This window comes from Marmota flaviventris, chromosome 2, assembly GCF_047511675.1.
Source record: "Marmota flaviventris isolate mMarFla1 chromosome 2, mMarFla1.hap1, whole genome shotgun sequence".
NCBI lineage: Eukaryota > Metazoa > Chordata > Mammalia > Rodentia > Sciuridae > Marmota > Marmota flaviventris.
This window is the reverse complement of record NC_092499.1, coordinates 97,276,274-97,420,452: the sequence shown is the minus strand read 5'-3', so window position 1 is coordinate 97,420,452 and position 144,179 is coordinate 97,276,274. Positions and strand designations below refer to the sequence as shown.

Sequence of the window (144,179 nt, the reverse complement as noted above, 5' to 3'; positions counted from 1 at the left end):
AATAAAGGAACAGATGGATGAATGGTCGTTAATTCTCAGTGAGGTGAGAAGGGACTAAAATGGAGTTAGCTGATCTCTCTGCTGGGGGCTCTTTCTTGGTCTGTTGCAAATATTTTTTTGAAATTTGGTGAACAATTCTATTTCCAAATATATTGCTCCTTTATATAATTTTTGTCAATTTTAATATTCAGGAAATATGGCCATAAAACTTGTGTTTGTAAATAATAAATGTTCACATCTCACATGTTTCTGTTAGGGTATTTTAAAATGTTCTGTTAAGGAAAGTACATTAAATGTTCAACAGTAAGTCTGTTTCTATTTAACTTGCATGTTACACTTCTCAGTCTTCTCCTTTCTTAACAGCAACATTCAATGAAGTTGACCACCTCCTTCTTGAATATTTTCTTTATTTGTTTTTACATACCACACTCTTTTACTTCTCTCCTCATATTATTAACTGCTTCCTCTTCATCATCTTTGGTCTATGTCTGCTCACCCTCTAAACCTTGTTCTGACTCAGGAGCCAATCTTCAGCATTCTTATATATTTACAATTTCCTGTGGTCTTAAAACTTTAACCATCTACATATATCACTGATGCTCAAAGTATTTTATTTCTATTTAAATCTGCAAAGATGTTTAATATGAATTTAGATAATTCTAATATGTTTAAAAGTAAAATTCCTAAATTTCCCCTCAACTCTGATCTCCTGCAGTAAGCTTCATCTATACCAACAACTCATTTGTTCACTTGAGGGCCAAAAACCTTTACTTTTCTTGATTCCACTCTTTTCCTCATTCTTCTCCACCAATATTATAGGAAATCTTAAAGACTCCATCTTAAAAATATTTCCACAATACTACTAATTCACACCATCTCTTTGTGTTCCAATTTTCTCACCCATATCTAATTCTATGGCCTTGGTAAGGTGGCATCATTTCTCACCTAGATTATTGTAATGATTTCCTAATTGATTTCATTCCTCCCTCCCTCCCTCCCTCCCTCCCTCCCTTCCTCCCTTCCTTCCTTCCTTTTTCTTCCATATGTATAGTCTATTCTCAACAGCCAGAGTGACCATGTTAAAATTTAAGTGAGATCATATTCTTCTGCTCAAATCTTCCAATGGTTTCCTGGCTTTCTCAGAGTTAAAGCCTAATAAGCCTTAAGTGATCTGGCTCCTCAGTTGCTCTTAACCTCTCTCTGCCACTCTTCTTTTCATTCACTGTACTTTAGTCATGTTGGTTTTCTTGCTTTTCCTTTAATATATGCCTAGCACTCTGCCACTTCAGGGCTTTTGTACTGACTGTTTTCTCTGCTTGGTATAATCTTTCTCCAGTACTTCCAAGTCTCATCTCTTAATTTGTTCAATTATCTGTTCAATTTTCACCTTATCAGAGCACTCTTTCCTGACAATGTTAATATAAAATAGCAACACCTCATTTTCAATCCTGCTAATCCTGGTTAATTTTCCTCTGATACCCTTTAAAATCATTAGGTACTATATTTTCTGTTAGAAAGGAATTTCTATCTCTACACCCAGTTACTGGCTGTGGAGAGAATCTCCTGGAATATTATGATAATATGGAGGCAAGAGACTGGCAGAAATAAGAACTAAGCAGTAGCACAGTGGAAAAGAGTTTTCTCTCTCTGCAGAGCTTAGTTGCTGAGCAATCAGCTCTCATGGATTCCATATTGTCTTAATGACCCTAGGAGGGATTAGTGGAAAGGTACAGAGAGATTTGTGGGCTTTTATTATTTGTATGTGAGGTACTAGAAATGGAAATTTCAATTATTGTTAGCAATTTTTCCTTTACTCTTTGCCAAGTTGAATTATACCAATAATCTAACTATAAGATTTCCCCAAATAGAGCATGTATCCCAATTGTCTAGGGCAATTCTTTGGTTAGGATGGCTGTTCACATGTCCATACCCAGTTCTTATCCCCTTCTTTTAAGGCAATGGTAGAATGAGTTGTAAATGCCATAAGACATTGTGAGTCCAGGAGCTGGCACCAGGCCTGCCATGGCTCACCTCCAAATCACTGGCTTGCCTAAAGCTACATGCCGATTCTGGGCTCATAAAAGCAACACTCTGGCACAGACCACTTTAGAAATTAGTACCCAAACTTCAATTTAAGGGATTTGAGAAACCACAGAAATACATTTTTCTTTCCATTTCCAAAGGTGGAAAAAGTGGAGGATATTTTTAAAGGATAAGATTTCTAAGAAAGTCCTTAACTAATCCCTACTTACTGCCACCAGGGCCCACGTTATCTCCATAATTCCCTGACAGGATTGTAAAGTAGAAGTATATTTTTGTATCCTCTTCTTCTGGGAGCCCTCTCTCTGTGTCCTCCCATCTCCAACCAAGGGACAGTGATTGCCAACTCTATTCTTTTCAGTTGCCATTTCCTTCCCCCAGTCCAAAGCTTCTCATAGAAAGCAATCTGTTATCAATGACTTATCAAATTAAGACACTTACTTCATTTTCTCTTTGTGAAATATGTTTTAGCTTTACAGTAGGTGAGTAAAAGTTACCATGAACCATCAGGAAGATGAAAGTTGAAAATAGAGGCAATTTAGTTCAGGTGCTGGGGAAAGCAAGACCCACAGGACAAAACCTTGTCAGTAAAACAAAACCAGGACAGGAGCTATGCTGAATCAGAGAAAGAGGTAGTCATTGAGGATGGTCCATACACAAAAATGGTTTATGGTCAAATCCAAGATTTAAGAGGGGGTAGGGGATTGAATGGATTATGGTTTGGGGTAAGACATAAGAAATAGGGCATGTATATTGTTGGTTTGGATGATGTCCCAGGTTTGCAAGGGTTGAAAATAGGAAGGTAGGGAGCATGGTTGAAGATGATTCTCTTTGGGAAATTAGAGACTCCTGCAGTATGGATACACTTCTGTTATTCCTATAAAGAGGACTGACATTTACTAAGCACTTTCTCTGTAACAGGCTCTGTGCTAAGGTCTTTACTTGCATTATCTCATTGAATTCTTGCAACAACCCTATGATGTAAGTATGTTTATCCCCATCATTCATTCAAGATCACTATTTATTGCATCCAGGTTTTGATTCCAGCTCTGGCTGATTCTAGAAATAACACCCACTAAGTACAGTTTCATGACTTCAATATGGTAGAATGCTGGATTAACACACTGCCTGCTTTAGACATACAGAAACACTCCCAACTGTCTGAGTGAATGGAGAGGAATCTCCTTAAACTCTCTGTCATGTAATACTGTTTCTTGGAGACTTTCAATGATTCTCATGATTTTCTGGGTTCTATAATGATAATTTATCTGTTTTTAGGTCTCAGAATTTAATGAACTGCCATGGTTTGAGGAGAATAAAATATGGTTTCTAAAATATTAGCTTGGGGATGAATTTAATATACCTTTTAAACCAATCCAGATGTGCCTAATGGAGACAGTTTAAATGGGTATCACCATAAATAAAACTATTACAAAGGCTTGGGTGGTGACATTTTTATATTATAAATTTTATCATCTCCTAATAACATGCCAGGCTTACCAAATTCTCTACAGGGATTCCTGATTCCTCAGTAACTGTGGCCCAGGGAACATACTGCCCAAATCCCCAAAGGGAATTTTCCTAATAATTAGAATATGATGCCTAACTCTCTAATCCTTCTTTTGGAACACATATTGAATCAATACTTGCCTTGTATTTCCTTTTCCAGGGATGTATGCATTATCATATCATTTGCTAGCATTTATTCATTCAGTACAGAATGGGCCATGCCTTGAAAGTTGACAGTTAACAATGGGTATTGTGTCTTGGAATGTTTATAATCCAGAGAGGAAGTCACACTGTAATTAGTTAATTTCCATGAAAGAGTCCCATACCATCTTTCCAATAATCTTTCTAGTAATAACTTTAATCTTTATAAAACTGCTTTAACTTCTACCACTGAGGTGGGAACTGCTCTTGGGTCTCACTCAGATGAAAAAATTTCTTGAAAAACTTGTACTTCTTGATCATATATACTCCACTTTGATAAGGAATAAATTTATTCCAGCTTCTGTTTATGCCTACCATTTATACAATTTTCTCTGGAAATTTTTTTCCTTATATTTCCTTTATCTATTCCTTGCCTTCCTCCTAATCCAAGCAGAGTCTTCTTTCTTCAGAGAGTTTCTCTAAAACTCTTCCTGGCATAAAGGAGTCCTTTTCCTAAATTCCCAGGACATTCATTATCTATGCCACTTTTCATGATTTTTAGATTATTTATCTCTTGTTTTAAGTACCTGCAGGAGGTTTTACTTTTTTACCTTTATATTCTGTTATTTTAAAAAGTACCTCCCATATCCAGAAAATGTTTGATATTTATAAAAACAGATATTTTCTATAAATTTTATGATTATCAGGCTCAAGTTTAAGTAGTAAATCTTTCCAAGCTAAAAACTTTGTGACAATTATCTTTTGTTCAGGAAGATTTGCACTTAGACTCAGGATCAGTGTTTTTCTTTTAGATATCTATGCATCAGATCACAAGCTCAACTTTTTTCAGCACTGGTTCCATGCATGGCAGTATATTAGGAAAAGGAAGCAAGGAACAAGAAATAAGGCTTGTGGTTTCCAAGACTGCTCCAATAGTTGATACTCTTGGAAAAGTAGTTGAATGTTTGGTACAATGGATTATGTAGGCATATAAATGACACAGAATAAGGGATTTGGATGAAAGTGCAGACCTCCAGGAATTAAGAGAAACAGGGACCCTAGGTTCATACTAAGAAATGTCAATTATACAATAAAAAATAAGTTGATTTATTGATTCATTTGATCAAAGACTATAGAACTTGCAAGTATCCAGATCATATTTTAGGCAGTGAGGGAATCTGGAACCAAAATAAGAAAAGAACATCAACAGCAAGGGTCAAGAAATCTTGGCAATAATTTTAGGAAATAACACTACAGTGTCCCTGGGGTAAGTTGGTTCTCAGTAAATATTTGATGAATAAATGAATAAACAAAAAGTACACATCAGGACCCTATAACCTAAAAAGGAACCTTGGCATATGGATGCATTCTTTGCCTTGCCCTTGCCTTAGCTCTGTATCATAGGATGACTAATGCCTGGAGGCTGTTTTCCAGGTGACTGTGGATTCAGAAGCACTGATAGAAGACCAGATCGGCAGGGTAAAGCCAGGATATTTCTTCCCCTCTATCTGGTTACAGGACCTCACAAACAATGTTTCCTCCCTTTCTCCAGTTCTCATTGGAGCAACCCACTGAGGTCTCAGTAGTAATACTGCCTCCTACCTTTGTTTCTCTGGTCCAGCACCGTCCAATGGAAATATAATGTGAGTCATCCAGGTAAGTTTTAATTTACTATTTCTCACATTCAAAAAGTCAAAATAAAAAGGTAATATTAGCTTAAACACTAAGTTTTATTTAACTCAATATAATCAACATATTATTTTGTGTATTCAATATAATAATTATATTGAATATAATTTATGTATAAGTAAGCTATTTTATATTTTTTTCATATTTTACACCAAGAACACCAAGAATCTTTTTACACCAAGAATATTCTGCAGCATATTGCCACACATGGCAGACTCTGACAGGAATCTGCTGTATTGCTTTCAGTAAGAGACCTGACTTGGCAAGTCTTAACTCTTTGTACTTGGTCCTCCACCAACTTTCCCTCTGTGAAGTAAGAGGAGAAGAACTCAATTCAGCTTGTATGTTCATAGAAAGCAGGAAGGAACTGCAGTGTGTACTATTTCAAATTCTTAATTTTTACAGATAGTGAAAAGGAGGTCCACAGAGATTAAAACATTTGTTCAAGATCATGCAGCAAGTTAATGTTTCCTTGTCTTTTGGAACACTGTTCTTTTATACTGTCACATGTATTATTATCTTAAATCCTAGATGAGAACCTCAAAGTTATATTTATTTAGCAACTTGACTCCCCAATTCAGAAGTTCACATACTACTTGGCCCACCAACAACTTTCGACAGCTTATTTGAAATTTTACATGTAGTCTGAATTTGGGTGTAAAATAACAGGTTAAGATCTGTGATGCTGCATGTAATATCATGGGTACTTGGGTACAGTGTGCTTAGAGCAGGGTTGGTGAAAGTGCATTGTTCTCTCTCTTTCCAAGCCAACTGTGGTCCAAAGTATCTTTTGTGGGATAGTGCTGAGAATGGAAATGCTAGGGAAATGGAATAGAATCCTTCTCAAATAACAAACTAGTTTTTAAGTTTGAGAATAACATTTGTTAAGATTTGAGGTAACAAAATATATTAGGATCCATTCACTGGATATCTTTACCAGGCTTCAGGGCAGACAATGAAGAAAAAACAGTATTAGATTTTAAGTTTCTGCCTTTATGGAACTTAGATGCTGGAGTAGAAGGATCTAATAAACAAGTGTCAGATTAAAAAAATTAAACCAGTGATAAATGGGAAAAAGAAAATTATCACTTTGCTATGATAGAGAATATTGGGGTAATTACATTGGGTAAAATGGCTAGGGAAGATCTCTCTCAGATGATGATAATTAAAGCTGAGTCCTAAATGAAAATACCTTTGTCGCTCCCTATAAAGAGGGGGAAGCATTCTAGGCAGAGAGGAAAAATATAAAGTTGCTGAGGTGGTAAGTTCTAGGATCTTAGGTGTGTATGATAAACTGGAAGATTTTGGAGTATAAGTGATTTTGTTCACAGGAAAGTAAAATCAGTTTCAATTGAAATTTGACTTACTCTCAATTGAGGTGAGCAAACTTGGTAGGATGTATTGACACAAGGAAACAAGTCTATTAACATCTCTGGCTCACACATAGTTACCAGAGGCTACCCACATAGTGCCCTAAAGGCTGTGGCAGAGAACAAACAAATAGAATAAAGTGAAAACAACCAGAGTAAGGACTCTAAAAGTAAGGAGGAATATTCCTTCTTAACAGAAAACACTATTTTGAATAAAGAGAGATTATAGAGGGAAAAGGGCAATGATCCCTTCACAATCCTCCTTCTGACCACTCATAAAGGTATGTCACCTCCAAGGGTAACTTCCATGGATGTTTCATGGATGAATCTCAAATTTAGCATAAAATTAAGGGAGAAAGAAATGTCCCATGGTTCCTAAACCCAATGTACATCAGTCTCCTTGGAGAGTTTTATAAAAGCAAATGTTTTCAAACTGTTCCCAGACCTATGAGTCAGAATATCTTGGGATATAGCCTACAATTCTATATATTTAATTATTCTTTAATACAGAATTTTTTATATGTTCTAATTAGTTATACATTACAGTAGAATGCATTTTGACACATCATATAAATGGAGTACAACTTTTCATCATTCTGATTGTATGTGATGTAGAGTTACACAGGTCATGTAATATGCACATAGGGTAATAATGTCCATTTTATTCTACTATCATTCTTACCCCCATGCTCCCTTCCCTCCCTTCTGTTACTCCAAAATACCTGTATTCTCCCCCCCCCATCTTATTGTAAATTAGCATCCTCAGATCAGAGAAAACATTTGGCCTTGCGGTCTTTGCGTCTGGCTATTTCACTTAGCATAATATAATATTCCACAGTTTCATCTTCTTTAATGCTGAGTAATATTCCATTGTGTATATATAGCACAGTTTCTTTATCCATTCATCTGTTGAAGGGCACCTAGTTTGGTTCCATAATTCAGCTATTGTGAATTGAGCTGCTAGAAACATTGATGTAGCTGTATCACTGTATTATGCTAATTTTAAGTCCTTTGGATATAAACTGAGGAGTGGGATGACTTGGTCAAATGTGGTTTCATTCCAAGTTTTTGGAAGAATCTCCATACTGCTTTCAATAGTGTTTGCACCCATTGCTGTCCCACCAGCAATGTCTGCATGTACCTCTTTTCTCCACATCCTCAGCAACATTGATTATTGCTTGTATTCTTGATGATTGCCATTCAGACTAAAGTGAGATAGAATCTCAGTGTAGTTTTGATTTGCATTTCTCTAATTGCTAACATTTTTTCATATATTTGTTTATAGATTGTATTTCTTCTTCTGTAAACTGTCTATTAAGTTCGTTTGCCCATTTATTGATTGGGTAATTTGGTTCTTTTGGTGTTAAGTTTTTTGAGTTCTTTACAATTTGATATATTTTAAAAGTCCCCCTAGTATTTATTATATACTCAACCCTGGAAAGCACTGCAATCACCACTAATAAGAATACAATATGTAAGAATAGTAATATATAATAATACGTTAAAATAATATATGCATGTATGTATCTATATGTGCATATATATATTCATGTATCTGTATATATATATGTATATATATATATATATATGAGTATCCCACAGTCATTCTTATGACTTGTGATGATTATGTTCTATTAAGTTCCTGCAAACACTAAATTAGTGAATAACAAACAACTGTGTCCAGTGGAAATATAGGATTAGATGCCTGTATCTGATCATTACATATTTGCCAACCAATTAATACATTGTTATGGTTCAGATATTAGGTGTCCCTCAATAGCTCATGTGTGAGAAAGTGCAAGAAGGTTCAGAGGTGAAATGATTAGGTTATGAGAACCTTAACCCAATAAATGTGTTAATTCCCTCATAGGGATTCACTGAACGGTGACTACGGGCAGGTAGGGTATGGCTGGAAGAGGTGGGTCATTTGGGGTATGTCTTTGGGGCATATATTTTATCGCTGGCAAGTGGAGTCTGTCTTTCTCTGTTTCCTGAGTGCCATGTTCCCAGCTGCTCTCCTCCACCACACCCTTCGACCATGACATTCTGCCTCACCTCACATTCCAAGGAATATAGTCAGCTATCTATGGACTGATACCTCTGAAACTATGAGCCCCAAATAAACTTTTCCTCCTCTAAATTTATTTCAGGTCTGTTGGTCACAACAGTGAACAAGCTGACTAAAGCATACATAAATCTATCTCATGTATGTCTCCGGTTAAAGGCATCTTATTTAATATATACTAATATATATATTATTATACATTATTTCTTAAGACTAAACTCAAAGCCAACAGCATTAAAACACATGCCTAAATTAATCTTTCCAATTCACAAATTTTTCTCTGTATGGAACAGCATACAGAATAGTCTTTTTTTCACTTAATATATGCAAAATTGCACTTCAGCGCCATGCTGAAGTGGCCATATTAAATAGCAAAATCACCAACAAAAGCGTAAAAATGAGGTAAATGTGGCATTAAATAATGAAAAAGACTTCTTTACAGTATAAGAGCTGAAACAAGACCTAGTGCTGCTTTATTTTACCTCAGCTAAGAATGTGTGCATTGGAATAACAAATATTTCACTGTTTTGTGCATGTTCGTGAATGACTGTGGAATTGTTCCAAGTACTGGTTTGGGGATTACAAGTAAATTTTAGCAAATAGGCAAAGTCAAATACAGAATTCATGAGTAATGAGGAAAAATACACTGTGTGTGTGTGTGGGGGGGGTGTAGTGAGTGTTTTGGGCCAAGTAATTAACGCATATCTCCCTGTTTAATTCTTCTATTAACTCTATGAGATAGGTATTACTTTTATAATACTGTGTAAGTTGAGGCTAAGAAACTTCTGAAAAGTCATATAGTCTGTAAATAGTAGAGCCAAAAATCCTATCATGGCATCTCTGAATCCAAAATCCAAGTTCTTAACCATTATGCTGAATTGTACCCTAAATATGGTGACTCCTATGGGCATTTTTTGCCTTCAAAAAAACAACTTTTTCTGGGTAGAGGTCAGTGGATGAATTCCAAGTGACCTCTACTTCTAAGTGGTCACTTTTTTGATTTGTGTAATATAGATCTGACTTTCTCTATCAAATGCTATCTTTTCATTTAACCTCAATTGCTTGAAACACCAAAATACTGACTACCCATAGAATGAGTTCACAAGATATTCAGCACAGACATTTAGGTATGAATTGTTCAATATTGAGAGTGAACATTGCTATAAGAAAACCTTCTGAACTTAAGACAGACTCCAAGATTCAAATCCATATAGTATATGGGGTTATGGAATTGGATTTCCCACCCTCATTGAACCATAAATATCAATTTTAACATAATAGGAAATGTGACATTCTGTTTTAAAATATCAAACATACATAACTATTAAAGGCATTTATTTAAATCTTATTTAATTACTCAATGAAAAACAATTGGTGAGTCACTTACTGCTATATGTAAGTGGTATTGGAAAAGAAATGAATGTTTTCAAAGCTTGCAAATACTTTGCTTTTCTCTCTTCAAATAAGTACCATATGGATCTATAACTCAATCTTTGAATAGCTTCCAAAATTTTTCTGCTACTGGCTTATTGATAAAATGTTTCTTAATAGATTCTCCAACAAGCATTAGTTCCATGTGTGAATGCAGAGCTTATTAAACTAAGCACTTGAGATACTTGTTTCTAGCAACTCAAAACTCCTAATTGTTCTGTATTCATCAAGTACATTATGTGTTAGTCTCCACTGCATATAAATAGACCATAATAACATTTAGTAATATGACATGAAAACAATGACTATCCCCATCTTTTTCTCCCCTTCTCTTGAGGGTGTGGTGTTCATTGTTTATTGCTTAGAGACATTTGCCAAGAACAATGGCTACTCTGGCCAGTAGCATTTATTCCAGCTGCATCTTGAATTGATTAAAAACTATTTCTCTTTGCAAAAATTATTTTTACCTTGAGCCAAAGGATGAGTTTGATTAAAGGTTTTGATTAGATCATCAGAGAAACAATGATGGAAAGTGAGAATGATAGTGTTCTTATCTTGCCCACTGTAACATGAATACATAATTATTCAGATTTGAACAAACCAAATAGGCAGTTTCTACTGGTATAGATTTTATGTTTTCATCCATTGCATTTTAATTTTTCTGAAAGTCTGAATAAATTAATTGATAGTAAAATCTTGAAAATTCATTTGGTAAGTCTGGGCACTCTAAAATTTATTTTCAGTTTGTGACAGGCACAAAAGTAAGAAATGTTTTACTTGGGAAAAATTAGTAAGGTTCTGAAATAAATTAGGAAATTATCAATGGATACAGAAAGAAGTGCTAATTCTGAGGAGTTGGAAAGGAAAAAGGGTGGGCTGGCTATTTTGAAATAGTTTATTCATTCCATGGAATGGGCAAGTTTTGGAATTGAAAAAAAAATTCCAAGAAAATAAAAACATTCCAGCTGGATTGGATAAGAAATAGATGTACTCCAAAAGTACTGGCATACAGGAAAAGATTTTCACAAATACTGAGAAAGTTTCTAACCAATGAATAAGAAATATATGAATTTAGATGCCAATGAATGGATTAATAAATAGAACATGGAAAAGAAACTTGAATTAAGTATATTAGAAATTTTATGTTTACATCTGCAAAAGAAAACTAGAAATTTTCTATTTCCTCATAAGCAGTTTCCTTATAGAACATTCTTTCATGAAAAGTTCAATTTAAGAGACTTTTCAAGGAAGGCAAGGAGATTTTGTCCAAAGGACAGGTGGGTTAAGGAAAATAGGAATTGCAATTAATTATTGCATACAAGGGGCTACAGCTCCAATAGAGGGAGAGGGGAGTTTTTAATGAAACATTAAAATCTAGGTTACACAGTACTCACTGAATCTCATGTGGTTTTAAATACACATCATCACTTAATACATATGTACTAGTGTTACAGATAAGGCTTTTCTCTAAGAAGTATGATGTGGCAAGAGGTCAGGTTTGATAGGTTATTTTTTAATTATTCACCCTAACTCTCTCCTTTGAGGCAGAAAGATAGCCATTCTGAGTCCTGGAAAGAATGCCTTCAGTCAGGGAATAACAGAGCCAGTTTTAAAAATACTTGGCCCTTTTCTTGTTCTTATATTCGTATTGTTTCTTCATAATATGTGGAAGTATTCCTTTGAGAAGCATTAGATTTGTATATACTCTTTATAATTAATATTATTCTGATTATATTTTATAGGAACATCTACAGGAGTCTGCATGGAGAATCATGAACATTACTTAACACATACCAGGTACAGTGTAAGAAAAATGTGGAGTAAACCACAATTCACTTATTTTATAAAAGGAGCTAAGAAACTCTTAACCTACTACCCAGAAGTAAGATCAATTACTAATTAAATATTAGTTGATCATTGGTCAAATCTGACTTAACCAGCTCATCTTAATCTCATAGAGTTTTGACTTTGACTGTAACATATGAAATAAATTCCTGCATGTGTTTACCATGTATTACACATATTGTCTGCTTTTTTGACTCCAAAATGTACAATAGTAGACTTTGAGACTTCTTGTAGAAACATAGGTAAAACTTTATCAGTGTTTTAGTGACAAATCTGTGACAAGCCCTGAACTTAGTACTTATGGAGTCCATGGAGACTCTAGTGTGATAGAAGAGATAATACAGAGAGATATTTGCAGTACAATGTGCTATTAGGCTGATGTGCCAAGTGCGAGGAGAGCATAGTGAAGGGAATATCTAACTCTGGGTTAGGTGAGAGGATTACTCTAGTGGATCAAGAAAGGCTTGAATTTGTTATTGGAAACTGAATAGAGCAAGTTGGGCAGTGTTATGGTTTAGATATGAGGTTTTCCCCAAAAGCTCATGAGTGAGACAATGTAAGAAAGTTTAGAGGTGAAATGATTGGGTTGTGAGAGTCTTAACCTAATCAGTACATTAATACCCTGATAGGGATTAACTGGGTGCAAACTATTAGAAGGTAGAGTATGGCTAGAGGAGGTAGGCCATGATGTTCTGCCAACCTTGGCCATAATGTTCTGCCACACCTTGGGCACACAGCAATGAAGTTGGCTGTCTACAGACCGAGACCTCCGAAATTGTGATACCCAAATAAACTTTTATCTTCTAAAATTGTTCTTGTCGGGTCTTTTGATCTCAGCAGCAAAAAAAGCTGACTAAAACAGGTAGGCAGATAATGCCAGAGTACCTTTTAGGAAAATGGAAGAACTTGGTCAAATCAGGTCATGGGTTATCTGAGGAGGAATAAGTGATGAAGTAGAGTTGGGACTTTACCCTATAAGCCAATAAAGAAGACTCATTGAAGGGTACCATTCTGTATGTAGTATGAAGGACAGAATGTGAAGAATAAGAATGAAGACAGAGGATAAGATATAAGCCTATTAGACAAAGACCCCAAGATATTGATGAGGCTATCAGGATGACACATATTTAAATTTATTTAATAAATATGTACATAATCCTTATGTGTCAAGCCATGGTCTATGCACTTTTTAAATATTAACTCATCCTCTATAAATTTTAATATTTGTTTGAGGCAAGTAGTATTATCTTCCCTGATTTATGAATAAGGAAACAATCACTGAGAAGCTAAGAATTTTGCTTAATGTCAAAGAGAAAATAAATGATAAAGACAGTATTTGAACTCAGAAAGTTTGGCTCTAGTGTTCTTCCTCTTAACCACTTTACCACTTTGACCTTTTGTATTCTAGAGTATGAGCTCATTCTATGACATGGTAACTAGATGGATGATGTTATCATTTATAGAGACTGGAAATATGGAGGCACTACTTTGGGATGAGTGTGGAGCTGATGAACTCAGTTTTGAGTTTGAGAATCTTTTCCCCCATCTTTTACTTAGACGTGAATCAAAACAGATGATTACTGACAATGCCTGGTTATTCTTAGAGCCCTAGAAACTGGAGTAAGTGTTGATATCAATGTTGGCCTAAAGCTTTTTGGGAATGTGATGTAAGCTGAAAGCAATAATATATCATAGAAGTTACTGGGATATGTGTACTTGCATTCCCATTTGCTATTAGCTAATACCCCCTAAATCAGACCCCAAAATAGAACAAATCACTGGCAGCTATACTTCTGTATATTTTTGGAGGAAAGTTCAGTAATAGGCAGTTCTTTTATTTTCCCTCAAATCTTTTCCACTGAAAAAAAATCTAAAAGACCACTTTGCATTTTATTGAGCATGTTTTGGGCAACAGTTACAGTCCAGAGGTCACTGAGTTAGGGTCACTGTGACAAAAACGTCAAATGAATAAACATCTAGAAGACTTCGTTTTAATTTTTAGGACAAGGCAATGAAAATAATATCTGTTTAAGAGAACTAAACTCAGCCAAAATTCTGCCCAAACCCTCAGATTCCATTGCTGTCAGCTAGAATTAGCTGGACATATTTAAAAGAGCAAACTCAGGTTTATGATGAATTATTGTGCCAGCTTTTTTTGTCTGTTGCTTGTTGTGAGCCCCTCCATACCCCATTTGCCAAGGTTTTAAATTGAGTACAAGATCAAGTGAATTTTTGAAGCAGGTTTCAAATCTTTGTTGGTAGTTGAATCTGATTCCTTACTATCCTTGCTCAGGAGAGGAGTGAAATAAAACATTTCTCAACAAATAAGGAAGACTTTACATTTTATCCTGTCATGCAACTATGGGGTGGCATAGGGAATGGCAAGTTGTTTTAATTTGAATAAGTATTATTTCATATGTAAAGGTCTTCTGTAAATTTCTCTGAATTCATTTTCTGATTCCTAACTCTTCAAGATGTGTACAGTTTTTCTAGTTTCCATGATGTAAAGGCTCATTCAGTAGTTTGCTCATTGTCCTAGAGTGTAGTCAGTTCTCCCTTAATTTCTCCCAGAAGTTCACAAATGAGGAAGTTGGAAAACCACTGCAGACAAACACTCCTAAATTTTTGGCTGAGTTTGTAAATTATATTAGGGGTATCTCTCTCCAAGAACTGGCTGTACCCATAACAGAATGATGGGCATGCCAACCTCCTCCAAATAGTCCTTCCAATACCAACGCATGAATTTGTATTAAAATACTATATTATTATCTTTGGAGACAGTTATGTGAATTTTTCTTTATTGTTTTACTATGAAAGTTATGAATAGAATAAAATTTGTAAGGTTGAAAACATAACTGTAAATTTAAGTTAATCTTTTCCTGCAGACTCATGGCTGACATGCACCCAAGGCATCTTCACCAGAATATCACAGATATTTCAAGCACAACATACCTAACATCATCTCTGCAAGAAAACACTATAGCATCATCATATATGCAAACCAGAAACTCCATTTAAAGAATTGAACTAGCCTTGAGGCAATCCTCATGTGATTTCTGAGGTTCAAGTCACACAGGAAACACTGTTATTAAGATATTTTTCTACAAAGGCATGCTGTCTATGAATCGTGGATCTAAGATCATTAGTTTATCACAAATGTGAGAACACTTCACCAAATGGGGACAACTCCTAAGATCATTGAACAACTTCACCTTCAGCAGCCCAGTGTATGAATAAATACTTCATTTACTGAAGATATTATGCAAAGATAATCTGTCTTCATAAGTGTCAGTATTCTTTATCTGTTTTAGTACTTTTTATCTCCTTCATTTCTCTGATTCTCTTCATCAATCACTATGACTTTACATATGGTCTTTTAAATATCTCTCAGATATATTTCTCTCTTTCCCACCACTGTTATCACAACCATTGCTCTATTTGAAGCCCAAATTATCTCTTCTCTGGACAATTACAATTGTCTTAAAATTAATCTCAACTATTCCCAGTCTCTTCACCTATTCTACCTATTCTCCCACCACAAAGCCACCAAATTCAAATTTCTAAATCACAATCTTATAATTCCCCTTCTAAACTACCCTCCTCCAAGTGGCTTCAAACTTCTTATATATGAAAGGCAAAGCACCTCAGTATGGCATCTAAGGCCCTTTAGGTCTAGTCCTTCTGCTAAATCATGTTCTTACCTTTTTTTTTTTTTAACTTCTAGTAATGAATCGCCAGTTCCTTTCCTTCAACAGCTACTATTTGGTAATACCCCAAATATCAGACTTGGAAGGTTTCTTCAGTAGGTACTATTTGGGTAAGCATCTTTATAGATGCCCCCCAAAACATCTAAAAACTCCCACAGTTATTCAGCTCAGTGTATTATCCAGGATTGCCTTTTATTCAGGCTTCATGATTTTCATCATGTTGTACCAATAGTTTCCCTTTCTGTCAAACCCCTTTGATCTCCACTACAGGTCTATGATCTACTTAGCTTTTTACCCAATTTCTCCTTAAAATTTTCTTCTTGTTTACTTATATCTGGTTCCAAGCATGAAAGCCTTCAGAAAAGTAATGTACCATCTTTATATCCTCTAACTGGATCCCAATATGGCTCCAGGGTTGGATGAGTCTTTGCTTTTGTATAACAATGCCCTCTCCCTTTTCTACTGATTACATATGTCTTTCAAAAGCCTCCTCAAATGTTTTCAACTCTGAGAAGCTTTTCTTGCTCTATTTGGATTAATATATCCATTTTTTCTTATTTGCATTATATGCTTTGTACACATTTCTTGTGATTGAGCACTCTTCATTGTGTCATCTTGTGTAGGACCTCTGTTTGTTGTGCCTGATCTATAAAAATGAGACAAAACAACTTCAGAGTTGCCATCATAGTAGATACTCAGTGTTTACTAAAAGATAATTAAAAAGATGCCTCTAACTAGAAATAGGAAGTCATATAAAGGTTCAGGATACATTCAAATCATGGCTATTTTAGGGATCAAGAACACCATTTCTATAAGCCAGTCCCCAAAAAAGCAAAGTCCAAATGTTCTCTCTGATAAGTGGATGCTGATCTATAATGGGGTGGGTAGTGAGGCAAGGGAAGGAGGGAGGAACTTTGGATTGGGCAGAAGATAGTGAGGGAAGGGGAAGGGGATATAAGGGTGAGAAAAGATGGTGGAATGAGATGGCCATTATTACCCTATGTACATGTATGATTGCATGAAAGGTATGGCTTTGCTTCATGTATAACCAGAGAAATGAAAGTTGTGCTGAATTTGTGTACAAAGAGTCAAACTGCATACTGCTGTCATGTATAACTAACTGGAACAACAACCACAAAAAATAATAGCATTTCTATAATTATAAGTTCCAGTTATTCCCATTTAAAAAAATGTGGCCCCACATATTATCATGTCTTTGATTTCACAAAATTCATAGAACTAAAACAGATAAAGAATACTGACACTTATGAACACAGATTATCTTTGCATAATATCTTCAGTAAATGAAGTATTTATTCATACACTGGGCTGCTGAAGGTGAAGTTGTTCAATGATCTTAGGAGTTGTCCCCATTTGGTGAAGTGTTCTCACATTTGTGATAAACTAATGATCTTAGATCCACGATTCATAGACAGCATGCCTTTGTAGAAAAATATCTTAATAACAGTGTTTCCTATATGACTTGAACCTCAGAAATCACATGAGGATTGCCTCAAAGCTAGTTCTGTTCTTTAAACGGAAAATATTAGAAAATGTGTTTTCTACACATGAGTGAGTATGGTCACTAATCATGGTGCACTCATCTTTTTCTGTGTTTGTGATTTTTGCCCTCTTTACACTATTCGGCATTCTTGAAACCAATCTTATTCTTCAAAATATCTTCTTCTTGGTTTGCACAATACTCAGCTATCCTTATCTGTTTCAAACCATGCCTCTTCTTTTTTTTTTTTGTCTTTTATTTTTTAAATGTTATATAAATCTCTATTATTTTTTAAAATTTTGTTCTTTTTAGTTATACATGACAGTATATTTTGACATATTTATACCTTTTGTTTGCTTCTTTTTTCAGCATATAACTGCTTGCTTTGTTTCTTGAGATTCTGCATCTCCTTTTCTCTATCCTCTCTGTTTCCTTGCATGGGTAGATAATACCAAATCAGCATCATCAGTCCTGCATCTATCCCAACTGTTTAGAATTTCTTTCTATCTTATGTTTATTTCTACAAAGATATGTCAATCTATGTCCAAAGCCAAAGATATGTCAATTTATGTCCAAAGCCAATAATGCAATCCTCTTAAGAATCTATTCTATCTCCACTGATAATGACCCATGTTTCAGTGTTTGATTAATGAACAAAAGTTAAGAAACCATCTTCAATATTTTTTCTCTGGTCACTTAGAAGTCATAAAAGGATACAGTCAGAACTTTTTCATAGTTCTTACTTTTTAAAATTTCTATCTAGAAGAATATTCAACCTAATAGGTAATTGTAAAAACAATTTAAAAAAAACTCCTAACTTTTTTGTTTTAAGGGGAAAATGGGAAATTAGAAGAATAAGGCCCCTAAATTTTGTGTTCTCAGATTTATAATGTTTACACTTTTATGTTACTACACAGGAAATTTTCATTATCAATTAGGCATTCTTGGTTTTCCAAGTCTAATTCTTAAAGATTAGCTTTTTGAGTTTCAAGACCTTTACCCAATTCCAATTTGTAGAAGAAAGATTTCTTTTATAAAGATCTTGATAGTTCTGTTTTACAAAATTTTAAAATAACAATTTCTCTTGGATCTGTCCTCACTGAAACTCTTTCATTTATTTCTCCATGGCATCTAATAATACCATATAAAGCTAGTGTAAGGATACCATATAAAGCTAGTGTAAGGAGAGAAAACTTTATTGTCCCTCCTGGTAGAGGTGAGTGTTCAGTTTTCCACTGCTCCTTAGGCCCATGGAAGTTATATGTGTAAATAAAACTTAAAATTGGCCGAGCCTTCTCATCTCATTGTTTAAGCCTCACCCATGAGATGATTCAGATTGTGCTTACTCAACTGCAAACTATTTTCTGAACACAACTTAGAAAATCTATCAAGCCAGTTGTTGGTGCTATAAGAAGATAAGAAAATTCAGAAAGTCCATAGATAGGAAGAAGCATGTTCTCTCCAGGATTCCAAAGACATTTGTCTTTAATTCAATGGAATAAGTTTCCAAATTATGCAAATTGATAGTTTTAGTGTTACAAATACTCAAGTTCTTAGAATGCTAAGCAAAGATGTCAGGATAACTATAGAAGGTAATTATGAGCCTGATACAATACTCTATTATCCACCCCCTTTTTTAAAAGTATTTTTCCTCCTGCTTTTCAAAATCATGCCAAAGAGTGATGAACTGAAGGTGACAATGCAATTTAGAGATCATTTAAATATTTGTGTGGTCTTTCTGCTTTAATAATATTCAGACACTCAACTACATTTTCTTTCTTTCTTTTTCTTTCTTTTTTTCTTTTATGTTTTAAAAATACAGCAGTAAAAGATGTGAGAAGCCACTGGGACATCTAATAGTTAGAACTTAAGACAGCTACATTCATTTCCTCCTCCTCACTTCCTTTTATTTGGTCCCAGAATTCTTTTGATATTTGCATAAAACAAATATTTTACAATTCAGAGAAATTTTTACTACAGTTTTCCTGTGTAAATTGCCAGAAAACTTTGGCTAAGCAAACTGCTTAACCAAAAGTAGCACTATAGAGTGCTTTAGACTGTCAGTTACCATGAGAAAAAATCATCTATGTTAAGTCTTTGGTTTCAAATCCTGGCTGATATGGAATTAGAATTTAATTGTTTGCTTATTTACTTGTTTTTACAATTCTTAATCCATATTTTATTTTTAGTCTAAGAGAGCATTCAAAGTTGGAGATTTTCCCACTTCTATTCAAATTACACCTCTGGCTATTTTGCCACAAACCATTAATTGGACCATATGAAGCAAGTCTATCAACAGTCAATACCTATTTCAAGTTCAAATGTATTTCTGATAAAGATTCCCTCTACTTCATTCTGCTTCTTATCAGAACCAAATCAGGAGTATCACAGAATTACAGATTCAAAAAGCAGAATTACCTGTTTGGACACAGGTTTAGTCACAAAATTTCTAAGTCACTATATTATTTATTTTTAATACATCAGGCTACTCATTCATTGATTATTTTGTGGATTACCCCCCATGTCTTCACCAAGCATTTGAAATTTATTAATCCTCAGGTATTTTTGGTTTCTAGGATAAAAAGTGACTAAAAGAGGCACTGTGTGGAAATGTCCTTTATCCAGATAAATATCAGCTGATAGAACTGGCTTAGCAAACCATATCCAGAACTAATCAATATTTGTTATATTCTTCAAGTATGTCTTCATTCTAATATACTAAGTTGAAGAACAAAATTGCTAACTAAATCACTAACATAAAACTACTGCTTTGTGAATTTGTTCATTCAGTGGGTAAAAATGCTTTGTACCATCAGTACATAATTGTTAAGAGTGCACAGTATATGAGAATGGTAGCTTCCAAGGTCAAGGAGTTTTTGTGACCTGGGTCCTCTGCTTGCTTGCTTTAAAAAAATTTTTTTTGTTGTATATGTTGTAATAACTTTTTGTTCATATATAACCTCCCTCTAAATAGGATTGTCAATGAGTTTGGCAAGAAGGGGGAGATAAATAAAGATAGTGACCTCACTTGAACTTGAAAATTTCAGATTTTGGAGAAAATGGTTAAGGGTGTTTACCATGCACTCACCCAGCAACTCTAGGAATTCTCCCCATCTCCCCCGTACCCCCCCCCCCTCTCTGTCTCTCTGGCATTGTAGAGACTTCCAGAATTATAGGATGTACCTTAAATTTGAATTTTAAATAAATAATGAATATTTTTAACATAAGTTTATCCTGTGAAATATTTAGAACCTACTCATACCCCAAAAATGATTTGTTACTTATCTGAAATTCAGATACAATAGGGCATCCTATATTTTATTTGGAATCTTAAGCAGTGGCAGGTAGAATATGTAACAAAAGGCAAAGAGGTGATTATGTGAGGGGTGACTACTGGAAAGCAGCCCACATACCATGCTTAGCATCTCAGACCTTGAGTGAATGACTTCCTATCTATGTTGAGAGTATGCACACACACACACACACACACACACACACACACGTCTCCTATTACTTATCATTGTACTTAATCTCATTTTGACAAATGTAAATGAAGACTAAAGACATAAGTACTACTCTAAAATAAAGTAAATCATTCTCTCTAGGGTAAAAACAGTTGAACTTATGGTACTGTTCCCTCTAAGCACATACAAGACTGCTTTTAAAACATCATCATCATCATCATCATCATTATTATTATTATTACATTATAGTTACACATAGAAGTTGGGTTCATCCTGACAAATTCATACACACATGGAAATTAATTTCAGTTCATGATACCTCCTTTCCCTCGTTCTCCTCCCATCCTCCCTCCCCTCTCTCATTCTCTTTGCTTTACTCACTAAACTTATTTTTTCTTGTCTGTTAATTTGTATTTGATTGATTCTTTATGAAAAAGACTTATTTTAATTGAAATATTTATTTTATATAGTTTGAGAAATCAAATAGCAGTACAATGATTCAAGGGATGAGTTGATCCCTGCCCTGCCATCCCACCATGGAATCCCACATTCCAAAGACAACTTTTAATATGCTCTAATGTTTCTCCTGGTGTTTACTTCCTCATTTCTAAGTTGCCTGCATTAATTTCTATTACCATTTTAGATAATATATCTTGGTTTTTGTCTATAAAATGTTAGAATGTAGCTTTGTTACACAGTGCAATCCCCTTCCCCATACACACATACTTTCCTTTTCTGATTTTTGCACCCATTTTCTCAATATTATGAAGTCTCTGGTTAAATAAATTGTATCATTTCTAAGATATAAATATGGTTTATAGCATACTTATATAGCATGTATTATATTTTCCTCCTTGTACAACTTCTGTTTTCCCTGATATTAATAATAGCTTCATTTTTCAATGCTTACTCTTCTAGGTACTCTCATTTATTCCCAAATTTTTCTGAAGAATTAAAAAACCCTTTTCAATATATAAACTACAACAAATTACAATTTCAATTTTCTTAAAGGTAGCTTTTCTGAAGGTTGTTGTCATCTTGTTTTGATCTAGACCAGTTAATATATGGGGCCTACTACCTAGAATTGTTCAAGGATTTTTGTTCACTGTCATCTTGTGACTTTCTTCATATTTCCTCTTTTGACTCACCAATATCCTAGGTCCTAAATATTCCTCTTTATTTGTTTAATCCCTTCTGTTGATAGAATACATTTTTTACTATTTTGGGGAAAAGGATGCATAGGTGGTACATGTAGACTCCTGAGTACCACTGACTCATGCCATATATCAAAAATTCTGTATCAGTTGTGATACTTTTAGAGCTGGAAGAAATTTTTTAATCTACCCTTCATTTCACAAATGAGAAAACTGAGGTTGAAAAATGTTGGAATAACTTTTGGTTTGCAGCTAGCAGCTATGAGCAGCTCATAGTGCTAGGAAAACCTATGCTCCTACAGGCCTGACAGGAACACCTGAAGGGTGGAATGCTCTGCTCTTAGGGAGCCATCAGTGAAATCACATCCTCAATGCTTGAGGTCAGCATTGCCAAGCTACAAGGCCAGGAAACCGAGAATTAGGTACTTCAGGGCATGAAACCCCCAACTCATAAAGCCCCCTCCTCTATGGACAATGATCCTTCAGTCTGCCTTCCACCGCATAGCAATATTCAGAGCTTCCTCATAGTGCGGCTACACTAGACATAAGATAATTGGTTTCTAGATGTTGTATAACCTGCTTGCTTATGTATGATTGGAAGATGCATTCTATATCAATTGTAATCACTTCCGCATTAAACAAGCTTGTCTGGAGTTCTACTGGGGTTGTCACCTGCCAGCGCTCTCACCAGCTCCCAGTTTCTGTGTGTTGACTTCGAGTCTCTACCCCACACGGCTGAGGTAGTCGAGTGACCAGTTGACCACACCAGTGGACTGACTACCCACAGAAAAATGTAATCTTCACCAAAGTTACACATTTATAAAATGTATGAGACAATTCTTAAAAAGAATATAGAGAATTTCTTCTTTGTTTAACTTTGATAGGAAGCTTGTGATTCCCTAAACCATAAGATTAAACACGAGCAGAGGTGAGAAAGAGGATAGGCATAGTTGTACAGGGTATTGTCTTATTAATAATGATCCTGAAATGAATGTATTTACTATTTATTGCTATAATTCAGTGACCTCAACTAGGTTTAGTTAATAACTAAAGATGGAAAGTAGAACTTAAGATTTCTAGTGGCTCCATCAATCTTTTAAGTCCATTAGAAAAGATTAAAAAATTTTAAAATACCATATTCTTTTGAGGATTCACATCTCAATATTAAAAAAAAACTTAAATTGTTCTCCTTTTCTAACCCCTTAACCAGCCTGATAAAAGTACAACCTTGGAATTCTAGAATTTTTCCCAACATCAGGAACATTTTAGAAAAACTGGGTCCCCGTCATTTCTGAGGATCCCTCCATGTTTAAGAAGGAATGGCCTACTCTCCATAGCAGTGAAAATGGTCTCCATCAAAAATAAGGAGCATAGAATAAGATTGGTTCAGTTGAGTCTAATGAAAATAATGTTGAACAGGGCAGTGGCTTTCTAATCCTTCAAAGTATACCATTGACTTGGGGGAGGGCATGAAAGTGGAGGTTTTATCTTAAAGCCAATAAGATATTACACTATTAATCAATAACACCAACTTACATAACAAATAATTCTCAAAGTTGTCTAGCGCAAAATTAACAACTGATGTGGAGGATTATGCTATGGTTTGCACATGGATAATTAAAGCAGAACCTGCTTTAGTAATGTTAATTTTGGCACACACTGTTGTGAAATCTTTTCATCAATTCTCAAAATGTTCCTGTATCTATGGAATTTTCCCAGCTTCTGAAATCATATGTTAAACTATTTGTAGTCTGTTGAAAGCTATTTGTGACCTTTCTTTAAGCCTAAAATGAAATAACTCAATCCATTGGCTTCATCCAAGGAATTCTGGACAAGGAGAAAGCTCAGAAGTAGAGAAGAAAGGCAGTTTTTTCCCTGACCTTTGAAATTGTAATGTCATGTTAATTGAATCTGAGTATCTTGTTAACAGCTATTTCATCAAAATGTTTCTGGGAACTCTATTAAATCAAATGTTTATAGGAAAGCAGGTGTTTCCTCTCACGTTTGTGTTTTTTCATATTTTCTAAACATCTCTTTTCCTTTATTTTCTATGAGTAATTCATTCCCACAATGTGTTCTTGACTTTTTACATTGTAAATTTTCTTTAGTGAGAAGTTCCTTGTTTAATGAACATTTGCTGAAGAAATACGTGATTAAATAGCTGAAAATGAAACCCCCCTCCCCACAAACACTATTTGTGGCTTTATCAGTAATCATTTGAATCACAGGATAAATAAAGCTTCTTCTCCATTTTCTAGAACAGTTTGTATAGAATTGGTATGACTTCTTTCTTAAATATTTGGTAATAACACCAGTGAAGCTATCTGGGTCTGTTATTTTATTTGTGGGAAGGTTTTTAGCTTCAAGTTCAATTTAAAAAAAAATAGAAACAGGGTTATGAAGCACATTTATTTCTTTTTAGTTAACTTTTCATTTTAAAATAATTATAGACTCAAAGAAAGTTGAAAAACTAAAATATAGATGTTCTCTAAGCCTTCACTCAATTTTCCATAATGGGTATTTTACATAACATAATTCAATATTTTTAGTACAATATTGAAATCAGAAAAGGACATTAGTACAGTGTTTGTATAGTTCTATGCCATTTTATCACACATGTAGATAATAGTAACCACCTTTAAAATCATAGTGCAGAACTATTTCATTGCCACAGTTCTCTCTTATGCTACCCTTTAGAAACTGATCACCTCCCTTTGGAAACATACCTCTGTATGCCCCACTGTCTCTAGTTCTTGACAACCCATTAGTTTTTCATCTTTATAATTTTGTAATTTTGAGAGTATTTTGTAAACTGGTATGTGACCTTTTGAAGTTTGTTCTTTTCACTCAGTATTATGTCCTTCAAATACATCTAATATTTTGCAGGAAAAAGAGAAAGATCTCATATAAACATGGTCTTTGTATTTACACTTTATTTCATTTTAAAGACTTTTAAGTTAAACAAGGCCTATGCCTATATTTTTTAAAAACTAAGAAAAATTCCTTTTATGCTTATCATTATTTTAACCATTTCTTGGGACCTTCATTTCTATGTATAGTATAGAAAGAAGGTGAGAGAGAGAGAGAAGAGAGAGAAAAAGAGAGAAGGGAAGGAGGAGAAGTAGTAGAAGTAGCAGGAGAAGGAGAAGTAGAAAAAGGAGAGGAGAGGGAGGAGCAGGGACAGAAAAGACTGTCAAGTGGTCTGTGACAGTTCTGGGACTTTTCAGCTGTCCTTGATTGTCTACTGGTGGATATTCTAAACTCCTCTATGAGGTTTTAACTTTGTCTTCTATGAAAGAGCATTGATAATCAGATCCAATGAGTTAGTAGACCTGTCTGGGAATGAAGTAGAGTGGGGTTGTAAAAGAGAATAACAATACTGTGAAGCTTTTCAGAAAGACTGATCTTGTTCTGGATCCATCAGAGAAGTTCACTATGCACAATAGCTGGCTGGAGGCCTTTAACAGTCAAAGCAGCTGATCTCTCTAAAAGACCAGATGCTTAAGTTTTGGAAATCAAAACAATAGCATGTGAGCAAGGATCTAAAGCTAAATGGTAAATTGGGTATACTCTTTTGAAACATAAAGAATAAGTGGAACCAACTTTCAACATCACTGAAGACTGATTGCCAGAATTAAATCCTGTTAAATTATTCTGGGGGAGTGCAATAGGGACCCAGACATGAAATGCTCTTCTGGAACATGTTTGGTCTGATTAATTGGAGAATAAAGTAAAATCCAAATTCAAGCTTTTCTATAGGTTTTCCTTCCTATACTAAGCCTTTCCTGGATCTTCTAAGTCTAAAGAAGTTCAAGTAGAATCCCTTTATTTTTTCAGAAGCCATTCCTTAAGAATTCACTGATTTTTCATGTGATTGGCTATAACACTGAGCAGTCACTGAAATCCCAAGGAAATTTGTTTTATCCACATTATCTATACTTCAGTGATTTTCAGTGTCCACAATAACTCTTCCACTCACCTGATTTTTATTTCCACAGACTCAATGAGGCATTAAAAGTAATTATGTATACTTTAAAAGACTGCTGATGCATTGATTCTGGAATATTTTTGTAGACATAATTTTCTTAGACTGCTATGTCTTCCTGAAAAACAAATAAGATGTGATTACAGCCTGGAATTTTTACAAAACTGAGTGTTAGACATACTGTTGTTCCATTCTGTATGATTCTAGCCTGTACTTCTTTTTTTTTAATTTAATTTGTTATATATGACAACAGAATGCACATTACACATATAGAGCACAATTTTTCATATCTCTGGTTTTACACAAAATAGAGTTACACCATTCATGTCTTCATACATGTACTTAGGGTAATGATGTCCATCTCATTCCACCGTCTTTCCTAACCCCATGCCCCCTCCTTCCCCTACCTCTCTTTGCCTTATCTAGAGTTCATCTAATCCTCCCATGCCCTGCCAACCACATTATGAATCAGCCTCCTTATATCAGAGAAAACATTTGGCATTTGGTTTTTTGGGATTGGCTAACTTCACTTTACATTATATTCTCCAATGCCATCCATTTACCTGCAAATGCCATGATTTTATTCTCTTTTAATGCTGAGTAATATTTCATTGTGTATATATACCCAAGTTTCTCTATCCATTCATCTACTGAAGGGCATCTAGTTTGCTTCCACAGTTTAGCTATTGTGAATTGTGCTGCTATAAATAATGATGTAACTGTGTCCCTGTAGTATGCTGTTTTTAGGTGCTTTGGAGTGGGATAGCTGGGTCAAATGGTGGTTTAATTCCCAGTTTTCTAAGGATTCTCCATACTGCTTTCTACATTGGCTGCACCAATTTGCAGTCCCACCAGCAATGTATGAGTGTGCCTTTTTCGCCACATCCTTACCAACACTTATTTTTGTTTGTATTCTTAATAGCTGCCATTCTGACTGGAGTGAGATGAAATTGTAGAGTAGTTTTGATTTGCATTTCTCTAATTACTAGAGGTGTTGAACATTTTTTCATGTATTTGTTGATTGATTGTATATCTTCTTCTGAGAAGTGTCTGTTCAGTTCCTTGGTCCATTTATTGATTGGGTTCTTTGGGGTTTTTTTTTTTTGTGTGTGTGTGTGTTAATATTTTTGAGTTCTTTATATATCCTAGAGATTCGTGCTCTATCTGATGTGTGTGTAGTAAAAATTTGCTCCTGTTCTGTTGGCTCTCTATTCACCTCCCTGGTTGTTTCTTTTCCTGAGAAGCTTTTTAGTTTGAACCCATCCCATTTATTGATTCTTGATTTTAATTCTTGCCCTATAGGAGTCTTATTAAGGAAGTCGGGGGCTAATCCAACATGATGGAGATTTTGGCCTACTTTCTCTTCTACTAGGCACAGTGTCTCTGGTTTAATTCCTAGGTCCTCGATCCACTTTTTTTTTTTAAAAAAGGAATTAAAAGTTTTAATTTGTTGTTTAAAAGGAAAGTGAAAAAAAGAAAAACAAAAGAACAAACATTAGAAGTTGGAATGGAATCAAACTCAGTTCTGATAAATGGGAATTCTCTGCAGACTGAACAGTATAATCAAGAGTTATTGTTCTTCAAGATGTTTAGATGCATCCCAATCTATAAATGCCCTTTCTCTAGGGTGTGATTTCTAATTTTTAAATTAATTAATTTTATTGGTACATTATAAATATAAATACATAGTAGTGGGATTCATTGTTACATATTTATACATGCACATAAAGTAATTTGGTCAATTTATAGGGCAGGAATTTTTGTTATTCTTTTTAGATATACACGATAGTAGATTGTATTTTGACATATTATACATACATGGAATGTACCTTTTCCAATTAGGCTCTCATTCTTGTGGTTGTACATAATGTAGAGTTTCATAGGTTGTATATTCATATATGAACATAGGAAGGTCCTTCCAGTTTTCCTACTGTCTTTCCTATTCACATTCCCCCTTCCCTTCACTCCCCTTTGTCTAATCCAATGAACTTCTATCCTTCCCTCTTTCCCCCTTATTGTATGTCAGCACCCACATACCAGAGAAACATTCAGTGTTTGTTTTTTGGGGGATTGGCTTATTTCACTTAGTATGATAATATCCAGTTCTACCCATTTACCAGCAAATGCCATAATTTCATTCTTCTTTATGGCTGAATAATATTCCATTGTGTATATATACCACTTTTCTGAATCCATTCATCTGTTGAAGGGCACATAAGTTAGCTCCATGGCTTAGCTATTGTAAATTGAGTTGCTATAAACATTGATGTGGTTGTGTCACTATAGTATGCTGATTTTAAGTTCTTTGGGTTTTTACTGAGGAGTGGGATAACTGGTTCAAATTTTGGTTCCATTCCAAGTTGTCTGAGGAATGTTCATACTGCTTTCCAAAGTGGTTGCACCAATTTGCATTCCCACCAGCAATGTATGAGTGAACATTTCCCCAACATCCCTGCCAACATTTATTGTTAGTTGTATTCTTGATAATTGTAATTCTGATTGGAGTGAGATGAAGTCTCAATGTAGTTTAATTTTGCATTTCTATAACTTCTAGAGATGTTGAACACTTTTTCATATATTTATTGACCATTCATATTTCTTCTGTGAAGTGCCTGTTCAGTTCTTCTGCCTATTAATTGATTGGTTTATTTCTCTTTTTTGGTGTTAAGTTTTTGAGTTCTTTTTATATACTGGAGATTAATGCTCTATCTGAGGTACAAGTGACAAAGATTTCCCCCAATTCTGTAGGCTCTCTCTTCGCATTCTTGATTGTTGTCTTTGCTGTGAAGAAGCTTTTTATTTTGGTACTATCCCATTTATTGGTTCTTGATTTTACTTCTTGCATTTTAGAAGTCTTATTGAGGCATTCTGTTCCTAAGCTGACATGATGGAGAGTTGGGCCTATTTTCTTCTAGTAAGTACAGGGTTTTCTGAGGACATCTTATAGCAGTATCATAGTGGAGAGTAAGAACATTAAGTCCTCTCTACTGTCCCCCCCCCCAAAAGTGAGTTTACTTCTAAATGTTCTTTTTTGACATTTCTTCAATACATATTCCAGCATGCTAAATGCCTCAAATTCTCTACTAAATTGTAGTGAGTATGTTTGGGGACATGTATGAATTCAAAGAGACAATACCATATCTTAAGTTCCCTTGAAGCAGCACCTGAAACATAGATTCCTGATGGAGTAATTTCTTACAAGAGGGGAGTGAGAGAAGCTAGGTAGTAAAGGGGAACTACCTAGTTCATATAGTAAGTGACGCAAGAATGAGTTCCTGGATGAGATGGCTCTTTTTGGAGAGCAATTCTGTAGAAAAAGAAGTAGCAGTGGAGTTGAGTTATTAGCCTACAGTGGATGGCCACCATGGTTGATGAACAGCATCTAGAAGTATACCAGCAGCATCCATTCCATTATATTGTTTTTTATTGGTTCTTTTTAGTTATACATGACAGTATAATCCATTTTGACATAATTATAAAAGCAAAAATATATCTTGCTCTAATTCAGTTCCCAGTACCCGTCCTTCCCCTTCCCTCTCCCCACCACTTACTCCCTTTCCTATTTTGATCGTTCTGCAATTTACCCATAGTTTTTTTTTAAATTAGTTTCCTGCCATTATACTCTTGGGTAAGAGAAAACTCATTTCAGGGAGCAAATGTCTTTAAAATCTGGTAGAAGTTAACAAATTGTGGTTCAAATATACAGTAAACATCCTAGAAGAGTAACTATTAAAAATTTTGTTTAAAACTTAATTAATTGGCATTGTATATCTTCAAAAGTCTGATATGGTCTATAGGTTTTACTCAATTAACAGTCAGCTTACCTAAATTATGTATACGTAATTATGTATGTATAAATAGAATGTCATGCTTTACAGAGGAAGAGCATGGAGCCTTCTTGGAATTTATTCATCAACATAATACACATAATATAGCAACATAATTATTGAGATTGAGGCTCAATTATGATAATGGTCTAAAAAGCTTTATAAATAGTATATTGCTTTAAAACATAATGCAGTATTATGGTGATACTGGTAGTTAATGGATGCATGGATAGATAACAAGTTACAAGGAGAAAAATGACACAGAAATGTTTCTATGTTTATATTTATATTTGTGTTGTTTAAATTTTGTATTATCTTACAAGCATTTCATTTCAATGGTTTGTACTCTGTTTTGATTTTTGGCTAAACACAGTTAAGGTAATCAGCTTCAGGCTTGTAAAAAAAAATTATGTAATTTAGGAAAAGACTTCAGCATCACTGAGGTGCCAGTATCTTAAGCCAAAAACCTTGACATCATCCTGATTGCTCTCATTTTCTTACATTCCAAATTCAATTTGTCAGAAAATTCTGTCAGCTCAACCTGTAAAATACATATTAACTCCAGCCTCTTCTACCAGTCACCTAACTTTTAACACCCAGTTCCAAGACAGTGTCATCTCTCACCCAGATTTTTGTAATAGCTTCCTTCCCTGCTTCTACTTTTGTGAACTACAGTGTATTCTCAACAGAGTAATTCTTTTAAAACTTATCAGGCCCTGCAATTTCTCTGTTGAGAGCATCCTAATAGCTGTTCATACACCTGAATATAAGGCAGCTTCCTCACAATGACTTTCAACATCTTCAGCTCCCTCCACTCTATGACAGGCATGGCATCATGACTACAATGGAAAGTCATATTTGCAATGATTACAGGTACACATATGCATATATTCATTTAAATTGGCAATGAAATGTCTTAAAAAAGGAAGAATATTTGGACAAACAATAAAGTTGATTCCATTTTAGAGTTTTGCAAATTATTTCTTTAGCCTTAGAGTCTCCCCCATTATATATCCGGGAAACTCCTTCACCTCCTTATGTCTTACTTCAAATGCCATCTTCCCAATGCCCATCCTGGACTCCTCATTTGATAATGCAAACTGTACTTCCTAAAACACACATACTCATTCCTAAAACCCTATAGCCTGATCTTTTCCCCCATAGAATTTATTCCCTTCTAATATACACACTTTTTACTTACTATATTCAGTGTTCTCTCTCCACCTACTAAAATACAAGCTCCATAAGGGCAAGGATTTTAGTCTATTTTATTCATAAATATATTCTAAGTACCTAGAATAGTGCTTGACATATAGTAATTTTTGTTTAATGAAAGAATGCATAATGACTAAGGCATTATTTTTCATAACTCTGGATCTCTCCTCATCTCTTAGGGTTAAAGTGGGATTTGGTGCTATTTGGTGCTACTTGTTAGGCAGACAGACAAAGCTCTTCTGGTGTTCTTTATTTCTTTCAGTATATATTCTCTCAGTGGTGAAAACCAGTGATGGCATCTAGAAAGGAAAGTGTCCAGAGCTTGTGTATGTCACATACCCAACTCAAGATCAATCACTGCATCCAGGAGAACTGGCCAATCTGGATAGCTACTTACCCGTGATGTGAGAGAGGCAGGGCTATGTGATTTAACCCCTTACCAATGAGAGGAATACCTATTCCAAAAGTAAAAGATGCTAGCTAGACAAGCAAAATATTTAACAAATTTTCCAAGCACTCAATGCTTGGATATGTGGACTATGTGGCACTCAATAAATGAACCTGTATACTATGCTCACTTTTTCTTGGTCATGCCTGTCTGTGGTCCATTGCTCTTTTCATGGAACTATTTCTAATTTATTAATCAACTTTCAACACTTTTTTCTATTTCATTAATTTCTTTTTTTTTTACTTCCATTTACACATTCATTTCAATATTTATTGAAAATGCATTCATTTTTATATCTGTATGGCAGTCAGGATTTAATCATTTTTGGAGAATTATCTTTTTAAAAAATTGTATAATTTATCAAAATGAATTCTACTGTCATGTATAACTAAGACAATCCAACTTTAAAAATTGTCATTAAGTTGCACAAAACACGAAATAAACCATCTTAGCCATTTTTAGGTGTACATTTCAAAGGCATTAAAGGGCCAAGGAACTGAACAGACACTTCTCAGAAGATGATATACAATCAATCATTAATTTCTAATATTATCTTTATAATTCCTTCCTTCTCTCTTCTTTTGGTTTATTTTGTTATTTCTTTTTAAATTTTTCATTTGAATTCTTATTTACTTCTAACCTACTCTGTTTTAAAATAAATATATGTACAGCATAATATATGTTTTTAAGTATTAATTATATATTGTTTATAAAGAGACTTAGAAACAATTTGGTTTGCTCTTTATCTCAAGGAAATTTATCGTTTTTGTTTTTATTTAATTTTTATTTGTTCTAATTGGTCAAACATAACACTGGGATGCATTTTGACGTATTATACATAGAGTATACCTTCTCATTTTTATGATTGTACATGATGTAGAATTACAATGGTTGTATAATCAATATGTACATAGGGTAATAATGTCCAATTCATTCTACTATCTTTCCTAAGCCCATACTCCTCCCCTTCCTTCACATCAATGTTTATAGCAGCTCAACTCACAACAGCTAAAGTATGAAACCAACCTAGGTATCCTTCAACAGATGAATGGGTAAAGAAAATGTGGTATATATACACAATGGACTATTACTTAGCCTTAAAGAAGAATGAAATCATGGCATTTGCCAGTAAATGGATGGAGATGAAGAATATCATGCTAAGAGAGAAGATGGCGGCGAAGGGAGAGCATTACCCCCATGTACCGCGTCACTGTGCGGTGGAATGACGAGTTAGAACGGCTAAAAGCTATCTTGTTAGGAATTTCCAGCAAAATTGGGGTGCTCCAAAACCTAGAGGAAGGATTTCCATCGCACGGGGATCAGCTACGGGGGCTCAAACGCGAGAGATTTGTCCGCACGGAGGGTCACGCTGCTTATTCAGCAAATCGCCCCGCGGCTAGAGTCTGCAGCGCACGCTGGGAAACGAGGAGATAGCAACGCAAAGATACAGCCCTGCAGTTTCTGCGGGCTTCTGCCAGCTGTGCAATCACCGTACTCAGTGCTGAATTCTGGGTTTGAGACGGGGGAAGGAAGCGGTCCAATTCGGTTCTCCACACTGGTCAGACCACAGAGGAAGCCAGCGGCCACCATCTTGGAGAGCTGACGTCACCATCCCTGTTTTCGACTGATCGCAGCTCATTCAGCCATAGAACAGGTAATTTCAGGCTGCCATTCGCCTGCAGCTCCCAGACAAATTACTCAGGCTCAGTGCTAAATAACCCGCGGAAACTGCTTCTTGGAGCCTGCTCCTATCAGAACATACACCGAGCACGGAGCGGCCGAATTCCGGCTCCCGGAACTGCTCTGGCCCAGGGATAAAGAACCCACGGAAACTGCTTCTCGGTCCGGGTCCTGCTGAATACTGTGGAGGTAAATACCAACCAAGCCTTCATAGGCAGTGGCAACAGGACTGAGACGGGGCTTGTGAGGGCCGGTCAGGACTCACCTGTTGCTTTGGTCACCCGGCAAAGGGAACAAAATGCTGCCATTCGCATGGGATACCAACATGGCAGAGATCTGATGTCATCAGAAAGCGGCGGAGAAGAGAACTTCATCGATAACAGCGGCGACAGAAACAGTTGGTCTCCTGGTAAAGAAAGTGAGTCACAAACACCCGAGTCTCTCTCACTTTGTCATCAAGCCAGAGGGGCAGAGCAGAGCCGCCGCCCACGCCCGGAACAGGCCCAGCGGCCCGCCGGCGTGGTAATCACGTAACCCCAATTGGAGTAGGGGCAGAGCAGAGCCGCCACCCGCGCCCGCTTGGTAGGCAGACCTGCGACCGACCGGCAGGACAGGCCCAGCGGCCCATGGGCGTGGTAGGAGGGGCAGGGCAGAGCCGCCGCCTGCGCCTGCAAGGTAGGCAGACCTGCGACAGACCGGCGGATCAGGCCCAGCAGCCTGCCGGCGTGGTACACACATCACCCCAATTGGAGTAGGGGCAGAGCAGAGCCGCCACCCGCGCCCGCAAGGTAGGCAGACCTGCGACCGACCGGCAGGACAGGCCAGCGGTCCGCGGGCGTGGTAGGAGGGGCAGGGCAGAGCCGCCGCCCGCGCCTGCAAGGTAGGCAGACGTGCGACAGACCGGCGGATCAGTCCCAGCAGCCTGCCGGCGTGGTACACACGTCACCCCAATTGGAGTAGGGGCAGAGCAGAGCCGCTGCCCGCGCCCGGAACAGGCCCAGCGACCTGCCGGCGTGGTAGTCATGGCACCTCAATTGGAGTAGGGGCAGAGCAGAGCCGCCACCCGTGCCCGTAAGGTAGGCAGACCTGCGACCAACCAGCGGAACAGGCCCAGTGGCCTGCCAGCGCGACAGACACATTACCCCATTTGGAGTAGGGGCAGAGCAGAGCCGCCGCCCGTGCCCGCAAGGTAGGCAGACCTGCGACCGACTGGTGGAGCAGGACCAGCGAGCGGCCGGCCGGAGTGGTAGGCACGTCACCCCAATTGGAGTAGGAGCAGAGCAGAGCCATCGCCTGCGCCCGGAACAGGCCCAGCGGTCCGCGGGTGTGGTAGACAAGTCACACCAATTGGAGGAGGGGCAGAGCAGAGCTGCCGCCCGCGCCTGCAAGGTACACAGACCTGCAACCGACCAGCGGATCAGGCCCGGCGGCCTGCCGGCATGGTACACACATCACCCCAATTGGAGTAGGGGCAGAGCAGAGCTTTCGCCCGCGCCCGGGACAGGCCCAGCGGCCCGACGGCGCGGTAGTCACGTCACCCCAATGGGAGTAGGGGCAGAGCAGAGCCGCCTCCCGCGCCCGGAATAAGCCCAGCGACCCGCCGGCGCAGTAGACACGTCACCCCAATTGGAGTAAGGGCAGAGCAGAGCCGCCGCCCGCGCCTGCAAGGTAGGCAGACCTGCGACCAACCGGTGCAACAGGCCCAGGGGTCCGCGGGCGTGGTAGACACCTCACACCAATTGGAGGAGGGGCAGAGCAGAGCTGCCGCCCGCGCCTGCAAGGTAGGCAAACCGCCGCCCGACCCTGCAACAGAGACTTTTCAACTATACAAGAGCAATATAAATATATAGGGGGGAAATTTTTTCAAAAACACAACAGTTTCACCAAGCAGAAAGAAACGCAAGCAGTATGAAAAGACAAGGAAAGAAAGGACCACAAACAATGCAGGTCAACTCAACTTTAGAAGAGGTAACAGCTGCAGCAGATGGAATGTCAGATAAAGAATTCAGGATATACATGCTTCAGATGATCTGGAGTATCAAGGAAGACATTAGACAGCAAAATCAGACAATGAAAGATCACTTCGACAATGAATTACACAAACAAATCCAGGAAGCAAAAGATCAACTATACAGGGAGATAGAGGTTATAAAAAACAAACAAACAGAAATCCTAGAAATGCAGGAAGCAATAAACCAACTTAAAAACTCAATTGAGAATACTACCAGCAGAGTAGAACACTTAGAAGATAGAACATCAGACAATGAAGACAAAGTATTTCAACTTGAAAAGAACATAGACAGCTCAGCAAGACTGTTAAGAAACCATGAGCAGAACATCCAAGAAATATGGGATAACATAAAGAGACCAAACTTAAGAGTCATTGGGATACAGGAAGGTATAGAGGTCCAAACCAAAGGAATGAGCAATCTATTCAATGAAATAATACGAGAAAACTTCCCAGACTTGAAGAATGAGACAGAATCCCAAATCCTAGAAGCCTACAGGACGCCGAATGTGCAAAATCATAAGAGATCCACACCTAGACACATTATAATGAAGATGCCCAACATACAGAATAAGGAGAGAATTTTAAAAGCTACAAGAGAAAGGAAACAGATTACATTTAGGGGTAAGCCAATCAGGATAACAGCTGATCTTTCAACACAGACTCTGAAAGCTAGAAGATCCTGGAATAACATATTTCAAACACTGAAAGAAAATGGGTTCCAACCAAGAATTGTGTATCCAGCGAAATTAAGCTTCAGGATGGAAGATGAAATTAAAACCTTCCACGATAAACAAAAGTTAAAAGAATTTGCAGCTAGAAAACCATCTCTTCAAAACATCCTCGGCAAAACATTATAGGAAGAGGAAATGGAAAATAACAATGAAAACCAACAGTGGGAGGTAGGACAGTAAAGGGGGGGGGGAATAATCAAAGAGGAAAACAAACCATGTTTAGTAACAGAAATAAACAAATATGGCTGGAAGAACAACCCATATCTCAATAATAACCCTAAATGTTAATGGCTTAAACTCACCAATTAAGAGACACAGGCTAGTAGAATGGATCACAAAACAAGACCCAACAATATGCTGCCTACAGGAGACGCATTTGATAGGAAAAGACATACATAGGCTGAAGGTGAAAGGTTGGGAAAAATCATATCACTCATATGGACTTCGGAAACAAGCAGGAGTGTCCATACTCATATCAAATAAAATAGATTTCAAGCCAAAGTTAATCAAAAGGGATAAAGAGGGACACTACATACTGCTTAAGGGAACCATACACCAACAAGACATAACAATCATAAATATTTATGCCCCAAACAATGGCGCAGCTATGTTCGTCAAACAAACTCTTCTCAAGTTCAAGAGTCTAATAGACCACCATACCATAATCATGGGAGACTTCAACACATCTCTCTCGCCACTGGACAGATCTTCCAAACAAAAGTTGAATAAGGAAACTATAGAACTCAATAACACAATTAATAACCTAGACTTAATTGACATATATAGAGTATACCACCCAACATCAAGCAATTATACTTTTTTCTCAGCAGCACATGGATCCTTCTCAAAAATAGATCATATATTATGTCACAGGGAAACTCTTAGACAATATAAAGGAGTAGAGATAATACCATGCATCTTATCTGATCATAATGGAATGAAACTAAAAATCAACGATAAAAGAAGGAAGGAAAAATCATGCACCACTTGGAGAATGAACAATAGGTTACTGAATGATCAATGGGTTATAGAAGACATCAAGGAGGAAATTAAAAAATTCTTAGAGATAAATGAAAACACAGACACAACATATCGGAATCTATGGGAAACATTGAAAGCAGTTCTAAGAGGAAAATTCATTCCTTGGAGTTCATTTCTTAAAAAAAGAAAAAAACAACAAATAATTGATCTCATACTTCATCTCAAAATCCTAGAAAAAGAAGAGCAGAACAACAGCAAAAGAAATAGAAGGCAAGAAATAATTAAAATCAGAGCTGAAATTAATGAAATCGAAACAAAAGAAACAACTGAAAAAATTGACAAAACTAAAAGTTGGTTCTTTGAAGAAATAAATAAAATCGACAGACCCTTAGCCATGCTAACGAAAAGAAGAAGAGAGAGAACTCAAATTACTAGCATACGGGATGAAAAAGGCAATATCACAACAGACACTTCAGAAATACAGAAGATAATCAGAAATTATTTTGAATCCTTATACTCCAATAAATTAGAAGATAGTGAAGGCATCGATAAATTTCTTAAGTCATATGATCTGCCCAGATTGAGTCAGGAGGATATAGATAACCTAAACAGACCAATATCAATTGAGGAAATAGAAGAAACCATCAAAAGACTACCAACTAAGAAAAGCCCAGGACCGGATGGGTATACAGCAGAGTTTTACAAAACCTTTAAAGAGGAACTAATACCAATACTTTTCAAGCTACTTCAGGAAATAGAAAAAGCGGGAGAACTTCCAAATTCATTCTACGAGGCCAACATCACCCTGATTCCTAAACCAGACAAAGACACTTCAAAGAAAGAAAACTACAGACCAATATCTCTAATGAACCTAGATGCAAAAATCCTCAATAAAATTCTGGCGAATCGGATACAAAAACATATCAAAAAAATTGTGCACCATGATCAAGTAGGATTCATCCCTGGGATGCAAGGCTGGTTCAATATACGGAAATCAATAAATGTTATTCACCACATCAATAGACTTAAAAATAAGAACCATATGATCATCTCAATAGATGCGGAAAAAGCATTCGACAAAGTACAGCATCCCTTTATGTTCAAAACTCTAGAAAAACTAGGGATAACAGGAACATACCTCAATATTGTAAAAGCAATCTATGCTAAGCCTCAGGCTAGCATCATTCTGAATGGAGAAAAACTGAAGGCATTCCCTCTAAAATCTGGAACAAGACAGGGACGCCGTTTCTCACCACTTCTGTTCAACATAATTCTCGAAACACTGGCCAGAGCAATTAGACAGACGAAAGAAATTAAAGGCATAAAAATAGGAAAAGAAGAACTTAAATTATCACTATTTGCAGGTGACATGATTCTATACCTAGCAGACCCAAAAGGGTCTACATAGAAACTATTAGAGCTAATAAATGAATTCAGCAAAGTGGCAGGATATTAAATCAACATGCATAAATCAAAGGCATTCCTGTATATCAGCAATAAATCCTCTGAAATGGAAATGAGGACAACCACTCCATTCACAATATCCTCAAAAAAAATAAAATACTTGGGATTCAACCTAACAAAAGAGGTGAAAGACTTATACAATGAAAACTACAGAACCCTAAAGAGAGAAACAGAAGAAGATCTTAGAAGATGGAAAAACATACCCTGTTCAAGGAAAGGCAGAACTAACATCATCAAAATGGCGATATTACCAAAAGTTCTCTATAGGTTTAATGCAATGCCAATCAAAATCCCAACAGCATTTCTTGTAGAAATAGAGAAAGCAATCATGAAATTCATATGGAAAAATAAAAGACCCAGAATAACAAAAACAATGCTAAGCAGGAAGTGTGAATCAGGCGGTATAGCGATACCAGACTTAAAACTATACTACAGAGCAATAGTAACAAAAACAGCATGGTACTGGTACCAAAACAGGCGGGTGGACCAATGGTATAGAATAGAGGACACAGAAACCAATCCACAAAACTACAACTATCTTATATTTGATAAAGGGGCTAAAAGCATGCAATGGAGGAAGGATAGCATCTTCAACAAATGGTGCTGGGAAAACTGGAAATCCATATGCAACAAAATGAAACTGAATCCCCTTCTCTAGCCATGCACAAAAGTTAACTCAAAATGGATCAAGGAGCTTGATATCAAATCAGAGACACGGCGTCTGATAGAAGAAAAGGTTGGCTACGATCTACATACTGTGGGGTCGGGCTCCAAATTCCTCAATAGGACACCCATAGCACAAAAGTTAATAACTAGAATCAACAAATGGGACTTACGCAAACTAAAAAGTTTTTTCTCAGCAAAAGAAACAATAAGAGAGGTAAATAGGGAGCCTACATCCTGGGAACAAATCTTTACTCCTCACACTTCAGATAGAGCCCTAATATCCAGAGTATACAAAGAACTCAAAAAATTAGACAATAAGATAACAAATAACCCAATCAACAAATGGGCCAAGGACCTGAACAGACACTTCTCAGAGGAGGACATACAATCAATCAACAAGTACATGAAAAAATGCTCACCATCTCTAGCAGTCAGAGAAATGCAAATCAAAACCACCCTAAGATACCATCTCACTCCAGTAAGATTGGCAGCCATTATGAAGTCAAACAACAACAAGTGCTGGCGAGGATGTGGGGAAAAGGGTACACTTGTACATTGCTGGTGGGACTGCAAATTGGTGCAGCCAATTTGGAAAGCAGTATGGAGATTTCTTGGAAAGCTGGGAATGGAACCACCATTTGACCCAGCTATTCCCCTTCTCGGTCTATTCCCTAAAGACCTAAAAAGAGCATGCTACAGGGACACTGCTACATCGATGTTCACAGCAGCACAGTTCACAATAGCAAGACTGTGGAACCAACCTAGATGCCCTTCAATAGACGAATGGATAAAAAAAATGTGGCATTTATACACAATGGAGTATTACTCTGCATTAAAAAATGACAAAATCATAGAATTTGCAGGGAAATGGATGGCATTAGAGCAGATTATGCTAAGTGAAGCTAGCCAATCCCTAAAAAACAAATGCCAAATGTCTTCTTTGATATAAGGAGAGTAACTAAGAACAGAGTAGGGATGAAGAGCATGAGAAGAAGACTAACATTAAACTGGGATGAGAGGTGGGAGGGAAAGGGAGAGAGATGGGAAATTGCATGGAAATGGAAGGAGACCCTCAGGGTTATACAAAATTTCATACAAGAGGAAGTGAGGGGAAAGGGGAAAAAAATACAAGAGGGAGAAATGAATGACAGTAGAGGGGGTAGAAAGAGAAGAGGGGAGGGGGGGGGATAGTAGAGGATAGGAAAGGCAGCAGAATACAACAGACACTAGTATGGCAATATGTAAATCAATGGATGTGTAACTGATGTGATTCTGCAATTTGTATACGGGGTAAAAATGGGAGTTCATAACCCACTTGAATCAAAGTGTGAAATATGATATATCAAGAACTATGTAATGTTTTGAACAACCAACAATAAAAAAATTTAAAAAAAAAGAATATCATGCTAAGTGAAACAAGCTAATCCCCCAAAACCAAAATCTAATGTTTTCTCTGATATGTAGATGCTAAGTCACAATGGGGGGGGGGGGGGGTGGAGGAAGAGGTAGCTAGGGAAGAATAGAGGTACTTTAAAATTTGTTGTTTTTAATTTAAATTTCTAAGATAATAAATATTCTGAACTATCTTTTTATAGTAATTTCCCATTTCATTACATGTTGGTCAAAGAATGTGGTTTCTTGAGATTTCTTCTTTGAATAATTTATTATGATTTATCTCATGGCCTAACCAATCACATTTTTAAAGTGTCAAGAGAACTTGAACAGTCTATTTCGCTGTTGTATGTATATACCTACCACTGCATTTTAAAATTCATATCCTTAATAATCCTGCGTTTTTTGGTTCATCAATTTCTAAAACATATGTTAAAGGTTATTCTAAGCATCTGATGTTTGAATTTCTATAAATTTCTCTTTGTGTTTTTAATGTCTCTTGTAATACATATTCTATTTGTAATACACACTTGTATATTTAATGCATAAGCATTTTTGATTTCATATTTGTCATATTTAATAGACTTTTAAAATTCTACCTTAATGTTATCATTTTTACTTTGAGTTATCTTTTGCTAAATTCAACTCAGTCCATCTCCTATTTTCCAAAATTTTAGGCAACACTTGGGGAGTCAGTTACTAATAATAAGTTTAGCATGGGGTACAAATTTGAATAGCAAAACCTCAGTACAGATACCCAGAGTCTTACTGGGAGGAGATACAATTGCTAAGCCTGGTTTCCCAACACTCTCTTCTCCTTTCTTGGCTACTGACTAGCCATAGTGGTAAACTACTCTTTTTATTCCTTTGTTCTAGGACCTTACTAACTAAATCTTTTTCAATGAAATGGTAGAAAGTAGGAGGGGAGAGAGAGCTGTCTTAACCTGGTTAGATTAAAAAATAATAATAAAAGATGACTTGTGTGAGGAGAAAAGGCAAAGTTATTCAACTGACTTGGGGGGCAGGCAGTAGTGGACTTGGGAGATGAGTTAAGAAGAGTACAACCTCCACAAATTCCTCTGAACCCAACCCTGCACCTAAAAGCTTTGTGTTCTCAATCAAATGCTAAAGGACCCTGGGTTCTAGTTCTGTGATGAGATGCTACAGAAAAGTTAATGAGGAAGTTAAAGATGTAAAACCAGTCAGAGCATCTATAGCTACATCATCTTCCACAGACAACTGCCTTAACCCACTGGTTGTAGATACAGACAGGCCATGTCCCTCAGTGCATTGTCAATATGACATATTTGACAACTACAAGTGCTAACATTTTAAGTCAAAGTATAGGGGCTAGGGTTGTAGCTCAGCGGTAGAATGCTCACCTAGCACATGCCAGGCCCTGAGTTCAATCCCCAGCACCACATAAAAATAAATAAGTAAAATAAAGGTATTGTGTTCAACTACAACTAAAAAATAAATACTAAAAATTTTTTTAAAAAGTACTGCAAAGAGGTGGTGCTCAGGGGAAGTATCAGTTGTATTCTTCCTTGTTGCTCTCTGATCTGGTGAATGTTTCACCAACTTTTGGTGGTTTTATTATTATTTTAAAATTATCTACAAAAAAATAATGTACTCTCTACTTGCCTGTACCCAAAGCAGATTATTCCCACATCCTCCACCATTACCGCTCCTTGGGAAGCCACTGCTGAGTCCTAACACAGATATCAAAAAATTCACAGTGGCAGTATCCCAGAAAACTTCCTCATCCTCTTTCATCAGAATTCCTCTCACGGACCTCCCAATTTTATCTACAACTGGAGGAAACAGGAGAAATGTCATGCTTTCTTGACTGCAAGACTACAAGAAAGGTATGGGTTTTATTTCCTGGGTTAGAAGGATAGGCAGGATTAGTCAGGAAGAGCTTTACCAAGAAGGGTTTGGTCAAGGTTTATTGTCAAAAAGGAATTGGACACAATGATTTTTGACTCAGATGCATCACATTGATTTGTTTGAAGTGGAAATTCTATATTGGAAACCACTAGACCTGGATCCAGGCCTTAGCATCACCACTAACTTTGAACAGACTCGGTCTCTGTTTTTTAGGTAGGTTAATCATATCTTCTGTCTTTCCCAAATAGTTGTTCTGTAAAAGCATGATGATTAAAATGGTTGGGCAATGTGGCAATAAGAGTTGAACAGAACCTTCCCTGCCTTACTACTCACTGAAAAACAGGCCTCTTCAGTTGGCTTCTGGGTCTCCTATTTCCAAAGTAAATTAGTGAGCTCTTATTAAAAGGCATATTCCACAATGCTTCTACTGGGTATAATCATTGATTTTGTAGTATAGACAGAGAGTTACTGGTTTTTATATTCTTTGTGTGACTTGAAGATATAAAGCAGTGTTTTGAACCAACATACCTTTGATACCTTGATTTTTATAATCATTATAGTTATTATTTATTTTCATTGAGTTAAAATATACATAGAAAAAAGCAGATAAATCATAAGGATATAGCTCAATTATTTGTCATAAATTGAACATATCCATGTACTGAGATCAAGAAATAGAACATGTGCAGTATCCTAGAAATCTCTTTTTGTGCCTAGCTGCCTTCTTCCTTCCCTTCTTCCCAAAGGTATCACCTATCCGACTTACACTACTTATATTAATTTTCTTGGTGTTATGGTTCGGATATGAGGTGTCCCCTGAAAGTTCATGTGTGAGAAAATGCAGGACTGTTCAGAAGCAAAATGAGTAGATTATGAAAGCTACAACCTAATCAGTGGATTAATCCATTTGATAGATTAATAATTTGAAAGGGTTACTGTACTAGATGATAACTATAGGAAGGAAGCATGTGGCTGAAGGAAGTACATCACTAGGTGTGTGCCCCTATTTTTGCCCCTGTTTACTTTCTCTCTCTCTCTGCTTCCTGGCTGTCATGAGCTGAGGAGCTTTCCTCTACCACCCGTTCCGTTATAATGTGCTGCCTCACCTCAGCCCAGAGTACTAGAGTTGGCTAACCATGGACTGAGACCTCTGTAATCAAGAGCCCAAATAAGCTATTTCTCCTCTAAGTTGTTCTTGTCAGTTATTTTGGTCACAGTAACAAAAAAGAGACTAACACACCTGGTAGCTCTTTAACAGGAGAGATAATGCTGCTTTCATACAATTGCCACTACCTCTCAAACTTACAGATTAAGAAGCAAATATGGTTTTTGGTGATTTAATAAAAGATAGAGAAAGAGGTTGAGTACAAGAGCAGACACAAAAGATCAGACTGGAAATTATCTTTTCTATAAAATATTGTCAGTTAAGACCACTGTGTCATTTTCAGCAGGCATAGGATCTTCTAATATTTTTGGAAAAGGAAAGTTTAATTAAGTTGGAACATTTGTGTTTCTTTTGTCTCTGATATATTGCAAAATACCATTTATAGAAATTTTTATTTTTCAAAAATGAAAAGCATTTCTTCGTGGCTTAACTTGGTACTTGTCCATATTTGGTGAAAGTTGGAGATTTTCAATATAATGTTAACATCTTTGATTTTTTAAGGTCATTTATGACAGTATTTCTAAGAGTACAAACAGAATCCAAATGCCAGATCTTGCCCAAATCACCAATGTATTTCTGAGGTGATGATGAGAGTTTGGGAAAAGGGAAAGTGACAAGGGGAGGGACCAGGGTCTATGAACCAACTGCCTCAGGGCAGGAAACTTGGTTTCCTTGACTTTCACCCATATTGAATCCTTAACTGCATTCCATTTTCTGCTGGGCCACCACAGCTGTGGCTGTTTCCAAAATGAAGATGGAATTTAGCCACACTTGGATTTAGTATTTTCTGGAAATGTTGTTCCTTTGGGCATTATTTTCCAAAGTATCACATTGCATATGGGCTTGATTTTTCTAACTAGCTTGTGAAAAGGTTTGCAAATCCTCTTTTCCCAAGATATAAAAAATTCATGTAAAAGTCTTCTCTTCATTACATTTTCCCTTGGGATATCCTTATCTAAATGGAAAAAGAGTGTGATTGCTTGGACCCAGCTATCTGCCTAAAAATAATTCTCCGTACACAAGATAAATCATATATCATAATAGCTACAATACAACAGGGTATTTGACATAAGAGTTTATGAAGTGAAAGACTCCACAGCAACTTCTTCTTCTATTAGCTGTTCAATTTAGATCAATCAACATTTTCTAAGAGCCTAGATTGTACTAGGTAGTGTTGTATACAGGTGACAAAATGACAAGACATTGTCCCTGCCACAGGAGTGCATAGACTATTATGGGCTGATTTGAAAATTAGCCCAGACTTATCCCCTTTTGTTCAGATACCTCATCCTGTGTGAAATTGGCCCCACTTCCACATAAGCCCACTCACAAAGAAGCTAATACCTCCAACCTCACCCACTTGTTTTTGCTCTTTCTGTTTTTTGGGGGAGGTACTGGGGATTGAACTCAGGGGCACATGATGACACCCTGCCCGAAGAGACTCTGTACAAAAGCACAGAATTATATTAGTCTTGACCTTGAGCTCAGACACCAGCTCCCAGGAAAGAGGATTCTGAGCATGACAAGACAACCACAATGTTTTTTCAGTGCTGCAACCACCAAAACTGCCTTCTTAGTAGAAACCTTGGATAATGGGCTTCCTGCGTGCCAGAGGACGCTCCTAGCACTGCAACAATAGAATACCTACAGAATGTTGCTAATCCTGTAACTTTCTAGTGCACAAAGAACAAGGCCTCTACAGTTTTTAACTTCCTGATTATGAAACCCTATATAATAAACATGCTGTGGCAGCCCTGAGTCACTGCTTCTCCATTAGACACCAATGCCCATTTGATTCCAGCTTTCTCTCTAAATATTTTTGTGTTTTTCTTAATACTCCATCGCCCCTCAACGGTGTCTAGGGTTCGGCCATGCAGGTCATGGCACATTCCACCTTAGCCCTTCCCACTATGAAGTAGTCAGTTGACTTCAGAAATATTCTGTAAAAGTGATGGTTGGAAGGTAATGCCTTTGAAAACTGCATACACTAGGAAATATATTTAAAACCTATTTACAAAGAATTTGTCCATTTCCTGAGTAAGTTTTGACTTTTTTACTCTTTAAGCAAAAAATAAAACTCACTTCATAAACTCAGGATTAAGTATTATGTTGCAAAAAAAAATGTTTTCAGAGCTTTTAGAATTTTTTAATGCTTCATCATGGCATAATGGAAAGAATATCAATTTTGCAGTCAGAAAAATGGGTTCAACTACAACTCAAACTTCCATTGCCAGCCAAGACAGAGTAAGCTCACTACAACCTATTTCCCCCATTGATGATGGAACACTTGAACACCACAATCAATCAACATGACCTAATTGACACTTAAAGGAAATTCCAAATAATAACATGATATGCATTTGTTCTAGTGCCCATGTCAATTCATGAAGATAGATCATAGCTTGGAACATAATGTAAATTAAAAATAACTGAAATCACACAAAGTATATTCCCTCAAAGAAGAATTAAATTAGGAATCAATAACAAAACTCTCCAGAAAAATCACCAAATATGTAGAAATTAAATGGAACGCTTCTAAGTAACCCATGGGTCAAAGAGGAAGTTTTCAAGGAAATTGGAAATTATTTTGAACTGACTGAAACGAAAATACAACATGCCAGAATTTGTGGGATTCAGCAACAGCAATTGGGTATATATCCAAAGGAAGTGAAATCAGTAACAATAGCAAAAATATGAAATCAATCTGAGTTTCCATCACTTAAGATGAAAAAAATTTGGGATGCATATATAATGGAATATTATTCAGCCTTAAAAAAAGTAAATCCTGTCATTTGTGACAAGATGGATGAACCTGGAGGACATTGTACTAAATGAAGTAAGCCAGTCATGGAAAGGCAAATACCATAGGATATCACTGACATATAGAATCTAAAATAGTTGGAATCATAAAAGTAGAAAGTAGAATGGTGGTTATTAGAGGCCAGGGACTAGGGAGTTGGGGAAACGTTAGCCAAAGAATACAAATTTTCAGTTACATAGGAGAAATAAATTTAATTTATTGAACAATATGATGACTATAGTTAGGAACAATATACTATATTAAGGAAAATTGATAACAAGAGTAGATTTTAAGTGTCCTTACTACAAAAATAAGTATCTAAAGTGATATATATGTTTATTAGCTCAAATTAGTATTCTACAATGTATACATACTTTAATAGTTGTACACCATAAGTATATACAATTTTATATGCCAGTTTAAAAAAAATTAATAAGTGATAGGTGAACAATGTTTATCAACCCAAAGAGGACATTTACTTTCATTTTTTTTGAGAGAGAGAGAATTTTTTTAATATTTATTTTTTAGTTTTATATTAAGAAGACCTCTTTAAAATAAATATTTATACATTAAGAAGACCTCTTTAAAAATGAAAGAGATAAATAAATATTTATTTTTTAGTTTTCGGTGACACAACATCTTTATGTTATTTTTATGTGGTGCTGAGGATCGAACCCAGCGCCTCGCGCATGCCAGGCGAGCGCGCTACCACTTGAGCCACATCCCCAGCCCAACTTTATTTTTTACTTTACTGGAAACAAAAATATGGATCTTATTTACAAAAACAAACAAATAGACAAAAACTAGTAATAAATGGTAAGCACAGCCTGGTAGAGGATGGTGAAATAATAGATGCATTAAGCAGGGTAAATGTTCTTTGGAACAATCAAGTTTTTGATAAAAGGTGGAAAAGATGCTTGTGTAAAGAACAGGCTAGTATTTAAACTCAGAATGACAAGGGCATGGATCAAGACCTAGAAAAAGATTTTTTTTATATAACAACATAGTTTTGTTGCTTTCACAATGTTGAGTGAAAACCACCACATGTACAACAATTATATTCTATATTAGATGAAGTTGGAAAGTATATAAAACTAATCAGTGATTAGAAAGGTTACAAGGCCATTCACCCCTGGGAAGGTTCAGACTGAGAGGAAAAAGAGGTATTGTGCTGGCAACTGTCTATATCTTTCTTTTCTTTTTTTCTCTCTTTCTTTCTTTCTTCTTTCTCTCTTTCATTTTTAAAGAGGTCTTCTTAATGTATAAAGATAGAAAAAGGGCAGATTTTTATCTGCATTCATCTGCCCATAAAAGACTCTGAATATCATAACTACAGTTATTCATCAACCTATAATTAAAACCTTATACATAGAATGTTATATACATTATGTCATACTTTTTAAGGAACTAAAATTTAAAATATCAAATGTTTATGATTATTACTAATGTATGGCTATAAAAGGTAATTTGTAGCAGTTTGCAAACCCACTTCCAGAAGCAATATGCTACCCATTATTTTTAATATGTACATTAAATTTGAAGAACTGATGTCAGCTATATTGTGGTGGTGGTCATAAATGGCAAATTTGTATATTTCTTCTATATAATAAATGCTGTCAAGTAAGGCTACTTTCATATAACAACAGAATTACTAACTATATAATGAAAAATTTCAACCAACCACCTGGTTGCTTGAAAACAGAGTTTATATGGTATCCAGTGTAGCTATTTTCAACAGTTGTTTCAAGTGATGATGCTAACAAGGGTTACTCTTGTGACTGCATCTACCTATTGATGAAGCAGATCTAGAGGGTTCAAGAAGATTCTCTTGCTTGTCTAAAGCCTTGGTGCTAACAACTGGAATACTTCAGTTATTTCTATACAAAATGTCTTTCCTTGTAGTGACGCCAGGGTCTTGCCACCTGGTCCTTCTCTCTAGCAGGACAGCCTGGATTTCTGAGGATTCCATGTCCAGCTTTAAATACCTCTGTACATTGATTTCATTTGAGAAGTAAAATCAATTTACTTTTGGAATAGCTTCTTAACTTCCATTGTTAAAATAAATTGAGCTGTCCAGACTTAAATTTGGAAAACATTTTTAACTTTACAAAACATTTTCCAAAAGTAACCAAGACTTCTATTTTTCAAATTTGAACAACATGTGTTCAGGGAAATGTGTCTTAGGGAAGGAAAAAAGGAATTTGTTCCTCTAAGATTATAAAACATTAGGACACTTGGTTCTGAAATGTCCTTCCTTCCTTTCCTCCTCCCTTCCATCTTTTCTTTCCTTTGGACAAAGTGTTATGAAATTAGAACCAATTGTGCATTAAAGTGTTACGGTTTTTTCTAGAGTTTCCTAAAATATTTGTAAGATATTTGCTTGAGAAACTGAAGGGAAAAATGTTATATAAAGCAAACATTTAATAATATGAAAGAGAAGAAAATATACATCACTATGAAAATCTTCTATAATAAATGATTTTTAAAAGATTAGGGAATTTTCTCTGAGAATAGAAGAAATCTAAAATCATTTTTATTTTTGTTTTAGAATCCATCACATTTAGACTTTTAAAGCCCTGAAGGTGACAAAATAATTTATCAGATTCAGGGTAATTATAAAATTCTGACATATGATCAGTGAAAGAAGAAAAGGCACTCATTGAAAATTAGGAAATTTGATTCAATAGTTTAGATTCTATATGCATCATTGCCAAAGATATATACTTGTTTAAAAAAACAGTGATTTGATAATAATAAGATTGAAAACATTAAGTTATTGGTGCTCAAGAGTAAATAAATATTATTTCATAAGTATATGAATTTTTATTTAATTCTTAGCAGAGAACCAGATGGAATCAACATGTTCATATAGCACAAACATGAAGTATTTCTTGAACTTATAGTTAACCTTCACTTTAAAAGGTAGTCAGACTTCTACTTATGTTTCTTTCTGCTTCAAAAATTAAGTTATTTGGTAAATATTCATGCTATAATTATACTATATTTGATTAAATAAATGTCTCTCATACATTTAATCACAAATCACAAATTAGATTTTATTCTAATTTTATTAATAATTTAATTAATATTATTTTATTAGTTTTATTAATTTCCAGAGCTTTTCATGATGGGTTTAGATATAAAGGTAAAATATGTAGACATCATATCTTTCTATAAACTTTTAGCACATTTAGAGAAGTCTTTGAAGTATTCCCTACTGTTTTCTATTCCCAACTTTACCAGCCAGCAAAATATTCCACTCATCATAAATGATCTCAGGGCAAAGATAAAAGTTTAAGGAACTAACAGTCCCAGAGTTAAGATAAATCAAAGACTGCACAACCTTTGCAAAGACTTTACAATCATTTCAAGCAATGCTTCATTAGGCCCTGTAGAACAGAGAATCTATGGGCATTTTCTACAGTACCTGATTCTCAGCCCAAGCGAAGGGGCTTATTTCAAGGTATACAGAAGTAGCTTTTTGTCCAATAGACTGGACTAATTTAATACAAAAGCTCAAAAGCTGTTTAAGAAAATGGTACCGATGAAGACACTACCAGACAGTTAAAAAATAGGTATCTACCTCCTCTCCCACCTACTACAGGTCTTGTCTCTGCCCACACCCCCTTAACCTACCTTCCACAAAACAAAAAGACTGCTATATAAGTTATCAATTTCTATGAGATGAACTACCCCAAAACCTATCAAATGATTTTTAAATTTCTCATAGTTCTGTGACTTAACTAGTGATTCTTTAGCTTTAAAGAGGTGCCCCATAGAGCTGTATCCAGGTGCTGGCTGAGTTAGAGGGTTCAAGACCTCTCATACTTTGCCTAGTAACCTGATGTTTTCTACAGACTGAATATTTGTTTCCTCCCCAAATTCACATGTTGACATCCTAATGCTCACTGTTACAGTATTTGGAAGCAAGGCTTTAGGAAAGTAATCAGGTTTTGAGAGGTCATAATGATTGAGCCCCATGATGCCCTTAATGAGATTAAAACACTGCCCACCATGTGAGGATATAGTAAGAAGATGGCTGTCTGCAAACTAGGAAGAGAGCTCTTACCAACCCCCTAAACGTCCTGGAAACCCAATCTAGGACTTCCAGACCCCCAGCTACAGAAATGTGAGAAATGAACTTCTGTTATTTAAGCCTCACAGTCTAATATTTTTGTTACAGTAAGCCAAATTGACTAAGAGTGTTGATATCCAGGTATCGCAGTCCTTCCCTATGTGGCTTTCCCTTCTATGTGGTGTCTCTGTACTCTCCACACTGCCTTCTTTCTAGCAGGATAACTTGGATTTTAATATGGTCACTCTGGAGAGTGAAAGTAAAACTATCAAAACTTACTTTCATCATGTTAGCCAATTAACTTAGGAGGCCATGCCAGATTGAAGGGAAAAGGAAATGAACTTCACCCCCAGAATAGAGGGTATGCGTATCAGAGGAATGTGTATCAGAGGGTGTTTGAGAATAAAATTTGAAGACTATCACAAGTCCACCTTCTGGCCATAGTTCTCAGCCCACTCACATGCAAAAATTATTCATTCTGTATCCTAAAATTCTTACCCTCTTACAGCATAAGTTTAAGTTCAGTATCTTATTATCTAACTCAGGTCCAGAAATGAATAAAATCCCTATTATTGTTCCTCAAGTGCAGATGCTGGGAGTGGCTTTTCTCAGCCAAGGTTTTCTAGGAAAGGAACACAACAGAAAAAGGGGTCAAGGAAACAGAAGGCCCAAAACTAAAATTATTGTCAGTGTCCTCTACATTAAAGGCAGGGAATATTCTGCCAATCCTGGGAATAGTTTCCTTTCCATTGCTCTTCTTGCTTCTTGGCTCCTCCTCTGGGATTTTGACTACACCCCCCAGTCATCATTTTTCCACCCCCCTCCCCCCAAAAAAAAAATCACAAGTAATGGGTTGGAAATATTTCCTCTAAATTCTGCTTTCAAGTTGAACAATTTCTTCTTCAGTTCATTTGTATCTTCCTATACATCATCATAAGTTAATTGGTACCTTTGATATTCACTTGGAAATTTCCTGAGGAGATCTATAAGCTCATAAGATTTATTTTCCATATTTTATGTTAAGACAAGCATTCTGTCACTGAAAAAATTATTACTCCAACATATAATAATTGCTCTGCTTTCCATCTCCTAGTGTTTGCTCATTATTCCTCAAAACTTGGCTAATAGCTCATTACTATTTTTCTCTTGCTTCTGTAACAAATTACCACAAATTTAATATGTGTAAGCAACACAATTTATTATTATATAGTTCTGTAGGTTAGAAGTCCAACACAGATCTCACTGGACTAAAATCAAAATGTTGGCTAAACTAATTCCTTTCTGGAGGCTCTAGGGAGAATCTGTTTCCCTGTTTTATCTAGCTTCTTAGAGACTGCGTGCATTCCTTGGCTTATGGTTCTTTGTCCATTTGCAAAGCCAGCAATGGTGAGTTAAAAGCTCATTTTTCATCACTCTGACTTCCTCTTGTGTTATCTTTCTTCTACTTTTAAGGATTCTGGTGTGTATATTAGGCATAACTAAGTAATCCAGGATAATCTCTCCAATTTCAAAATCCTTAACTAAATCACATCAACGAGAAGTTCCTTTACCATGTAAAATAGTATATTCAAGGTTCTGGGGATTTGAATGTGGACACTTGAAAGTAGTAATTATTGTGCCTACTATACTGTCTTTTCAGCATCCACTAACAGTTTGTCACTTAGCCCTTTCAACAGTCACTGAGGAAGCCCTTTGGCATGTTTTTCAGAGTGCAGAAGTGGGCCAAGGATTCTAGGCATATGGCTAATTGACCTAAAGCAGAGCAATCACATAAGCCTGCTGGTAATCTGTCACTGCATAAGGTTATAACTAAGGCAAAATGAGTGGTCAAGGGCTCAAGATATAGTGAGGCTGAAAACCTTTTCAGGTGCTTGAGATGTCCACTGTTACACTATCCAATAATGAGATATTTATATATATCTACAATAATGCTGTATAATCAACAACTAAACCTCAGTGACATAACAATAGGCATAACTTGCTCACATATCTAAAATCAGGTAGGGGTTAATTAGGTGACACTGCTGATCTTGGCTGGGAATCATTCGTATAGCTGGGGGTTGGTTGGCAATCAGCCAATCTCAATAGGATTTAGCTAGGGTGATGGGGCAAGCTGGCTCTTCTATGGGAACCTTATCCTCCAGTAGGCTAACAGCCATGCATGTTTATATGACAACACCAGAAGTACAAATACAATAAATAAGTAAAAATACAATAGATTTTTGGAAACACATATGGCCCAGATTCAGAGTCAAAGGGTACTTCAAAGGAACCTGAAAAAGCACCATGAATGGGAAAGAACAAAGAAGTACAGCAATTTTTTGCTATCACACCAAAGGAAAAAAACAAAACAAGTACAGTCAATTCTTTGTTCTAACAGGTATTATCATCTTTTTTTTTTTGGAAAGAACTTGAGATTTTATTTGGCTTTAGTTGTGAATTAGCCTCTTTTGAAGTCTGTGGGTCATCTTTCTTATGCCAGCTGTGAGATGGGGGCAAATAAATGATAGGAATATTCTCTCTATTCTTTCCCTTCTCCCTTTCAAGTGTTATGTTTAGTTGGTTTTTAAATGGCAATAGATTTTTGGCTCAGAGAAGTCCAAATTTAGCTCAAAGAAATCCAAGTTTGGCCCTGCTTAAATCAATTCAAACATTCCTCTATTTCCAGGGCCAAGTTTTAAATGTGAAGAAATCTCTTTTAATTCCATTCTTGTAAAATAACTGCTAATAAGTAAGCCAGTTAGTTTATCCTGCTAAGATTATGGAGCTAGTAATGTTCAAATCTCATATAATCCACTGTTATGGTTTAGATGTCAGACAAAGCAAGTATCAGAGGAGAAATGATTGGGGTAGAGCCTTAACCTTATCAGTGAATTAATCGCTGATGGGATTAACTGAGTGGTGACTGGAGGCAAGTGAAGTATGGCTGAAGGAAGTAGTTCACTGGGTGCATGGATATGGGGTATGGATGGATATATATATATATATATATATATATATATATATATATATATATATAATTTTTTTTTTTTTGTATCTGGAGAGTCTGTCTCTCTACTTTCTCAACATCATTTGTGCCATGTCACTCTGCCATACATGTGTCCCTCTGCCACACTTTTCCACCATGATATTCTACCTTAACTGGAGCCCTGAGGAATGGAGCTGGCCTTCTACGGACTAAGACCTCTAAAACCATGAGTCCTCAAATAAACTTTTCCTTCTTTACAATTATTCTGGTTCGGTCTTTTAGTCGCAGCAGTGAAAAAGCTGACTATAACATCCACATTCCTTTCTATGAATAGCAAAATATAATGGTGATCTCACTAAACAAAACCAAGTCAGAAGTCCCAGACTATCTAGACCAAGTTTTGCCACTAACTGTATGACCTATTGATAATTTACCTTATCTCTTTAGTTCTGTTGCTCAGGAGCTGCTCTAAACCACAATATCCTAAATATTCTATTTCCATGGATGTTAAATAGGCATTATGTATTCAAGAAAGCTTAAGATATATTAAATTAAGTAAAAGTACAGAATGCTTATTTCAGGACTTTTCAGAATCTTTAATATGCTGTGCCTTTTGAATTTTCAAGAAATATAATGTGCAGCAAACTAATTTTGCCAAGAACTGTTTTATTTTTATGAATTTTATTTTTTTATAAAACATATTATATGTCCCAATGCATAAGCTTTGAGATATGTACTATTATTCCTAGTGTCTAATACATATTAGTCAGAGCCCCAGATAGAAACAGAAACTTCAAGTGAACAAAAGCATCTTCAAATGAAGTCACTTTATTGGAGCATAATAAAATGAGTATTTATAAAAGTATGAGTAGGGATGAGGGAAAATAACAAAGGATAATGATCTACCCTGAGACTTAGCAACAAGTGGAACCGTTACTACCTTAAATAAAAATGTGCAGAGGGAAAGAGCATGGATCTGAATCTAGAGAGGAAACTGGGATAATTGCTTGGGAAGGGAAAGGATACCTGATAAAATGGCATTCTGTAAAAGGACACAATCAACCCATGAGGACCTGACAAGAAAGGGGCAGGGAAATAAATGATTTTCCCTTCAACCTCTAATTTCTTGCTGATGCATCTCATTTGTTGAATCAAATCAAAAGTCAGAGAACAAGGGAACATATTTCACAGGCAGGGAGCAGAATTGAAAAGAGTTAAGGGTAGCTATAGAGGGGCAAACAAAAGCTATAGAGCAGGGTAGGGTTCCATTCAAAAGCACCCACATCTGTGCTTAAGTCATCAAAACTCAGTCTCTCTTTATCTCTCCACCCTGTTTTCTTCTTCTGCCTTCATTCTAACACTGGATCTTTTCACCTGGTGGCATAAGTAGTCACTAGCAGCCCTAGTTTTAAATCATTCTTAGTTCACAATGCCAAATAAATAATAAGGGCTGGGAATATGGCACTTAATATTCTAGGTGATGCTGAAAGCCCTTAATATACATTCATTCAGTTAATCCTCATAGTAATTCTATAAGATTGCCACAGATGAAAAAATTGACATATGGCTGTTACATAAAAAAGCAAAGTTGAAATTTAGATTCAGTTGTCTAGTTCTAGAATATGTGCATTTAGCCACTGTACAATATTGCCTTTTGAAAAGTAAATCCTCTCTCTCTCCCCCTCTCTCTCTCTCTCTCTCTCTCTCTTTCTCTCTCAGTATCTCAGTATTAAGGATTGAATCAACCCTTTTTGTTTGTTTGTCTGTTTTGACAGTGTCTCACTAAGTTGCCCAGGCTGGCTTCAAACCTGGATCATCCAGCCTCAGACTCCACAGTAACTGGGATGATAGTCCTGCACCAATGTGCCCAGTTTAAACCCCACCTTCTACAGCATCCACAGGACTCATCAAAAAGGACTCCTTTACTATTGGGTCATGTGCTCAGCCCTGGATCAATCACTGCATTTTGGATGTGCTACAACACTCATCTTCCTAGGTCACATATCCCATCTCAATGGAGGACCGTATGATTATTAACAATCTTCCCTTCAAAGAGATAACAGGCAGATGCAAGAGGCGGTAAATGTTCATCACAGACAGTGAAGACTTAGAGAAATAGCACTTGAAACAAACTAGAGCTCTAATTCTAGTTGTGCCTACATTTGTCACTAACCTCAAACAAATCGGTATCAATTTTTTTTCAGCATAAACATTCTGACCTCATCTAAATCCAAAGGTAAAAAAGTATAGGTGAAAAAGAAACAAAGACCTCTAATCGAATATTTAATTATAATTACATAGATAAAACATTTTATTAAAATATAGCGATAAAACTGAGATATGCCAAAATTGAGCAAATAACTTTCAAAATAAGTTTTTTAAATCAACTTTATCTCCGAAAAATTGCCTCAGATACAATTTTGTTTTAAAAAATATGAGTGAAAATGGAATTTTTTCAAGTGATATTGCAGCTATTATATACAATTATTTCCCAAGAATAAACAAAGCACAACTATAAGTTTATTAATTTTAGCAAAATAAAATGATAGGTGACTTGTTATCAACTACTGGGTATGTTTTGCTGTTTCCTTATCTCCAGAGCACTTGGCATTCTTTATCAAGTGGTACATAAAAGAGTAGAAAAATAAAAGATTGTCATATTGTCCTTTGTATTTTTCTTTTAATACATCAGTATGGTAGTCTACTAGAAAGTAGTAAATGGCTTCAATTGTGGAAAGGAAAGTATCTGGCTTTCCTTTTTGATGGCGCCAAAAGCAAGTTTTTCTTGTTTTCAATTCAACTTGTAACAACCCTGCCATAAAAAAAGAAAAAAAAGGAGAAGAAAAAAAAAAAAGAAAAAATATAAATACTTTTTAACCAAGGGTGTGATACAATAATAATGAATTCTTTAATTATTTTAAGGACTTTAAAGAAATACATAGGTAAGTTGCTTCAATACAAGTAAGATTATGATTTTAAATGTACTGAGGTATATATAGAAGCAATATAAGACACAGAATGAAATCTTATCCATGAGTCATCCACCTTGTAGCAATGGAGGAAAAGTAGGCAACTTTTAATATACAAGTTCTAGTCTTTTAAAACTTCAACCCACGACAAGACTAAATTTACCAGTGTTCAAAAGGGTTTCATTTCTCTGAAAAACTGAATTTAAAATGTCATTCTTGAACCCACTGACAGAGATAGGAAACTTAATGGTCCTTAATACTGATAAAAGTTTACTTTTAGATTGTCACTTTTAGGCTATATCTTCATGATTAGACTACATAGAGCTATTTCTTTAGCTCCATCACATCCATGCTGCTTAGCCTCAATTACAGTCAGCTAGAATGACTTGGTCTTATACATTTAAAGAGGAAATGATTAATGATGCAGAACTCTTTATCTTTTACAACTCAGATGTCAGCATGCAAACCCAAAATGCTTTCAGCTCATCAGATTAGTACTTAGGTTTGTGTTATATTAATTAGCCATATTTTTAGCATATTGTATTTCAAAGGGAAAAATAAAAGGGAGAAGGTAGCATCAAAATCAGTTAGTCCACTGACCAATTAGGAACCTCTGAGTCATAAATGATTTCCTACTGTCAGATTTCACTTTTACATCAAAGTTACCTCAGAAATATAAAAAATGAACAAGAAATAAATAAGAAATTTTAAGGTATTAAGAGATATGGAGGATCAAATGTCTAATAGGAGTTCAAGAAGGAAAAAACAAATAGAGATAGCATTTAAAGAGATGATGCCTACAACTTTTCCAGGAATTATTTTTAAAAATGCAAAGCTACATATACATGAACCATAATATATCCAAAGCAGAATAAATTCAATCTGTCTAGGACCAATACACAGTAATGTAACTGTGAAACATCAAGGAGAAGATTTTAAAAAGTTATTTAAAAGGGACAGATCACATGCAAAGGAATGATAAGCGACAAGAAACTTTATTCACAACAAAAGAATGTTGAAGACATTGAAATAATATTGTCAATATGTCAAAAAAGAAAAGAAAAAAAACCTGGTAACAAATTGCGTACGCAGCAGAATAATGCATCAAGGAAAAGCATGAAAACATTAAAAACATTAATAAACAAAAACTGAACCATGCCAACAAGAAACCTATTTAAAAGAGTTCCTAAAGAATATATTTCAGCAAAGTATTGTATTATTAGAATGCTGAGCAAATAAAATGGTAAACATCTATGCAAATCCAAATAAAGGTTGCATGTATAAAACAAAAATGATAATATCTAATTTGTGGGCTCAAAATAAAGGACAGAACAAAAATAATGAATAGTAATAATAAGACTGTGAACCAGGAGAAGGCTGAATGAAGCATAAGTGTACCAAGTCCTTACATTGTCTAAAAGGACAGGTTAAAATATTGTTTGGTTTTGAACATTTTAAAGTGACATATGCACAATCCTCTGAAAGAATTCAGAAAGGAATTTTGAAAAAATTTCATTCAATCAAAGAAAAGCCAGGAAAACATATTTTAAAATATTCAAATAGAAATAAAAATTAAGACAGTAAAAACAGATCCAAATATATCAATATTCACAGCAATTATAAATCTGCTATCTAAAAGATAGATTATCAGCCTGAAACATGAAAAATATAACCTCTACAGAGTTTTCATTCAATATTGCATGAGGTCTTAATTAACATAGCAAAAAGAAAAATAAAATTAGTTAATGAATTGATCACATGAGAACTGGAAGGAATACAAGTGATATTATTTGTACAGAAAATGCAAAAATCTATGAAAATTTAAAATATACTAACTTAAGTTAAAGAAAGATTTAAAATAAACAAGAGACTAAAAGGTATAAACAAAGATTTATAAATTCCACACTAAAAAATTTTCCTCAAAATCTACCAAAAAGAAATTACAAAGATGAACCAGACTGCAAAGATATTTCAAAACACTAGAGGATAAATAAAACACTAGAAATTTCACAGAATAGCACGTGTATAAGGCAAAATAAACAAAATGCTGCTCAATACAATTAGTAACAAGATAAATGCAAATTAATACCATAACGAGACAGCATTTATACACAACAGACTTGGAAAAAGCAGACACGTGACATACCAACATAGGAGGGATTATGAATCAATGGAAACTTTTATATATTAATGATTTGAGTATGAATTTATAAACCCACTTTGAAAATAATCTGGCATTGTTGTACAAAGCTGAACATTTTCATATTCAACAACCAACCAAACAATTCAACTGCTAGGTATGTTTCCTAGAGGAGTTTGCATATGTACAATAATGTTTATAGAAGCACTATTTATAATAGCAAAACCTAGAAATAACCCAAGTGCTTCATCAATAGGAGATGAGACTATATGAGTATATTCATGTAGTCAGACATCAAATAAGACAACACATAACTTATGAAAACACATGCATATAACATTACAATAAAAATGAAAAACACAGAATTCAGGAAAATAATTCACTGTCAGAGGGAAAGGGGAATGATATGGGACAGAAAAACCAATGGAAATTATTGATATTATTCTGGTGCTGGGGCTCTTCACTGTTCATTATATCACTCTGCTCTATAACTTAATATTACATATTTTGAAAATAAACATAATAACTTACTTTAAAATGTAATATAACATCCCCACTCTCCCACATCCCCCAAAATCCCAACTCTTTGCCAATATACATAGTGACAGAACTAGGTCTGGAAGTCAACTCCCAGCTCAGCTCAGTTCTTTCCATTACACTTAGAATACAAATTAATCACACCCTCATGGATCAAAGACCAAATTCCCAGGCATGATATTTAAGGGCATTCACAATTTGAATTTCTCTAGTTTTTTCTGCCATTTGCATATGTATATATTGTAGACCATATTAAATCAGTTTTTTAAGTGCTAAATTATTTTTAATATCTTTATGCATATGTCATTCTTTTGTCCTGAAATGTTCCCCCTCACCAATTTATTCAATATTTCAATAGATAGCAACTCTAAGAATCTTTCAGAGATTCCAGGCAGTCTCCTAAATAATGCTACTGCACTTCACACCCAGTGAATTTTCTTATCTGTTTACCTGTTTATCTGTTTCCTAAAATCAATTATTTAGCAGAAAATGCCCAATACTTCTCGACATCTACTCTCTTTTTTTCTCATGTTAACCAACTTTCAATTCTTTTCAGTGTGGCATGTGTCCAGCTAAAAAACAATTATCCAGCCTTCCTTATAGCCAAGATAATCATGTGAACCAGTTCTGGCCAAAGAGAAAAAACTAACATCTATAAGGAGAACCTTCAGGAATGTAATTGTTTGACTTTTATATTAATAAACACACACACACACACACACACACACATCTTTTGCCCCTTATCTTGCCTGGAAAAAATGTCCTACCTTCATGACAAGCTACATGAGGATGGAAGTAATAGTGAATGAGGAAAACAGAAGTACGAGCTCTTAATAGCATTGTGAAGTCCCTATACCAACCCTAGGCTATACACCTCTGGACTTTTTTGTGTGAAAAGTAAACCTGATACTTATTTAAAAGGTTCTAACTAGGCTTCTGTTCCATGAAGCTGAACACAACTATAATTGATAGCTACTGTAATCACTGAGAGGGCACAGTTTGCCTTATTCTCCTTTTGCTTCCCTCAAATCTAGGACACTGCCTATCCAGTAATAGGTATTCAACAAATATATGGCACAATATTCAATAAATAACGGAATAAATGGAAAAATAAAAAAATTCTGCATTTACAGTATTCTGTCTAGGTAGTTTAAAAACATTTCAATTTAAGCAATTCTGATTCAAAGACAAACAATAGTTATACCAACCAAAACTAAGACTAAGTCCTTTTAAAACATTTGTATCAATGTTAATTACCATCAAGAGGTAAAGGCAGACATTTGAAAATGTTCCAAGTTCTTAACTATCCTTAAACTCTTGTTTCTCTAATATTTCTAATATGTTCTAAAATATGTTAAATATAAAAATAAATGTTTAGTAGTTATCACCACTAATCCAATATGTTTTTAAAAATATGCTTTAAAATATGTAGGAATCTTTAAAAATATGTTGAATTACATAAAAATTAACATTTAAAAAATTCAACATATACACTTTAAAAATTCCCTTTCTAGTATATCTAGCAATTAATAACTTTTAAAGGAGAGAATTACAAAATTATGATCTAGGGGCTGAGGTTGTGGTTCAGTGGTAGAGCGTTTGCCTTGCACGTGTGAAGCACTAGGTTCAGCACCACATAAAAAAATAAATAAATAAAATAAAGGTATTGTGTCATTACAACTTAAAAAAAAGTTTTTAAAAAATTATGATCTAGAAGGACGGGCAGGCAGGTGGCAAAAAAAAATTTGATCTAGCACAGAATTGAAACATACACTTTCTATGTGAATTGGGAAGAAGTAACAGAAATCCTTTGTATAAATCTATTTTGGGCAAATCTAAAGTACAAGAGACTTTGAATAATCTCTTTCTTAAATAGTTTTGCCAATGATTTTGACTTATCTTCTTTCATTTGCTCCTTGTAATTACCATGTTAAGGTAATAATTGGCAAAGCCCCAATTATTCCCTGCTCCTACTAGCTCCTTATTGTACCATGGGGAATAATTGGGGCTTTCCAAATACGACCTCTATACATGTGAAATACCAATTTCTGGAGAAGCCAAGTTACTTCCACAAGAAACAATCCATTTTTGTTATAAATCATTGGTTTTCCATTTTAAAACATTTTATTATTTGATAGGATTAAGCTGAACAAACTAACTCTAAACCTCAGTTTACTGTATTAGAAATTATGTTTTCATTATCTTATTATGAATTCTGAAATGAAGAATGCACTTAAAATGGTGAAAATGTACCTTTTGCCAGACTTTACAGAGAAAATAATTCCAAATGTTTACCAGTGTAAAGTGTTGAGAAGCCTGCAACTTAACTTTCAAATGGTTAAACACTATTACACACACACACACACACACACACACACATCAAATATAGGAAGAGAAATAAGGCAAATGTATACATATTAAATATAATTTTCCTTTTTACTATAAATCTGAAGTTTTTTGAAAATAAACATTGATAGAGGAGGAGCAATCTAAATAAATAAATAAATAAAACCAAACAAACCTTTTTTTGTCCTTACCTTGAAGTCGCTCATCAGAGAATATTTTGTTGGTTTGGTTCCAGGTGCTATCTATAAAGATAATTTTTTTCAGTATTGTGTTTTTGCACATACTATCATTCAAATCATAGTCCTCCTGATCTTCAATTTTTTTTCGTTTAAAAGATGGCTTGTCAAGGTCATCATTTTGGCCTCTACTTTTATTTTGACTCCTTTTTTGCAAGTGAAAAGAAATATCTTTTATTGAGATAGACTGAGGTCCAGGAAAAACAAGTACAACCTAAAACAAACAAACAAACAAACAAAAAAACTGAGGTTAGTTGTGTGCTATGATCAAAATAAGTTCAAAAGTGACCTAAAACTTTAGGGAGAAAATATGTTGAATATGTGAGAAACAAGTATTAGGTTAGTCCTACTGTACATGTTTCTTCAATATTCATGATAAAGTTTTTGGCTCTTCCCTAATAATCTAAAATCATAATAACCATCTTAAAGTATTCAAAATAATTTATTCACTGATTGAGAGGGCAAAGTTAACTGTATCTTGAATTAAAAATTAAAAGTACATTTCACAAGATAAAAAGGCAAAGTGCATGATACTTTATAAAAGAACCACTGACTACTGCTCAATGATTAAATACTATTTTCACCTATATGATAAGCAAAGATATATACATAGTGAATGCTGGCAAGGAATTGATGTAATGGGTCTTTATAGCCATTATTAATGGCAGGGTTCAATAGTATAATACAATGTGTTCCATTTAATCAACATAAGTGTATCTAGCTGACCAGAGAAGGAAATAAAAATATATTCCTAGATCTAAAACTCAGATATTATTTACAAACACAACTTAGTATATAAATTCAATCAAAACATATATAAATTGATAAGAAAACCAAGTTCTTTCTGAAACAAATGAATATATAAATTTTTAATTTTGTTTCTAGGTTAGCCACACTCACAATGGCCCCCAGGAAACCTAAAGAGTTTAATGCTTCTTTCAAAAGTACCCGAGGCCTAATTTCTGAGACCTATTTATTATAAGACCAGTAATATCCCACTAGTATAATAATATAAACTATGTGAAAACCAATTGAGAATCTAGACATGAACAAGGAAAACATCTGAGCAGTCAAGACATATTACAAAAGCTATGTACTAAGCTTTTATTTTAGAAAAAATTCATGAAAAACCTTCTATCTCAGTCTTTCTTTTCTTCTTACAGAGATACTCCAACAACATTTCTAATTTGGTATCAAATTAGACCAGCTACATGCTGTATTAGAGATGGGAAAATGATGAGAGAAGAAAGAAAAAGCAGGCATTGTAATACTGGCAAAGAGTAAAACCCTAAAGAAATAAGATAGAAAAACTATGAAAATTTAGCAGAAGATTCCAAAAAGCATAATAGTTTAGGATCACTTGACCTGTGAAGATACCAATGAAATAAACTACATGTTGTTTAATGTTATATGAGCATAACACTAGATTATTAAGAAAAATATTAAATTGTGTTTAAGTTAGTTCAGAAAAGCAACTGGTGTTTAAAATTAATTTTTATATTTAATACAAAGAGTTGTAAAAAATAAGCTTCCTACTTCATGGTCTTTTTCCTCATACTCTGGAATACAAGGGTATGTGTAAATGTTCACAAATTCAGGTGCTAAGAGTTTTGCATGTATTGCAGTACTTTTGCCATCTGTTTCATTTGGATGTTTAATGATGTCGATCTTCAATGGAAGCTAAAGTGAAGGGAAAAAAAGACAAATGAACAAAACAAATATAAAAATTATAATTTTTATGTTAATAAAAAGTCTATAAAACAGGAAATTCACACTAAGTTTCTATAATCATATTTTTCTAAGTCAGAATATTAAGAATGGTGAAAGTCAAAACAAAACAAACACAAATTTCTTCCTCAATATTGTTAATCATATTATAGATCAAATATTTTCAACTCATTTAACATACAATCTGCTCCTAAAACAAAGATCTAGTGTTATTTTACTTAATTTATATGGGTAATGAGTCCAATTCCTCATATTTCAGTATTTTTGCCAAGAATATTTTTTATAATTCCTATAAACTCTAGGTTTGTTTATTTTATGCTATTTTTAAAGGAAATGCAATGTTGAACAATACTTAAGATTTAAAAATCAAGCTGAAATTCTGTTCCTTACAGATCCTCTCAAGCCAAAGGTATCCTCTGTTTTGAATGTTGTGATTTTCAGCAGTACATTTTAACAGCATACATAACTATCAATTAGAAAAACAGTAATAGGTCTAAGAGATGTAATCTTTCTATCACAAATAGCTTTCTTCAAAATCACCTTGCCCACCTTCCCCTACTGTTCATTTTGTTATGGATTACACCTGCCTCTAGACAAAAATATACTATCTAGGATTTCTTGGGTTAGAGATTTTCATTATTTTACTTTGATTTATTTGGTTTAGCTCTCTTTATAATGCCTATACACATCATGTATTCAGCCATAACCATGAAAATGTAAGCTATATCTTCCCCATTATGTATATAAGAACCCCTCCTGAGATGGGTTCTTTACTTTAGAATTTAAAAGACGTTTTAAAATGCTATTTAAAAACAAATTTCCTACCATCTTCAAGTGCCCATTCCATACTAAACAGGCAAGATTCTAGGAATTTGCTCTGAAATAAAAACTATTTTTCTTGTATTTTAAACTACACATTTTAAACAAAGTTACAATTCTAATAATTTTAATGTATATTATACCTGTGAAGCAATTGCCACAATCAAGATAATGATTTGCTACTACCAAAAGTCTTCTGTTTCTCCCCCTCTTCCTCAACTACTACACTCCCAATCATCAGGTAATCTAGATGTCACTTTAGATTGGTTTACTTTTCTATAATTTTGAAATAAATTAAATCATACAGTAAGTATTCCTCATCTTCCCTCTTTAACTGAGATTAATTATTTTGAGATTCATCCATATTGTTGTATCATTATTTCCAAAGCTTTTTAAAAGTAGCAGTTGCTGCACACTACGAGGTAGGCCCAATTTCATACATAACTTTTTTTTCTGGACAATTATGTAAATAACATACACCAAAAAGACCTTAGCCCATAAATAAGTACTTTCAATAGTTTTCAGTTAGGGTTTCAAACACCATTATCTGCTACCCTTCCCACTTAGGCCCAGGGATCAATTATACATTAGAGTCAATTGCTTCAATCATCAAACCAACTTCTATTTATAGAAAATTTACCATTTAAGTAGGCAGTTCACAAATGATTTTACATCAGTCTACTTCTGGCTGACCTCTACATCAGACTTTCCTCATGAAGCTCAGTCTCAGCTGACACTATATTCCCTTTCCCCAGGATCTCTGAGTACCAGGTCAGCATTATCTTAACCCAGGTAAAGAAGGAAGAGAATAGAAAGGGAAAAAAATAGAAAGCAGATCATAACAAAGTATTTTTAATTCTATTATTAATAAAACTGACTTCCTTATATGATTGATGAGTTGAATATTCCAAAAGCCAATATTTTTGACCACCTGGCTATCTTGAAGGAGATACAATTTATAGCAAGGATACATGACTCTCATTAATGAATTTTGAAAATCTTGTGCCTAACCTAATTTATAAATCACACAATAAAAAGGGAAAGTCTTATGGACTAAATTATTTAAATATCAGACAATATGCAAAATTTGTGACCCCAGAACCCAATCCAGGTACTGTTAGTTCTCAATGAATAAGTCTAAGATTTCTGATGCTATGAACAGCACAAAAACAGATCAAATTATAGAAATAGATGTTTGAGTTCTATATTCACATATTTTATAGGAAGATATATCTTAAACAATTGAGGGGACAGTATTAACAATAATTGTGTTTACCAGAGGGCAGTTTGAATTTTCATTAAAAAGATTGTTTTCATAATGACATTATTTATCCAGCTTATCAATTACATTAGAACCAGCACATATGAAACATCTTTTGAAAATCTATTTTCCTACTTTCAAACGATTAAATATCTTACCAACCTTCACAAGTGGAATCTGTTCAATAGGTACATTTTCAACTGGGACATAACATGTATAGCAGTAAAACATCCTTGAACCACCACATTTGAGACACTTTGATCTCCCACTTTGCTGAGCTTTTTGAAGAACTTCTTGAGATGCTAAGCATAAGTTTTGAAGGGGATTTTCTGAAGCTATGGAAGTAGTTTTGTTTGTTTCCACAAATTTTGAATTATGTTCTTCGATTTCTTTAAGAAATACAGATGGATTGAGAGACATTCTTCCTTCAAACTGAAGTTTAACATCTACTTCTAAAACACATTATAGGTGCACTGTGAATAAAAAAGTTGAAAGGTGCAAGTTAAAACAGGAAATATTTTACAGTTTCCACAAAGAAAATTACTCAGTTTAATTCACAATTGTATGCTGGTGTTAGTACTTATTAAGAAATATTAACAAGTTTTAAAGCCACTGAATTGGCATACTTTAAAACATAAAATTAAAAAGCAATAAACTCACAATAGCAAATTACAGTTATATCTTTAGGTCCTTCCTTCCATAAAAATAGAAAGATGCTATCCTAAAAAAATATTTCAAATATAAAGTTTAGGCACTGACAATCAATTTTCTAGCTCCCTTTTTGTTCCAGAGATGGAAATTTTGTTTTATAAATATTAAGAATTCAGTGGTTTCATATCCTCGTATCAACCAGGAATATATTCAACTCTACACTGACGTTGAATTGACACTGCATAATAACATGTCCCTAAATCTCATCCTGGACTCTAATGAAAATATCAGTAAAATTTTGTTGGGTATTATAATATAATTAAGTATGTGTGTATGTATATACAAATATTTCTATCCACAATTCCTGGCTCGTAACTCTTTCCCCTTCTTCCCAGCAGATCACAGAAACTCTAATCTTAAATTTTCATACCCACCTTGTCTGATTGTGAATGATAAGACTCAGGATTTCAGAAAGGATTCTAACCCATGGAGGAAGGAAGGCCAAAGAATCTAATAGAAGGACTTACTGAGTTCCCCATCCAGTCTATTAGTAATTATGCCTATACAATATAGTCTCCTTAAAAATCCAAAGGCACAGGGTTTGGGAGTTTCTGGATAGCTAAACACTTGGAGGTTCCCAGAAAGGTGAATGAGGACTCATCCACAAGCCAGGAGGCCCACCTCAGCTCTTCCACATGGATAAAGATCTTGCATTAGGAACTACTCAGACCTTTCCCTGTGTATCACTTCATTGGCTGCATATTTGTATACTTTAAAATATCCTTTATTTAAAAAACAGCAAAAGTTAGTACAGTATTTCTATGAATTCTGTGAGCCATTCTAATAAATTGATCAAGTTTGAGGAGGGGGCTGTGAGAATCTCAATTTATAGCTGGTGAGTAAGAAGTTCTGGGACCCAAACTTGCAACTGTGTCTGAAACTGGATCTTCCTTGGGGACAGAGCCCTCACTCTGTGGAATCTGACATTATCTTCAAGTAGTGTTCAATTGAATTAAATTAGAGGATACCCAGTTAGTATCCACTGCAGACTTGCTGGATGGGGAGAAATCTGTATACCTTTTGAGGTCACAGGAGTTTTCTGTTTTCATTATGGTGTGAGAGTAGAGGAAAAACAAGAAAGACACTTTGTATTTCCTAATACATATATGTTCTAAAAGATACATTCCTCTACAACTTAAAGCACATATAACATATCCACTCTACAGAGAGACATCTATTATCAGTTATTTATAAAATATTCTATAAGGTGAAATAAACTATATTAAAATTTAAATTTTACAGAGTACCATTTGATTAACATTGTCCACTCAAAGAATTTCTACTGTTTTCTAAAATTATACAGCATTCAAATTCCTGAGTATCGAAGATAAAATAGTAAAATAAGTTTCCCACTTGTGTATTCTTCACGGAAGCATGATGGCTGCCAAAATTGCATACTCTGGATGCAAGATATCTTTCAAAGGAGAAGAAAGACTGGGCCCTGTTAATTTGATATGCATTCCACAGTTGTAAAATGATTCTCTTACTATAAAGCTATATGGCATTGTGGTGTTTATGAAACTCCAGGCACTGTTGAGTACAAACAGTAACAGGAGAAATGTTATAATTCCCAACAGGAAACTAGCTGTGGCCTCCTAAAGAAAATGTGAACAAGAAGTCCAGAGAAGAATAAATATACAACATAATTTGCCATCAAGAAGTATGTGACACTAATTTTAATTATTCATTGAGAGTTTCTTTTTAGATTGTAAATCCCAGTGAGCTTGAAACTCAAAGGTATGTTAAAAAAAAAAAGAATGCTGGTAGTCACTGAAGGAAAAGGAAAACGCACTTGCCAAATGTATCCCAGGGAAAAACCAAAATATGCATAGTAGATATTTCTGCCATGTACTGATAGGCACAGATTTATATCTGAGGTTGCTCAGCAAAGGTGATTTTTAGAATGAGCAAATAGAATACATCTACTTCGAATGCCACTCCAAATCACCTTCCTAAAAGTGGCTTTTTAGTGAACATGCTTTAACAACTAGTAAGAATATGAGATATTTAGACACTACCCTTTTCTTTTTTGAGTCTCAGAAGAAATTAGCAATCACATGAAAATCTTGTTTATCTCTAGAAAATGTACATATGGAACCAAATATTTTCTATACATTTTCAGATGTTTTACAGAGTCCACCTACAGATTAAGGGAAGGAAAAAACAAAACCTTAAGATAAAAAATTTAATCTAGGGACAGAAGCAGCATTAAAAGTTTGGGAGGAGATCCTCTAAGTCCCCAGAAATGAGAACTACAGTCAGCCAACAAAGTTTTTATAATCACAAGCCATCCAGTACAGCCTTGCTGCATTTAGGATGCTAATTATGTTTTGTCTACACCCTGTCAGTCTGGGTTTGTTCTGGTGTCACCTGAGGTACCTTCTGAAAAGCATTTTAAGACTAAGCATTCTGAGTTATCCAAATCAAGGCATTACCAAAAAAAGGGACTGGACTAATTCTGGGTATACATGTGCACATGTGCTGTCAAACAGCTTGGCCCAGACATAGTGGGGTTGAAGAATCCAATTCCTGTGGATGCTATGAAATTCAACATAATTGCCCGATATTCAACAGAAAATTATTTGCAGATATTCCAGAGCTCACATTGTACACTCTCTTGAGATGTCCAGAAATATAACCCTGAATGTCACTAACTTTCCACCCACATAACCAAGTAGATATTATGGTTATCTCTACAAAATGTTTTTTTTTTTCTCTACAAAAATCAAACAACAGAAATATCTGAGATAGTGAAAGGAAAATATTTCTGGCTCTTTCCAGTGTCTCATCAACACACTCTCATCTGTGGCTGAAGTAGCCACATAAAAAAAGGCTAAGAGGTTGTAAATCATGAAGAGCTTCCTCCAAAGGTCTCTGAAACCATATGATTGGAAATATACTCTGACCTAGCCAGTAGCCTACTTTAAATGTGTTCAAATAGTTTGTTGCAAACATGACTATTCAAAACCTTCAAAACATACTTGCTAATATCAAATATATTTGGAGAAATGTAACTGGAGTTGTGGAGATTAAAGATAAAACACAATGAGTATTCCTAAGAAACTAACAAATACCTGATGGTATATCCACCATTCTGTAACTCAAGCTGAAAAAAGGAATGTTTTCACTCCTCCTTTTATTTCCCAAAAAACTAATTAAACTCACCAAATTGCACCATTTCTACCTTTCACATAACTTTCTATTTTCAGACTCAAAGTCAGGACACTAATTCAGTTTCTTATCAAGTTATATGTGAGGTAGGGCAATCTCTTACACCTGTTTACCTCTTAAAACTTATAATTAGTTCCACATATTTAACACAGAAAAATGTACTTAATTTAGAAGCAACCTTTCAGAGAAGATTCACTCCTAACATTCAACTCTGCAAAAGCAGAATTCTTTCCTGATATCAGATATTCCTGATTCTTATGTAACAGGAGATAATCAACAAATATTTGTTAACTCAATCAAAATCATTCTGAGAAAAAGGTATACAATATGTATCTCATCTCATTACTGAATTACCTGACAAACTACCTCTGTAAGCCATCTGCAGCCTGTACAAACAGCAGCCTGGCAACTTTTTTCCCCACTCCCTCTCCCACACACACAAAAAAATAATGTTAAAAGCTCCTAGCTTTTCCATTATTCTAAGCTGACTGGCTTCCCAATAGAACATTATCTAAAATTCCCCTGTACTTTGTTGTGGACCATTTCCGTACTGGATTAAACTCACTTCAATTTTTTTCTTTTTTTTCTGGAGTATTTTCAAGAACTGGTCACATAATATGTACAAGTTCAACATTTTTTTTTTTAATCCAAGATACCACGGTTTTTTATACAGGACTAATGGCTCCTTACACAGCATCCAACATACAGTAGGCACACTGTCTTAAGTTTTTCAAAGTAGATGGGGTCCAATCATAAATAGTTCTTACATGTTGCTATCTTAAGTACTGATTTTATCATTCAACTCCATGGAACTGGCACGTGAACACAGACTTCCTTATATGCCTTACATACCCAAAAAAGAATTTAGACAAATGAATCAAACGCCTCCCTATGCTTATTATGTAACCATAATCTTAAGATTTTAAATACACTGTATGACGTAAGTATCCCTGTGTCTGTTTTAAGGAAGAACCACGACTACCAATTTCCCGCAAACCCCTCCAGAAACTAAAAATTAAAGGATGGGGTCCTTAGAGGACTGACTTTGCCACGATAGACATGATAGAGGGAAAGAAAGCATAGTGTTGGGGGAGGATTTTTTGTTTTGTTCTGCGGAAAAATTGGGAAGTCTTTTTCCCCAAAGGTCCCTCAAGACACTCAAGCGCCCGCGCAGGGACCAAAGTCCTCCTCACAAGTGACACCCAGCACAACCTCTGCGAGGGTCCTGACAAGGAAGGTTCACTTCCCACGGCCGCAAGGCTCAGGCCATACCACTAGTCTCTAGACACGCGCAGAGACCAGCACCGGGATAGCAGAGGGATGCAGACCTGCACAACCCGCGAGTCCTCTCACGGCTCCACGCGTCTTCCGCTCCGCCCAAGGCCGAGGCGCGCTCCGGGCAGTGATCGCGCGCGGACCCAGCGGAGCGCTTTCCAGGAGACACCAGAGGGCGGAGCCTAGCCGTTGCTGTAGCTGAGCGCCACGCCGGCCCCAGAGCTGAGGTACCTACCGCGCCGAGAGCCAGGCAGAGTTGGACGGGAAATCCCGCCCAGTCACTCAAGCCTCTCAAGGCGGCGTAACTTTTGTTCCGGGAGACTCCAGCAGAGAACAAGGCCCGGACATCTGTGGCCTGGTCTCGGAATCGCCAGACTCACAGTTTCCTTCTGAGTCTGGGCGGTGCCACAAAACTGGAGAAGTTCTCGGAGTACACATTCAAGCCTTAGTTGCAGTGACTTGTAAAGAAATGCTGATCCCCAAGAGCACTTTCCACTTTATCAATCCCCAGAACATTTTACTCATGAGAATTTAGTTCAATTACTTTTCTGTGACTGTATCAAGATAACATTTCGTCTGCTGAATAGTTATTAGAAAAAGTTTGTATATTGATGAATTGGCTTGCATAAAAACATGTAAACAGAGTTGGTACACTTAGCCTTTTTCGGATTTGAAGTTAATATGTTATTAAACCATTTTTCCATGCCCCACATTAAAGAAATTCTAACTGAAGAAGTGCATGTTGCCGATTGTAAGATTCAGAAGCACAATAGTCAAATATTGAGCAATGTATTTATTAAGTAGTATACTATGAATTGAGCAAGTCAGAGCTAAGGGACAGAGCTTTGCCCTGGATATGCTGGATATGTTTACCATGTAAAGTATGAATTGTACAGAAAATACAATATGATAGGGATTTCAGAAAGCTCAGAATAGGGTAATCAATGAAGGCTCATTGATTGGATTTGGGTAAGGCTTCAAAGAATGGTTATTATTTAGAGCACTGTTTTCCAGCTGGAAAGGGGATTGTATAGGACCCATTGGTACAGGTCTTGACACATTTGTAATAAAGAAAATCTCTTTCACTTTTTAAATAATGAAATAATAAAACAGAGTAGAAATGTCAGTGCATGGAACTTAGTAAAGTATTGCTTTATAGAGCCATATATATATATATATATATATATATATATATATATACACACACACACACACACACACACTAGGTTGTTTATATAAATAAAGTGTATTTCTTGTTGTATAGTATCTGAAGAGTTTGAAAGCCACTAATTTAGGGAGAAAGATGAGCTTTCTGGTTAGAGAAAGCAGCAATGGTGAAAAGTCTCTAAGCCAGGAATAAATAATTCACAAGTATTTTCTTTTTGAAACCAACTCTTACCAAAGCAGTTCAGTTATACAAATTAAAAAGAAAATGATACTATTTACTAGAATACTGGGTTGCTATGTCTGTGTATAAATTACTGGAAAATATAGTAGCCTAAAACAATCATTTTATCATTTTCATAAATTACACAGTCAGTGGAGCACAGTGGATCAACTTTTCTCTGGTAACTCAACTGAGAAGTCTGCATACTAGCAGAGGTCCTGTTTATAACATGTGCTGGGCTCCCTCACAGACTTATTAATAGGCCCAGAGCTCCAAAAAGAAATGTTTCTTCCTTCCTCCCTTCCCTTCCTTTACCTTCTTTTTTCTTCCTTTCCTTCCTTATTTCAACTTACCCTCAAAAAGTAACAGAAATGAGTCCTTTCCAGATTATAGGGGAGAAGACAAAACTCACTTCTCAAAAGATGGTCAAAGAATTTGTGACCAATTTTTGTTAAACCAACATACTGAATTTACTGCTATAACAAAAGACCCCAAAATATCAGAGGCTCAATATATAAAAAAAATGTCTAACAAAAGAGCCATTGTGAATGTCCCTAGTCAGATGAACTGTTATACTCAAGGACACAGGCTTTACTTTTTTTTTTCTTTTGGTAGAGAGGTTCTGCTGCCTCCTAGGATTTGGGGTCCATAGCTTATTGATAAGAATGAAAGCCAGGTGTGGTAGTAGGCACCTATACTCCCAGCTGCTTCCAAGGTACTTGGGAGGCTGAGGCAGGACAGTTGTAAATTCAAGGCCAGCATGGTCAACTTAGTGAGACCCTGTCTCAAAATAAAATAAAATTTTAAAGGATGGGTATGTTGCTCAGTGATACAGCATGGGCCTAGCAAGCATCCTTGATTCAATACCCAGTATCACAAAGTCGGGGTGGGAGGAAATGAAGAAAAGAAGAAAGAGGAATGATGAAAATTATCGAAGTTAGCCCTAAAAATTGGATATATCAATTTGGCCAGAATTTGATCCCACTGCCCCGACATGAAATACAAGAGAGACTGGGAAATATAGAAAAACATAAATATTGATAATTACTAATAGTTCACCACTGTGTTCTCAGTTATTATCTCCAAAGGAAATTGCTTTGAAATATTTTGAATAATTCTTCTGATATTACTCTACCTGTGTTAATATACTGCAGTTTCTTGTTTTTCAAATTTAGACATTATCCATTGTCTTTCTCCTGTGGAGGAAAATGATATAGTTAGTTCTTTCTTGACATCACCCCCAAGTAATGAACAGTCACTCTCTCCCTATCCACACATTCTTCCTGTCCCCTCATCTCAAAATATTGATTGATAATTTTTTGTTAAGTAAAAAGTTAGTGTTACCTCTATTATGTTTAAGTAAATATTCAATCCAATGTCACATAGTATACTGTGATCACATTGACTTTTAATATAAGATTTTACTTTCCTTAATAATTTACTTTTTATGTAATGATTAGTAATCTGTCCTTAAACACAGCCAAAATGATAAAGCACAATACATCGCTATAGCAGATATTTTTTTCCTTACATCTATTCATTGTACAGTATTACCACCATTAGTCCATGCAAGATGAGTAACTTTCACTAATCCAAAACTACTGTTCTCTGTTGGATCACCTGTACCTTTTTTTCTTTGTTTAAACATTTGTTTTTGTGAAAAACATTTTCTAATACATTTCTGAAATAATGTAATGGGAGTTAGGAGACAAAGTTATGTACCCCCTTCCAATAAGTTCATATCCTAGTTTTTATACCCTTGGCAAGAGGAACTTTATCAGTAATTACATTAAAGATACTGAAATAGAAAAACTACCTTGGATTACCAGGCTTTAAAGGAGGGAGAAAGATGTCAGAGATGGGAAAATATTCTACACTCTTGGCTTTAAAGTTAGAAGAAACAACTGTGAGCAGAGGACTGTAGGTAATGGCTAAAAGCTGGGAAAGAGAAGGAAACGGATTCTGCCCTAGGTCCTCTAGAAGGAGCATAGCCCTGCTGACCCATTTCAGACTTCAGACCTCTGAAACTAAGTTAAAAATTCATATTGTTTAAACTACTAAGTTTAAAGCAATTTATTATAGCAGTTATATGAAACTAATATGGGGAAAGTGATGATTTTTTTAGTACTTTGCAGATGTGAAAAATACCACAAACATAAATATTATCTGTCTATATTTAAATTTATAGGTTGAAAGTCATTTTCTTGGAATAATCATCTAAAGTCTTCTTTCTGATTCTTGTTTTTCTTAACATGTTTTTTTTCCTAGTATCTAGATTCATTTTTTTTCCACATGAAGTTTTTATTGACTATTTAATTTATACCATTATATTCATACTTTATTTTTTTCTTATTCTTTATCCATTTTAACACACTATTTTGGTATCAGGGTTACATTATCTGTTAGCTCTCTAATCTTAAACACCTTTTTAAAATTTACTTTGTTATCTACATTGTATTTTTCTCAGATTTTATTTTTACTTTTTAATCTTTTGCTTTTATATTTATTCCTAAATATCTAGTAATCTTTGACTTTCTAGTCATACTGAATAATGAGTATTAAAGTGCTTTAGCATTATGTTAATATTAAAGACCAAAGATTAAAGTGGTAATGGAATATCATTGTATCTAAATGGATTGTTACACCAACAACTTCATAATAGTGCAAGGTTTAGCACTGAGAGTTTCTCAAGCATCTGCAGAGGAAAACAACTCAGGAAGATAAAAGGGGAAATCAGTGCATTAAAAATAAATGTGCAGTAGAGAGAAAAGAAATAAGGCCAAAATTTGTTCTTTGAACAGATAGATAAAATTGATACAACTTAAGATAGACTGTCCAGGAAAAATAAAATTCAAACTACTGATATCAGAAATGAAAAGTGAAACATCACCAAAGAACTTACAGAGAGTAAAACATAGAATGTTAAGAAAAGAATATTTGTGACAAAATATTTGACGTTTTACTTTCATGAAAGATACTTTACCAAAACTGATGTAAGAAGTAATAGACTATGTGAATTATATTGAAATTGATAAATTGTATCTGTATTTGTCTGCTCAGGTTATGAACTTTTATTATTAGCTTCAATTCTTTACCACAGACAAGATGCTTTAAACAATAGACATTATTATCTTTTAAATATTTTTATTAGTTTTTGATGAATTTTTTAAAATTTATTTATATGTGGTGCTGAGAATCGAACCCAGTGCATCACACATGCTAGACAAGTGCTCTACCACTAAGCCACAACCCCAGCCTCTAGAAATTATTTTATCACATTTCTGGAGGCCAAAAAGATGAAGGTGTCTTCAGGATTGGTTTCTGTTGAGTCCTCTCTTCTTGTCTTAAAGATCACTGATTGCCTTTTCACCATGTCCTTTTATGGTCTCTTCCTTATGTATACGTGGGGTAGGGGAGAAGGAAGGAAGAGAACATGGGTAGGCTCTGGTGTGCCTTCTTATAAGGACAGCAGTTCTATTAGATTAGGGACCCACTCTTGAGAACTCATTTAACTTTATCTCCTCAAAGCCCCATCTTCAGGTTACAATCCCATTGAGGGTTAGAGCTTTAACAAGTAAGTGAATGAAAGATACATTTGAATCCACAACAATATCCTTAATTTAAAAATTTCCCATAATTTCAGGTTAAGTAATATCAACATCAAGGTCCACCAAATATTTAAGGTGGGAAGGAAAAGGTAGTACTCATCTTTTAGATTTCCATATTCTTTTAGAGAATAGGGGGGAAAATGGAGGCTTTTCCAATTTTGTTTCTATTTGTTCCTTTATTTTAGGCCAGGACAACCTTTATCGCCAGTTCTCATGAGGACATTGTAAGAAAGAAATTTTCAGGCAAATATTTTTATAAATAATGTGGTAGCTTTTATTATTAGCCCCAATTCTCCATTCCTTTTGGATGCATGCCTTTTGTCTTATGACATTGTAGTACCTCCCACCTTCATAAGCAGAATATATTTCCCCATACTTTGGCTCTGGATTTATCCACATGACTTACTATGGCCAATGGGACATTAGCAGATAAGATGCAAAGAGGAGCTTGAAATGTGTTTACACAATGGAGCCTTTCCACTGTGCCTCTGCCATCATTATGAAAAAGAAGAGCTTCTTCCAGCTAACCTGCTGGTTCCAAGAGAATCAAGAAACAGTTGAGGCCGAGCTAAAAGCAGAGGTCAGAAACCTACAAGAGAAGCACAGCCACTCAGATGGGAGGCTATTCTAGGTCAAGTAAATATAAAATCAATCTACAAACATATGTGGGAAAAGTTATAAGCCATTGAGTTTAGGGTAGTTTATTACACTAACTAGTCAATGTAGAAATACTTTCAGAGACTCTAAAAAAATAGGTGCAAATCACAGTAAGCAATATACTTTAAAAAGAGAATACACTATGACCAAGTAGGGTGTATTCTGGGAATTCTACATTGGTTTTACATTTGGAAATCTATCAGTATAATTCACCATACCATTAAAGTATGATTATCTCAGTAGGTGTTGAAAAATCATTTATATTTGTAATAGCATTCATGTTAAAACTCATGAGCATTTTAGGACTAGAAGAGAATGTCCTTACTCTGCAAAAATACCTATAGTGAATAATATAATTATGTTAATATGTTAAAAATTTCCACTAAATATTGGGAACTGAATAAATATAGTTATTATTGTATTGCCACTTCTATTCAGTATTATAAGAGGTCCTTATTCAGTGAAGTCTATCAAGAAAAAGAAAGAAAAGCTATAAGAAAGAAAAGCAAGAACCACCATTACTGGCAGACAATATAATTCGATTTTTACAAAGTCCAAAAGAATCTTCATACACTGTTACACTATTAAAATTAATATGTGCATTTCATTGCTGGATATAAAATCAGTATTTAAAGTAAACTATAAGAACCAATAAAACCTGACTTTAAGATTTACTATAAAATAATATTAATCAAGACAGTATTCACAAAGAAGTAGAGATCTCAGAAATAGACCTACACTAGTAATAGTCAACTGATCCTTGACAAAGGAGCAAACATAATACAATGAAGAAAAGATAATCTACTACACATAGTGTTAGAACAACTGGATACCCACATGAAGGGGGGAAAAAAGCAAAATCTAGACACAGACCTTACACCCTCTCAAAAATTAACTCAAATGCCCAATAGACTGAAACAAAATGTAAAAGTGTAAAAATCCTATGAGATAGGAGAAAATCTAGATAACTTTGGTTTTGGTGATGATTTTTTTTATTTAGTTATAACACCAAAGGCGTGATCCATGAATTGACAGAGTTCATTAAAACTTAAAACTTTTGAGCTGGGATTGTGGCTCAGCGGTAGAGCACTCACCTAGCACAGGTGGAACCCAGGTTCGATTCTCAGCACCACATAAAAATTAAAAAAGGCATTGTGTTGTGTCCATCTACAAAAAAGATATTCTCTCTCTCTCTCTCTCTCTCAATCTCTCTCTCTCTCTCTCTCTCTCTCTCTCTCTCTCCTTTAAAAAAAAAACTTAAAACTTTAAGCTTCTGCTCTGAGAAAGATACTATCAAGAGAATGAGAAGAAGATTGGGTGTGTAAGTCAGCTCTTTAATGTGACCAAAATACCTGAAAAGAACAACTTAGAGAAGGAAAGGTTTATTTTAGCTCATGGTTTCAGAAGTCTTCGTCTATGATTAGCTGGGCAGAAACATCATGGCAGAAGGATGTGGTGAAAGAAAGCTGCTTAGCACATGGCAACCAAGAAGCAGGGAGAGAGATGAGAGAAAGAGAACAAGTGGTGAGGATTCAGAAACAAGATGTATTCCCCAAGAGCATGCCCCCAGTGACCCACCTGCTCCAGCCATGTCCCACTTACCTATAATTACTACTCAGAAGGCCATTCACCTATCAATGGATTAATCTACTTGCTGGAAAATTCACTTGCTGGATTAATCCAATGGTTAATCCAATGATGATAACTAAAAGCCCCACTTCTGGACCTTGGTGTATTGGGGATCACACTATCAAAACATGAAACTTAAAACACAAGGTCTTGGATTCAGTCCCCAGTACTAAAAGAAAATAAAGGAAAAAGAAAAGTACATGGGCTTCCAGGAGACATTCAAGATCCAAATCATATCCTGGGTAACAATATATGCAAAAGACATATTTTATAAAGTACTGTTGTCCAAAATATACAAAGAATTCTTAAAACTAAACAAGAAAAAGTAAAAGTTTTGTTTTACAACCATAAACTGCCAGGTTTCTGTTCTCGAGACTAAAAGGCTCAGGGGTCACTCTAGTTAAACTGGGCTAACTGGGCTGCATGAAATAACCACACAAGAGACACAAATACCTTTTTCTTTGGGGTTGCTGTGACGGCTCCTCTGACCTTAAGGGTCTGCAGAAAGAGAGAGAGCACGCACTGACCCTTTTTATTGAGGAGAAGCTATTCAAATGAGGCAAGGGGTCATGTTTCAGGGGGCTGAGTCTATCTTCATGATGTCCATTGTCAGCAGGTTGACTGACACCTGGGTAGGCCACACCCAAGGGCACAGTAAGAGGAGGGGACACACACAAGGCACTTCCATGGAAGATTCTATCCTAAACAGGGCAAGGGGTTATATTACAAAGGAACAGGTGAGCATAGCTTCACCCATGGGGCTGTAGCAAGACACACCCATTTCTGTGACAGAGCGCCTCAGCACCCAGCTGGGGAGTGTAACTCAGTCACCCGTAAGGTTGGCCTCCCACAATAAACATTGTAGAAAATTGGAATATAGGGAACTACTGTTTAAACATATTGGATAATAAGGAACTCAGGACTAAACTTTCTAAGAGAAAAGTGAAATGAGTCCTACAATCCTTTCAATATTCTTCCTGAAATGCTTTCTAAAACATGGCACAGCAAGGCAGAAAACCAAGTGGAACACATAATTCTTGCTGAATTGAAGAGACAACTGTCAGAATTTATGGAAACCAAGAAGTTGGATTTTTAGGGAAGATATTAAGAGAATGAGGAGATACACAGAGAAACAATGTCTGAAATTAAAACTTCATTAGCTAGACTCAGCAACAGATTAGCATTTCCTGAAGAAAAGCTCAGTGAACTTGAAGACATGATTTTGAAACTATCCAAAATGAAGCACAGAAATAAAAAAAAAAAAGCTGTAGGTTTATAGGCTCAAGCTATCTAAAAATAATACAACTGGAGTCCTAAAAGGAAAAAGAGAGACTGAAGAAAAAACTGAATAGAGAATATTAGATAATTATCCAAATTTGGTGAAAACCATAAATGTACAGATTTAAAAGTTCAACAAACCAAAGCCAGGCTGAGGAAAGAAAGAAAAAGGGTAGGATATAGGGAAAGAGGGATAACACAATCCCATTAACTGTTGAATATGGTAATAAAGAGAATTTTCTTAAAAGCAGCCAGAGAAAAGAGACGTGTTACATATAGAAGAACAAAAAATAAAATGAGCTAGAAATTGTTCCTCCTTTCTCTGTTTTCTGCAAGAATGTGTGTACAATTGCATGATTTCTTAAAATATTGATAGAATTTACTAGTAAAGCCATTTGTACTTAGTTTTCTTCATAAAATTTTTCATCACAAATTTATCATTTAAAATTTGACTTAGGAAGGGCATGTTGGCACACACCTGTAATCCCAGCAGCTTGGGAGGCTGAGGCAGGAGAATCTGAGTTCAAAGCCAGCTTCAGCAAAAGGGAGGTGCTAAGCAACTGAGTGAGACTCTGTCTCTAAATAAAATACAAAATAGTGCTGGTGATGTGGCTCAGTGGCTGAGTGCCCCTGAGTTCAATCCCCAGTACCTAGAAAGAAAAAAAAATTGACATAGTTCAATCATGTGTCAATTTGAAGAACACTTAACTATGGGGATACATTCTGGGACAAGTATCATTAGCTGTTTTGTCATGCTAATGTCAGAATGTGCATACACAAATCTAGATGGTATAGCATACTACATACCTCACATACATTTTATGCACTAAGTTTTTATATGACTGGCAGCACAGAATGTTTGTTTATTTACACCAGCATCACCACAAACAGAGTAATTCATTGAACTCTATGATGTTACAATGCTGTCAAGCATTAGACAATAGAATTTTTCTTCAACTCCATTACAATTTTATGAGAACGACATTATGCATGTGGTCCCTTCTTGACCAAAATGTCATTATGCAGTGCAAAACTGTATTACCTTAGGTAGTTATATAAGAAAAATCAAAACATGGCCACAGAACATGTGTTTAATTTTTATAGTTTACTTTCATAATAGCTCAACTCAAAATCTGAAAACAAACCAAATATATTTACACACACACACACAAGTACTACACAGCAATAACATGCAATGAATTCCTGACAATGGACACAAGAATGACTCTCAAAAATATTATATTGATCAAAAGAAGCCATACCTACGAATACATACCTATAAGTTCTTTCTTATGAAATTCTAGAACAGTCAAAACTAACCAATAATGAACTAATTTTTAGTTACTGAAAGCAAATAAGTATTAGTTCTAGTAATGAGGAATAATCTCAACCACAGAGCAGCACAAAGGAATATTTTGGGGGTGACCTAAATATTATACTTTGTAACTAAAAATTACATGAATATACACACTTGTCAAAATTCTTCGAACTGTCACTGAAAATTGTCACTTAAAAATGGCAGTTTAACATCCATATTAAATAAGTTGCTTAATAAAGTTTATTTAGATAGGAAAATTTTTTCTATTTCTGTTTGCTAGAAGGCAACAAAAGAAAGAGAAAAAATATTTAAAAATACCATTTGCAATCTAAACATTTAAAAAATATCTTACCATGGAAACAAATCCCATCAAAAAACACTGAGATAAATCTAATGAAAGATTATATAATATTTCTATATAGAAAACTTATAAAACAGTTTCAGAAGAAAATTTAAAAGATCTAAAAGAGTGGAAAAAATTCATAATTTTTATTGATTCTAAGATTTAATATTGGAAAGATGTTAGTTGCCAAGTTGACTACTATATATCATGTAACCCCCATCAAAATTTCATCATAGATTTTTTGCAGAATTTGACAATATGTTTTCTAAAAATCATTTATATTTCTTAAATATAAAAGGCTTAAAATAGTAATGACTACTTGATAAGGAAAACAAAGCTAGAAGATGTAAATTATATCAAGATTTATTAGAAAGGCACAGTGATTGAAACTAAATGGTATTGTGAAAAAGACAGACTATAAGACAAGTGTAACAGAACTGAGTGTTCAGAAAAGCTATTCAGTTGTCTCTAATCACTTTGATTTATGGATAAATGGCACTGTAATACAGCAGCAAATATAGTATTTTAACTAATAAATTATGGATCAACTAGCTATCCAAATGGAATAACAAAACAACACAACCTTGATTTATTACCTCACTGAAAACATAGCAATCGATACAATACAGATCATAAACTTAAATGTGAAACATAAAGTAATGTAGCATTTTAGAAGGTAAAATGCAATACCATCTTTTTTTTATTTTTGGGTAGGCAAAGATTTCTCAAGACAAAAATGAAAAGTTAAAGGACTTCATAAAATTAAAAGCACTATTCATGAAAAAAACACCATTGAGAGAATACATATTATTTTTGTCCTGACAATGGATCTGTATTTCATGTGTATATATATATGTATATAAAAAACAATATATATATATATATATATATATATAAATTAAATATATATAATACACATATATATATACACACACACATGCACACACACAATAGTAAAAAATTTACATTCTTAGTATGTAGAATTACTGGAACTTTCATACACTTGTATTGAGAATGTAAACAAGTACAACCACTTTGAAAATCTATTTGGCAACACTATAGTTGACCCAGTAATCTCATTCCTAGATACATAAATATCAAGTGTCCCAAAAGACGGTAACAAGAATGTTCATATTGACTTGATTAGTAATAACACATAAATAGGAAATGATTCAAATGTCCATTAGGAGTAGAATGTATAAACAAATTTTGGTTATGTTATATAATAGAGTATTACGCAGTGATGAAAAACATGAACTACTTTTATATGAAACACCATGGATAAATCTTACAGACATAATGTCAAATGAAAGAACCAAAGAGGAACCGTTTATAAAGTTCATAATAGGCAAAACTTATTATCTAGAGTGGTAGAAATTAGAACTATGGTTACGTTTGAGGGGAATGAATGACTGGAAAGGGGCAATAATATACCTTGGTTTACTGGTTTTGTCTGTCTTGATTTGTGAATTGGTTATTTAGGTGCAGACATTTGTAAAAAAAAAAAAAAGTTATCCATCAATATAATTAAAGTTTGTACAATTTACTGTACATATGTTTTACTTTAATGAAAAGGTTAAGAAATCAGTTTTACAAACAAATGACTTGGAAAAATAATCAACAATAAATACAACCAACTGTGTTAATATTGGGACTGTAAAAGAAGACATAATTAAAGATTTTATTATGTTTTTGTTAGTGCATTATAATTATCTATAATAGTGGAATTCATTTTGACTTTTTCATATATGACAAAACATAATTTTCTTCATTTAAAGGAATTTTTTAAAAAATAAATTATGGTGATGGAATATACGGGACAAGGAAAGAAAAGGAAGAGTCTAAGATAATTCGTATTTCAAACCTGGATGACTGAAAATCTTTGCCACTGAAAATAATAACAAGTCTCAGAAAGTAAGGACTTCTTTCAAGATATGATCATAAAATATGTTTTGAAAATACTAGGTTTGAAATGAAAAACCCCTAATATAAAATCTTTTTCTGTATACCTTTATTTTATTTATTTATTCTTCATGTGGTGCTGAGGATTGAACCCAGTGCCTCACATGTGCTAGGTGAGCACTCCACCACTGAGCCACAACCCCAGTGCCCCTAATATAAAATCTTCATGTGCAAGTCTTCTATAAACCTTTAGAATAATGTGTCTTCAAAATTCTTATGAATAAAAATCAGTTAATTACATAGATTTAAATAAATTCATATAAGGATTACCACGTTTTGAATCATACTCCACACTGTTATATTAAATATATTATAAAATTATTATAATATAGTTTTTCATCCCCAAGATAAACCTCACTTGAGCACGATTTATTATTCTTTTTAGACCTCTCTGGATTCAATTTGCTGGTAATTTTTAAAAGATTTTTAAACTCTATTTTCTTGAGGGATGTTTTAATCTATAATTTCCCTTTTAATATCCTTGTCAGACTGACTTCATAAAATGATTTAGAAACTATTCCCTCCCCTATTTCTGAGTTTATATTAAATTGTTATTATTTCTTTTTTTGATTATTTTATGCCATAGCCATCTAGGTCTGGAATTTATGGGAATATTTTAAATTATTAATTCATATTTTTTAAAATTTATTGTGATATTCAAATATATTATATCTGTTTCATTTGTTATTATTTTTAAAGGATTTGTCCTGTTCATTTAGGTTATTTAACTTACTGACATAAAGTTTTTAATTATATAACCTTTAACCCCCTTCATCACTTCTGATATTGGTCATTTATATTTCTCTCTCTAAGTTTACCTCTACTAAAGGTTTCTCATTTTTTTCATCTTTTCAAGGAACAACTTTTATTTTCTTGATTTTTGTTTTTACATTTTTATTTCTATTCATATATTTATGTTTTTCTTTACATTTTATTTTCATTGTTTTTCTTCTAAGCACTTTAAGCTAAATGCTTTCCTCTAAACATAATTTTATCTATATGACACAAATGTTGATATATTTTCATTACCTTTATCATTCAATTCTAATTGTCCTTATTATTTATTTTTAAGCCATGCTATTTAGAAATTAAGTTCTTAATAATTAAGGATTTTCTGAATGTCTTCACAACTGTTTCTATTTTAATTCTAATATAGTCAGAGAACATACTCTGAATTCAAATGATTTCAAGTAACTTTAATTATTTGAAAATTTTTAAGACTTGTCTTATGGTATATAGCATAGGTCTTATGGTATATAGCATAGGTCTATCGTGTTGCATTACTTCTTTTTAAGAGGACTGTACTACATAGAAATCACTTTTTTTTTGTAGTTGTAGATGCATGCCTTTATTTTATTTTTATGTGGTGCTGAGGATCGAACCCAGTGCTTCACACATGCTGGGCAAGTGCTCTGCCACTGAGCTACAGCCCCAGTCCCATGTTCCATTACTATTAGTTGCAGAGCAGGCTGAACAAATGTTAGCTGCAGGGTGGACTGAACATTGGACCCCCAACCATCTGGTGCAATGGAAACCCACTTCTGGCCCCTGCCGGATCTGCCTGAAGACAGAAGATGACACCCTTAGCAACTATGTATGATCCAATCACTGTACGCCAGTCAACAAGGCAGCTTGCAGACCCAGAGACCCCATTAGATTTTGGCTATAAAAACTCTCTCCTGCTGGCCACCCCCACCACTACAACCCTTTAGCTTTGCCCTCTTTCTCTCTCATTATTCTCTCACTTTCTCTCTCTGTGCTTTGTGCTCCTCTCCTCTCCTTCCTTCCTCTCCTCTCTGCTCTCTCCCTCCCTCTTTCTCTTTCCCTGCTCTCTTTCTCTCTTCCTTCCCTGTCAATCAGACACCACCGCCTAAAGATCTCTTGGTCACTCAGAATGTCATGGTCACTTTCCTTTCAATTACTTTAAAAGACTAATATGTTTACAGTTGTGTGATATGTTTGTTCTGTAGAGATCAATTTGGTTAAGTAGCTTGATAATGTTACTCAAACTTCTTATCTTCTTTTGTTTTATGTATTTGTGTATACTTGATTCAAAATTCAGAGAGGTACATTAGATCTCAAACTATAAAGGTGGTTTATATTTCTCTTTAGTTTTTACCAATTTCTGCTACCTTTATCTTTAAGCTCTGTTATTCGATACAAAAACATTTAACATTATTATGACTTCTTAATTAACTGACACTATCTGTATAAAATATCCTTATTTATGTCTAATAATACTCTTAGTCTTGAAGTCCACTTTGCTTGATTTTACTATAGACACAACCAGCTTTCTTAGTAGAGTATACATGGTTCTAGAATTTCTATTTGTTTCTTTTTTAGAATTTCCATTTCTCCTGAAATACCCCATGTCTTCATTTACTATTGTCAACATACTATTGTAAAATATTTAACGTATTTATAGTAGTTGCTTTAAAGTCCTTGCCTACTTATTACAATAACTGTTTTCCCAGTTAATTGGTTTATATTGGCAGTATTTTCCCTGGACTACACATCCCATTTTCCTCCTCCTCTGTTTATCTTGTTCTATTGTGTGTTCGACATTATATAACAAACATTGTGGAGGCTGAAATTTAATTTTGTTTAGTTTTCAGACAGCTTTTTCCTTTGGTATTTTGAGTGGCTGGCTGATCTCTTAAAATTCTTCCAAAGTTGATTCAAACTTTGCAGGGTTAGCTGCAAATTTAATTAGATTGAGTTCACTTGTGATTAACTCAACCTCCAACCTCTCTTCCTTCATATCTACCTCTTATATCTTGACAATATTTCATCTGAAACAAGTTGGAACTAAAGTTTTAGATATTTTTGATTCATAAATGAAGTCAATTTTGTCCAGGCCCTGGAATATAAGAATCATGTGAATGTGTTGATCTATACAATTTTTTTTTTCTAGCCCCTTCCTCCATTGCTGCTTTCTTTGACAAAAATTCAAAAGTAAGGTCTGAGGATAAGTGAAAAGGATTGTTTGACTAAGCCATTTGTTTTTGCATTTTATGTCTTTCCAGATTGTTCTCCCAACTCACACTGATGCCTAGAGCCCACCTAATTTCTGTTCATTTTTGCAAAGTTACTGCACCATGGCAGGTCAATGGAAGCCTCAAGGGAAAAACAGAAGTGCGTTCCAGGTAAGGAAGCTATCACAGCTTTATGGTCGTTTATTAAACAGCATGTCTCTTTTTGGAATTCAAGTCATCAAAACATCCAGGGAGAGTCAGACATGGACTTGAAACCTCTTCTGTTGCCCAGGGCCTCATGTTTTAAAGGACCCTGCACTCTACTTAATGATCTAATGTCAACGTCTTTAAATTCTTAATAATTTCTGAAAAAAGGGAATTTTTATGAATTATGTAATTGACTGTAATCCACTGATTTTCATTAAGTTCTTAGAAAAGAATGATTTTTATTTCAACCATGTTTTACTTGTTACCATGGAGCATCATTTATATTCTACCAAAAGCAGAAGGCTGTTTAATTTATGCCTCATCTCCTTTTAAATTTATCCCAGAGAACTATTGAATTTTATTTTGAAATTAGTTGAAAGTTTCCTGTGCAAGTTCACTTCCTTAACTCATTTTACTAATTCCCTTTAATTGAAATGTATTATTTTCAATTTATTCTAGTAGTAATTTAACAGCCATTATAAGCAAAAAAAGTCAACATTTAAATTGTTTTACCTCTGTACATTAAAAAAATACACTGTGCATTAATTTAATTCTGTGCATTAAAAAATACACTGATGAATGGGGAATGGAAGGACAGCAGAATAAAACAGACATTATTATTGCTGTGGGTATATACGTGACTGCATGACCAATGTGATTCTGCAACCTGTACACTCAGAAAAAAGAAATTATATACCATCTGATTCAAATGTATGATATGTCAAGATCATTGTACGGTTATATGTAACTAATTAAAACTAATAAAATACACTGATAGTACCTTTTAATCAAACTGTTATATGCAATATTCCTGATGATATATCATAAACAGTTTTCTGTCTCTAAATCTTTGTCTTCCATCTCGCATATCTCTTACCCTTCTCAATCTGACTAGCCCAAGTCCCATTTTTTTCCATAAAATTCAAATGACAGCTCTATTCATCTTTTGTTCTATCTGAACACTTATTTTTGTAATGGTTGTCACACATGACCTTTATTATTATTTCTTATAAGTCACATATTTATTTATATTAATCATATATTTTAAAATATTAAGAGACGTAACTCTACCCCCTTTAATCTTAAATGTGTAATTTTACCAAGCACATCCCTATAATTTTATAATGTTGGCCATTTTATATATATGAAATATATGTTTTAGTAAATAAAATATATATTTTAGTAAATAAAAACATGATGCAATCTCTTCATCCATGTTCTCATGACCATTAGGGCATTAAACTTCTGAATTCCTCTTATTTTTGCCTTCTCATTGTTTTTTTTTTTATTCTCTAGAAATGTTTTTATGGTTATTTTTTAAATACCTGCATACTTCTCACATTCATCTACTCATTTACTTATTAATTGATGCACACAGCAAGTATTTATATATTGACTGTGGTACTGCCACTGTGAAATTTAGATATTCAGCCATGATTACACCATTATTTCTATCCTCATAGAGCTATGAAATCTTCATGTTAACATGAAGAAACTTTTGTGGCAATAAAACCTTCCTAGAAAAAGTGACTTTTAATTCAATATTTAACATAAGAGCTAAATAGTCAAGAATGGATTGGAAGGAGAGGGACAGAGAGACTTCTAAGCAGAAGAAATAATGTGTGCAAAGTTTGTAAGGCAAGAGGAGCAAGGCTTGGTCTCAATTGAAATTACTTTCAACTCACAAAAACTACTAGATAATAAAAATAGGATTATTACTTATTAAACATTCAAATATTTAAATTGTTTTTGTGGATCTCACTAATGTGGCTTCTTAAAGTACTTCAGGAAGAGGATAATATTATCCATGCTATCTACAATAGCCCAAAATGTCTTGAAATTCTTGAAGGAATTTGAGATGAGGACATTCATCAAGAATCATGTCGAATTTTTCTATAGACTTGTGCATCAAAGGAAACTGTAGAATTTGATTTAGAGGCTCAGAATTTAAATGTTTACCTCTGTTCTTTTTTAAAGTTCAGGGGCTTGCAAGATGAATATTTAATACTTTATAGCTCTGAAATTTTAACCATATTTAAATATATAGAAGTATTCAAATATAAGTATTGTACTTAGTTAAATAAATACAAGTTACAAATTATAACTTGTACCATATTTTATTAAAATAAATATAAGTACAATCTAAATTTATGTCAATGAACAGTATCTATTTTGCTTCATTAGAAAATACAAGTACCTCCAAAGAGCATTGAAGAATTCTTAAAGCTTCAAAATTGGGTGAGTAGAACATTCTACTTTATGTGCCAATGTATCTTTCTTCTATAGTTTAAATTTTAAATTTACATTTGTAATAATATTGTCTCATTTGGAAATAATTACATCATATTTTATCTGTGTTTATGTTATATATTATGCACAATTATATATATAAATTAATTATAATTGTATATAATAGTAGGCTCATTAGGATATATTCATAGCTGTGCATTGTATAATTTGGTCTGTTTCATTCCCCTGTGCCTCCCATTTCCCTTCTTTCCCCCTGGACCTAGTTCTCTACTCTACTGATCTCCCTTCTATTTTTGTGAGATCCCTTCTTTTCCCCCTTTTTCTCTCTAGCTTGCATGGATGACAGAAAACATAGGATCCTTAACTTTCTGAGTCTGGCTTACTTCACTTAGCATAATGTTATTCTCCATTTCCATCAGTTTACCAGAAAATGACATATTTTCAATATTATTATGTCTGAATAAAACCTCATTGTGTATATACGCCACACTTTCTTTATCCATTCATCTCTTGATGAATAGCCAAATTATTCTTAATGAATAATTTGGCTATTATGAATTATACAACTATAAACATAGATATGCTTATATCACTACAGTAGGCTGAATTTCATTCTTTTCAATAAATACTGAAGAGTAGTATAGATTCCTCATATGGTGGTTCCATTTCTAGTGTTTTGAGGAACCTCCATACTGATTTCCTTAGTGGCTGTACCAATTTACTACACCACCATCAGTGAATAAGTGTTTTCCTTCACATCCTCACCAGCATTTATTATTATTTGCATTCTTTTTTATTTGGTTCATTTTGTTATATATATAACAGTAAGATTCATTCTGACATAATTATAAAATGTTTATAATTTTATAACAAAATACATATAATGTTCTAATCCAGTCCCCAGATACTTCCCCCTTGTTATTTGTGATCTTGATGATGACCATTCTGCGGTGAGATGAAATCTCACTGTACGTTTGATTTGCATTTCTCTTTTTTTTTCATGTATGTGTTGTCCATTTGTATTTCTTCTTTTGAGAAATGTCTTTTTATTTCATTTTCCCATATATTAATTTGTAGGTGTTTTTTTTTGTTTTGTTTTGGGGTGTGCATGTGTGTGTGCACATGCTAAGTTCTTTAATTCTTTTTCAGGATATTAATCCACTGTCAGGAGAGTGGCTGGCAAAAAATTTCTCCCATTTCCTCCACTCTTTTTATGCTCTTAATTGTTTCTATTATTGCGCTGAAGTTTTTAAATTTGACACCATTCCATTTATTAATTCTTTGTTTTCTATCTTGAATTTCAGGATTCTTTTTGAGAAAGTCAGTGCTTGAACATTTATGTTGGAGTATTGATTCTATTGTGTTTTGTCTAGCAGTTATAGATTTTCTAGTCTGATTCCTAGGTCTTTGATCTACTTTCAGTTGACCTTTGTGCAGAGTTAGAGATAAGAATCTAGTTTTACATCCAGTATTCCCAGCATCATTTGCTAAAAAGACTCTTTTATTCCAGATATGGTTTTGGTGGCTTTGTCAAGAATCATAACTATCTCTGTGGGTTTATCTCAGTGTCTTCTGTTCTATTTCATTGGTCTTTGTGTCTGTTTTTATGTCAGGATCATGCTTTTTTTTTGTTATTACAGTTCTGTATAATTTGAAGTTGGGTATTATGATATCTCCAACATTGCCCCTTTTGCTCAGAATTGCTTTGGCTATTATTTTATTCTTTCATATGAATGTTTGAACCATTTTTATTCTAGTTGTGTAATGACTGTCATGGGGTTTTTTGATGGGAATTGCTCTGAATCTGTATATCTCTTTTGGGTCTATGGTCATTTTAACAATATTAACTCTGCCTATTCAAGAACATGGAAGTCTTTCCATCTTCTGGTGTCTTCTTCAATTTCTTTCTTCAGTGTTCTATAATTTTCATTATAGAGGTCTTTCACAACTTTGTATAGACTTATTATTAAATGTTTTTTGAGGTTATTTTCAATGGGATTGTTTTCCTGATTTCTTTTTCAGAAGATATTATTTTTAGGATATTATTGTTTATATATTTTAGGATGTTGATTTTTTTTATCCCGCTACTCTGCTGAATTTGTTTATTTGCTCTAGAAGTCTTCTGTGAAGCTTCTTTGATCTTCCAAGTATAGGAACATATTATCTACCAATAGTAGTATTTGATTTCTTCCTTTCCTATTTGTATCTCTTTTATTTCCTTCTCTTGTCTAATTGCTCTGCATAAAATTTCAAGTACTATATTGAATAAGCATGTGAAGAATAAATATCCTTCTCTTGTTGCTGATTTTAAAGGATATGCTTTCCATTTTTTTCCCACTTACTATGACATGGGCTTTGGTTTTATGGTATAGAGACTTTATGATTTTCAGGTAAGTTCCTTCTATCCCTAGTTTCCTCAGTGTTTTTATCATAAATTGGTTATAAATTTTGTTGAAGGTTTTCTCTACATCTATCAAGATGATTATGTGATCTTTGTCTTAAATTCTATTTATGTGGTAAATTACATTTTTTGATCTGCATGTTGAACTGTCTTTGCATCCTGGAATGAAATCAACTTGATCATGATGTATAATCTCCTTAATGTGTTGTTGAATATGATTTTTATTGATGCATTTTAATTATACATAATAATGAGTTTCATTATATCATATTTGTGCAGGCACAAAACATAATTTGATCAGTCTCATTCTCTAATACCACCTCTTTCCTTCCTCTCTTACCTCCCTCACTGACTTGCTCTAATCTACTGATCTTCATTCTATTATCATTATTATTACTTTAATTAGTACATTATAATTATATACATATGTATGTGATTAATTGTGGTACATGGATATAGCATAATTTGATTTTGTACCCCCATATTTTCCAATACTCTCCTTTCCTTCCTTCTCTCAATCCTCTTCCTCTACCCTATTGGTCTGCTTCCTAATTTTGCAAGATCCCTTCCTTTTTTTCCTCTCTCCATCTAGCTTCCACATGTGAGAGAAAACATACAACTGTTGATTTGCAGAGTCTGGCTTTTGGCTTTTGGCTTCTTTCTCTCTTTCTTTTTTATTTATTTATTTTTTCTTGTTGTTGTTGTTGTTGTTCTGCGATTGAACCCAGGGACATTTTACCACTGAACTACATTCCCAGTTATTTTTTATTATTAGACAAGCTGTCACTAATTTACTTAGAGGCTTGCTAAGTTGCTGAGGCTGGCCTCAAACCTGCTATCTTCTGGTCTCAGCCTGCTGAGTCACTGGGATTATGAGTGTGCAACGTTGCACCAGATTTCTAGCTTATTTCATTTAGCATGATATTCTCTAGTTTCATCCATTAACCACCAAATGATATAATTTCATTCTTTTTTTGTGACTGAATAAAGCTCCATTGTGTGTGTGTGTGTGTGTGTGTCTGTGTCCCATTTTCTTTATCCATTCTTCTTTTGACCAGCACTAGGCTAATTCTATAACTTGTGATTTGTACTGCTATAAACACTAGTAAGCATGTATCACCACAGTATGCTGATTTTAGTTCTTTTGAATAAATACCAAGGAATTGGATAGGTGAGTCGTATGGTAGTTCAAGTCCTACTTTTTTGAGGGATTTACTTACTGCTTTCTAAAGTGATTGTACTAATTTTCGTCCAATGTATAAGTGTGTCTTTTCATACCACATCCCCCAAGGAATTATTATTTTTATTCTTGGTGATGACCATTCTAATGGGGGGGTGAGATGAAATCTCTGGTGTAGTTTTGATTTGCATTTCTAAGGATGTTGAACATTCATATATTTGTTGACCATTTGTATATCTTCTTTTGAGAAATGTCATTTTATTTCATTTCCCAATTATTGATTAGACTATTTTTGTTCTTAAGTTTTTTCAGTTCTTTATGTTTTCTGGATGTAAATCTGTCAGAGGAGCAGCTATCAAAGATTTTCTCCCATTGGATAGGTGCTCTCTTCACATCCTTATTTCCTTTGGTGTGCAGAAGCTTTCTAATTGGATGCCAACTCAATTATAGATTATTGGTTTTGTGAATTAGCATCCACATATTGGAAAACACATTTGACCTGTGGTTCTTTGGGATTGGCTTATTTTGCTTAGCAGGATATTCTCTAGCTTCATCCATTAACTGGCAAATGCCATAATTTCATTCTTTAAGGCTTGAGTAATATTTCATTGTGAGTATATACCACACATTTTCTTTTTCCATCCAACTATTGAAGGGCACCTAGGTTGGTTCCCTGGCTTGGCTATTGTGAATTGAGCTGCTATACACATTAATTCATATGGGTGCATCACTATACTATGACGATCTTAAGTCCTCTGGTTATACACTGAGGAATGGGATAACTGGGTCAATTTAAGGTTCCATTCCAAGTTTTCTAAGGAATCACTATACTGTATTCCATAGGAGTTGTGCCAATTTGCAATCCCACCAGCAATGTATGAGTGTACCTTTATCCCCATATCCTTACCAACATTTATTGTTGCTTGTATTCTTGATAATTGCCATTCTGAGTGGAATGAGATGAAATTTCAGTTTAGTTTTGATTTGCATTTCTCTAATTGCTAGAGATGTTGAACATTTTTCATGTATTTGCTGATTGATTGTATTTCTTTTTCTGTGAAGTGTCTGCTCATTTCCTTAGTCCATTTATTGATTGGGTTATTTGTTTTATTGGTGTTAAGTTTTTTGAGTTCTTTTTATATCCTGGAAATTAATGCTCTATCTGAAGTGCAGGCGGTAAAGATTTTTTTCCCATTCTGTAGGCTCTGTCTTCATGTTATTGATTATTTCCTTTGCTGTAAAGCAGCTTTTTAAATACTGAATGAAAATGGTTTCAGTGCTCCAATTAAAAGATATAGACTAGCAGAGTGGATTAAAAAACAAGATCCAACTATATGTTGTTTGCAAAAGACTCATTTTAAAGGTAAAAACAGCCACAGACTGAATGAGAAAAGATGGATAACGATATTACATGCAAATGGGGCCCCAAAGTTGCTACTTTTATATCTTACAAAGCATATATCAAAAAATAATCAGAGAATAATAATAATGTTCACATGAAAACTGAAATTGAACATTTATCTCTTGTCATATACAAAAATTAACTGAAAATGGATTAAAAGACTTTAAAATAAGACTTGAAGCTGAAACTACTAGGGAAAAAAAAAACATTGGGGAAAGCTCCTTAACAGTGGTGTGGACAATGGTAATTTGGATATGACCACAAAAGCACAGATAAGAACAGCAAAAATAAACAAATGGGATCACATCAAATTAAGAAGCTTCTGTAATGCCACAGAAATAATTAGCAACATGAAAAGACAACCTACAGAATGAGAGAAAATATTTGCAAAATATCCATCTGATAAATGATTATATAAGGAACTCAACTTAGTAGCAAGAAAACCTTATTAAAAATGGGCAAGGATATTTCTCAAAAGAAGCATACAGATAGCCAACAAGTTCATGTAGAAGTGTTCAATATTACTAATTATCAGAAATACAAATTAAAACCACAATGAGATGTCACCTCATACTTATGAGAATGACTATATCAAAACGACAAAAAAAATGTTGGCAAGGATGCGGAGAAATGGAAACTCTGGACAGTGCTGTTGGTATTGTTAATTAATAGAGGAACTGTGGGAATAATCAATATAAAAAATTAGAACTACCATATGATCCAGCAATTCTACTTCTAGATATATCTTCAAAGGAAATGAAATCAGTATGTCAAAGAGATACCTGCACTCCCAAGTTCATTGCAACTGTTGTTCACAACAGCCAAGATATGCAATCAACTTAAGTGTCCATCAACATATGAATGGAAAAAGAAAATGTAACATGTATATTTTTGTGTATGCATACACATATATACATATATACCCATATAATGTAATGAAATATTATTCAGCCTTACAAAAGAAATAATTCCTGTCATTTGCAATAACACAGATGAACCTAGGAGACATTATGCTAAGTGAAATATGTCAGGCCCCAAAAGACAATTACTGCATGTTTTAACTTACATGTAGAATTTTTAAAAAAGTGGAACTCTTAGTATCAGAGAATACAGTGGTGATTGTCAGAGGCTTATGGGGGAGTAGGAGAAATGGGTTAAAGAATAGTTTTGGTTAGACAGGATGAATAAATTCTGGAGATCTATTGGACAGCATGGTGAATCTAGTTAATGTATATTTGCTGAGAATAGGTCTTAAAATTCCTTACCACAAAAACAAAGCAATATAAAACCTATATGAGGTAATGGATTTGTTAATTAGTTTTACTTTGGTAAAAATTTCACAATATATATATATACACACACACACACACACACACACACACATCAAAACATTATATTGATGCACACCTGTAATTCCAGGGGCTCAGGAAGCTGAGACAGGAGAATCATGAGTTCAAAGCCAGACTCAGCAACAGTGAGGTGCTTAGCAGCTCAGTGAGACCCATCTCTAAATAAAATACAAAATAAGGCTGGAGATGTGACTCAGTGGCCAAGTGCCCCTGAGTTCAATCCCCGGTACTCAAAATAAATAAATAAAACCTCACATTGTAATGTGTACTATAAATAGGTACATTTTTGTCAGTTATACCTTAATAAAGCTGGAAAAAAAATTAAGAGAACTGCCTCATATCTTTCCTCCTCCCTCTCACCAACATACTGAGAAACTACGTCAGACCCAAAGGGACTAAAATGGCACTAAGTTTAAACATAATGTGTGATTCTGAATTTGATTATTTTCTGTAGAGCACATCATTAGTTTAAGTGATGAAACTCGAATAGAGTGAGATTAGATAAAAACAATATATTTATGCCAATTTCCTGATTCTGGTGTTATATTGTTATTTTGTAGGAGAATGTATTTGTATTTTTTTAAATATATGCTAAAGTATTCAAAGATGATGGGCCATAAACAACTTACTTTCAAATGATTCAAGAAACAAATTTCTTATAAAAACTCTGGTAGTTTTTCTGAAGTATTTTTTCTTACTTTTCTTTAAAAATTTAATAATAAAATGCTGTGAAATAAATCTCAAGTTTAGCTCATTGATTTTGAACTCTATTATTTAAATTTATTAAAAATGATTTAATTGTTTCCTCTCCATTGGCAGGATTATTGGCCCAAAGAAATCCACTTAATAGAAGATAAATATGTACATGATATGAACAAAATAAAGGAAGATAGTTCATTTACTTCAATTTATACACATCTATTGAAAAATGTCCCTCAGATATTTGAAGCAGACATGAACATGGAGTTAAGATTAAGGGAATGTTCACTTCTTTTGCAAGACCATGCATCCAAAATATTTGAATGGGACAAAGTTATTTGCAAAACAAGTAAGCCTTATTTTTTAAAATAAGTAAAGTTATGGTATATGTGTCTGGGTGTCTATTAGTCTATCTGCTGCCTCTATATGTGTTCTCATAAAGAATAAAATACAAGAAGAATATCTTAAAATATAAAAGATATCTTAAAACAAGAATATATATTTTAAAACCTCTTCATTTTAAAATGATTCAGTACAGATTTTCAGCTAAACACAAACATGTAGTTTCAAAGATAGGGTTACTAGGACAATAGTTATTAACCTTGTAAAGTTAGAGTGTAGGTAGCAAAATATCAGGGAAACATGGAAACAAGATTTTATCAACTGATATTGAAAGTCACAAGCAAATCCTCAAGAGTCAGGATAAAAGAACCTAAATTTCTAAAGCCGAACAGTAAAAAAGGGTAAGAGTTGATTACATGGGCTAGGTTAGGTTTTATAGGAGTATTCAGAATATGGTGAGGAATAAATGAAGGAGTAAAAAGCATTCTGCAAATAATGATAATGATAATTTTTCCTTTTCAGGATTTGTGTACTTTTCTTAATTAATTATGTTGATTAATACTTCCAGAATAATTTTAAGTATTAATGGTGGTTCTTATTCTTGATGTAATGAAACTTTGCCATATAGAAGTCTTGAAAACAATGATACTGGTTATCTTCTATTTTAAATAAATAGTTATAATGTTTAGATATTTAGTATTCTTCTTTGACTTTAGGTTTTTCAAATTCTGAGAACATTTAAATATACTATTAAATTCACTATTTTAAGTTTTCATGTTGTTCTAAATTGTAAAATTTTATCATTTTTTGAATTCATACAAATTATATATATATATATATATATATATATATATATATATATATACACCTTATATGTATATGATATGCAGATTATGTGTGGGATATATATATACACACATATATGAATATACATATATACAATATCTATACACAGTATATATACAGACATACATATGAAGCTTATGTGTGTGTGTGTGTGTGTATATATATATATATATATATATTCATAAATTCTTTTCTAAAATAAAATATCTACAAGTAAAAGAAAAATAGGAACATATCTCTTCAAATATTCCTCCCGGTTTAAAAATAATAATTATAAATATATACCTATATATTCATTGTTCTCAGTATGTAAATATCAGAGTTTATATTTAAGTCTAAGTATCTAACTTCAAAGCCATAACCTTTCTATTGGCCATACACCATTGTGCATTGTGCTTTATTTAAGGTAATCATGAAATAACCAAATCTAAGTCACTGAGCTGTTTGAAAAACATGGACTTGTTCAGTAGAGATTGATTGAGATAAAAATTTAGATAGAGAAGTAAGAGCCATAGACATGTTAGGTGAAATATGATATTTCAGAAAAACTAAAGAAAACAGAAGATATGTAATAGTTCTAGTTATTCACTAAGAGTATAACTAGTATTATGTTTATGAAAATCATTAGTTGATCTCAGTGAATAGTTTCACATAATTTCTTTAAACTATTGAAATTTTTCATTTCTAAAGGATATATTTACATATGTTTTGAATTCTGTTTTTAAGGTTATGAAAAATTGGAAAGATATAAGGCATTTCTAGAGAAGTACCATACACACAAAAAGATAATGGTATGATATTTATATTTTTATCATTTTTCAAAAATTGTATTTTCACAGAAAATATAAACATTGTAATTTCACAGATAAGCACTAATAATATTTTAAAATTATTCTTTTTAGTCTTTGGTTATCTAACAATGATGTCTGTGTTTTAAGTAACTAGCTGAACTCTTCTTTTCACCTTCAATTAATTAGTGTTGGCCTCTTCACATTACAAATTATTTGAAGATTCATTTAATGTATAAATATTCCACCCTTTGGTTATTTAGCAATTTGTAATATACTTACTAGTATATCAGCCCTCTTCCTTTAGAAAAAAATAAAAATTTTTATGACCATTATATTTGTCAAATTTAAAAGTCTCCTTGAGATTTTGATTAAAATTATAATATACTTTTGAATTACTTATAGATAGTCCATAGTCCTTTTCAAAACTATGGTTTAAAAGCTGGATGTGGTGACATGTGCATCGAATCCCAGCAACTCTGGAGCCTGAGGCAGGAGGATAGCAAATTCAAGGCCAGCCTCAGCAACTAAATGAGTCCCTAAGCAACTTAGTGAGACCTTGTCTGAAAATAAAACATAAAAAGGGCTGGGGATGTGGCTCTGTGGTTAAATGCCCCTGGGTTCAATCCCTGGTACAAAACAAAACAAAAGTTCTGAGATTACATAATGTTAAAGCAATAAAAAGACTTTGTCTCTCACAACCACACACCTCATTTCATTTTATTTTTAAAATTTCAAATAAGTTTTCATCTTACGCTTCATTATAAATTACTAAAGTAGTAACTTAAGAAAATTTATATTTTGACAATTGAATTTGTGATTGATACGTGACCCATTCCCTTTCTAATATTAAATATTTTTTTTTGTATTTGGTACCCAGGATTGAACTCAGGGGTGCTTAACCACTGAGTCACATACCCAGTCCTTTTTTCTTTTTATTTTGATCAGGGTTTCCGTAAATTGCTTTGGGCCTCACTACATTGCTGAAGCTGGCCTTGAATTTGCAATCCTCCTGCTTCAACTTCCTTCGTCAGCGGGATTATAAACATTTCCACTATGCCCAGTTAAATATTTTATTTTTTTAATGTTTATAAACCTGATAGGCAAAATTTTTGATCATTTGTGTATATGCCATAAATTGCATGTCTTTTACTAATAGTTTTTATTAGCTTTGTGTTTCTATTATTGTGAATTGCCTGTTTATGAACTTTGATGTTTTTTTGAGCTTATTTTTATTTCTAAGAGCTGTTTATGCTTTAAAAATATTAGCTCTTTTCAATAATATGTTATTTTTATCCTACCTTCTCTTAACCCAAAAGTGTTTTTTACTATATTAAATTTTATATTTTCAATTATATGTAATTTTTACAAAATTCCTTCAGGGTTATTATATTTTAGAAATCTTCCTTTATCACAGAGTCATAGACAAAGTCACATGTGTTCTTTTGTATTATTCTAGTAGTTTTTTAAGACTTTAATTCTTTAATCTATCTGTTATTTATTCTAGCAAAGGCATAAATTGTAATCATGTTATTTTAAGTCCATCAAGAAATTTGTGTGATTTTTCTCCATAACAGTTCTACACATTCTTTGTTTTTATTTCCCCCCTAGGTATTTTCAATTTTCATCAATAATAGCAATGTTTTTTAATCTGTTATTAACTGTGTTGTTCTATTGAAAATTATCATTGCTATATAGATATTATTCAATTGAAGGAGATATTACTCAGTTTACGGGTTTATCATGCTGTCTCTGGCATTTATGATAAGAGTATTTGTACTTTGCTATTAAGTATAACTTTTAATATTTAGATACTTACATTTTCACATTAATAACATTTATTTTTATTTCTAGTTTATTAAAGTATATATGTATGTGAGTAGATGTAGATTAAATGTAAATATCACTGGGCTCAAAAACTTGAAGAAATCTCAATGGTTTGAAATTAGAGGGAATGAGTCCACTGTAGTGAAAGCAGAAGTTATTTTCATCCTTTAATCTGTGAATATGGCAGATTATATTGTCAACTGTTATCTGTAGTTAGTTTCAGTACCAAAATGATAATAACCTCAGAAAATAATGTTCTTAGTTTTAGCTCTCTTTCTAATTTAAAATAGTTTTTAGAATATAAAGATATTATTTTTCCCTTTGGATGTTTTATACATAATGCTGAGTGAAGATAGCCAACCCCAAAAACTCAAATGCCTAATGTTTTCTCTGATATAAGGAGATTGATTCGTAGTGGGGTTGGGAGGGGGAGCATAGGAAGATTAGAAGAACTCTAGTTACGGCAAATAGGTGGGAGAGGAAGGGAGGGAGCATGGGGGTAGAAATGAGGATGGAATGAGATGGACTTTATTACCCTATACATGTATGAAGACACAAATGGTGTGAATATACTCTGTATACAACCAGAGATATGAAAAATTGTGCTTTATATGTATAATATGAATTATAATACATTCTGCTGTCATATACAACAAATTAGAATAAAAAACTTTTTTTAAAGTAGCTTGCAAAAGTTATTAGCTAATTTATAATTTATGTTGCTCAGTGGAGTTAGGTTGCTGGAAAACTTTGTGGAAATTAACTAATTACCTAAATAGCAACTCTAGTAAATTGTCAAAACTAATATTAAGTGAAAAAAGCAAGTTACCAAGTAATATGTGCAATTTATATCTTTTTAAAATTTCAAAACACAAAAGAAGTTTTGGGGCGTGTGTGGGGTATGGGTATGTGTGTGTGTGTGTGTGTGTGTGTGTGAGAGAGAGAGAGAGAGAGAGAGAGAGAGAGAGAGAGAGAAAGTATTTTTAAATGAATGGAAGGTATATACGCCAAAAAGGAAAAAAAAAAAAAAAGGGATTTTAGTGACTATCTCAAAGAAATGGGAACAAAAGAGTAGGACTAGAGATCATGGTCAAAGAGAATCTAAACTTTTATTACGTAAACTATTTTATTTTAAATCTGTAGTCTTAAAGCAAATTCTGAATGTCAATAATAACCTATTATAGGTTGTGGGAACATATATTGGAACACTGGTAGTTATATTATTCATTAAATTTTATGCAAGTTTTAAAAATTCTGACCCTTGAATTTTATTAGATGACTTTCAGAGTCTCTTGAAATTACCCTTAGATCAATTAAAACCAACAAAAGCATTAATAATCATTGTAATTAAATATATATGTTTTATTGGACTTCTTAATTGGAATTTTAACATGTAAAAATTCTTTTACTTAGAGTTTTAAGTTTTTATTTTAAATATTTTCCAGCTTGCAGATGAAATGGGGACACAGAAGAATATAGAGGTATTCAAAATTTCTGTTTTTCTAGATTGTATGTTAGAAGTATTACATGGGGCTAAAAGAATGCTTGTAATAATATAGATGTAACTATAAATATAGATAGAGGTACCAGAAAAGAGAATTGAGAACAGGTATAGAATCTTTCTCTTTTATCTATTTCATATTTATGTATAGTGTAGTTAAAACTTTTGATCATTTTTATACAGGCCAAAGTTAGTTCTGAATTGTGGAGTATTTATTTATTGATTTATTTTTTGTTTTTGAATCTGTCATATGAATATGAAAGGGCTCTTAATTTTTCAGAAGCAAAAATATGAAAATTTTTCTTAGGAGGAATATATTTTATTCTTAATAGATTAACATGAAACAAAATAATTATATTAGAATGAGTTAAACGTATCTGTCTTATATATTCATATGAAACTACTATACTAAAAAGAGTGAAATAATTACTATTCTATAATATTTCCCATTTTTCTAGGGTTGCAACTTCTCAGGATTCAAAGCAAATGAGCTTACTCAATTACCCAGACATTTGGATGCTAAACGAATTTATCTTTTTATTTTAAAAGCCTATGACTTTGATGTATGTAAATATTATTTTTATTGTATAATAAACTTTAAGAATATGATTTAATGAATCACACCTTTACTTAAAGCTATGATAAATTAGGTGTTAAGCAAGATACATTTACCAAAAGAGAATGTATTAGACACCATATTAGTGCCTCAGGAGTCTGAGGATGCTAGTGTACACTGGATTGACATGTGACCATAACAGGTACTTTTTCCTCTGTTTCTGCTCCATCAGCTTAGGATAGTTTAGCCTGCTACTTTGACCTTGAAATAACTTAATAGAGCCCTTCTCCATAGGCCTTTTGTATGTTCCTTTTTAAGCCTAAAAATATTCTGGGGCATTTTTTTGTAGTATCCCTACAGAGTAACCAACCAAATGATGAAAAGATACTGGTATAGAAAGGTAACTAGGTTGTCAACTAGTGATTATCAGGGATGGGTTGAGGTTGGGATGTTTACAGATAAAACTGATCATTTTTTCCACTGCATTTAAATTTTCTACTTTTTATGTCTCAATACATTACATGTATTATTTTTCGTTAAAAAGTACTAAATATAAGTTAAAACTCTACTGGTTACGTCCATACTATACTTAGTGGCCTATTTAAAAGAAGTGCTTCACAAAATACATGATAAATAATTTTCTTGCTACAAAAGTTTGCATGATGTCATTTTTGTTGACTTTTATTTGAGGAACATGAATTGATATTTGTGGATTTTATTAAAATAGATGTTGAATTCTACTGAATGTATTACTTATAACCTTTTGTGAAGAACAAAAATGATCTTTGAATCTACAATTTTAAACCAAAATTGGTAAATAGATTTAACCTTGTGAACCAATTTTGATGAATTATCTACTTAAAGGGAACACTATATTTAGACATATTGATGAAGACAGCTTATTGAAATAGATATTTTTGATTAATTGTTGACATTTGTCTTCAGTGAAAAATAGGAAAAATTATGGCATTTTTGCTATTCTTGGTCTATCCTAAATCATCTTTTGCATAGTTACTAGCCAAATATAGTTATTGAGCATATGAAATGTAGATGATGTCACTGAGAACCTGAATTTTTAATATATTTCTTTTAATAAATTTATATACAAATCTGAAAAATAGCATATGACTCAATTATTTAATAATGCTCAATTGTGCAACAAAATTATAAATATGTATTTTATGAAGTCTATATATTTAATATTTCTGATGAAAATAGTATTTAAATTGAGATATGCTATGAGTATAAATATATATTATAATTCAAAGATCTAATACTAAAAAGAATGTAAAATTATTTACTAATAATTGTATATAAATTATTAATCATTAATCATTATATTAATCATTATTATAATCAAATTATTAATCATTAATAATTGTATATGTTATATACAATGAGGTATTATTTTAAATATATTCAGTTTAATAAATAAAATGTGCAATTAAAATTAATTTTACCTTTTACTTTGTATATAACTATTAGAAAGTTTAATATGTACATGGCTCATGTAAATATCTATTTGGCTGTGATAGTCTATGAACATTGAAAACATACTCTTTATAAGGCATATTTACACTAACATGTTTCTTTAATATATTTTAATTTGGTTTCTATGCATCTTTTTTCCCCATAGGAAAGAATATTTAAAATCTGGAAGAGTCATTTTCTCTCAGAATCTTCCATTGCTCTTTTGCATGACTCCTTTTGGTGGTGGTTTCTCCATAAATTTAAGGCAAATAAGATTTTTAAAGTTTTTTTAATAAGTTGATTTGTAGCATATAATTAATTTGTAGGTAGAGAGAACACTGGTAAAATGTTTCTCTATCTTTTCATAGAGATTAGTTTTTGAACATAATTATCATGTATGTAATATTTGTAGACTTTAAAAATCCTGTTTAAAGTCTCCTTTTTCAGAGGAGTAAGACTTTCATATGATTTCAAAGATCCTAAATCTTTTTTAATCAGAAAAAATTAGTGAAATCAAACACTGTAGTGAGCAATAAAATTGAGGATTTATTTAAAATTGTAATGTGCTGATAAACACTAAACAGAAAGTCCACTGTAAATCACTGATATTGAAGAAGTTCAGTTTGAAAATATAAGTATACAGTTATAGAGAGTCTTTATTTGATTCAGAAGCATTAGAACTTCTGATTAGGATTAAAAGGATAAAGAGGGGATATTTGGGAAATAAAAAGAATGGAAATAAGTAGCACATAGACAGTGTTTGACTAGAAGTAAGTATATTCTAATATTCTTAATATTTTAAAAATTTGTCCATGGTACCTTGGTTCCCCCCAAAAGATGCAAAAGAGTGAAAGTGTATCACTTCCACACAACTCCATTCATTAACAAAAAGCCATATGACCTACAAAGTCACAATATTTTTTAATCTATCATACAAAGTAGATTCCAAAGCACTTAATATTACCAGGGATAGAGGGAATAAATACATAATGATAAAATGGTCAGTTCATCAATATGACATAAGAATACTAAATATTTATGCACCTAATAAAGTTCTTCAGAACACATTTAATTAAAAACTTTTAACACTTCAAGGAGAAATAGACAAACTCATAAGTATAGTTCAAGATTTCATCATCTCACTCTCAGTAATTGGTAAAATATACAGAAAATCAGAAATTATGTAGAAGACTTGAGCAACACTGACAAACAACCTGACAATTATAAAACACTCTTCTAATCTTGCTCACTTTGTGTTGCTATAACAGAACACCACAGAATAGGTGATTTGTAATGACCAGAAGTTTATTGGCTAACAGCTGTGGAGGTGGGAAAGTCCAAAATATAGGGATCTAGGAGCCAGTATTTGGCAAGGTTCTCCGTGCTATGTCATCCCATGGCAGAGAGCCACGAGGAGATATTATGGTTTGGATGTGAGGTGTCCCAGAAAAGCTCATATGTGAGAAAATACAAGAAGGTTCACAGGAGAAATGATTGGGTTGTGAGAGTCTTAACCCAATCAGTGAATTAATCCCTGGTAGGGATTAACTGAGTGGTAACAGAAATTCGAGGGTGTGGCTGAAGGAGGTGGGAATTGGGACATGGGTTTGGGATATATATTTATATCTGGCAAGTGGAGACCTCTCTCTGCTTCCTGATCACCATATAAGCTGATTTCCTCAGCCACCACGCTTCTGCCATCATGTCTTGCCTCACCTCAAGCCCTGAGGAATGGAGCCAGCCTTCTATGAACTAAAACCTCTGAAACTGTGAGCCCTTATAAAAACTTTTCCTACTGTACAGTAGTTCTGGTCAGATATTTTAGTCACAGCAGCAAAAAAAAAACTGAGCAAAACAGAAATTGGTACTGAGAAGTGGGGTCCTTGTTGTGACTAACCTGACCCTGTGGTTCAAAAGCTTTTTGAGGTTTTTGGATTTGGTGGGAGAAATTTTGAAATGTGTAGCAGTGTAAGCTGGAAAAGCTTTAGTTTGTTGTAACTGGAGATTAATGGTCTTTTCTGGTGGGAGTGCAGAAGACCAGAATGGTGATAGGACCATGGCCAATGAAGTCTGGGCTCAAGAGGGTTTAGAGGAAAAGGAGGAGACTATTGGTAATTGGAATAGAGTCCATTTGGGTTCTGTTCTGGCTGAGAAGTTGTCTGCATTTTGCCTATGTCCTGAGATTCTCTGTGAGGCCAATTTTAAAAGCAAAGGACTTCTTAATCTGGTGGAGGAAATTTCTAGGCAGCATAGCATTCAGGTGGTGGCACAGATATTGCTGGCAACTTTTAGCCAAGTTTATTGTGATATTCAAGAGCAGAAAGAAAGCAGGAGTGGGGAGATTTGAAAAACTTGGACTTGAAAAGTGAAAGTAAAATTAAGGCTAAGGAAATTGCAGTTGTTAAAGACATTACTGCCACTAAAGAAATGTTAAAGACTTTGCACAGAGACAATAAGAAGATGGCTTGAGAGCATCTCAGGAGCTGGCAAGACCACACCCATCTCAGGCTCAAAGAAGTAAGGTGAAAATTCTTTTGAGAAGAGATCAGTGGGGCACCCTTCTTGCACAAAGGGACCTAGGAAGTTTTTTCAACATACTCAGCTACCCAGACACTCCAAGGCTGCTGCAGCCATGGTCCCTGGAGGCTGGGCTATTGCTCAAGATGATGACAGACCTTGGTGTCAACCATGTGGTGCTGGTTCTGCAGGAATTCAGGATGCTGGAGTTAGGGGGTCATGGAAGTTTCCAACAAAATTCCTGGAAAGGCAGGCAAGGTGCAGCAAGGTTGGAGTCCCTGAGGGCATCCCTTGAGAAGACAGAGTATGGAGATGTGAGGAGGAAGCTTAAGTAGCAATGGAGATCCCTGAGATTAAGAAATGCCAGTAACATGGGACATTGTCCTAGGAAAGCTGCAGGAATCAAGCAGGGACAAGCCAACAGAAAGGCCACTTGGGCTGCAACAAACAAGACCACAGGGGCAGAGCTACACCAGCCCTTTGGAGAGGACATCATGCCATGTGCTCCAGATGCTGGACACAGACCTGTGGGACCTGCTTGCCCAGCTGGATTTTGGTCTTGCTTTGGTCCTATCCCTTCTTTCTATGCTTCTCTTTTTGAGAATGGAAATGTTTGTTGTATACCATTATATATTAGATACTTGTAGATTGCTTTTAATTTTACTGGAGCTCACAATGTAAGATTGCCTTGACCCTCAGGGAAAACTTTGGACTTGAACTTTGAGCAATCTCAGAACTGTTGAGACTATGGGGACTCTTGGGAGTGGACTAAATGTATCTTGCATTGACAGATGAATGTGAGCTTTTGGGGGCCAGGGGCAGAATGTTATGATTTGGATGTGAGATGTCCCCCAAAAGCTCCCGTGTGAGAAAATACGAGAAGGTTCAGAGGAGAAATTATTGGGTTGTGGAGTCTTAATCTAATCAGTGAATTAATCCCCTGATAAGGATTGAGTGATAACTAAAGTGGTAAGGTATAGCTGGAAGAGATGGGAATTGGGGCATGGCTTTGGGATATATATTTATATCTGACAAGTGGAGACCTGCTTTCTGATAGCCATTTAAGCTGCTTCCCTCTGCCAGGATGTCCTGCCTCATCTTGAGGCCCGAGGAATGGAATCAGCTGCCCATGGACTTAGACCTCTGAATAAAACTTTCCTTCTCTATAGTTGTGCAGGCTAAAACAGGAGGAGTTGAACCACTTCCATAATAGCATGCTCCCATGACACAAATGCCTGCTATTAGGTCCCACCTCCAATACCACAAAATCAGGGATCAGGTTTCTAACATATTTACTTGGGGAGACACATTAAAACCATAGTACCTATCAACAACAGAAGAGTACACATTTTTCTTGAGTGCACATTAAATATTTACAAAGATATACAATCTTCTGAAATAGGAAAACATCCTAATAAATTTATAATAATTCAAACCATACAAAATGTTTTCATGCAAAATTGTATTATAAAATGAATAACAATAAAGTATCTGGAAAAATCTCCAAATATTTGGAAACTAAAGAGCATACTTCTCAATAACCACAGGTCACACCAGGAATCAATATGAAAATCAGAAATTATTTTGAACAGATTAAAATTTGTAGAATATAGCTGAAGCTGTATTTAGGGAGAAACTACATTACAATGTATATCAGTATTTGAAAAAAAAGGAGAACATTCTCAAAAACTGTGATCTCAGCTTCTTTTTTAATTTTTTTTTATTTTTTTAGTTTTCAATGGACCTTTGTTTTATTCATTTATATGTGGTTCTAAGAATCAATCACACATGCTAGGCAAACAATCTGTCACTGAGCTACAACCCTAGCCCTCAGCTTCTGTCTTAACAAGCTAAAAAAGGAAGTATGAGTGAAACTTAAAGTAAGTGTAAGAAAAAAAAATAATGATCAGAGTGGAAGCCAACACAATTTTTAAAAAAGAAATTAAAGAAAAATCATCAACATTTTAAAAAGAATGAACATAAAACTTCAGACTCTTCCAAAAAATTGAATCTCATCCTAAAAGTTAGGAAGCATTACCAAGGTAGCAAATCCAGACAAGATACTACAAGAAAAACAAACCAAAAATTACAGATCAATATTTCTTATGATGAGTATGGATGCAAAAATCATCAAAATATACTAGCAAACCAAATCCAGTAGCATATTAAAAGGGTTATACACCATGACCAATAGGATTTACTCCTGAAATGCAAGGATAATTTAACATATGTTAAATAACTTGATCTAATGGATACTTTGTTAACCCAAATGTCCAACAGCTGCAAGATACATTTTCTTATCAAGCATACACGAAACATTTACAAAATAATGATTCTACCATTTTGCTATTTAGTTTCTTAAGATACACACACTAGGTTGAATTATATTAATCAAAAACATATCCTGGAAATTTCTGTCTTGTGCAAATTTCTTTTCTCCTCTTCACAGGTGTTAACTATAGATTATGTAGTTGAAACATGCTTTCTTGAGTAAATTATATTTGTATTGTATATATATATAGGTATATATCACTTCATTTAATTCTCAAATAACTGTATATGTCAGAACCATTGACATAAGTAATCAAGAATTGCTATTAGTGTTATTATTACTATGATAACAACAAAGAAGTTAATAAACAAGTATGCAAATTATATTGGTAGTTAATAGACCTGGATTATAGTCCAATTCTTGAGTATTTAACTGGATAGCTTTACATGTAGAAGCTAACTCACAATCCGAAAATGAAAGGAAGAATAGAAATGCAGTAGATAAGACAATGAGGAATGGAGGGAAGGGACGGGCTATAGACAAAGGAAAGACAGTAGAATGAATCTGGCATCTGACATAATTTTTCTGTGTACATATATGAAAATAATACAGTGAATCTCACCACCATGGACCTCCATAATAATGGGACTCCAACTAGAATAAGATATATTCTGTGCTTGTATAATTATATTATAATGGATTCTGCTGTCATAGATGACTGAAAAGAACCAATAAATTTTTAAAAATAATAATTCCCCTTGACATTTCTGAGATCAGAGCAGTCACTGAAATAGAAGGATTTAAGCTAGATGATATGTAATTTCATTTTAGGTCTAAGATTTATTAATAAATCTATCTATAAATCCCAGGTTATTTTGTTTGATGATTTCATTACAAACTACCTTAAATTTGAAAATTTGGGGGGTTTTGTTACCAAAAATCATTAATGCCAGCTTGCACTTCTACAGCCTATGTCATAAATTAGTTGGAACTGTTTAATTCACCTTAATTGTATAATGACTTTAGATGCTAATTCACCTCTTTGTTGCTTAGTAGTGCAAGAATCACGGTGCTACATTGGCATTTTAATATTGACATTATTTTTACATATAGATGTGTTTCTTCTTAAAATATATTTCTTTTGTTTCCAATTTAGCTATCTTATCATAATTGTGTTAGTTCTGTCTCATTCCTTATTGCTTTAATTTCACTCTGTATTACTGATAATGAATGGATTAGAATTGTAGGGAACTGAAGTTAACTAAGCCATTGATTGCCTTCTACATAATAAATACTGTGCAAGAACCTTCATTAACTCCTCATGTTTGTGTTTTCTGTGTACCAGGTATCATGTTTTGTGTACAAAAACGTGATCTTTGTCCCTATTTAATTTTACTACACTTCTTTAATGCATTGTATATCTGTCCTACACCTGTCAGATAAGAAAACTGGGGCATAATTATCTCACCAAAGGTAATGCAACTAATAAATAATAGAGCCAGTATTCAAATTCAGGTTTGCATGATGCCAAAACCCATCCTCATTCCCTTATACCAATTGGCTTCCCTTTAAGAATAGAAAAACTACTGATATTATACAAATAAACTCCCAATTGTATTTTCCCCTTATATTTTTGTGCATTATAATTATACAAAATAGTGGGATTAATTGTAATATTGATTTTAATTTCATACATATTTTAATTTTCAGCCTAACAAAAAAAATCAAGATTGCTTATTTGATAGAATTTCAGAAAGTTATGTGACACTTTTCATTAGCATACCTTTAAGACGGAAAGATGCATTTTTTCAGGTAATGGTAGAAATGAACAGTAATGTTAATTATTTTTAGAGTGAATTAAATAGAAAAAATAGTTATTTTGTTTAAACATATACAAGAACACATTTTGTTACTTTGAAAGCAAACTTGTCTGATATACAGTAAGTAATGGCAATATTTTAAAAGTTATGCTCTTACTGTCACTCCCCACAAGAATATAGTATTCTCATGCCTCAAAGTCTTACAGAATATTTAGTATAATATTTTGTATGATATTAATAATTTGAAAAATATTAACTTATCCTATATACATTCTTGGTTTTGTTCAATTTACCTACAAATTGATTTATTTTTTTCTTTATGATGAATCATTTGATCTATTTAAAATAAATTTCCTATATTATACTTAAGAACCAATCATCTGTTACAATAAAATACAATGCATAAAATTATGACTCAACTGCTTATTTTGATTTTTTGCTGTTATACTAATGAATAATATTGATTAAAATAATATTCTTGAGTAAAGTAAAACGAAGAATGTAGAAATGTTATTGGAAATGTTTATATTTAATAGCTAGAATTTCAAAACACAAGCCATATTCAAATACTTTGTTGTTTGGCAATCTGTAAATCAGAAATACATAATTATTTTAGAATTTGTAAATATTTTCATTGCTAATGCAGATTTAAAATACAAAGTGTCCTTTATAATGAAAATATATATAAACCTATATTCACAAAGTTTTCAAACACTTATGTTCATCCTTGACCTATCTTACTCACAAATGCAAATGTAAAATGTGGTAGTGGACTTGGAATAAAGAAATTCAGCTTCATGTCTGTAATCTGATACAAATTACCTACGTAATCTGCTCAACCTCTCAGGTTCATAAGTAGGTTTTTGGTTACATTAAATGTTAAATAATTGTCATGTGGAACAACATTGTTCTGAAAGATAAAGTAGGATTTCCTTTACTAATACTGAAATTGTTTTTTCTTATTTTCAGGAAAAAAAGTTAATGATTAAAACTTTGTTGTTAAATTAGCTGAAAATTTAAAAAATGTTTTTTTCTAACCATATTCTTTCCCTAATATGTCCTTTTGTGGATTTTATATTAATGTGCATTTACTAAGTGTACCTAGCCTATCTATACGGCTTGATAAAATAAAGCAACTTCATCAAAGGACTCTTTAATAAAGGATAAGGATGAAGTGGTCCCATTAGATATCCCCCATTCTCTAGTTCTTGGTCCTACTTTTATGATCTAAATGTTCTTCCCCAAGATGTGTGTGTTATTTAATAGAAGATATAATTGTAACATCTCTCAAATCATGACTTGACTTTTTCTGGGTTCCTACTTTAAGTATCTTTTTCCAAAGGAAAATTAGAAGTTGTTTAATCAGGATTCAAAGCCATATTTGAGAACAAAATGTACATACCTTAGTAATTAGACTCCTTGACCTATTCTTTCAATAATTCCTCTCCCTGCTTGCATGTTTGAGAACCAGGCCACCTTCCTGTAGGTTGCATATCCCAGCAGGAATATTTAAGTATAGGTGGAGCTTCACTCTTCTTGTCCATTTTCCATTATTTTACACTCATTCAACTAAGTGAGGGTTTCATTGCTCTTGGTTCATGTAATTTATATTACAAAAGCCAGAGAAACTTGTTAATGTTTAAGAATGAAAATATTTTCTTCAGTTCCCACTGTTAAGTACATTAATATGAACCCAAACATATTTAGGGTGATGTTTACTTCCCTTTCTTCCAGTTTCTCACAACAATATTCCTTCATTCCTTATTCACCTTATTCAATATTTTAACTGTTTATATAATCTTATACACCACAGATATAATATGTGATCATTTCTGGTTGTAAAGATATTTATGGTTCATTCAATAAAATTAAATGCAATACATTACAGAGGTTTTTTTTTTCTTTTTCTCATATATCCTCCCACCCCACAAAAAGATCTTGGAGGTCTTAAAAGACACACTATTTTACTAGCAAATCTGAGTACTATTGGATTAGGTAACCATATTGTTTCTTATTGCTGCTTTAATAAGTTATTATGAACTTATTAAACGTAGTTGTTTAATACAACAGAAATTCATTTTCTTAGCTATAGAGACCAGAAGCCCACAGTGAATCTTACAGGGTGAAAATCAAGATGTTGGCAAGATTGTTTTCTCTAGAAGCCTCCAGGAGAATCCATTCTTTGCCTCTTCTAGCTTCTGGTGGTGGCCCATAATCTTTAGTTTATGGTTATATCACTCTAGTCTTTGCCTATACTATTATCACATTACTTTCTTCTTTCTTATCTCATCAAATTTTGCTCAGCTTCACTTTTCTAATGACTTTTATGATTACATTTAAGAGCCCACAGGAGAATCCAAGATAAATTTTCAAGATCTTTAATTATACCTATAAAATCCTTTTGTCTTATAAAGTAACCTCTACAAATTCTAGAGAGTAGAACATATTTTTTTTTTTTTTGCACCATTATTCAGTGTGCCTCAGGGACCTCTAAGGACCCTTCCATTTCTAAAATTTTACAGAATTAAGGGCTTACATGTTAATTGTAAACACTTATCTAAATGAAAATACTAAAATAGTGATATAAATCTCTTTAATATAAAAACTTTAACTTTCTGGGTTTAGTCATAACCTGAGAGAAATTTTATGGTTTGGAGATTTGGAAGCTAATTGAATACTAATAGTTCTATATATTTGATGATATATGATCATGGTTTTAATATTTAAACAATATTGGGGCTGGGATTGTGGCTCAGTGGTAGAGTGCTTGCCTAGCATGTGTGAGGCACTGAGTTCAATTCTCAGCATTGCATATAAATAAACAAAGTCCATTGACAAAAAATTATTTTAGAAAATACTGATTATATTATGTGAACGCATTGAAATAAGCTCCAATTATTTAAACTTATACTTTTTATAATGATAACCTATATACATCATTTTCTAAATGTGGGTAGCAATAATAAGTTTTATGGCTAATAATCAAACTGTCTTAATTATTAATTTCCTTCTTTATTTATTATTTTGTAAAATGTTAACACTTAAATTAGCATAATTTTTCAACTTTTTTTGGTTCATGCCCCTCAATTAGAGATACAAAGAAGTAATAAAATGGCTAAATACAAGCCATAAGAAATATATATATATATATATATATATATACATATATATATATATATGTATATATATATGTATATATATATCTCCCAAGCTAGTAATTTCTCTGATAGTTAAAATATGTTATATAAAAGATGTTTGTATGTTATATAAAATTAACATAATATGACTCCATTTTGGTAGGTATATCCTGATTGTCTGGCACAAGCTATATATGCAACATTCCGGGAAGCATTTCCAGAATCTAGTAACCTCTTTAATGATGAATTTAAAGAAGACCTAGGGAATAACATTTTTCTTTGGATGTCAGGTATGAAAATATTATTTAAGTATTGGTTATTATTTTGGTTCCTTTGGGGATTGTAGTGTTTTATTTACTTTTCTCAAAAAAAAAAAAAAAAACCTGATAGTTCTTTGTCTTAGAAGCATCCCATTTTGAAGCCTAGTTTTAAAAATTATTTTCTTCTGAAAATTTTATCAAATTAACTACTTATTAACTTTAGAAGCCAAATATCTTTATAAATAGTGAAGTCATTATAAAAAACTGGATTGCCACAGAAATAAAATAATTTAATGTGTATATAGAAGACAACTATTTTAAGCTGCTCTGAAGAATAGAAAATTTTTCTACAGATTTGTTATAGACTGAATTATGCTTCCTTCTGTAGTTTTAACCCACATTACACCTTGTAATGTGACTATATTTGGAAATATAAAGATTTGTTAAAGTGAGATCATATATGTGGGTCCTAGTCCAAAATGATGTGTGACCTTATGAGAAGAGGGAGAGAAGAGTGATGTGAGCAAGATGACAGAATAGGAGATACCAGTCATCATTCTCCAACAACGAGAATAACAACAAAACTATTTAGTTATCCAAGAACAAGAATAGTTCCAAGGAGGGATCAGGAATCCAACTAAGAATCTGCAGCAGGGTACTCATTCTCATGTCAGAGAAAGTGGACTTTAAGCCAGAATTAATCAGAAGAAACAAAGAAGGTCACTTCACACTGGTCAAGGGAATCATCCAACAATAAGATATAATGATTATAACTATTTATGCCCCATACAATGGTGCATCTATGTACATAAAATAAACTATCTTTAATATTATGAATCAAATAGACCACAGATACAATAACACTGGGTGACTTCAACACACCTCTCTTTCCATTAGATAGAGCACCTATACATAAACTGAGTAAAGGCTCTTCAGATAAATAAATATATATATCATTAACCAAATGGATCTAACAGACATCAATAGCATATTTCATCCATTCACAATGAATTCTTCTCAGCAGTGCATGGAACACTTTCTAAAATAGATCATATTTTAGGTCACAAAGCAAATCTCAGCAAATTAAAAAATAGAGATGATTCTTTGCATCCCATCATATCATAGTAGAGTGAAATTAGAAATCAATGCCAGTATAAAGGTCTGGAGTGGGGATGCTCAGTGAGTAGAGCACTTGCCCAGAAAGCTCAAGGCTATGGTTTCAATCCCCAGCACACCCAAAAAGGAAAGGAAAGGAAAGGAAGGAAGGAAAGAAGGGAGGGAAGGAGCAAAGGGAGGAAGGAAGGAAAGATGGAAGGAAGGAAGGCCAATATATTCAGTCCAGGACTGAAAAGATTCTCAGCCAAGTTCTATAGGACCTTTAAAGAACCAATACCAATCCTTCTCAAATTAGGTAATTAAATAGGAAAGGAGAAATCACTGCCAAATTCATTGTATGAAACCAGTATCATCCTAATACCAAAACCACACTTCCAATACCAAGACACATCAAAGAAAAAACTTCAGGCCAATATCCTTGATGAACCTCAATACAAAAATTATTAATAAAATATTGTTAAACTGCATATAAAAACACATTAAAAAGATAGTGCACCATGATAAAGGGAGTTTACTTTCAGGGATCCAAAGTTGATTCAACATATGAAAATCAATAAATGTAATTCACTGTATAAATAGACTTAAAAACAAGAATTACATGATTATCTCAATGAGTATAGGGAAAGTATTTAACAAAGTGCAACACCAATTCATGTTTAAAACACTATAGAAACTAGGATAGATAGGATAGAAGGAAATTTTCTCAATGTTGTAAAGGCTATATATGACAAACCCAAAGTCAATATCATATTGAATGGAGAAAAATTGAAAGTATTTCCTCTAAGAATAGGAACAAGACAAGGATGCCCACTCTTACCACTCCTATTCAACATAATCCTCGAAACTCTAGCCAGAGCAGTCAGACAAGAGAAGGAAATTAAAGGGATACAAATAGGAAAAGAAGAGCTCAAATTATCTCTCTTTGCTGATGATATGATCCTATATTTATAAGATCAAAAAAAAAACTTTACCAAAAGATCTCTACAACTGACAAACAAATGTAGTTAAACTTCAGGATACAAGATCAACATATATAAATCAATCATTTTCTTATACTTCAATAGGGAGCCTGCTGAAAGAGAAACTATGAAAACTATTCCATTCACAATAACTTCAAAAAAAAAAATAAAATACTTGGAAACTCATCTAACAAATGATGTCAAGGGCTTCTACAGTGAAAACCATAGAACACTGAAGAAATTGAAAAATATTTTGGTATATGGAAAGACCTCTTATGTTCTTGGATAGGCAGAATCAATATTATTAAAATGGTCATACTACCCAAAACATTACACAGGCTCAATGCAATTCCCATAAAAATACCAAGGACATTCCTCACAGAACTAGGAAAAGCAATTCTAAAATTCATTTGGAAAAATAAGAGACCCAGAATAGCCAAAGCAATCCTGAGCAAAATGAGTAATGCTGAAGGCAACACAATTCCAGACCTCAAAATATACTACAGAGCTATAGTAACAAAAACGACTTGGTACTGGCACCAAAACAGATACAAAGCAATGGAATAGAATAGAAGACACAGAAATAAACCTAAATAAATACAATTATCTGATAGTAAACAGAGGTTCCAAAAACATTTGCTGGAGCAAAGGAAGTCTTTTCAACAAATGGTGCTGGGAAAACTGGAAATCCATATGTAGAAGAATGAAAACTTGACTTCTATCTCTCACCCTGAATAAAAGTAAACTCAGAGTGAATCAAAGACTTCAAAAACTGTGCAACTTCTAAAAGAAAATGTAGGCCCTATATTACAACATGTTGGCACAGGAACTTACTCCTTAACAATATTTCTAAATTGCAAGAAATAAAACAAAAAATCAATAAGTGGGATGGCATCAAATTAAAAAGCTGCACAATAAAGGAAATGAGAGTGAAGAGATAGCTTAGAGAATGAAAGATCTTCACCACCTGCTCCTCATATAGGGCATTAATATCCAGAATATATAAAGAACTCAAAAATTGAGAAAAATATATATATGCATATGTATATATAACCCAATTAATAAATGGACAAAAGAACTAAACAGAAACTTCTCAAAAGAAGAAACGCAAATTGCTGACAGATATATGGGAAAATGTTCAACATCTCTAGCAATTACAGAAATGCAAATCAAAGCTACATTGAAATTTTATCTCACTCCAGTCAGAATGGCAGTTTTCAAGAATACAAATCATAGTGAATGTTGGCAAGGATGTGGGGAAAAACTTTCATTCATGCATTGTTGGTGGGACTGCCAATTAGTGCATACATTCTGAAAGTAGTATGGAGATTCCACAAAAAAATAGGAATGGAGCCACCATATGTCTCAGCTATCCCACTCCTAGGTATGTACCCCAAAGGATTTAAAATCAGCATACTATATGGATACAGCCACATCAATGTCTATAGCACCATAATTTACAATAGCCAAACTACTGAATCAACCTAGGTGCCCTTCAAGAGAAGAATGGTTATAGAAAATGTGGTATATGTACACAATGGAGAATTATTCAGCCATAAAACAATGAAATTATGGCATTTGCTGGTAAATGTATGGAATTTGAGACCACTATGCTGAGTAAAATAAGCCAAACTCAAAGCCAAAGGTAAATGGTCAAGTGTTTTCACTGATATGTGGAAGCTAGTCCAAAATGGGGGGTGGCAAAAGGGAAAAGGGGGTAAATTCCATAAAACTAGGGAAAAAAAGATGAATGGACTAGTTGAAGGGAGCTAAGAGGGCAGGAGAAGGGACAAGATAAGGAAAGAACAGCAGAATGAATCTGACCTAATTTCCTATGTTCATATGCGAATATATCATAGTGCATCTCAATATAATGTGTATCCACAAGACATTAACTAAAAAGTAAAAATTTTAAAAATTGATTAGCACAAAGAGTAGAATAAAGGGAACAAGGAAAGAGAGTAGGGAGAGAAAGGGGAAATACTGGGGACCAAATTAGAGCAAATTATATTCCATGCTTGTATAATTGTGTCAAAATGAATCCTAATGTTATTTATAACTAAAAGGAACCAATTTTAGAAGCCTGCAGGGACACAGTGGAGGAAGAAATAGAATAAGCACCAGGAAATATCACTGAGGAGATCAGCATATGTGAAATATCTAGAAATGGCTAAGAACAAAGAAGGGTATAGGTTATCAGAATTCAGCATGTGGTAGGTACCAGTGTATTCCCAGAGGTCTGCTCTGCAAAGTATTATGGCAGTCAAGGTCCTTGTTGCCATGGACCTCAACAGCCCCCACAGCAGGCACAGACTCCCTGAAGATTTCACATTGGCTATCCGCTTGGTGTTTATTAATACAGATCTTAGTAGCCTGCTCCATAAAGAACACTGGTAACATTTGCCATTGAGATAACCAACATCCATTGCTGTTGTGAACCTCCTGGAGCGGGAGGTGTTGCTGTGCTCTAACTTCAACAAAGACCCATTATAATGCTGCCCAAGACCACCACACCCTCAAATCTATGTATTCCCCAGATGTTGCAACTGCTGCCTCTCCGTGCATACTTGCATTCCAGGCCCAGACTCTATGGCAGCAGTGTGCATGCCCATACCCTGCATATCAAAACTACCACCTTATTGAACTACCATGCATCCTGGACCCCAGAGCCATAGTTACTCTGCACATGCTTAAACTCAAAACTCTTACTTTATAGCCATTTCATAAATGTCTATTTTATGGACATCAGAGTCACTGCTATAGCAGGAGCATCTTCAAAGCAGACTCCAAAGCAACAGTAATCTGCCTGTGCCCATGCCCTTCACCCCAGATCTTAAGGCAGATAGCCATACACATTGGATACCAGAGCTAGTCCACAATGGGAGCATCCCAACCCTAGACCTCAGACATACTATAGTTCTACACACATGCACACTCCAGAATTTATATCCTCAGCACTCCAAAAGTGCCTGCACCATCACTAATGCTATAGAAGGGTCATCAGTACCACTATTTACCCTATACTCTGGTGCCATAGTTCCTCCATCTGTGCCCATACTTCAGGTCCTGGCTCCATGACTGCCTCATTGGCACTGCATATTAAACACTGATGCCATTGCCACAATAAGGATTCGCACAAGGTAGACCTGACCCCAAGTGAGATTTCCTAAAGCATAACTTCTGCCATGGGAGAAAAATATTTAAGAATGTCCCAGCAGCCTTTACCACTGAAAACCTTAACAGCCCTCAGAACTGCTGTGAAGACCAATAGACTTGGCCACTGAAAACCCCTGCAATCTTCACCAATGCTGACTTCAGCTAACATTGCTGAAGAGAAAGTAAGCTGTTGAAACTTCACCTGAACCACTGCCACAATACTTCACCTATCTGGCACTTTCTACTTACTCATAGTTTAAGTTCTTTCATCACTGAAACCAGCTTGTAAAGTCTGAAAGAGATGAATGTTCCATCAAATGCACAGACATCAGTGCAAGGAAACAAGAAATTAAAAAAATATATATAATACAAGAGCACATTACACCATCAATGGAAGAAAATATTATCCAATAACCTACTCAAAAGAAATGAAGATATACAAATTTGCCTGACAAAGAATTCACATAATTATCTTAAGGAAGCTAATTGGTCTAAAAGAGAATATAGATAGATAACTAAGCAATATCAGAAATATAATACTTGAACAAAATTAATTTTGAATAGATAGCCATTCCAGAGTCTGAGCTTTTAAGGACCTCAATGTTGAGTCACAGCTAGTTTAGGCCCAAACTGTAGAGGTACACTGCAGAAACATAGACTCTAGTTTTGTGGTGGAATGGAGGAAAAAATCAAAAAGGAAATTTAAAAAAGAAAATTTGAAACAAATAAAAGTGAAAACACAACATGCCAAAGCCTATGTGATACAACAACATAAAAAGTTCTTTTCTTCTTTACTAATGTGTGTTAATTGGGCATATTAGTGGGGATCAATGTGATATTTCAGTACATTCATACAATGTGCACTGATAAAATTAAGCTTCCCTTTAGACACCTTCTGCTCTCCTTCCAGCATTGTTATTTTGATAGGAGTTGCATTGAATCTATGCAGTTTGAAAATTTTAACAATATAAATTATTTGAATCCATAATTATGGAATATGTCAACCTATTAAGTCTCCTGTTTTCAATTTGCAAATATTTCAATGAAATTGACACAGGTACATTAGAATAATTGGAAATAATAATTTATAGATTATATGTATTGTTATATTATACTAATTAGTGCATTATAATAAGTATATTATTATATTTTATATACTATAAGTTTTAATTGATGCTTAACATCTGAGATGATGGGAAAAAACAGGTTAATCACTATTACTTAAAAAATGCATGAGAAATGAACTTTAAAAAGGAAAAGGTTTATTTGGGCTCACATGTTTATATATTTCAGTCCATGGTTGACTTGCCCTTTTGTTTTGGGCCTATGCAACATATCATAGCAGGGGGCACATGATGGAGTAAAGATATTCACCTCATGACTGGTATGCCAAAGAAAGATAACAGAAGACATCAAGAGCCCGCAGTCCCCTTAGGACACCTAAGACCTCCCACTAGCCCTGCCTCTTAAATGTTTCCCCATATTCCAGTGGTGCCATGGGCTGGAGATTAAGCCTATAACATATGAGCCTTTAAAGGACATTTAAGATCCAAACTATAGAAGGAGGTCTTTAAGAAAAAACACCTTTTCAAATGAAGTATTAATAACAGAATTTTTCTTTCACCACTTTGAATATGTCAAACACTCTCACTAGCCTTGTCCTACAAAGTTTCTAATGAAAACTTGCTGATGGCCTTATGAACATTTTCTTATATATGGGGGAACTTTTTTTTGCTTTCAAAATTTTCTTCATCTTTGACTTTTTCACAGGATAATTGTATTAATTATAGAGAAATCAAGCAAAAGAAAATTAAGAAAGGAAGCAAATTGTCCCTGCTTTCAGATGATATGATTTGATACTTAGAAGACTCTAAATACTCCACCAAAAAGCTATTAGAACTGATAAATTTAGCAAAGTAACAGCATACAAAATAAAAAGCAAAAACTATTAGCTTTTTCTATACACCAATAATGAAATAGCTGAGAAAGAAACTAGGAAAACAATTCAACTCACTATACCTTAAAAAAGAAAAACAAAGCTAGAAATAATCCTAACCAAGGAGGTGAAAGACCACTATAATAAAAATGATAAAACAGGAGAGAAATCAAAGATGATGCAAAAGTTAGAAAAAAAAAATAGAACTCCCAGAACTGGAAGAATTAGCATTGTTAAAATGACCATACTTCCCAAAGATATCCATAGATATAATGCAATCAACATCAAAATACCAATGTTATTTTTCACAGAACAGGGAAAAAAATAAACCCTAAAATTTATTTGGAACCACAAAAGACCACAAATAGCCCAAATAATTCTGAACAAAAGAGCAATTCTGAAAGCACCACAATGCCTTATTCAAAATATACCACAGAGCCATAGTGACAAAAACAGCATGGTTTTAGAAAATAACAGACATGTAGACCAGTGAAATATAATAGAGGACCCAGAAATAAACCCACACATATACATGCATCTGATTCTAAACAAAGGTGCTAAAAGCATATGTTGGAGAAAAGATAGCCTGCTGAACAAAGGGTCCTGGGAAAACTGAATATTCACCTGTAGAAGATCAAAACCAGATCTCCATTTCTTCACCTATACAAATATTGACTACAAATGGATCAAAGACCTGAAACTACTTCAAGATATAGGTACATACATCAAAGACTGCTGCAGTCTGGCTGGGCAAAAATCACGAGCCACTGAAGCAGGAACAAACTTTATTTCTGAACTCTACCAGCACACTCCACACACGCTCCAGGGAAATCTGCCAAACACCACGCGGCTCCTCCAGGAACCAGCAACCCGAAAATATCCCTCCTCCGGCATTTCCCCAACCAATGGGAACTCTCCGGGAATCCCCGGGAGAGCTCAACTGGAACTCAAGGGGAACTCTGCAAGAACTCGCTGGCGTCACCTCTCAACCACTACTTCTGGCAAAAATGCCACGCGTCATCCCGACTCGGCTGTGGCCCTCAACATCAGACCTAAAACTACTTCATGATATAGGTACACACATCAATTTCTGGATCAAAGACCTGAAACATTGAAACTACTTAAAGACATAGGTACACACATCAATTTCCTGAATAGAACCTCCAATATCTCAGAAAATAAAAGCAAGAATTAAAAATGGAATTATAGTTAAAAAGCTTCTGCATAACAAAGTAATCAATCAACAGACAACCCACAGAGTGGGAGAAAAGCTTTGCTAGTTATTCATCTGCAAAAAATTGTTATCCAGAATATATAAAGAACTCAAAAATTATGCTGTGTACCTATATGCAAATCAAAGCTATCTTGAAATTTCATCTTATTCTAGTTAGAATGCCTGTTATCAGATAACCAAAGGATAACAAATGCTGGTGAAGAGAAAAAGTAACCTTATACATTATTAGAATAGAAATTAGTACATCCACTATGGAAAAACAGTAGAGTTTTTTCAAAATTTTAAAAAACTAACATGGGATCCAACTATATACCATTCCTGGGTGTATACCTGAAAGAAAAGGGATACCTGCATACCTTGTCTTTATTGCAGCCCTACTTACAATAGCCAAATTAGGGAATCAGTCTAGATACTTGTCAGTGGATGACCAAATGTGGTACCACATTTTATTTATTTGGTCATCCACTGACAAGTATCTATAATAGAATATTATACATTAAATATAGAATTAAATAATCTCATTTGCCAGGAAATGAATGATGCTACAAGATCAGCATGTTAAGTAAAATAAGCCTGACACAAAGAGACAAATATTTTCTGTGTTCTTTCATATGTGGAAATTAGTACAAAACAAGGCAAAAACAATATCAGAAAGGAGAAGAGAAGGGGACTGTGGGTGGAGAGGATACAGAGACAGGTAGGATACAATTAAAACATGATATATGCATGCATGCAAATATCACAGTGAATCTTATTAATTTGGATAATTAATATGAGCTAATGTTTATAATAGAAAATAAAGGAAAACATGGAAAGAAGGAAACAATGTAATAACAAAAATAAAGCAATCAAAACATTGCCAAAGGACTTAGAAATTTTCCCAAAGAGAAATGGTCATCATGTATATGAAAAAGTACTCAATATCAATAATTATCAAGAGAAATGCAAATCAAATGCTCATTGAAATAGCACCTCAATGGCAAAAAGACTATTATCAAAAAGTCAAAATATAATAAGAGTCATTGGGGATATAGAGAAAAGGTAACCATTGTGCATTTTGTTATGTCATACACTATGGAGGTTACTCAAAAAATTGACAATAGAATATGTCAGCAGTCCTATTTCTGAGTATATATCCAAAGGCAATAAAAGCACTGCCTCAAAGAGATCTGCACTCCTGTGCTCACCACAGCATTATATATTCCTAAAGTGCAAGAAGTAAAATCAAGAATTTATGGGATGATATCAAGCTAAAAAGCTTCTTCAGAGCAAAGGAAATAATCAAGAACTTGGACAGAGTGCCTACAGAATGGGAGAAAAATCTTTGCCACCTGCAACTCAGATGGAGCATTAATCTCCAGGATATACAAAGAAAAAAAAACTTAACACCAAAAAACAAAAATCCAATGAATAAATGGGCAAATAAACTGAACAGGCACTTCACAGAATAAGAAATATGAATGTTCAATAAATACATGAAAAGAATGTTGAACATCTCTAGCAATTACAGAAATGCAAATTAAAACTACACTGAGATTCCATCTCACTCCAGTCAGAATGACAATTAAAGAATACAAGCAACAATAAATATTGGTGATGATGTAGGGATATAGGTACATCCATACATTGCTGGCGGGACTGCAAATTGGTGCGACCACTACAAAAAGTAATATGGAGATTCCTTAGAAAACTTGGAATGCAATGCCATTTGACCCATTTATCCCATTCCTCAGTATATGCCCAAAGGCTTAAAATCATTCTATAGTGATGCAGCCACATCAATGTTTATAGCAGCTCAATTCACAATAGCTAAGCTATGGAACCACCCTAGGTGCCCTTCAACAGATGAATGGATAAAGAAAATGTGGTATATATACACAATGGAAATTATTCAGCCGTAAGTAAGATTGAAATTATGGCATTTGCTGGTAAATAGATGGAACTGTAGAAAATGCTAAGTGAAATAAGCCAATCCCCAAAACCAAAAGCCAAATGTTTTCTCTGACATATGGATGCTGACACACAATAAGGGTGATAGAAGGGAAAATGGGGCAGGGGGTGAAGAAGAAAAGTTCATTTGATAATACAAAGAGGAGAGAAGGGATGGAAGAGGAAGAGAAATAAGAAAGACAGTACAATGAATTGGACATAACTTTCCTATGTTCATATATGAATACATGACCAGTGAAATTCCACATCACATACAACCACAATAATAGGAATCTTAATTAGAATAAGTTATATTCTGTGTATGTATAATGTCAAAATATACTCTACTGTCATGAATATCTAAAAAGATCAAAAAAAAGTAGTCAAACTGGGCAGGGTGACTCATGCCTATAATTCCAGCAGCTTGGGAGGTTGAGGTAGGAAGATCTCAAGTTCAAAGCCAGCTTCAGCAAAAGCAAGGCACTAAGCAACTCAGTGAGACCCTGTCTCTAAACAAAAAATACAAAATAGGACAGGGGATGTGGCTCAGTGGTCGAGCGCCCCTGAATTCAATCCCCAGTACCTCTCTTTCCTCCCAAAATAGTCAAGATGTAGAAATGACAGTTTATGTCATTGGATAATGGATAAAGAAATTCTCTCTCTCTCTCTCTCTCTCTCTCACACACACACACATACACACACACGCACACACACACACACCAAATTTGCTACTTGATCATAGTGAATGATTCTTTTAATGTGCCATTAAATTCAGTTTGATGAAGATTTTTCCCTTCAATATTCTTCTTAAGAGATTCAGCCTGCAGCTAACTTGCTTTGATGTTTTACTATATTGAGATACACACACACACACACACACACACACACAACTTGTTATTCAACCTTCAAAACAAAGGAAGTTCTGCCATCTTCAACAACAACATAGATGGACCTAAAAACATTATTATGCCAAGTAAATTTAGCCTGATACAAAAATACAAATACTACATGATCTCACTAAATTTGGAGTCAAACTCAATGAAATAGAGAATAGAAGAGTGCTTACCAAAGACCAAGGAATAAGGAGAATGGGGAATGCTTAGTTAAAGAGTTAATTTGCATTTATAAGATAAAAAAGTTCTGGAGACCTAATGTACATGATGACTATGGTTGATGATACCATGTCACATCCTTGAAAGTTTCTAAGAGAAGTATATCTTAAGTATTCTCACACCAAAATAGAAAGGTAACTAGGAGATGATAAATGTTAATTAATTTGATTGTAACAATAATTTCACACTGTATACGTATATACAAACACATTGTACACCTTGAATATGGATAACTTTTATTTGTTAATTTTACCTCAATAAAGAGGGAAAGGCAGAATGTATGTATATATAGAAAGGGTCACATGAGGACACGTTAAGAAGGTAATCATCTGCAAGCTAAGGAGAGGCCTTGAGAGAAACCAAACCTGCTAACACTTTGATCTTGGATGCCAACTTCTACAAGTGTGAGGAAATAAATTTCTGTTGTTCAAGTCACCCAGCCTGTGGTATTTTATGCCAATCCTAAAAAAACTAGTAGATTTTTTAATTCAAAAGAAAAAATATTGCTGAAAACTGGTGAAATTTTAAATTAAACAACAAAAAAGGGAACAGAGCAGACAAAAATTATAACCCAAACTTCTAACATTGTTTTCTAAAAATAAAGAAACAATCATAAGTGTGATGGGGAATAGAGTTTGGAAATATAAGAACAATTCATGTATATGCTGTATATAAGAAACTCACTTTAAATATAATGATATGTGTAGTTTAAAAGTAAAAGCATGGTACACTGGTTCAAACCCATGTAATTTTAAATCACAGAGAATGAACGTTAAAATAAATGAAAATTTTAAGGAATTAATGAAGAAGACAGGGTAATACTAGATGTAATGCAGAATGTAAGAAAATAATTTAATGCTGGGGTTGTGGCTCAGTGGTAGAGCATGTGTGAGGCATGGGGTTCAATCCTCAGCACCACATTAAAAAAAATAAAATAAAGGTATTGTGTCCATCTCAACTTTAAAAAGAAAAGAATTTAAATGTATAACAAATTTACAATATAACTTTACAAAAAGAATTAGGGGGGAAAGGGAGCTTACTATGTAACTGCAAAATGGTGTTTTGATTAGAAAAACTGAAGACAAAATAAATTATATATGAAAACTGTACTTTAGCTGGTAAAATTAAGGAAATATGAATTAACAATCTTAAACTGCTTCATACATGAACTGGGGCTCAACAACCAAGTAAATGATGGTGGAGGCAGGTTCTTACAATTATAAAGCAAAGTTACAGCTAAGCAAGAGACAAAGGCCAGAATTAAACATGTAAGTACTGAATTAGAGTTGAAAACATCGGTATGATCTTATTTCAGCTTGTTATAAATATGAATAGATAGATTAAAAAATAATTATGCATATTTATAAAAAATCTCTGAAATAAAAGACTATACCTTGAAAAAATGAACTATCTGGCTCCTTGAGTAATTCTTTCTTCATCTTTAATGTCCATTAACTTAACTAATATATTAAAAGATAATATATTTTTTCAATGTTTTGGTACTGAGGATTGAACCCAGGGGCACTTTACCACTGAATTACATCCCAGCACTTTTTATTTTTTATTTTGAGACAGAGTCTTGCTTAGTTGCTTAGGATCGCACTAAGTTGCTAAGGCTGGCCTTGAACTTGCAATCCTCCTGCCTTAACCACCTAAGTCCCTGGGATTACAGACATGCCTCACCATACCTGGCCTGTCATTAATTTCTGTCTCAGTCTTCTTTCATGTTCATTTGCTGTTCTTTTTTAACTTTTAGAACTGAAAACTTTGTACATTATTTTCATATTTCCCTGTTTAGTAATAGAAGCTGCTAACGCTATGAATTTACCTATGAATATTTCCTGAGATTTCACTATAAAGTTCTAACTACAGGTATCCTTCATATTCTGAAGCTAATTTATTTCTGAAAATGTATCAAAATTTTTTTTCAAAAATTGGGAGCTGACATTCCAGTTTAACTAATCAGAATAGCAGTATGCTTCCAAACCACACAAAAATGCTGACCAACTTCCCCAAATATCATTAAAACACATGTATCTATATAATAACCCACCAAGAAATTCTTCATAATATCAGCCACTTAATAAACTAAGTACCTGTTTAACCAATAATAAACTAAATACATTTGTGTGCAACATTCAACAATATAATATGGAATTGGCAATAGAGAAGTGATGAAATAAAAAATGAGTAATGAAGTAATATGGTAAAACATACTGAAGATATTATCTAAATTAGGACAGGGTTGCTTATCTCTTCAGATGCTTGGCAAAAACACTGGGACACTTGGAAGACTAAATTTACAGGCTAAAGAAAGGAATATGATAGTGATAATGCACACTTTCATACAACATAAGTATGAGACATGATCCTATATAGAGAACAGCTGACGTACAACTGCAGCATTAACTATATACTCTCACCCAGAGTCCCAAGCAATTTACAGATATTCACAATGAATCAGTCATTTTTATGGCTTTTGAAGAAAGAGAATATGGATTTGCAAGTTGTTACAGAGAATATTCAAATAACAAAGAATATATGGGTAATATTTATTTACTTACTCTTTAAAAATTGTTTTTCACTTTCTATTGTTACTTATTTAAAATTATTCTGTTGAAGTCTAATATACATCAAATGCAGAACATAAGTCTCAAGTATTTAACATGATTTCATAATATGTACATATACAAGTGCAAATATATATATATATATATATATATATATATATATATATATATATATATATAAATGAAATCACCATATACATAAAGACAGAACTTTTCCTGCATGTACCTGCAATTTTGATTTGTTTTCACCTGAGTCATATAAAATAGTGTTTTTAATAGCAAAGTCTTTTGTATTTATACTTCAGTTATTAATGTCTACTTTTTGTATTATCTTAAACACCATGGTTTGGAGCTTATTTGTATTTTGGTATTTATTGAGTTATTCTTCTTACAGAATAATACATAATAGAATATTATAAAAGGTAGCTAGCAACTTGAAAACAAAGATATGCTCTCCATAGAAAATAGAATTTTTTAATGTATAGTGTAGTTCTATATAGGCTGCTGTATATGTGTGCTTCTATACAATTTTCTTTATATTTCCAGTGTTTCAATATGTGTTTTATCTTTGCTAAATGAAAAATTCCTTTTATCCTCTTAAAAATCATATGAGAGTCAGACATGGTGGCACACACCTACAATCCCAGCTATTGGAGAAGTTGAAGCAAAAGGATCACAAATTCTAGAGCAGACTGGCAACTTAACAAGACCCTGTCTCAAAAGTTTAAAAGGGAGTTTGAGACTAGTTCAGTGCTTGAGCCTTTACCAGGAATTCATGAGACCCTGGTTCAATCCCTAGTACTTCAATAAATAAGCAAGTCATGTGAGACAAAAGGGAAATTTTGTCTTTTTTGTCTAACATAAATCTTCATTTGATGCAATTTAGATACACTTTTTATTTTTTTTCAATAAAAAATTTTAGGTATTTTAGCCACTTATAATTAACACTGGTTAGATTTTTTTTCTACACTTTAATTATAGCTCTACTGCTGCAGAGACAAATTGATTTAACTTTACCCTTTGGGATGCCATAGTTGATATTTTTCTTATAATCTTTTTACCCTCTTGCCATAATTTTGATTTCTTTGTATTACCTTTTCCAGTTGTAGTCTTATAAAACTTCCTGAAACAAGAAAAACTTTGTTTACTTTAGTTGAAACAGCTTTTTCTGTTATTTATGAAACATTAGTTTTGTACATTAGTGTTCTTGCTTTACTCTTGGCAGTCTGCTGAGGAATGAGAAGTATAATTTGAAGACTTATAGGAATGACCCAAGGTAAACATTTCCAACTGGATTTACCAGAGGGTCTCAGAGTCTTTATTTATGAAATTCCTGGCTACTTGCTTTTGCTTCATTTTAATCTGTTCTGTACCTTCGTCCCTAATTATATAATAGAAACCAATTAAAAGACGAATTGCACAAGAAGTGTTAAAATATATTTGTGGATAAAATGATACGTAGATAGAAAATCCTATCTATATATTGATATAACAATTTTGAAATGACAGAAACTAAGAACAGATTAGTAGCTATCAAGTGTTCCAGGTGGGGGATAACAGAAAAAAAGGAAGGGAAGAGATTAAGGATGGCAATTCAATGGATCCTTGTGATAGACCTATTCTTTTTTTTTTTTTTTTTTTTTGAGATAGGGTCCTGTCAAGTTTCTTAGGGCCTCACTAAGTTGCAGACGCTGGCTTTGAATTCTTTGCCCTCCTGCCTCAGGCTCCCAAGCATAAATGATAAAGCAAACTGAAACAAAAGTATTCAGTAAAATAGCAGTATTTAAAGTTTACATGAAAAGATCAGTAGTCTTTATATACACAAACAATAACCAGTTAGCATAATTGTAAAGGAAACCCAACTTATAAGTAAAATACTTGAGATGATTAAATTCTTGGCAATAAACTTAACACTATTTATGCAAAATCTATATGAACAAAACATTAAAACACTACTGAAGGACACTAAAATAGACTTAAGCGTAGGTGATTAAAAAAAAACTGGTACATCAATGCCATGGAATACATACTACTCAGAAATTTTTAAAAAATGGACTTTTGACCAATGCAACAACTTGAGTGAATCTACAGAGAATTATGCTGAGTGAATAAAGTCAATCTTAAAAGGTTACATATCATTTGATTTTATTGATATAACAATTTTGAAGTGATGGAAACTACGAACAGATTATAAATTAAGAACAGATTAGTAGCTATCAAGTTTTCGAGGTAGGGGATAACAGGAAAAGGAAGGGAAGAGGTTAAGGATGGTAATTCAAGGGATCCTTGTTATATTTATTTATTTATCTTGAAACAGGGTCCCGCTAAGTTTCTTAGGGCCTCACTAAGTTGTAGATGTTGGCTTTGAATTCTCTGCTCTCCTGCCTCAGGATCCCAAGTCTCTGGGATTACAGGTGTATGCCACCATGCTCAGTTGTATTTTTAGTTTATCAATATCTATATCCTGGTTGTGATATTACACTATAGTTATGCAAAGTGTTACCATTCTAGGAAGCTACAAAGAGTACAGAGCTCTCTCTGTTGTATTTCTTTCAGCTATGTTAATCTATAATTATCTCAAATAACTAGTTAAATTTTTAAAAATTTCAAAACAACATTTTCTTAAGATAAAAGGCAATGATGCCTGTGGGAGCATAAGTCAATACAATGATTTTGATCAACTGCCAGTATCTACTAAAGCTAAATTTTTGCATATGTTTGACCCAGCAAATCTATGACTCCCAGGTATGTGCCCCACAGATATGTACGTATGTCTATACACCAAAGAAAAGTAAAAAATTATCATAGCATACCTATCTATAATAATAATGATAGAAACTATCCAAATTCCCATCAATAATATGAAGTTTAAATGAATTGTGAAATATTATAAACAATAAGAATTAACAAACTATAACTATATGCAACACTGGGTAAATTACACAAACACAGTCTGTGCAAGTCAGACACAATGTAGTAAATCCTGTATGACTTTATTTACATAAAGTTTAAAACTTGATAGAACTAATCTATTGTGTAAGAATAATGGATACCCTTGAGAATTGATAACAACTAGAAAGGAGGGATTTTAGGAACTTGGTTACATAGGCTCCATGCATTAAATTTGTAAAATTTCATTGAGCTGTACATTGTTTATTCATTTTTAATATTCATATGCATCAATAAAAAGATAAGTAGCAACTACATTATAGCCTTTATGATTTATTTACTCATGAATGTATTTATATATTTTTTTTCTTACATTGCTTTCTCTCACAGTGCAAATCCATCAAGCGTTACATGTTTTTTGAGTCTGTTTTCATAAATAATCTTTTTAACTTTTACTGTTTTTATCCCTCATTTGTGACTAATTATTTTGGATTGGCTGGAACACTTGTTGGAAAAAAAAATCTATAAACATGTTTGTCTTATTTTTTATTGAGGAAATGTTTACATTATTACTCTAAAATACTGAATTTAATGTTCTCCTCTTTAATATATCACACTTCCTTTTTCAGAATGAAGTAATCACTTTCTAAGTCTCTTTACATTATACTGAGTTACATTACTTGCGTTATCAATTGACTTTATTTTTTGGATAATTTTTTTCACAAGCAAACTTTTCATTACCAATGTTATTTGTACATAATAAGGGAAAGAAGAGCATCAAAGATTGTATTAGTTTTCTTTCTTTTTTTTTGAAGGATTTTCTTTTTTTAATTTTAATTTTAATTTTTTTAGTCATACATGATAGCAGAATGTATTTTGACATATACTACATACATGGAATGTACATACATCAATCATATTGTCTGTTCTATTAAAGATTGTTAGTTTTCTATTGCTGCTATAGCAAATTACTGTTTAGGGATTTTAAAAAATCCAAATTTAGTATCTTACACTTGTGGAGTAAGAATCCAAAATGAGTCTCAGCAAACTAAAATCAAAATATTGATAAGATTGTGTTCCTTTTAGAAGTTTTAGGGAAGGGTCTGCTTCTTTGAGGCTTCTTAAAGCTGTCTGCATTCTTTGCTTCATAGCTCTCATCCATCTCAAAGCTAGCAGTCTGATTAAATCTTTTATTACCTCACATCACTCTGACACTGACTGCTCTGCTTCCCTCTTCTACATGTAAGAGCCCTTCTGACTACACTCTTCCCTTACACCAAAAAACAAGAACCAAAACAAACAAACAAAAATCACCACCCTAATCTGCAAATACAAAACTATTCTTAAACCCATCAGGATTTCAGGGCAACCAACCCAAAATCTAAGGATACAAACACAGGTTCCTTTAAGTAGATATGAGATGTAAGTCTTGCTTACCTGAGGGAGATGAAAAAAGACATTTGTAAAAATATGCCTTTAATGCATATTCTTAAAAAATAATAAGGTCTGAAGATCGGTGATCTAAACATCAATCTCAGATGAGAGAAACGGATCCTTCAGCTTTTCCATTTTTAGATCTCAGTTTTCTATATTATTTCCAAAAAATCAGTCAAAGAATTAATCAAAGAAGTATTTAATTGTGGTATTTTCTGGTAAATGGATAGAACTGAAGACTATCATGCTAAGTGAAATAAGCCAATCTCCAAAAACCAAAGGCCAAATGTTCTCTCTGATATATGGATGCTAACACACAATAATGGAGCCAGGGAGTGAAGAAGAGAAGTTCATTGGCTTAGACAAAGGGGAATGAAGGGAAGGGAAGAGGTATGGAAATAGGAAAGACAGTAGAATGAATTGTATATAACTTTCCTATGTTCATTTTGAATACACCATCAGTGAAATTCCACATCTTGTTCAACCACAAAAATGGGATCCAGATTAGAATAAATTATGCTCTGTGTATGTATGTCAAAATACACTCTACTGTTATATATATCTATAAAGAACAAATAATTTTTTAAAATTTCCAAATTTTTTTCATACTGGAAAACACATGAGTTTCCAGTTTGTAAAAGATTGAGAATGAAAAAAGATAGCTGATATCACAGTGTGTAATAGTGAATTCTTACAACCCTGAGCACAAAAAAAGAATAAAGTCAAAAAACTTCCAAACAACAGAAAAATTAGGAGACAGATGATATAAACCCTCTCATTAGCACCTCTGAAAACTTAGATGACAATGGGACAATGTCTTAATAATTCTAAGTGAAAATTATTAATAAGTTAGAATCCACCTAACCAAATCTTCAGGATGATCTGAAGACATTTTCAGATGTACATGTCCTTAAATAGTTTCCTTGCATACATCTTTTCTTATGAAGCTTTTGGAGAGACATTCACAATCATAGAGAATGAACAAAGAAAGAGAAAAAATAGGATTCAAGAAATGGAGGTCAATGGAGCACAAAATAATGGTGATTTGAGTTCCCAATATGGGAGTTGTGTAACAGTCTTTATGAAAAAATTTTTCAGATTGGAATCAACAGAAGGCTTTAGGAGTGTTATGGTTTGGATGTGATGTGTCCCCCAAAATCTCATGTGTGAGACAATGCAAGAAGGTTTAGAGATAAAATGATTGGGGTATGAGAGCCTTACCCCAATAGGTGAATTAATCTCCTGATAGTAATTAATCCCCTGAGGTAACTGAAGGCACATAGTGTGTGGCTAGAGGAGGTGGGTCACTGGAGGCATGGCTTTGTACCATTTTATATCTGGCAAGTGGAGATATGATCTGATCATCATGTGAGCCACGTCCCTCTGCCACACTCTTCCACCATAATGTTCTGCATCACCTTGAGCCCTGAGGAATAGAGTCAACTGCCTATGGACTGAGACCTCTGAAACCATGAGCTCTAAAATAAAATAAAATTCCTCCTCTAAAATTGTGCTTGTGAGGTCTTTTAGTCACAGAATGAATAACTGACTAAAACAAAGAGAAGTTCCAGTATGATAATTGAGTACCAGGCCTACTGAAAATAAAAGTTCATATGGAACACAATAGAAGTTGATTATAAGTTCATAGAAAATAATTTAAACATAAAATTATTAACTTTAGAGAAAACAAATTTTCTCAAGAAAATTTAGGTAAATACAGTATACTACATGGCTCAGCTGTGAAGAAGATTTTTATACCATTAATATAATGAATACTGATATTCATATAGTAAAAATGTATGAATACTGATATTCATACAATAAAAATTATAATATTTGATATTAAAATTGTAACATATTTGACATTTGATGTAAAGTGTATAAAGTGAGATTGTATATGGTGATTATGGGATAAGAGTGTGAAAGATGGCAAAATCTTCTTTCCTAGTTGGAAGTCAATAGATAATGACTAAAATTAAAATACCAATATCACTCTTTTTTTGGTACAATATGGATATGAACCAAATAAAAGTGTTTGATTTTAGGAAGCAGAATATGGTGTTGGTGATGTGTGAGGAATTATTGGGGTTTAGTAATATTTGATTCTTTAAACTATATGCCTTTATAAATTGAGGAAATAAAAGCTAAAATTTAAGATATATGTAAACTGTCAGTTAATTGCAAAGATAATTTGGGGATTCCACTCTTTTATTTGTACTTCACTTGTTTCTAAACCCTGCATGATGATAATTTCCTATGAAATTGATCTTACTAAAGTATAATTTTAAAAAATAACATACTTCTTCTGGGTCTCATGGCCCTATGTTAATGTTATTCTTTGGAGCAGTCCATGTTTAGAAATTAATTTGAAATTTTTATTTGTAAATAATGCAAGATGTTGTCATAATTCAACCAGTGGCTAATTTGGAAAAGAGTGAGAGAAGGTAATTGATATTAAGAACTTATTGTGGACCAGGCAATGTGCTAAATAATTTCACATCTGCCTTGATAGAAAAATGGGGACTAAATTGAATAGAATTTTATATCTCATGTCAAGCACATAGAAAGCCTTCAAAAATATTTGAATCAATATGTTATCTCCCTTTTTATATCAGTTCCCAGTAGGCTTTAGCCCAGAAAGGAAAGTGTTGCTTAACATTATATTATATTAACCATGTCTTTTATTTTCTGTATATTGGCATTTTTAATATCATGGAACTTTCTGACCTTTGGTTTTTGCCCTTCTGGGGTTAACCAGTTTCTAGAAATAGTGTCATAGTTTAGATGTGAGGTATCCCCCAAAAGCTTACATGAGACAATGCAAGAAGGTTTTGAGGAGAAATAATTGGGTTTTAGCCTTAATGAATTAATCCTGATGGGATTAACTGAATGGTAACTAGAGGTAGGTGTGGTGTGGCTGGAGGAAGTGGTTCATTGGAGCGTGGCTATGAGGTATATATTTTGGGGTTTTTTCGCTATTTATTTTATTTTACATTTTAATCAGATGGGGTATAATTTCTCATTTTTCTGAATGTACAGGTTGTAGAATCACATTGGTCATGCAGTCATGTATATACATACAGCAATAATAATGTCTATTTTATTCTGGCTGGAGGAAGTGGTTTATTGGGGCATGGCTATGAGGTATATATTTTGTAACTAGAGAGTAGAGTCTCTCTCTCTGCTTCCTGATCATCCTGTGAGCTGGTTTCCTCTGCCACACTCTTCTGCCATGAATGGAGCCAGTCTTCTATGGATTGAGACCTCTAAAACCATGAGCCCTCATATAAACTTTTCCTCCTCTACAATTGTTCTGGTTGGGTCCTTTAGTCACAGTGGCAAAAAGATGACTAAAACAAATAGTAAACAATTTCCTATGAACATATTTCTCAGATACAAACCAATCAATCCAAAGGCCACCCTACAACCACCTCTTATTGGCTCTCATATCCCAAGCACTATCTGCCCTAATCATCCTAGGACCAGGTACCAGATAATTAGATAGCACCAGTCCCTATCCCTAGAGCCTGTTGAAATAATTCAAACTAGCTATTATAACTATCATAAGCCTGGTTACCTGACCTTGCCCATTCCTTCCTAAGGAAAATGATTCTTGCCCATAGTTTCCTTCTCTTCCTCTGTTTCCTAACTGGTCCCAGTGCTTCCCCTGTGGTATACCCCTCTCCTCCTGGGAGTTACATATAATAAACCATCCTTTCAATGGCATCTGTTGACTTTATTATGCATCAAAGTTTCTATTAATACCCAATATTTTAAACACAAGAAATCTATCACAAAGCACTCAAGTGAATCAAACTGAAGGCTTTTGTATATTTTATCTAGTAGCAAAATGCTGCTAATAATGCTAAAAATGTGATAACTGTAGCTGAAAATTCTTAGAAAATTCTAACTTGATATTGAATCTGGTAAATAATCCTAAGTGAAAAACCACTACTGAGAAAATATTGGCTATATTTACGAGCATGGTATATATAAGTGTATATGTATGGTAATAGTAATAGTGATAATAATAATATTACATCATGTTTGTAGAGTGTGTTTGTAGAGTGTGTTTCTATTTACTGCACACTTTATTACAGTTCAATTAATCCTGAAGTGCCCAAAGAGATTTTATTATTTTCAATTTTAAATATAGATGTTTAGAGTAGTTAAATGGCTTACATAATTCCACACAGCTTAAAAGGAACAAAAGCAGAAATTTTTGTTGTGAGGATGAAATATGTAAGTCAAAATTGTTTGACAAATTAAGAGGTATTTTTCAAAATCCTAATTTCTTTGGCTAAATATACACTCCATATTAACAGGACTACAACCACGAAAAGGCTTTTGGGTTCACTGGAAACTAAAAGACCTCTCCACAACAACCATACATGGTAGCAAGAGAGCAACTGAAAAATCAATAAAGGAAAGAATTGCAAGTAGTCAAGAACACATTATATCTAGTAAGTAAAATTTTGGTAACTGCAGAATGGAAAAGGTAGCCAAAATCAAGCATATTAGATTATGTATCAGTCTAGTTTTTCTAATAAGTTATTTTTATGATGGTCTTTAAATATTTGATGCATAGATTGTTTTTATAATAGTAACGTATCTCAATCTTTTTTCCGTTTGCCTGTTATGATATTTTTATATTGGTTTTTAGGAACTTTGTGTCTTTATGTACAATATATATATTCTCACTTTTAGCTATATTACTAATTGGAAGATAATGTCTTTCTAATAGATTAGTGTATTTCTTGTAAAAAAAAATACTATGATTAAGTCTTGTTTTTTATTTAGTCTGATGATATCTTAATTTTTAATAGAAATGATACTTAATTTATCTTTAATTATTGATAGAGTTGGTTTTATTTCTATTATGTTCCTATTTGTTTTCAATTTTATCTAATCCATTCTTTGTTTTTCAATTCCCCTTTTCTTGCTTCTTTTGGTTTATTGAATATTTTTAGTATTCCATTTTAATTCTTCTATTGGCTATTTACCTTTACCACTTTGTATTTTTTAAGATGGTTTAATAATTACAAAATGCATCCTTAAATTATCAAAATGCTACCTGAAGTTAACATTATATTGCTTCACTTAAACTGTAGAAACTTGGAGCAGTATGGTCTACATGTGCACTTCCTTATCTTTTGCGCTATTGTTGTCCTCTCTATATTAGATGTAAACAAATAACAGCCTTCTATTAGTGTTATGAGTTTTGTTTCAAATAATTAATTTTTTCACTTTTTGAGGCCTATTGATGTTTAATATACTTCATATATTCAAAGTATGGAACTTTATGAGTTTTGACATACATATAAAGAAACTGAAAACCCATCACAACTCTTAAGATAGGAAACATATCTATCAGTTCCTCATGCTTTTAAAAAATTCCTTCCTCCCACCTAGTCTCTAGGCAATCTAATATGTTATTTTTGCCACTATAATTTTATAGTGGCAAATATATATATATATATATATATATATATATATATATATATATATATATATATATATATTAACAGAATCATAGAATGTTTGCTATATTGGGAGGACATTTTTTAAATTTTTTTTCCGATTCTTTTTTTTTATTATTATTTGTTCAAAACATTACAAAGCTCTTGACATATCGTATTTCATATATTTGATTCAAGCAGATTATGAAATACCATTTTTACCCCGTATACATATTGCAGATTCACATCGGTTCCACATCCACTTTTTTACATACTGCCATACTAGTGTCTGTTGTATTCTACTGCCCTTCATATCCACTACTATCCCCCCTCCCCTCCCCTCCCTCCCCTCCCATCTTCTCTCTCTACCCCATCTACTGTAATTCATTTCTCTCTCTTGTTTTTTTCCCCTTTCCCCTCACTTCCTCTTATATGTAATTTTGTATAACAATGAGGGTCTCCTTCCTTTACCATGCAATTTCCCTTCTCTCTCTCTTTCCCTCCCCGCTCTCGACCCTGTTTAATGGTGATCTTCTTCTCATGCTCTTCCTCCCTATTCTGTTCTTAGTGGCTCTCCTTATATCAAAGATGACATTTGGCATTTATTTTTTAGGGATTGGCTAGCTTCACTTAGCATAATTTGCTCTAGTGCCATCCATTTCCCTGCAAATTCCATGATTTTGTCATTTTTTAGTGCAGAGTAATACTCCATTGTGTATAAATGCCACATTTTTTTATCCATTCATCTATTGAAGGGCATCTAGGTTGGTTCCACAGTCTAGCCATTGTGAATTGTGCTGCTGTGAACATCAATGTAGCAGTATCCCTATAGTACACTCTTTTAAGGTCTTCAGGGAATAGTCCGAGAAGGGCAATAGCTGGGTCAAATGGTGGTTCCATTCCCAGCTTTCCAAGAAATCTCCATACTGCTTTCCAAATTGGCCACAACAATTTGCAGTCCCACCAGAAATGTACAAGTATACCCTTTTCCCCACATCCTCGCCAGCACTTGTTGTTGTTTCACTTCATAATGGCTGCCAATCTTACTGGAGTGAGATGGTATCTTAGGGTGGTTTTGATTTGCATTTCTCTGACTGCTAGAGATGGTGAGCATTTTTTCATGTACTTGTTGATTGATTGTATGTCCTCCTCTGAGAAGTGTCTGTTCAGGTCCTTGGCCCATTTGTTGATTGGGTTATTTGTTATCTTATTGTTTAATTTTTTGAGTTCTTTGTATACTCTCGATATTAGGGCTCTATCTGAAGTGTGAGGAGTAAAAATTTGTTCCCATGATGTAGGCTCTCTATTTACCTCTCTTATTGTTTCTCTTGCTGAGAAAAAACTTTTTAGTTTAAGTAAGTCCCATTTGTTGATTCTTGTTATTAACTCTTGTGTTATGGGTGTCCTATTAAGGAATTTGGAGCCCGACCCCACAATATGTAGATCGGAGCCAACTTTTTCTTTTATCAGACGCAGAGTCTCTGATTTGATATCAAGCTCCTTGATCTATTTTGAGTTAACTTTTGTGCATGGCGAGAGAAGGGGGTTCAGTTTCATTTTGTTGCATATGGATTTCCAGTTTTCCCAGCACCATTTGTTGAAGATGCTATCCTTCCTCCATTGCATGCTTTTAGCCCCTTTATCAAATATAAGATAGTTGTAACTTTGTGGATTAGTCTCTGTGTCCTCTATTCTGTACCATTGGTCCACCCACCTGTTTTGGTACCAGTACCATGCTGTTTTTGTTACTATTGCTCTGTAGTATAGTTTGAAATCTGGTATCACTGTGCTGCCCGATTCACACTTCCTGCATAGAGTTGCTTTTGCTATTCTGGGTCTTTTATTTTTCCATATGAATTTCATGATTGCTTTATCTATTTCTACAAGAAATGCCGTTGGGATTTTAATTGGCATTGCATTAAACCTATAGAGAACTTTTGGTAATATCACCATTTTGATGATATTAGTTCTGCCTATCCATGAACAGGGTATATTTTTCCATCTTCTAAGATCTTCTTCTATTTCTCTCTTTAGGGTTCTGTAGTTTTTATTGTATAAATCTTTCACCTCTTTTGTTAGGTTGATTCCCAAGTATTTTTTTTTTTTTGAGGATATTGTGAATGGGGTGTTTTTCCTCATTTCCGTTTCAGAAGTTTTGTCGCTGATATACAGAAATGCCTTTGATTTATGCGTGTTGATTTTATATTCTGCCACTTTGCTGAATTCATTTATTAGTTCTAGTAGTTTCTTTGTAGACCCTTTTGGGTCTTCTAGGTATAGAATCATGTCGGTCGCAAATAGTGATAATTTAAGTTCTTCTTTTCCTATTTTTATGCCTTTAATTTCTTTCGTCTGTCTAATTCCTCTGGCTAGTGTTTCGAGAACTATATTGAATAGAAGTGGTGATAGAGGGCATCCCTGTCTTGTTCCAGATTTTAGAGGGAATGCCTTCAATTTTTCTCCATTCAGAATGATGCTAGCCTGAGGCTTAGCACAGATAGCTTTTACAATGTTGAGGTAAGTTCCTGTTATCCCCAGTTTTTCTAATGTTTTGAACATAAAGGGATGCTGTACTTTGTCAAATGCGTTTTCTGCTTCTATTGAGATGATCGTATGGTTCTTATCTTACAAGTCTATTGATGTGGTGAATAACATTTATTGATTTCCGTATATTGAACCATCCATTCATCCCAGGGATGAATCCTACTTGATCATGTTGCACAATTTTTTGATGTGTTTTTCTATCTGATTTGGCAGAATTTTATTGAGGATTTTTGCATTTAGGTTCATTAGACATATTTGTCTGTAGTTTTCTTTCTTTGAGGTGCCTTTGTCTGGTTTTGGAATCAGGGTGATGTTGGCATCATAGAATGAATTTCGAAGAGCTCCCTCTTTTTCTATTTCCTAAAATAACTTGAAAAGTATTGGTATTAATTCTTCTTTAAAGGTTTTGTAAAACTCCGCTGTATACCCATCCGGTCCTGGGCTTTTCTTGGTTGGTAGTCTTTTGATTGCTTCTTCTATTTCATCCATTGATATTGGTCTGTTCAAATTGTGTGTATCCTCCTGACTCAGTCTGGGCAAATCATATGACTTAAGAAATTTATTGATGTCTTCACTATCTTCTATTTTATTGGAATATAGGTTTTCAAAATAATTTCTAATTGTCTTCTGTATTTCTCTAGCATCTGTTGTGATATTGCCTTTTTCATCCCATATGTTAGTAATTTGAGTTCTCTCTCTTCTTCTCTTCATTAGCATGGCTAAGGGTCTGTCAATCTTATTTATTTTTTTGAAGAACCAACTTTTAGTTTTGTCAATTTTTTCAATAGTTTCTTTTGTTTCAATTTCGTTGATTTCCGCTCTGATTTTAATTATTTCTTGCCTTCTGCTACATTTGCTGTTGTTTTGCTCTTCCTATTCTAGGGCTTTGAGATGAAGTGTGAACTCATTTATTTGTTGTTTTTTTCTTTTTTTGGGGAATGATCTCCAGGCAATGAATTTCCCTCTTAAAACAGCTTTCATTGTGTCCCATAGATTCCGATATGTTGTGTCTGTATTTTCATTTATCTCTAAGAATTTTTTGATTTCTTCCTTTATGTCTTCTGTAACCCATTGATCATTCAGTAACATATTGTTCATTTTCCATGTGATGTAGGATTTTTCCTTCCTTCTTTTATCATTGATTTCCAGTTTCATTCCATTATGATCAGATAAAATTAATGGTATTATCTCCATCCCTTTATATTTACTGAGGGTTGCCCTATAGCATAATATATGGTCTATTTTTGAGAAGGATCCATGTGCTACTGAGAAAAAAGTATATCCACTTGATGATGGTTGATATATTCTATATATGTCAGTTAAGTCTAGGTCATTGATTGTGATATTGAGTTCTATAGTTTCTTTATTCAACTTTTGTTTGGAGGATCTGTCCAATGGTGAGAGAGGTGTGTTGAAGTCACCCATAATTATTGTGTTGTGGTCTATTTGATTCTTGAACTTGAAGCGAGTTTGTTTTATGAATGTCGCAGCACCCTTATTTGGTGCATAAATATTGATAATTATTATGTCTTGTTGGTGAATTGTTCCTTTTAACAGTATATAATGTCCTTCCTTATCCCTTTTGATTAACTTACTCTTGAAGTCGATTTTATTCGATATGAGGATGGCCACCCCTGCTTGCTTACGAGGACCGTGTGCGTGGTATATTTTTTCCCAACCTTTCACCTTCAGCCTGTGTATGTCTTTTCCAATCAGATGTGTCTCCTGGATGCAGCATATTGTTGGATTTGTTTTTTAATCCATGTTACCAGCCTATGTCGCTTTATTGGAGAGTTTAAGCCATTAACGTTTAGAGTTACTATTGATGTATGGTTTGTACTTCCAGCCATGTTTGATTATTTATCTTTTTTTTTTTTTAATTTGGTTTGTTTCTCCATGATTAGCTTTCCCCCCGCCATCTGTCTTTACTGAGGTACTTCCCACTGTTGGATTTGGTTATTGTTTTTCATTTCTTCCTCGTGTAGTGTTTTGCTCAAGATGCTTTGCAATGCTGGTTTTCTGGCTGCAAATTCTTTTAACTTTTGTTTATCATGAAAGATTTTTATTTTGTTGTCGTACCTGAAGTTTAATTTTGCTGGATACAAAATTCTTGGTTAGCATCCATTGTCTTTCAGTTTTTGAAATACGTTGTTTCTGGATCTTCTCGCTTTCAGCATCTGTGATAAAAAATCCATTGTTAACCTTATTGGTTTACCCCTGAATGTAATCTGCCTCCTTTCTCTTGTAGCTTTTAATATTTTCTCTTTGTTCTGTATATTGGATATCTTCATAGCAATGTGTCTTGTCGTTGGTCTACTGTGATCTTGTATGCTCGGTGTCCTGTATGCATCTACAATTTGTACATCCGTTTCCTTTTTTATTTCTGGAAAGTTTTCTATAATTATTTCATTCAGCAGGTTGCTCATTCCCTTGGATTGAACCTCTATACCTTCCTCTATCCTGATGACTCTTAAGTTTGGTTTTTTTATGTTATCCCATATCTCTTGGATGTTTTTCTCGTGATTTTTTACCAGCCTTTCTGAGTTGGCTAGACTCTTTTCAAGGTGATATATTTTATCTTCATTATCTGACGTTCTGGCTTCTACTTGCTCCACTCTGTTAGTGATACTCTCATTTGAGTTTTTAATTTGGTTTATAGTTTCCTTCATTTCTAGAATTATTGTTTGATTTTTTTTTTATAATCTCTATCTCCTGATAAAGATGCTCATTTGCTTCTTTTATCTGTTTATGTAATTCATTTTCAATGTGTTCTTTCATTTTGAATTTGCTGTCTCATATCCTCTTTAAGATTCCATTCCACCTGTCTAAGGTATTCCTTGAGTTATTTATTAGACCATTTTTCTGATGCCTCTAGGTGCTCCTGAATATTTAGGCTGTCCTGCATTGTTTGTACTCCTTTTCTTCCTTGCTTTTTCATGCTGCTCATGTTACTTCTTGTTCTGTTTGACTGTTGAGTTACTGTTTACTCCTATAAATTTATTTGATGCTTGGGAGGAAGGGTATTAGAAGGGAAGGGAAGAAGTTACTAAAGAGAATGAGAGTAAGCAGGTAGAATTCAAGGAAGGGGGAATAAGGAAATTGAAAAGAAATGAAAAGACAAAAGAAAAAATAGAAAATAAAAAAAGAAAAAAAAATTTTAAAATAATCAAAAAAATAAAAATAAATAATAATAAAAAATATTTAAAAAATTTAAAAATGAAAATGAAAAACCCAAATAATAAAAAAAAAACAAATTTAATAAATGCAGTCTTAGAGTTTGATTAACTTCTCTTCCAGTAGGTGGAGCTGTGCCCACTGGGCCAAGCTTCTCCTCTCAATATGCGGGAACCAATCACTGTGCAGCAGCTCCTCCTCCCAGACTGGGTGGGTCTCCAATCCTGAGTGCCTAGGGCCTTTTCTTGTGTCTAGTCACTTCCCCTCTTTTTCTCAAGCCAGGCCCCGCTCCCCGGTGACGCTCACCACAATACTGGCTACACGCCAGGTCTGCTGCTCCCGGGAGCCCTATTTTCTTGAAGACTGGGCACACTCTCCCTGTTTGCCATTCCCTCAGACCCTAAGTTTGTGGAGCTTGGGGCTGAGAAACCTCAGAGTATTTTGCTTGCCCTCCGGTAGCCACACCCCCGGTAGCTGGTGCAAGAGTCCTCAGTTGTCAGCACTGGTGGGAGCGGTAGCAGGGTGTTCCGCACTGCGGGTCCTGCACCACTCCTGATTCCCTCGGTCTGACTATCGCGCTCACGGGAGAGCTGGGAGGGGCCCTTAAGGTTTCCCCGCTGTGTGGAGAAGGAAGGCTAGGGGGTTACACACCTGTCGCCGCTGGTTTCAATGAAGTTATCTCCTCTGCCACATTCTGGTTACGTCAGTTCTCTGTCATGGTGGTATCCCATGCAAATGGCGACAGTTCGTTCCCTTTGCTGGGTGACCAATGCAACGGGTGGGTCCTGCCTGTCTCTCCCAAGCCCCGTCTCAATCCTGTGGCCACTGCCTATGAAGGCTCAGTTGGTATTAACCTCCGCAGGTTCAGAAAGGCCGACCAGTTGTTTCAGCGGGATCGTTTAGTGCTGAGTCACAGCGGTTTGTCTGAGAGACGCAGGCAAACAGGAGCTTGAATTCAGCCGATCCGGGCTTGGTGTGTGTTCTGAGAGGCCCAGACTGTTCGCCCCAGATCCACGTCAGCTCAGCATTGCCTAGTGATCCTGAGCAAACAGCATTTAGACGGTTTAAGACTCCCTATGCCCGCACAGCTGAAGAGGTCAGAGACTTGATCTCTCTGCGCCCACCGCCATGTTGGATCCCAAGCAAAAAAATCGGGATGACATTTTTTAATCTGCATATTGTTCTGAGGTTCATTTGTGATGTTTCATGTCTTAATAGTTTATTTCTTCACAATGCTGATAAGAGTCCAGAGTAAGGAAAGAATAGTTTATTAATTCATCTATTGATAGATCTTTGCATTATTTCTAGTATTTAACTATTACAAAATAAAGCTGCAGTGAACATACATATACAAATCTTTGTAAGGACATGGAATTTTACTTCTCTTTGTCAGAAATCCGGTAGTGGAATGCTTTCATAGTATGCTAGGCAGATGTTATCATATTTTAGGAAATTGTAAAACGCTTATCCAAAGCTTTACATTCCTACCAGCGTACAAGTTATACTTACACTACTTCCTCACTAACAGATCTGTAAACAATCTATGATTGAGTCTTGTTTTTAATGATGTAAATTTTTATTTTTATACTATTTATTAGGTTTTATTTTAGTTTCTCTAACAACTAGTGATGATGATCTTTTCAAGGCTGGGGCTGTAGCTCAGTGGTAGAGCACTTACCTAACCCGAGCATGGTCCTAGGCTCAATCACCCCATGCTGAAAAGAAGAAAAAATTCTTTTCATGTCCTTATTTATCATTGCTGTTCTCTTTTATGAAGAAGTGTCTGTTCAGTTTTTTGGCCATTTTTATTTGCATTGTTTATCTTATTATTGAGTTATAAGAGTTATTTTTATATTCTAGATAAAAATCTCTCCAAACCTGCAGCTTTCTTCATTTTATAACAGGAATTTTTGAATGTGACGGTTCATTATTTGGCAAAATCAAATTTATCATTTTTTTCTGATATACTTTGAACTCTATTTAAGAATTTTGTTCTGAAACCAGTTTCAGCTCAGATTATCTGCCATATTTTTTTTGAAAAATATTATAGTATATGGTTTTATAATTTATGCATGCAGCTGTTAACTTTAGATCTCCAGTTCATTTTTAGTAATTTTTGTTTATATGAAGTAAGCATCAAAGATAATTTATTTACATATTGTTTTAGCACCATTGGTTGAAAATATTACCCTTTCCCCTTTTAATTGTGTTGGGACATTAGTTAAAACAGCAATTGACCATATATATATATATATATATCTAAATCTATACTCTATTCT

The 144,179-nt window shown here is 34.1% G+C and overlaps 2 protein-coding genes across 2 annotated transcripts; one reads left to right on the top strand and one right to left on the bottom strand.

Moving 5' to 3' along the window:
* Positions 1-54,026: 54,026 nt before the first annotated feature.
* Positions 54,027-70,531, bottom strand: Dtwd1 (DTW domain containing 1). The gene is made up of 5 exons (XM_027925965.2): positions 70,461-70,531; positions 65,413-65,723; positions 62,979-63,122; positions 61,398-61,656; positions 54,027-56,026 (listed from the first exon to the last, which is right to left on the bottom strand). The coding sequence occupies exons 2-5, from the start codon at positions 65,668-65,670 to the stop codon at positions 55,779-55,781; spliced, it is 909 nt and encodes a 302-aa protein (XP_027781766.1). The 5' UTR covers positions 65,671-65,723; positions 70,461-70,531; the 3' UTR covers positions 54,027-55,778.
* A 15,156-nt stretch (positions 70,532-85,687) lies between these two features.
* Positions 85,688-135,194, top strand: Fam227b (family with sequence similarity 227 member B). The gene is made up of 9 exons (XM_027925769.1): positions 85,688-85,735; positions 87,956-88,009; positions 95,173-95,401; positions 96,967-97,031; positions 100,301-100,336; positions 100,815-100,919; positions 102,549-102,647; positions 112,292-112,418; positions 135,049-135,194. Exons 1-9 carry the CDS (start codon positions 85,688-85,690, stop codon positions 135,192-135,194), a joined length of 909 nt encoding a protein of 302 aa, XP_027781570.1.
* Positions 135,195-144,179: the final 8,985 nt, after the last annotated feature.

Bases quoted from the DNA above. Each gene is read 5' to 3' on its own strand.
- Dtwd1 (XM_027925965.2), bottom strand. From the start codon at position 65,670: ATGTCTCTCAATCCATCTGTATTTCTTAAAGAAATCGAAGAACATAAT. The intron at 63,123-65,412 runs GTTGGTAAGATA...CCTTCACTTTAG, and splicing joins AACAGATTCCACTTGTGAAG to CTTCCATTGAAGATCGACAT. The intron at 61,657-62,978 runs GTAGGAAGCTTA...TGTTTGTTTTAG, and splicing joins ATGAGGAAAAAGACCATGAA to GTTGTACTTGTTTTTCCTGG.
- Fam227b (XM_027925769.1), top strand. From the start codon at position 85,688: ATGGCAGGTCAATGGAAGCCTCAAGGGAAAAACAGAAGTGCGTTCCAG. The intron at 102,648-112,291 runs GCAAATAAGATT...CCATTTTGGTAG, and splicing joins GGTTTCTCCATAAATTTAAG to GTATATCCTGATTGTCTGGC. The intron at 112,419-135,048 runs GTATGAAAATAT...CCATATTAACAG, and splicing joins CATTTTTCTTTGGATGTCAG to GACTACAACCACGAAAAGGC.